Below are 121,896 nucleotides of genomic sequence, written 5' to 3'. Positions count from 1 at the left end.
ATCGGTGCAGACTCGATGGGCCAAATGGCCTCCTTCTGCACTGTAGGGATTCTATGATTCTAATCTCCTGAAGTTGCAACACACAAGAAAGTACATGTGAGAGAGCAAAAGCAGCCTGTGTGACAGAGCAAAGTGATTCCACGTCCAACGATACCGTCTGCAATGTTCCCTTTGAAGATGAGTGGGTCAATACTGCCAACTCCTGACAACATGTAGAAGTGCTGGGTTCCCAAATACTGACAACAAGGACAAACAATACATTATTCACCAGCTGAAAAGCGACTCCATTCCTGTCCACTGCCCGCACTCCGAGGAGAAGACCCGTGCTCCAGTCACGTGACCCTTTATGTGGCCGCATCAGCCCGTCGTCACATGACCATTTGGCCTACAATAACAGTCACCTTCTTTCGCTAGTGCTGTTGTGTGTTATCTCTGACTCGTAACAGCTACCCCACACCAGCTCCTTCCAAATAGGGTCCCAGTGTGTTAGACTCTGTGATATCTGATTGTCGGTACGTTCCTTCAGGTGGCCATCATAGAGTACCAATCATAGAACCCCTACAATGCAGAAGGAGGCCATTCAGCCCATCGAGTCTGCACTGACCACACTGCCACCCAGGCCCCTCCCCATAATCCCACGTATTTACCCTAGCTCGTCCCCCTGACATTAAGGGATAATTTAGCACAGCCAATCTACCTAACCCACACATCTTTGGACTGTGGGAGGAAACAGCAGCAACCCGGAGGAAACCCACGCAGATATGGGAAGAACGTGCAGATTCCACACAGACAGTGACCCAAGTTGGGAATTGAACCCGGGTCCTTGATGTTGTGAGGCAGCAGTGCCACCGTGCCGCTTCCCTGCCAAATTAAGTGTGGCACAGTGGTTACGACTGTTGCCACACAGCGCCAGGGACCCGGGTTCAATTCCAAGCGTGGGTCACTGTCTGTGTGGAGTTTGCATGTTCTCCCTGTGTCTGCGTGGGTTTCCTCCGGGTGCTCCGGTTTCCTCCCACACTCCAGAGATGTGCGGGTTGGGTTGATTGGTCATGCTAAATTGCCCCTTAGTGTCAGGGGGACTAAAGGATAAATGCATGGGGTAACGGGGATAGGGCTTGGATGGGATTGTTGTCAGTGCAGGCTTGATGGGCTGAATGGCCTCCTTCCGCACTGTAGGGATTCTGTGATGATCTGGCTACTTATCATCATACCCTCATCATGATTCCAACTATGTTCACATTGCTGCACAGATAATTTAGTTTGTTTTCATTAGGCTTTTATTTGAGTTTTATTTTTTAAAGTTATTCTATACTTAGCCTGTAAACTTGATCTGGTCTCTGGCTGTATATACCACTCTTGGTTCAGCCTTGATCAGGCCTTGGCTCTCATCTTTTATTTCTTTTACCTTCACCCTATTTTTATCTCTATCAAATCGACTCTCCCGCTCCATCTTACAAAGACAGTGCCGGGACCCTCCAAGTCTGTATAAGCACATATAGAATCATTTTTTGAACAAGTATTATAGACTTAAATCTGTATTTTTGTATTTTCTTGTAAGCCTTGGCCAACAAGCAGTTTGCCCCTTGGTATAATGGGAAATTAATTTAATTAGACAGAGCACATTCTCTTGAAATGAAGACGTATAGAGTAATATACTCTACTATCAGAGGCAGGCCAGGCAACTGTAATACTCGGGTTTCCGTAATGAATGGAAGCTGTAATGAATAGCTTCAATGTAGCTTCTACCGGTAAAGGGGCGGAGAAACAGACAGGGTAGATGACTCCCTTATTAGAACATAGAAAAACTACAGCACAAACAGGCCCTTCAGCCCACAAGTTGCGCCAAGCATCTCTACCTACTAGGCTTACCTATAACCCTCAATCTTACTAAGTCCCATGTACTCATCCAGAAGTCTCTTAAAACACCCTATCGAATCCGCCTCCACCACCACCGATGGCAGCAGATTCCACGCTCCCACCATCCTCTGAGTGAAAAACTTACCCCTGACATCTCTTCTGTACCTACTCCCCAGCACCTTAAACCTGTGTCCTTTTGTGGCAGCCATTTCAGCCCTGGAGAAAAAGCCTCTGAGAATCCACTCGATCAATACCTCTCAACATCTTATACACCTCTATCAGGTCACCTCTCATCCTTCGTCTCTCCAAGGAGAAAAGACCGAGCTCTCTCAATCTATCCTCATAAGGCATGCTACCCAATCCAGGCAACATCCTTGTAAATCTCCTCTGCACCCTTTCAATGGCTTCCACATCCTTCCTGTAATGAGGCGACCAGAACTGAGCACAGTACTCCAAGTGGGATCTGACCAGGGTCTTATAAAGCTGCAGCATTATCTCCCGACTCCTAAACTCAATCCCTTGATTGATGAAGGCCAGTACACCATACGCCTTCTTAACCACATCCTCTACCTGTGAAGCTGATTTGAGTGTCCTATGAATCTGGACCCCAAGATCCTTCTGATCTTCCAGACTGTTAAGAGTCATACCCTTAATATTATATTTCTTCATCCCATTTGACCTGCCAAAATGAATCACCACACACTTATCCGGGTTGAAGTCCATCTGCCACTTCTCCACCCAGTCTTGCATCCTATCTATGTCTCGTTGCAACCTTCGACATCCCTCCACACTATCCACAACACCTCCAACCTTTGTGCCATCGGCAAACTTACCAACCCATCCCTCCACTTCCTCATCCAAGTCATTTATAAAAATTACAAACAGCAAGGGTCCCAGAACAGATACCTGGGGCACTCCACTGGTGACCGACCTCCATGCAGAAAAAGACCCATCTACAACCACTCTCTGCCTTCTGTGGACAAGCCAGTTCTGTATCCATAAAGCAATGTCCCCTTGGATCCCATGCCCCCTCACTTTCTCAGTAAGCCTTGTATGGGGGACCTTATCAAATGCTGAAGTCCATATAAACCACATCTACCGCTCTTCCTTCGTCAACGTGTTGAGTCACATCTTCAAAAAAATTCAACTAGGCTCGTAAGGCACGATCTACCTTTGACAAAGCCATGCTGACTATTTTTGATCATACTATACTTCTCCAAATGTTCATAAGCCCTGACTCTCAGGATCTTCTCCATCAACTTACCAACCACTGAGGTTAGACCACCAGTCGATAATTTCCTGGGCTATCTCTACTCCCTTGCTTGAATAGAAGAACCACATCGCATTCCACTAATCCTCCAGAACCTCTCCTGTCTCCATCGATGACGCAAAGATCATCGCCAGAGGCTCTGCAATCTCTTCCCTTGCCTCCCATAGTAACCTGGGGTACATCCCATCTGGTCCCGGTGACTTATCTAACTTGATGCTTTTCAAAAGCTTCAACACAGCCTCTTTCTTAATGTCCACATACTCAAGCTTTTCAGTCCGCTGCAAGCCTGCACTACAACCACCAAGATCCTTTTCCACTGTGAATACTGAAGTAAAGTATTCATTGAGTACCTCTGCTATTTCTACCGATTCTATACAAACTTTCCCACCGTCACACTTGATGGGTCCTATTCCTTCACATCTCATCCTTTTGCTCTTCACATACTTGTAGAACGCCTTGGGGTTTTCCTTAATCTTACCTGCCAAAGCCTTCTCATGACCCCTTCTGGCTCTCCGAATTTCCTTCTTGAGTTCCTTCCTGCAAGTCATATTCTCCTCTAGATCTGTAGCTCCCTGAACCTTTTGTACACTTTTCATTTCTTTTTGACTAGATTCATTACAACTTTTGTGCACCACGGTTCCTGTAACCAACCAAAACTTCCCTGTCTCATTGGAACATTGTTGTGCAGAACTCCAGACAAACATTCCTTGAAAATTTGCCACATTACTTCCCCGAGAAAACCTCCTTCCAATTTATGCCTCTAATTTCCTGCCTGATGGCTTCATAATTCCCCTTGCTCCAGATAAACACTTTCCTAGCTTGCCTGATCCTATCTCTTTCCAATGCTAGCGTAAAGGAGATAGAGTTATGATCACTATCCCCAAAATGCTCTCCCACTGAGAGATCTGGCACCTGTCCAGGTTCATTACCCAATACCAGATCGAGTACAGCATCTCCTCTTGTAGGCTTATCCACATATTGTGTCAAGAAACCCTCCTGAACACACCTAACAAACTCCTCCCCATCTAAACCCCTTACCCTAGGAAGATTCCAATCGATATTTGGGAAATTAAAGTCTCCCATCACAATAACTCTGTTATTATTGCATCTCTCCAGGATCTGTTTCCCTATCTGCACCTCAATATCCCTGTTACTATTGGGCGGCCTATAGAAAACACCCGGTAAAGTTATTGACCCCTTCCTGTTCCGAACTTCCACCCACAGAGACTCCGTAGACAATCCCTCCACGGCGTCCACCTTCTCTACAGCCGTGACACTATCACTGATCAACAGTACCACTCCCCCACCACTTTTGCCTCCCTCCTTGTCCCTCCTGAAACCCGGCACTTGAAGTATCCACTCCTGTCCCTGAGTCATCCAAGTCTCTGTAATGGCCACCACATCACATTTCCAAGCAGCGATCCACGCTCTAAACTCATCCACTTTGTTCACCACACTCTTGGCGTTAAAATAGACACATCTCAAACCTTTGGCCTGAGTGCTCTCTTTCTCTACCACCTGCCTATCCTCCCTCTCACACCGTTGACAATCTCTCTCTATTTGTGAGCTAACCTCTTCTCTCCCAGTCACTTCATCTCGATTCCCTCCCCCCAACATTCTAGTTTAAAGTCTCCCCAGTAGCCTTAGCGAACCTTCCCCCCAGGATATTGGTCCCCCTGGGATTCAAGTGCCACCTGTCCTTTTTGTACAGGTCACGCCTGCCCCTAAAGAGGTCCCAATGATCCGGGAACCTGAAGCCCTGCCCCCTGCTCCAATCCCTCATCCACGCATTCATCCTCCACCTCATTCCATTCCTGCTCTCTCTTTCTCATGACACAGGCAGCAATCTCGAGATTATAACCTTTGTGTTCCTCCTTCTTAACTCTCTACCTAACTCCCTATATTCCCTTTTCATGACCCCTTCCCTTTTTCCTACCTATGTCAGTGGTACCAGTGTGTACCACGACCTCCGGCTCCTCTCCCTCCCACTTCAGGATTTCTTGGATGTGATCAGAAACACCCCAGATCCCGGCACCAGGGAGGCAAACTACCATCCAAGATTCCCATCTGCCTCCACAAAATCGCCTGTCCAACCCCCTCACTGTAGAGTCCCTGATTAATATTGCCTTTGTCCTCCTTTCCTTATTCTTCTGAGCTACAGGGCTGGACTCTGTGCCGGAGGCACAGTCACTGCCGCTTCCACCAGCTGGGCTGTCCCCCCTAACAGTACTCAAACAGGGGTACTTATTGTGAAGGGGCACATCCAGCGGGGTGCTCTTCATCACCCGAGCTCTTCCCTTCCTGATCGTGACCCACTTGCCTGCCTCCCGTGACCCCGGTGTGACCACCTGCCTGTAACTCCTATCTATCACCTCCTCGTTCTCCCTGACCAGACGAAGGTCCTCCAGCTGCAGCTCCAGTTCCCTAACACGGTCCCTTAGGAACCGTAGCTCAACGCACCCGTCACAGATATGGACGTCCGGGATGCTAGGAGACTCCAGGACATCCCACTGCCGACACTGAGAACGACAGACTGGCCTCACACTCATAATTCCCCCTTTCTTCAAATTCCACAGGAAAAGAAACTAAGAATTAAATCTACCCTGCCTCGCCTGTTTTCGCCTAAACCCGTTGAGCCAAAGCCCTTCAGTTCTCACTCTGCTACCTGCTCACTCTGCTGCCCGCTGTATAGTGCGGCCTGCTTTTTAATCCTCGCGCGCTTGAAAAAAACCCTTCCCAGCTCACCCCGCGGCCCACTTCCGCTTTTCTGTTAAAGTCACTTGTAAAAAGAAAAACCCCGTCCAAAAAAATTGAAGAATAGTCAATTGCTTACCTTCACACTCCAGCCACAAATCGATCCTCCTCTCAGTTTGCTCCGACGATCAAATGTTGTCCTCAGGACTGTAGGTGTTAGGAGTGGCCCTGGGCCCTGCTGGATTTGAGTAGGGGAAGTTACTAGGCAACGGGAGGAAAGAATCAATGGGTTTGGTTGACCAATGAACTCCTAATTCTGCTAAAGGATGGAATGCTATTGGCTGAAGTAGATAAAGTGTCTCAGTGTAATTGGTCCATCCAGTTTGGTGGGGCAGGGAGCTCAAATCTTCAGAAATGTATATCTGTTGTGGAACGTCAGAGAGAGGTTGACCATCTGGGTGGCACAGTGGTTAGCGCTGCTGCCTCCCAGCGCCAGAGATGTGAGTTCAATTCCTGGCTTGGGTCACTGTCTGTGTGGAATTTGCATATTCTCCCCGTGTCTGTGTGGGTTTCCTCCATAAAAAGTCTGACAACACCAGGTTTTAGTCCAACCGATTTATTTGATTGTAAACGCACAAGCTTTCGAGGAAACCAGTGTTGTCAGACTTTTTACTGTGTTTACCCCAGTCCAACGCCGGCACATCCACATCATGGGTTTCCTCCCACAGTCCAAAGGTTCCTGGATCACTGGGACCTCTTTTGGGGCAGGTGTGACCTGTACAAAAAGGACGGGTGGCACTTGAATCCCAGGGGGGAAAAAATATCCTGGTGGGAAGGTTTGCTAAGGCTACCTGGGTTAGGTGAATTGGCTATGCTAAATTGACCCTTATTTTCCTTATTGTTGTCACATGTATTAGCATACAGTGAAAAGTATTGTTTCTTGCGTGTTATACAGACAGCATACTGTTCATAGAGAAGGAAATGAGACAGTGCAGAATGTAGTGTTACAGTCATAGCTACGGTGCAGAGAAAGGTCAACTTAATGTGAGGTAGGTTAATTTAAAAGTCTGACATCAGCAGGGGAGAGGCTGTTCTTGAGTCAGTTGGTTCGTGACCTCAGACTTTTGTATCTTTTTCCTGACAGAAGAAGGTAGAAGAGAGAATGTCCAGGGTGTGTGGCGTCTTTAATTATGCTGGCTGCTTTTCCAAGGCAGTGAGAAATGTAGACAGAGTCAATGGATGGGAGGCTGGTTTGTGTGATGGATTGGGCTACATTCACGACCCTTCTGTAGTTTCTTGTGGTCTTGGGCAGAGCAGGAGCCCATACCAAGCTGTGCTACATCTAGAGAGAATGCTTTCTATGGTGCATTTGTAAAAGTCGGTGAGAGTCGTAGCTGACATGGCAAATTTCCTTCGTCTTCTGAGAAAGTGGAGGCATTGGTGGGCTTTCTTAACAAGAGTGTCAGCATGGGGGAATTCAGGAAAGGTTGTTGGTGGACACCTAAAAACTTGAAGCTCTCAACCCTTTCCACTTCGCCCCCGTTGGGACATGTCCTCCACTACGCTTCCTGAAGTCAATCTGCTTTGTTTTGTTGACATTGAGGGAGACATTATTGTCGCCGCACCAGTTCATCAGATTACTGTCAGGAGGACTAGCTAGAGTAAATACACGGGGTTATGGAGATAGGGCCTGGGTGGGATTGGAGTCAGGGCAGACTTGATGGTCAGAATGGCCTCCCTCTGCACTGTAGGATTCCACGCTCTCTCTCCCAATATGTGTTGGTTAAATAAAACGCAGTAAAACTGCATATTCTCTTTCACAAGCCCTTGTGTTTGCTGTGTTTGGCTGAACGTGTGATTCCCCGGACAGGGCAGGAGGAGTGGGGCGGTTGGAGAAGCGAGCCACATGCTTTATTCCACTTCCCAGCATTTGGCCCTTGGCCCACGACCGTGAGGGGCAGATCTTTATCTTTCGACCAAGTGACAAATCGAGGGGTCTCACCTGAATCAATAACTTTTGCCCACCCCACCCCACATTAGTATCTGGGAAATTGGAAACAGACTAGGGGCTCACCGTGCCAATACTGTTCCCACAGAAGGTTAACAAATCAGAGGCTTGTGGTTCAGATATTGTACCCACGGGTGAACAAGTTAGAGTGGGGAAGGTAAATTGCTCCTTGAAGGTTAGGCAGAAAGTGAGTCTGTGCCGTTAAACTGAAGTTTAATAATGTCCTCCATGCAGTCTTCCAGTCAGGGTGTCATGTACAAGTCAACTCTGGTCACTGCATTAACCTTACCAAGGCTGCCATTTCAACTGCAGGAGGCATCTTCCTGACTGGCTCTAGGGTTGCTTTAGAATGCCCTACATCTGCCCCCTAACGAATCAGAAAGTTGGATCTGGCTAGCCAGATTTCCTGTTTACGCAGCTACAGTTCAGGGTCCCCTCTTTGCATAGTGGTCCACCTGGGGTCTGACCTTTGTGTTTCTGTTATGTACTGTATCTCTGGGGATACATTCACTCACTGGGCTCGGGCTGGCTTTAATTGCTGAACCACATGGCTATTTGTCCAAGTGGAGCGACACCCTCACCATCCCCTGATTTATTTGGTGATTTCCCTGTTCGCTATTTCAATTTGCCAAGTACCCACTGGCTGCACAGAACACTGAGTCATTAGCACCCTCTGCCGTCCTGAGAATTTATATTCTCTTAACCTATTCCACATTTCCTGGAACACTGCTGCCTCTCAGTGGATGTTTCACTCCTGACACGATTAAGTTGTACTTTTGTACACTGGTGAGGCATCTTCCTATCTGCTTCCCGATTGGGGAGTTCCTCGTCACAGTTGAGGCATAACAGAAAATATATTAAACATAGGAACAAATAGGTGCAGGAGTAGGCCATTCGGCCCTTCAAACCTGCACCACCATTCAATATGATCTTGGCCGATCATGCACTTTCAGTATCCCACTCCCACTTTCTCTCCATTCCTCTTGATCCCTTTAGCCGCAGGTGCCACATCCAGTTCCCTCTTGACCATATCTAATGAACCGGCCCCAATAGTTTTCTGTGGTAGAGAATTCCACAGGTTCACAAGTCTGAGTGAAGACGTTCATCCTCATCTCAATCCTGAATGGGTTACCCTTTATTCTTAGGCTCTGACCCCTTAGTTCTGGATGTCTCCAACATCAGGAACATTCTTCCTGCATCTAGCCTGTCCAGTCCCATCAGGATTTTATGTTTCTATGAGATCCCCTCTCATTTTCTAAATTCCAGTGAGTACAAGCCCAGTTGATCCAGTCTCTCTCCGTGTATCAGTCCTGCCATTCCAGAAATCAGGCTGGTGAACCTTCACTGGACTCCCCCAGTAGCAAGAATGTCCTTCCTCAGATTAGGAGAACTGCAAACAATACTCAAGCTGTAGCCTCACCAAGGCCCTACATGACTGCAGCAAGACATCCCTACCCCTACACTCAAATCCTCTTGCTACGAGGGCTAGTATACCATCGATGTTTCTTACAGCCTGCTGTACCTGCATGCTGACCTTCAGCAACTGTTCAACCATAAAACCCAGGACAAGTCGCACTTTCACTTTTTCTAAACTGCCACCATTCAGATAATAATAATCTTTCTTCCTGCTTTTGCCACCAAAGTGGATCACCTCACGTTTATCCACATTATATTGCATTTACTAAGTACTTGTCCACTCAGACAGCCTGTCCAAGTCACCCTGCAGCCTCTTAGCATCCTCCTCACAGCACAGGCTGCCACCCAGCTTAGTTTCACCTGCAAATTTGGAGATATTACATTCAATTTCTTCATCCAAATCATTAATGTATATTGTGAACAGCTGGGGCCATTAGTCACTGCTGGTCATTCTGAAAAGGACTCGTTTATTCCCATTCTCTGCTTCCTGGAAAAGCAAAACAGGGGGACAGCAGTGTCTCATATAATTTTACTCATGGTTCAAAACATCATTTTCCCCCCCATTTTAAAAAGACGATCAAAATAAAACTATTTTATTGGATAAAGAACAAAATCAGATCACAATACAGAAGTTGTGTCTGTGTTTAGCGATCGAGAGGGTTTGTGGCTGTTTTCTACATTTCCGTGAACTGAAAATTAAACTCTGATATCTGAAGTGAATGTAAATGACTTCAAAACTTTTCATTTTTGCTTCGACGGATCAAAGCTGTTAAGTTTTAATTGCAGTTTGCTCCTGCAGTTCCTGACATTTAGACTTTCACATGTCCCTAGCACTCTGCATCAAAATAAAGATTGCTTCAGCAAGTTTCAGAAGCTGTGTGCTGTGAGGTTACTGTATCACATCATATGGCACTGCTCAAGATCCTTCACACATCTAGAGTCAAGGTAGAAATATCAGGCACTCCACATGTCTCCTTCCCTTCAGTCTGGGCTGCGTTCTCTTTCTGTGATGCCGTTTCTGTGCGTCGAGTGGTCAGATGGGTTAAAGGGGATTGAATCGAACAGTCTTGATCTTTTCCATCGCTGCCCTCGCTGTCAAAATCAGAGTCATCTGTACTGTTGCCGTCATCATCATCCCCTTTTCCACCCCTTATTCGGCTTCTTGCGCCTGGATTTATTTCAGCATCACACTTTTCGTCCTGGTCCCCTGCAGAGTCCAGTCTGGGGATTGGGAAAATTAAAAAAAATCTTTAATTGGCAAAAAGAAAAAAATTACATTTACACCTTTTGGTTGTTTACAAAATGATTCATAGCCACTGAGGTGTGGTTGTTGTTACACTGTATGACATGGGGCAGCAAGTTGTATAGAATTACAGTAAAGTGATAATGACCCAATGATTTTGATTGAGGGATATGTATTGGCCAGAAAAGCAAAAGTACCAGGGGATCTTCTGCATTCACGTGTGTGTGTGTGTGTGTGTGTGTGTGTGTGTGTGTGTGTGTGTGTGCATATATAAATTAACCTCCCCCCTCCATTGCAATGGGATGCAGATCTATCAAACCCTTTTTGCACAGTTTCTAATGATGTTTTTATGCATAGGAAATTGGATGATGGGGGATGACAAGATAGCAAGAAATATGATTATTGTGGGGACGAGAAACTGATATTCAATAAAACAGAACAGAACACAACACTTGAAACCTCCAGTCAAGATAGAAATTAGTGGTGAAACCTACTCAACTTTGGAAATGTTCTCAGTTAAACACTTGGTAAAACCCACAAAACCACCTCACAATGTTAAAATAAAAGCAAAATATTGCAGATGCTGGAACCTAAGAAGAAAACAAAACGCTGGAAAAGCTCAGCAGGTCTGACAGCATCTGAGGAGATAGAATAGAGCCAATGTTGAGTCTGGATGACCCTTTGTCTATTCTCTCTCCACAGATGCTGTCAGACCTGCTGAGATTTGCCAGCATTTTCTGTTTTTGTTTCACAAAAGCAAGTTTGAAAAACCCCAGAAAGCTGAAATCTTTATATTGAAATAAAAGGGAGAAATGTTAACCCAGTTCTTCAGGTGGGAACAACAGGATCACGTGGAATGTTGGTTTTACACCAGCCTAATAATGTTTGCCAGGGCAAGGTATAAATCCAGCGTTGTACTGGATCCAGGTTATTGGGGTAGGTAAAATTGCTCCAAGATTGCTTCACCCATTATTGCTGAAATAAAAGGAAAAAACATCCACACCTAGAGTTGTCCTGAGATGATGTCCTCGTTCTGTCCCAGGGAAGTGAAATATCAGTTTGTGAACTTTGAATGAATGATGACTATAATATTATTCAACACCTTAAAAAACTGTATTATTGGCAGAAAGAACAGAAAATATTTTGTGAGTTAAATAAAGCTCAGCAACAGAAAAAAAAAAGCACTGTATGCTTTGCCATCTGCACAAGACGCTCTTTGGTATTTTTATCCAATGAGAGTGGTCACAGCCCCCCTCCACTGCGAGTGAATTGCTCCTCAACCTCTGCCTCCACTGCAGTTCCACGCTTTCTGATCTCTGAACTACCAGTGATTTGGCAGGGACACAACAACCTCCATCTGCTCCTGCAAGTGGCCGTTTACAGGCAAGTTGGACTTGATTCTTGGGGAAGAGGAAGTGGGGAACGGGGGAGCTTTGCTGTGGCTACGGTTCTTGTCTTTGGCTGGATGCCCTGGAGAGAGATCAGGGGGTGGGAGGGGACGCATGCTGTCTGTATGTACACTCCATATCCTCCACAAATGGAACTGGTGACATTTACATGTGTTAACTACTGACTTACTCAAACCCAGAGTTAAAAATCAGCCTGTTAACTGTTTTTCTCTCCAGATGTTGCCACACCTGCGGAGTCTTTCAAGTATCTTCCGTCTTTATTATTGGTATTAATGTGAAGTTTCTATCTTCACTTCTGATTCTGTTCTTTACCAGCTGCAATGCTTTAAAAAGCGGAGTGGGAGGTCCTTTGAGTGATGACCATGGATTATTTTAAAATAAATTAATTCAGTTTTGCTCAAGGATCTACTCTGGTGCAGCAACCCATTACAAAAACGATCTTTATTATTAAATAAAACCGTTTGCCACTGTTAACTCTAAGACCGATAAAATTTTCCGCACACTATTTTGCCGTAACGGTAACCGTGCAGCATGTGGCTTCACCCTCTGGCTGAAGGTGACCTCCTTCAATAACGTCACTTGCTGCTCATGTCTGATTCAGTGACACTAACATTCTGAACAAAGAACAGTAGTGCAAGAAGAGGCCCTTCGGCCTTCCAAGCCTACGCTGTTCACGTTGTCCTATCTAGGCCAGTCCCTTACATCCCTCTATCCCCGATTTGTTCATATGCTTAGCAGGACAAGTCTTAAATGTGGCAAATATAACTGTCTCGACTATCTCACTTGGCAGTGCATTCCAGGCCCCCCACCACCCTCTGTGTAAAAAAACTTCCCCCGCACATCTCCAGTGAACCTTTCCCCTTCATCTTGATCTTTTGCCTCCTTGTAATTGTCATTTCCGCTCTGGGAAAAACTATTCATCCTACCTATACCCCTAAATTTTATAAACATCCATCAGGTCTCCCCCCAGCCTTCATCTTTTCAGGGAGAACAATCCCAGTTTATTCAATCGCTCCTCGTTGCTAATACCACTGGGTTATCAGACTAACCAGCAGCAAGCAATGTCATCCAGAAACGTAACAGCTCAGTGAAGATCTTGAAGTACATGTTTTCACTGATAGAGAAGAGAAAGCATGAAGCAGCAGCAGAAAAATATATCAAACAGGAAATAAGCATTGATACAGGTAAGGGTCAAGGATGCTTTAGACTGCCACCTAGCTGCAGAGAATAATACAGCAGAGTAACATTGCTCTTCCTCTGGACACAGCTAGTAGCTGTATCGAAGCAGGTTCAACATTTGAATAATCTTCATGATTGGAATAAAACACGGAGATTTCTCCATTTCATTTTATAATGTTAGAAAACAGGTAAACACTCTTCCAAATACACAGTTGAGACTGGGGGTGGTGAGGTTAACAGATACTTTCCTCAGGTAAAGGGTATTAAAGGTTACGGGACTAAGGCAAGTAGATGGAGTTACGGTACAGATCAGTTATGATCCAATTATAACTAGAATTTCACTCTCGCGTCTGACTGAGGGGGTCATGTTCCACTCCAGAGACTGGGCCACAGAAGTCTACACTGCCACTTCCAATGCAGAATGGAGGGAGTGCTGTCCCGTCAGAGGAGACACTTTTGTGTGAAGAATGAAGTTGAGGCTCCAATTGCCCCCTCAGGTAGTGTAAAAGATCTCACAGCACTGTTTAAAACAAAATAATAGCAGGGAACTTCCCCGCGGTGTCCTGGCTAATTTTTTATCCCTCGACCAACACTTAAGATACAAATGATTTGATCATAACATTGCTGATTGTGAGATCTTGCTGTGTATTGGCCACCATGTTTCCTGCATTACAGAAGAGAGTACAAGTCATATAATCCCTAAAGTACAGAAGGAGACCATTCAGCCCATCGAGTCTGTACCAACCACAATCCCCCCAGGGCCTATTCCCATAAGCCTCATTTACCCCGCTAATCCCCTTAACACTAAGGGGCCAATTTAGCACGTCCAATCAACCTAACCCACACATCTTTGGACTGTGGAAGGAAACCGGAGCTCATTGAATGTTGGAACAGGCTCAAGGAGCTGAATGACTAGGTACACTGTAACCCACATTATCTTCATGAAACACTAGCTCAGCCTCAACAAGTATATTGGGTCTAAATTCTAGGCACCACACTATAGGAAGGATGTAAAGACGTTAGAGATGGTGCAGAAAAAGTTCACGAGAAATCCACAGTTACAAGGATAGACTGAAGAAGCTGGGCTGTTCTCCTTAAAGAGAAGATTGAGGAGATCCGTTTGAAGTGTTCAAGTCAAGGCGGCCCTGGGCAGTGTACATAGGGAGGGACCGTTCCTGTTGGTGGAAGAGCCAAGATCCAAGGGCACCAATTTGAAGTGAGTGGCAAAAAGAATTTGTGGTGACACAATGCAGCAGTAGTCAGGATCAGGAAGACACTGTCCAAGAGTGTGGAGGAGGCAGGTTCAGTTGAGGTCTGCAAAAGGGAATTGGGTAATTATTGGGAAAATGCGAGGGAGTAGGACGGAGTTGCTCTTAGAGACAATGGGCTGAATGGCCTCCTGTCCTGTAACCATTCCATGCGTCTTTAGCCATATGTAACAGACAACCTGACTGTCAAAGGCAGTAAGTGATGGAGAACTTTGTCTGCATTATGGAAACATAAATGACAGGAGAGTAAAAGACACGAGTTTTGGATGACAAGAGCCGGAGAGAGATTCGGAAAGCTGCCTGTTGGGATTTGCAGGATTCCATTGCTTTCTCACTGGCTCTAAAGTATTGCAGCAAATACTTACAGGTTCACAATCTCTTCTCTCTTCCCACATTTGGCACAAAGTTCCAATTTGAAAGCACACGGTTTACACATAATGTGGTAAGAATCCTTCACTGTCTTCTGTAGGCATTTAACACTAAACAGGATTAAAAGGAAAGTCAGATTGAATCAACTGAAATTTTTAATATCACATCAGATGCCCATTGTGTAAAAAGGGCACAGTGGTTAGCACTGCTGCCACAGCACCAGGGACCCAGGTTCAATTCTAGCCTCAGGTCACTGTCTGTGTGGTTTGCACACACTCTCCTTCTGTCTGTGTGGGTTTCCTCTGGGTGCTCTGGTTTCCTCCCACACACCAAAGATGTGCTGGTTAGGTTGACTGGCCATGCTAAATTGATCCTTGTATCAGGGGATTAGCAAGGTAAATATGTGGGGTTATGGGAATAGGGCCTGGGTGAGATTGTGGTTGGTGCAGACTTGATGGGCCAGATGGCCTCCTTCTGCACTGTAGGGATTCTATGAAGTGTGATAGGCTTAAAAGTTCATGTTTTGCAGATGAGCAGGAATAATTAATCACCATTTATCCCATCATAACCTGCTCACAACCTCTGACCCCAATAAGATCAGCACATAATCTTATTAATGAATACACATTTATAACAGTTTTGGTCAAATAAGGCAGGCTGCAAGCCGGAAATTAATGAAGCTTGTCCAGAATTGGGGCTGTAGTTATTGTTATTTTGCACATTGCTGCCTCTATTAGCTTCAGCTCTGCAAAGGGTACCGATCAACCATTAGCAGCTCGGCGAACCCACTAAAGCTGCACTCCTCAGCTCATGGGAGGTGTTGAATGTGAAATTCTAGGAGATTCTTCCTCCCTCTATAAAAATCAGCAAACCTTCAACTCTGCGTGTAAAGCAGGCTGGCGTAACTTTGGATGGCAATATTCAAGGAAACCCCAAAATGCAAAAAAAAATTAAAGATTTGATCTCAAAGCCAATATGCTAAATTCTTCCTCAGTGTACCAGAACAGACACCAGTGTGAGGCAATTGGGAGATTTTCACAATAACTGGGGTACTGAAGGAATTTTACATTTAGAATATTTTCCCACTGGGGATTTTTACAGTAACTTCATTGCAGGATTAATGCAAGCCTGCTTGTGATACTAATAAAACACTTTTACACTGGGACTTAATTCATCAAGAGATGGAAATGGGAGATCTATGTACACAATTAAGCCTTCGCTGACCAGGGTTGTAAAGCTATTGGGAATGTTGTTTAAGCATGAAAAAAAATTGTTAAAAAAAAACACCCTCATTGACAACTTGGTCACAAAATAAAAATTTCAGACATTGCAGCTAAATAATTGATATTCCGTCCACAAGGTTGCTCAACACGAAAATTTGCCAGTTGAACTTTTCATTAAAAGGAAATGCTTTATGGAAGCTTTATAGTTTTGTTTATACACAGAAATGGGATATACATTAAAAATCCATGAACTTTTAAACAAATGGTTAGCCTTCGTCGAGTTACATCAAGTCTGTGGCTATTTGGCCCAAAAGGTTTATAGTGTTTAGGGACCACAGGAGACTCTGCCCAACCCTATCAGGATAATTCTATCCCTTTCTCTCTCATGTACAAACTCACCCCTGCAACAGCATCTTTGTTTCTGATTTGGAAACACTTACTCACAAGTACAAATATTAAAGTTTATTTAGGTTCACAAGTAGGCTTATATTAACACTGCAAGGGAGTTACTGTAAAAATCCCCTCGTCGCCATACTCCAGGGCGTGTTTGGGTACACAGAAGAATTTAGCATGGCCAACGCACCTAATCAGCACGTCTTTCGGACTTGGGGGGCGGGGGGGGAGCGGCGACGGCAGCGGGGAACCGGAGCACCCAGGGAATCCCAAATAGACATGGAAAAATGTGCCAACTCCACAGTCACCTGAGGCTGGAATTGAAACCAGGTCCCTGGTGCTCTCAGATAGCAGTGCTAACCACTGTGCCATCATGTCACCCACTACTTGCATAGATCACAAGAGATTAAATATGTAATAAAACAGCAAAGTATTAGGACAGACCAGGTCATTGAAAGCAATCGGTGGGAAAATATTCTAGATGTAAAATTCTGACCTTACCCCAATTTGAAAGTTCTCACAGGGCACCATAAAGTCATTACATACACTGGAACAACTGATCTCCTACAACAATTGAAGCTATTGTGATCAACGTCAGTTAAACTTCAAATACCCATTCCCAAAGTTGCAAGAACATCACGAGGCTGACATCATGTTGATATCAAACAGGATATCAGAACAGTATCTGCACTTTTTAAAAAACTGCTTTGTGGCTGCAAAGAGCTTTGGACATGTTCCCAAGTGTTGAAAGTCACTTTACTGCCCCAAAGATGTGCGGGTTAGGTGGATTGACCAGGCTAAACTGCCCCTTGGTGTCAGGGGAACTAGCTAGAGTAAATGCATGGGGTTATGGGGATAGGGCCTGGCTGGGATTGTGGTTGCTGCAGACTTGGATGGGCTGAAGGGTTTCCTTCTCTCCTGTAGGATTCTATGATTCCGATGAGGGGCAAACAGTGCGCGGGTGGAATACTGGAAAACTACACAGTATCTCGGGGCAGAGATGGATCATAAATTAGATACCAAAAATAGTAAGATTTGTAGATGTTAAAAATAATTCACAGCAGCCAAATTATGACAAACATGATTTCAATTAAAGGTCAGGTGATGCAAGTGCAGAAAGGCTACCTTTGTTTGTGCAAATCATAAAGCAGCTTTTAACTCACCATTTCCGAGCTTGACTAAGTGGTTTGTATTTGTTGTATTTTATTTTCCATTCCAACACTTCCTTACATCGTTTACAGACACCCAAATGCACCATTGCATTTAACCTCTGGGAGGAAAAATAAAGATATTTAATGCAATTAACGCAACATAGAAATCTAAAAGTACAACATCTACTGGAAAAAGGTGCAAAAGATTCAAGGTTGATACCAGAATGGAAATGTGCTAATTAGCAGGAAAAACAGAACAGATTTGGTGCTCTTTTCTCTGGAAAGTAAAGAGCAAGATTTTACCCGATAGGAGTCTGAGGTTTAGAACATAGAACATAACAGTGCAGGCCCTTTGGCCCTCGATGTTGCACCGACCTGTGAAACGAATCTGAACCCATCTAACCTACACTATTTCAATGTCAGAGTACACGTAGCGATGCTTTCACATGTTATCATCGTAAAAGACAGACATTCACTGATTATTCCAATATGTAATTCAGACAAAACTGCTTTCCCCAGAGAGTGGTGAGGATGTGAAACTTCTACAATGGAGAGGTCACGGCAAATAGTAGAGATACGTTTAAGTGGGAACCCAGATAAATACACTAAGAAGGAATGGAAAAGTGAGCTGATGGAATGAAACAAAGGGTGGCAGGAGATTTGTGTGGAGCACAGATATCAGTATCAGACCTGCTGGGCTGAATGGCCTGCTTTTATTCTGAATATGCTTTGCCAGCGATTCTCCAATAAAGATTTGGCCAAGCTCCGTCAGGATCACTTCCAACTACACAGTCAGAGATGTAGAAGTGAGCTCAAGCTTCTGTGCTAACCCCAACATTGCTGCATTGTTAAATAAATAGACTGTCTGGGAAATAATGCTAAACGTTCCACTCAAGGCCATTAAAACCACATCAAGCAGATGATTAATATCACCTAAAAGCAGAGGATTTCCTGCATAAAATGAGATGAGAGATAACAGGGGAGTAGGAGGCAGCCTTGCCTGATTTGTGACCCAACTCTACATGCCCAGCTTTGCCTCATATCATAGAATCCAACAGCGCAGAAGGAGGCCATTCAGCCCATCAGGTTTGTGCTGACCACAATCCCATTCAGGCACTATCCCCATAAGTCCATTCATTTACCCTAGCTAGTCCCCTGACACGAAGGGACAATTTACAATGGCCAGTCCACCTAACCTGCACATCTTCGGACTGTGGCAGGAAAGTGGAGCACCCGGAGGAAAGCCATGCAGACACTGGGTCAGCGTGGGGACTCCACACAGTGACCCAAGCCAGGAATCAAATCCAGGCTTCTGGCGCTGTGAGGCAGCAGTACTAACTATTGTGCCGCCACAAAGAGGTGTGCAGAATTATAGAACCAACAGTGCAGGAGGCCATTAGGCCCATCAAGTCTGCACTGACAATAATTCTGCCCAGGTCCCGCCCCTGTAATCTCACATTTTCCTTCTGGGTGCCCCTGACACTAAGGAGCAATTTAACATGGTCAAATCAACATAAGCCGCACATCTTTGGAGTGTGTGAGGAAACCAGAGCACGTGGAGGAAACCCATGCATACACGGGGAGAACATGCAGACAGTGGCCCAAGGCTGACAATCAAACCCAGCACTGTGAGGCAGCAGTGCTAATCACTGTACCGGGAATATCTTTAATGATTTTGTTAACTAATCTCAGATTTAAGTCTTAAACTGGTATTTGCAGAAGAGAGTTGCCAAACCTCTAGCTTTACATACAGAGGTGTTTGTTTCCCCAACTTGACTCTCGAGAGGCCTGGCTCTAATCTCCAATCTATGTTTACCTGCTCCTTGAGCTTCTAACCATCAGAAATGCACGGTGCTTATACAAACCTTTTAGCAATTAAACTTTAGTAACTTTGGATGGACAAATGATGGAAACAAGTTGTAAATGGCATGCCAAAGAATCATAAAGTTTTTAATGTTATTGTTGTGATGCCAAAACAGATCGAATAGTAAATGAAAATTGGACTACGTGAGGGCGAGCAGAACAAAGTTCATAAGATCCTTCACACTGGAAAGGTTACGAATTATGCTTTGTGATTTACAGTTATCATAGCCATAATGAAGGCACTTGCCTTCATCAACTGATCATAAGTACATCCAATTTTACTGAAGTTGAAAATTGAACTTAGACTACTCTCTACACCATTAATTCCCACAAAATATTGTGAACTTTGATCAAGTCACCATTTAATCAAGTTCCAAGAGGGCAGCATGGTGGCACAATGGTTACCACTGCTGCCTCACAGCACCAGGGACTAAGATCACTGTTTGTGCAGGCTCCACACATTCTCCCCATGTCTGTGTGGGTTTCTTCTGGGTGGTCTGGTTTCCTTCCAAAGTCCAAAGATGGGTGGGTTAGGTTGATTGGCTATAGTAAATGACCCCTTAGTATCAGGAGATTACCAGAGTAAACGAGGGGTTATGGGAATAGAGCCTGTGGGTTTGTGGTTGGTACAGACTCGATGGTCCGAATGGCCTCCTTCTGTACTGTAGGGATTCTAAGATCACCATCTCCCCTCATAACTTAATCTTCGAGGCCCAGGAATCATTCTTGTAAATCACTGCTGCACTCCCCAAGGCCAATATAATCTTCCACAGGTGTGGAGTATTCCATTAAAATTTCAGAAACGATTTCAAGCTGACAGTATACAGGGAATGTCAGACTGTTGCGAGATGGGCCAAGGTTGAACTTTCACTGGACAACATCAAAATGTATGTTTAATAACATGAACCAGAGTCTGAACATTTACAGCATCATAAGGAGGCCATTCAACCCATTGTGTCTGTGTTGGCCATTAAAGTGATTTAAGTTTATTTATTAGTCACAAGTAGGCTTTCATTTACCCTGCAATGAAGTTACCCCTAGTTGCCACACTCCAGCGCCTGTTCAGGTACACTGAGGGAGAACTTTGCAAGGCCAATGCACCTAACCAGCATGTCTTTCGTACTGTGATCCTGCCTAATCGCACTTTCCAGTTCTTCATCCGTCACCCTGTAAGTTGTGCTCTTCATAGTGTCTATCCAAATATTGTTTAAATATAATGAGGGTTTCTGCCTCTATCATCCTTTCAAGCAGTGAATTCCAGACAAATCCCCCCCCCCGAAAAAAAAGGGTGAAACAAAAAAGCCGTCTGCAAATTACTTAAAAATCTATGCTATTGACCTCTCTGCCAATGGAAATAAATTCTTCTTGTACACTATAAGCCACTCAATTTTATCCACTTCAATTAAATCTTCTCTTGGCCTCCTTTGATCCAAATAGATTAAATCTCAGCCGATTCAATCTTTGTACACAGCTAAAATTCTCCATTCTGGGAAAGACTCTGATTAAGCTTCTTTAACCTTCCAATGTGATCCCACCCTTTCCACAGAATCTATACTTAGCAGCATATCATTCCCGGAAAACTCAATGTTTATGGCGCATTTATTGCAGTCACAGTTCAGGCAGCTTATTTCACTCCACCCATTGAGCATCTGAGATAAACTGGCCCACGAGCATTTGTTTCAGCCCCACTCGGGAGTGTCAGGGCCTAACTGAGATGCACAACTTTACCTAGTGAGCATTCTATTCCCATAGCATTTCTGGACTGAGTTACAAGAGTATTGTAGCTACAACGAAGGCACTTGCCTTCATCCACTGAAAGCAAAAATGGTCTAGTCTGCCATAATTCCTTGGCTCACATCTCTCCATCCTGCAGTATGGGTAGATTTAAACAGAAGAGAATTGCGGTGTTAATCAGCCAGTGCTAAATTTTACCTGCTTCAGTATCCATCCACACTAAGACACAGCACAGGATGAGACCAGACCATTCAGCCCAATGGGCTGTGCCAGCTCTTTAAAACATCTATCCCATTGGTCCCACTCGCCTGCTCCTTCTCTGCAACCCTGGACATTCTTTTCGCCTTCAAGTACCTTTCGAACGTTAGGGGATTTTCACAATAACTTAATTGCAGTGTTAATATAAGCCTACTTGTGACACTCCCCTGTTTCCATCTTATATGTTTCTATAAAGATCTTCCCTCATTCTTCTGAATTCCAATGAGTTGGCACAATGGTTAGCACTGCTGCCTCACAGCACCAGGGACCTGGGTTCAATTCCTGGCTTGGGTCACTGTCTATGTGGAGTTTGCACTTTCTCCCCGTGTCTGCATGGGTTTCCTCCCACAGTCCAGAGATGTGTAGGTTAGGTGCATTGGCCATGCTAAATTCTCTTTGTGTACCTGAACTAGAGCTGGAGTGTAAAGACTAGGGGATTTTCACAGTAATTTTACCACAGTATAAAGGCAAGCCTACTTTTGACAAATAAACAAATTTTACTTTACTATAGTCCCTGTCTACTCAGTCTCTCCTCATAAACCAACTCTCTCAACTCCGGAATCAATCTAGTGAATCTCCTCTGCACCCCCTCCAGTGCCAGTATATCCTTTCTCAAGTAAGGAGACCAAAACTACATAGTACTCCAGGTGTGGCCTTACTACAGCTGCAACATAACCTCGCTGTTTTTAAACGCCATCTCTCTGGCAATGAAGGACAAAATTCCATTTGCCTTCTTAATTATCTGCTGCACCTGCAAACCAACTTTGTGATTTAAGCACAAGGACACCCAGATTCCTTTGCACAGCAGCATGCTGCAATTTTTTACATTTAATAATAGTCCATTTTGTTGTTATTCCTACCAAAATGGATGACCTCATATTTACCAACCTTGTCCTCCATCTGCCAGACCCTCAACCACACCCTTAGACTATCTTTAACCCTTTGCAGCCTTTCAACATCCTCTGCACACTTTGCTCTGCATCATTTGTGAATTTTGATACACTACACTTAGTCCCCAACTCCAAATCATCTATGTAAATTGTAAACAATTGTGGTGCCATCACTGATCCCTGACACACACCACTAGTCACTGATCGTCAATCAGAAGAACACCAATTTCATCCCCACTCATTGCTTTCTGTTAACCGATACTCTATCCATGCTAATACATTGTAACATTGTGCACTTACGCAGCAGCCTTTGGTGCAGCACCTTGTCAAATGCCTTTCGGAAATCCAGATACACCATATCCACAGGCTTCCCACGGTCCACCGAGTTCGTAACATCCTCAAAGAATTCCACCAAGTTAGTCAACCATGACCTGCCCTTCATGAACTCGTGCTGCATCTTACCAGTGGGGCAATTTGTATCCTGATGTCTCGCCTTTTCTTCCTTGATAGATTCAAGCCTTTCCCTACTACAGAAGTTAAGCTAACTGGCTTATAGTTACCTGCCTTTTGCCTACCTCTCTTTTCAAAACAGTGGCATCACATGTGCTCTTTTTCAGTCTGCAGGAATCACCCCAGAATCCAGTGAAATTTGGTAAATTACCACTAGTGGATTTACTATTTTCCCCACCATCTCTTTTAGTACCCTGGGATGCATTCCATCAGGGCCAGGAGACTTGTCTACCTTTAGCCCCATTAACTTGCCCAACACTACCTCTTTAGCAATACTGATAGGATCTAGATCCTAACCTGCAATAGCCTTCTTGTCATCATTTTTTGGCTTAAGTGCCAGTTTGGTCTTTTTAATAAAAACAATTTAAAAGCAGCCTGGCAAAGAGGTGACATAAATCAGGTGTGATTAGCTGTCATAAGATATAGGAACAGAATTAGGCCATTCAATTCATCGAGTCCTGGCTGATATGAACTTATAAAATGGGGATGGAGAGCATAAGATAAGATTCTCCCATCAATTTCGCTTTCAGGGTCTGGGGACAAGATGTACAGAATATTGAGGTTAAAATGTAGCAGAGTGTTCATATACAGCCTGAGTAAGCATCAAAGCAATATCACTGCAATTTCACAATCTATACTATTGGCAGGATGCTAGATGGCACAAATTGGAGCTGGTTTCACTAGGCCAGATGAGATTATGTGATTAAATAGAGGGAATTAAATTCTGAAGAAATGGACAGGATACGGCTATCTTAACGTACAAGATGGAACAAATGAGACTTAGGTTGAAGTGTAAGGCTGACTTCAAACAAAAGGGGGCTCTGAAATTGTTGAACGTGTTTTATCATTTAATTCCAAACCACCTCAAAACAGAGTTCTCAGTCGTCATCAAATCCTTATCAATCCTTGCTGCACTGAACCTCATCAATATCTTGCACAGCTCGATGTTGCAGCTCACATTTTGCTGTTAACTGTGCATATGCAGCTGCACCACGACTTCCTAAACAGGTAGGGAGCAACTATTTATTACTTAGTAATCCCAAAGCCAAGCGATAGCCACCTCATTTGTTGAGTCCAAGGTGATTACTCTGTAGAGGGGACAAGGTTCAGCATTGTCAGCATCTTGCCACAAGCTCACATAGGGTTTGTACTGTGGCCCCTGTGGTGGAGGCTGGCTGCACAGAGACCTTGGCCTGTCCTGAAGCTGTTTAGCAAGGATCATTATTGCTGCAGAGGCAAAAGTCTGCCACTCATTAAAGAATTGTTCCCAAGGATGTCTTCTGGTAGAAGTTGATCAGGAAGAAACTACTAGCTCTCTACCTCTATAATTCTCCGTGTAAACCCCCTCACCTGCTCATGCATCTCAGTGCTTCATATGTTTCCTCGTCAATCAAGCTTGAAAGTCAACTTCCCAAATTCCCCACAGATGCCAATTGCATTCCTGTACATATAAACTGCTTGAATGTTTTAACTTAAAACACAATTGATTATTACCTGATGTGACATGATTGTGTGGGATTCTCCAACGTCAGAACAAAGAATTTGATTTCAATGACAGGCGCATTATTGGATGCTAAACTCCAGTTCATGGAACGTTACAGCACAGGGCGTTGGGGCAATTTACAAAACAAAGAGATCTAGAGGTACACGTTCATAGCTCTTTGAAAGTGGAGTCACAGGTGGACAGAGTGGTGAACGCATTCAGCATGCTTGATTTTATTGGTCAGAACACTGAATACAGGCGTTGAGGACATCTTGTTGAAGTTGTACAAGACATTGGTAAGGCTACACTTGGAATACCGTACACAGTGTACAGATCTGGTTACTCTATTATAGAAAGGATATTACTAAATTAGAACGAGTGCAGAAAAGATTTACTAGGATGCTACTGGGATTTGATGGCTTGAGTTATAAGGAGAGGCTGGATAGACTGGGACTTTTCTCCTCTGGAGTGTAGAAGGCTAAGGGATGATCATATAGAGGTCTATAATGAGGGGCATAAATCAGCTAGATAGTCAATATCTTTTCCCAAAGGTAGTCGAGTCTAAAACTAGACAGCGTAGGTTTAAGGTGAGATATATAAAAGGGTCCAGAGAGGCAATTATTTTTTCCCACACAAAGGGTGGTGAGTGCCTGGAACAAACTAGCAGAGGTAGTGGTACAATTTTGTCTTTTTAAAAGATAGTTTTTTTTTCAGACAATTACATGGGTAAGGTGGGTATAAAAGGGCCTGTCAGACAGTTACATGGTAAGATGGGCCAAATGCAGGCAACTGAGACTAACTTTGGGGTTTAAAATAAAAGGACGACATGGACAAGTTGGGCTGAAGGGCCTGTTTCCATGCTGTAAACCTCTATGACTCTAAGACTACAGTCCAAAGATGCGCTGGTTAGGTGCATTGGCAGTGCTAAATTCTCCCTCAGTGTACCTGAACAGGTGCCAGAGTGTGGCGACTGGGGGATTTTCACAGTAACTTTATTGCAGTGTTAACGCAAGCCTACTTGTGACACCAATATATAAACCTAACTCAATTCCCTTTCAAACATCATTAAAACTAGTTCCACCACCCTTAGAGTCAGGGTATTCATCATAACTTGCTATTTTTAAGAAAAACTCTTCCCCTCTGGTCTTACATCTTAATGGCCTTACATCTATATCCTCTGGTTATAGAATCCCTTACTATTTACTTTATCAAACCCTCCTCATGATTTTGAATGCTGAAATAAACGGTTACTGAAAATAACATGAATTTTGAAGAGATGAACTTTGAATTTTATTTCTCAATGACACTGTTGCTTACCTTGATCCTTTCGCTTTTAACATATTTGTCATTTTTGAACCCAACAGCATTCTGATGTTTCTGTGCCCTCTTCCTGGCAACATTACCTTTCTCTGTGCTCATAACCTGTCAGATAAATACAAGCTCTGATGAATGAATTATCAATTTCTCATAAAGCCACACGCACAGCGAAGCTGCCCCGGAAGTTAATAGGGAAATCACGTGGGACCAAACTAATCAGGTGCTTCGCCGCCCCCTCCGGGTTCCTCACGTATGACTGGCTGTTTTGAGCGGCAATGGCTATCCTGACTGGCTAGTCTGACCAATGCTCCTTATGCTGATTGGGTGCTCGGACCGGCATCGAATATTCTGATTGGTTGCTCTGACTGCCCCCGACGATTAGCTGCCCTTGCAGGCATTCCCCATTTTGATTGGCTGTTCTGATCTGGTCGTGGCTATCGATTGGCTACTCCGACTGACATCTCTATCCTGATTGGACAGTGTTAGCCAGCCAATTGGAAAGCAGAAAGGAAAGGGCGGGACCTTTTTCAGTCTCAGACCTGATTGGTCCAATGCGCAGCGATGGCTCCGCCCTCCTATTTAAAAACAAACGGTTATTTTCCTCATGGAAAATCGCAGATTGATATAGATGCCGTGTGGAGGCCGCGGGCCTGACAGAAGAGTCACAGGAGCTCGACACAGTAACTCTGATTCTCTCCCCGCAGAGCTGCTAAGTGCTTTGCAGCATTTTCTGTTTATTATTTGTCTAAGCCCTGCTGAGCCGGGTCAAATACGCACAACTGCGAGCGAAAGGGCCAGTGGCTTTTCCCGACTGCAAATGCGCATGTGCACCATTCTTGACTGCTGTTTAGTGTCCGTTGCGCATGTGCGCCTTCTCACCGGCGGTCCGTTCATCCCAGTTCCCTGCCGTGCCAACTACGCATGTGCTTCCCCGTCGGCCGTCGTAAACATCCTCCCAGTTGTGCGAAACACGCACGCGCCTCGCCGTCGTAACCATCTCCCGGCGTGATAACCACGCATGCGCTTCCCAATCGGCCGCTCCAGCGCCTATTTCCCTACGGTGAAAATCGCGCATGCGCCTTTCTGTTGGCTCCGCTGAACAGCGCATGCGCCAACGCCATGGCATCTGCGCAAGCGCGCCGTTCCAACCATCTCCTCCTACCCGTCCCCCCCGCCCCCTCACACTGAGGCGTGTCCGCCTGTTCGCCGCTCCCACACAATGAAACAAATAATAAAATAGAAAGTATGGAAATACCTCTGGCGGCAGGTTTGGAGGTGAAATCACCGCTGTGAAAGGGAGGAGAAAGCGAAGCGGCAGCGGGGAGCCCGGAGTGTGAGGAGCGGGCGGACCGGGGACAGGGGAGCCTCCCCTTTTGTTTTAGCCGCCGTGCGGAAAGCGCGGGGCCCCAGCCGAGGTTCCGCCGATGATCGTTCCCCCCGCCGGCAGCCGTGCGCCCCCTCCTCCGCCAGGTCTGGGCCTGCTGGAGGCCAGCCGCTGAGGGAGGAGGAGCCGGGAGCCCGGTCCGTGTGTGGATTCCCGTCCTGAGGGAGTGCGAGGCCTCTCTCCCCCTCTCCATGACTGGGACCCCGGGCTGGATTAGTGAGTGAGGCCGGAGTGGACCAAGCCTTGACCGGAGAGGAGCGGGACCTGAACTCGGGAGTGTGAGAGGGGCCGGAGCCCGCGGAGTTTGATGCTGAAGAGTTTATTGATTGATTGATTGGACTGTGAGGGGTTTCTCCCTCTCTCCCGGCCATGAATAACCTGTCTCTCAGCGAGCTCTGCTGCCTCTTCTGCTGCCCCCCGTGCCCGGGACGGATAGCCTCCAAGCTGGCCTTCCTGCCGCCCGAGCCCACGTACGCGTTGCTGGCGGACGAGGCGGGCGGCCGCTGGAGCCTACACCTGTCGGAGCGGGCCGACTGGCAGTACTCGCAGCGGGAGAAGGACTCCATCGAGGCCTTCCAGACCCGCACCAGCCGCGGCAACCGGGTGGCCTGTATGTTCATCCGCTGCTCGCCCAGCGCCCGCTTCACCCTGCTCTTCTCGCATGGCAACGCCGTGGACCTGGGCCAGATGAGCAGCTTCTACATCGGCCTGGGCTCCCGCATCAACTGCAACGTCTTCTCCTACGACTACTCGGGTTACGGCGCCAGCTCCGGGAAACCCTCCGAGAAAAACCTCTACGCCGATGTGGACGCGGCTTGGCAAGCCCTGAGGACCAGGTAGGCGCCTGTACAGCCTTCCCCATAGAAGCATGAGACCATTCAGCCCATCAAAGCCCCCTTTCACACACACTCGAGGCCATTCAGCCCATTAAGTCCCCCAATACACGAGGCAGTTAAGCCCATCAAGTCCTCCCCCACCACGTACATGAGGCTATTCAGCCCCCCCACCCACCGGGGGCCATTTGCCCATCCAATTTATTTATTGGTGTCGGAAGTGGGCTTACGTTAACACTGCAATGAAGCCACTTGTGAAAATTCCCGAGTCACCACACTCCGGCACCTGTTGGGTACACTGTGGGTGAATTTATCATGCCCATTGCACACCTGAGGTAACAAAAGGGTTTCAACTCGGATTACTAAAAGATGTTACCCACCCAATTCTGCATCCGAATCAGAAAAAAGCCCTGCTTTTGATTAGTTAACTGCAGAAAGTGTGGCGTTTTGGGGACAGTACGTGGAATCAAACTTCTAGTAAAAATAGTTTCATCGATTGCATGGAATTGAAGAAAGAGGAAGCATGAAATGAAAGAAAGCAGCAAGGTGAGCTGGCTAAATCAGGAACGCAGTCGAGAAGGGGAATTTAATCTGTGTTTTAAAGTTTATTTATTAGTGTCACAAATAGGCTTACATTAACACAGCAATGAAATTACTGCAGAAATCCCCTAGTCACCAGACTCCAGTGCCTGTTCAGGTACACTGAGGGAGAATTTAGCACAGCCAATGCGCCTAAACCAGCATGTCTTTCTGACTATGGAGGAAACTGAAGCACCTGGAGGAAACTCATGCAGATATGGGGGCGAACATGCAAACTCCACCCAGTCACCCAGGAATCAAACCCATATCCCTGACACTGAATAACAGTGCTAACTATTGTGCTGCCCCTGCATTGTCCATGGTTCAATTATTGTGTAAGTTCAGCATAGTGAAAGATAGACATGAAGAGGTTATGTGGTTGAAGATTGGCCAATATCTTACTAAATGGCGGAGCAGGCTGGAGAGGCCAAATCATAGAATCTCAGCCATGCAGAAGGAGGCCTTTCAGACCATTGAGTCTGCACCAACTCTCCAAAAGAATATCTTTTTTCGGGCCCTTAACCCCACTGTACCCCTTAACATTGAGCTTTTACCATGGTTACTCCATCTAACCTACACTTTTTGAGACACTGAGGAGCAATTTAGCATAGCCAATCCACCTAACCCGCACATCTTTGGACTGGGGGAGGAAACCAGAGCACCTGGAGAAAATCCACGCAGACACAGGAAGAACATGTAAACTCCACACACAGTCACCCAAGGCCAGGATTAAACTCAGGTCCTTGGCTCTGTGAGGCAGAAGTGCTAACCATGGACGAAAAGGGATTGGTTATGGACGAAAAGGGATTGGTTATGGACGAAAAGGGATTGGTTTAGATTAGTGGGTCAATGTTTTTTTTAAAAAATAAGACTGGTCGGCGCAACATTGTGGGCCGAAGGGCCTGTTCCGCGCTGTAATGTTCTATGTTCTGTGTTCTATTGTGTCCCCCCTCCCCCCATTCATCTTTTTGATTCTTGCATGGGATGTGGCATCACTGGCAAATCCAGCATTTGTTGCTTACCCGATACTGCCGTTGAATAGAGTGGCTTGCTTGGCCATGTCATAGGGTCATCAATGCTTACAACACGGAATGAAGCCATTCAGCCCATTGTGGGTCAACAAATACACTAGTCTTATTTTCCAGCGCTTGATCCATAGTCCTGGTGGTTAAGTATCAACCACTTTGCTGTAGGTCTGGAGTCACAGGTAGGCCACACCGGGTAAGGAGATGGGAGATTTCCTTCCCTAAAGGGCATTACGAACAGGATGGGTTTTTACAACAAATGATGAATTCTTTCTGAAACTGTCTTTATATCCTATAATTATTAATTGAATTTAATTCCACCAGCTGCCGTGATGGGATTTGAATTCATGTCCCCGGACTTTGAGCCTGGCCTTTTGGATCACTGCCCAATGACATCATCACTACGCCACCAACCAGCTGATTAAAATTGAAGTTGCTCATTTAAGGATGGGCAGTTTTGTTCCAACAGCTGAGAAGTTCCCTTTGAGCTGCTGAGTAACTTTCCTCTGCTCTTGTTTTTTATTCTTTCACAGAGCATGGGTGTCATTGATTAGGCCATCCTAATTGGCCTTGAGAAGGTAGAGCTGCCTCCTTGAGTTAAAGTTAATTTATTAGTCACAAGTAGGCTTACATTAATACTACAATGGAGTTACTGTGAAAATCTCCTAGTGGCCACACCCAGTGCCTGTTCGGGTACACTGAGGGAGAATCAAGCATGGCCAATCCATTTGACCAGTATGTCTTTTGGACTGTAGGAGGAAACGGGAGGGCCCACAGGAAACCCATGCAGACACAGGGAGGATGTGCAAACTCCATATGGACAGTGACCCAAGCCAGGAATTGAACTTGCTGCCCTGGTGCTATGAGGCAGCCGTACTAATCACTGTGCCACCCTGCTGCTCTGTGGTTCTGCTGCTGTTGTTCTGTGTTCCTATCCAACTAATCCTGCTGCACCATTCTGTTCTGAGAGAGACCATTGACTTGAAACATGAGTGCTCTGTCTGTCTCTTTCCGCATACACTGAGCGTTTTTTATTTTACATTTCCAGCAGCCGTGGTATGGATAGTCTTTGGTTTGATTTATTATTGTCACATGTATTAGCATACAGTGAAAAGTATTATTTCTTGCACACTATACAGACAAAGTATACCATTCGTAGAGAAAGAAAGGAGAGACTGCAGAATGTAGTGTTACGGTCGTAGTTAGGGTGTAGAGAAAGATCAACTGAATGCAAGGTAAGTCCATTCAAAAGTCTGACAGTAGCAGGGAAGAAGTTGTTCTTGAGTCGGTTGGTATATGACCTCAGACTTCTGTATGTTTTTCCCGACGGGAGAAGAGAGAATGCCCAGGGTGCGTGGAATCCTTAATAATGCTGGCTGCTTTGCCGAGGCAGCAAGAAGTGTAGACAGTCAATGGATGAGAGGCTGGTTTGCGTGATAGATTGGACTGCATTCACTACTTTTGTAGTTCCTTGCAGGTCTTGGGCAGAGAGGAGACATACCAAGAATGCTTTCTGTGTGCATCTGTAAAAGTGGGTGAGAGTCATAGCTGACGTGCCAAATTTCCTTCGTCTTATGAGAAAGTAGAGGCGTTGGTGGGGCTTTCTTAACTATAGTGTTGGCATGGGGTGGGGGGGGGGGGGGCGGGGGAGGACCAGGACAGGTTGTTGATGATCTGGATGCCTACAAACTTGAAGCTCTCAACCTTTCTATTTTGTGTCTGTTGATATAGACAGGGCCATGTTCTCCTTTAAGCTTCCTGAAGTCGATGAAATCCTTCATTTTGTTGACATTGAGGGAGAGATTATTGTTGCCACAACAGTTCACCAGATTCCAGTTTGCACTGCCATTTCTCATCTCACTGCATGTTTCCCCTTCATGTATCCATCCAGTTTGAAAGTTTCCAATGACTTTATTAAATGTCAATGACCTTGTTAAATGTATTATCTATTAATACTTTGTTTCAAACTTTTTTTGCTTTTGCCCATCTCCCTGCCACCACCTACCCAGTGGAACACTTTCTCGTTGCTGTTGCCTTACAGGTTATGATTTACGTAGATAATTTTGCACTCAGTTTCGTTATCGGTGTAATATCAGAATTGAGGCTTTCGCATCCATTTTCTGTAATCAGGAGAGTTGCTGTAAACATTTGTTTTGCAAATCTTCTAAGGAAAATGTCTTTCTTTGAGCTGTTGGGAATTGAACATGTGATCGTGGCAGGCATTTTGGGATAGTACCACAGAGTTCTGGCAGCATGGACAGGAAATTGATTGGGAGGTAGAGGCGGTGAGTGGGCGGCACAGTAGCACAGTGGTTAGTGCTGCTGCTTCACAGCTCCAGGGTCCTGGGTTCGATTCCCGGCTTGGGTCACTGTCTGTGTGGTGTTTGCACATTCTTCTCGTGTCTGCCTGGGTTTCTTCTGGGTACTCCGGTTTCCTCCCACAGTCCAAAGATGTGCGAGCTAGGTTGATTGACCGTGCTAAGAAATAGCCCCTTAGTGTCCAGGGATGCGTAGGTTAGAGGGATTAGTGAGTATGATTTGTAGGCATATGGGTTAAGGCCTGGGTGGGATTGTGTTCTGTGCAGACTCAGTGGGCCGAAGGGCCTCTTTCTGCACTGTAGGGTTCTATAATTCTATTTAAAAAAAAAAGATATTTACAGAGATTAGCAGGATGAGACAAGTGTTGCTCCCAAAGCAAGGTTTCAGCTTTTCCCTGTATTTATGACTTTGTTTGAGTCCCAGCTCGGGTCTTGATGGCCATGGAAGGTGTGATCATAATGTAGTCAATCCGATTGCTTATCAGCCTCTAAATTCTTCAGTGCACCTGTTGAAAGGCAGTAAAAGTGGGAGAGTTTCCTGCTCAGCCACACTTCAGAAGGTAAGGACAAACACTACAGTACTTTGCCAAATGTAATCATGAAGCGACCCATTAGAAGTCCATGCCTGCCAATGCTGCCTTAGGGCATGCTACCTGAAGGAGGAGGATCAATGAGTTCAAAGAGGAACATAAAGGGTTGAATAGCACAGTTTTACAGATGACACCAAGCTGGGAAAGAGACTTGCATTCCTACTGCTCCTTTCACAATGGGATGCCCCCCGCCCCCAATACTTTCCCAACTGATGAAGTGATGAACTACGCTTTAGAGTATGATTGCCACGCTTCCAACAACAACAAACAATTTGCATGCAGCAAGCTCAAATAAGATAGTGTGATTGTGACCAAAATAATCAGTGAGAATGACCAAATTTAGGTGAACACATATTGGCCGGAAGCTCCATAGAGCTGTTCACATCGTGAAGAGGAATCATTTATGTCCATTTGACATGATGGCTTGAACATCTCATTCCAATTGTAGGAAACCTAGTACACTGTACAGGTTAGAGCAGGAAGTTACAAAGGGCATCGGCAGATCAAGCCTATCAAAGATTTTGTAGCAAAACACTTGTAAAACAGTGGCAGGTTTGGACAGAATCAGCATGGATTTATGAAAGGGAAATCATGCTTGACAAATCTTCGCAGAAGTAATTCGTAATTAAGTGAGGTGGGCAAAACTGTGAGAAGTGGAGGTCAATATTGGTAGTATGAAATCATTCATTTTGCATCCAAGAAATATAAGACAACACATTTCTAAGCGGTAAGAAGCTAAAAACTGGAAAAGAACAGAGATTTGGATGTTCCATGCATCCAGGTACAAATAACAATCAGAAGGACTACTGCAATGTTGGTCTTGAACTCATGAAAATTGGAATATAATGGGATGTTCTGCATTTGTTATATAGAGTCTTGGTCAGATTGTGTTCCTAGAAACATGGAAAATAGGAGTCAGGGGAGGTTACTCAGCCCTTCAAGCCTGCTCTGCCATTCATTGTGATCATGGCTGATCATCAAATTCAATAGCCTGATCTCTTCCCCCCCTCATATCCTTTGATTTCCCCTTTGCTCCAAGAGCTATATCTAACTGAATCTTGAAAACATACAATAGTTTGGCCTCAACTACTTTCTGTGGTAGCGAATCCCACGGGCCGACCACTCACTCACTCTCTGGGTGAAGAAATTTCTCCTCATCTCTGTCCTAAACCATCTACCCTGTACCTTCAGACTGTGACCCCTGGTCTGGACATCCCCACCATCGGGAACATCCTTCTTGCATCTACCCTGTCTAGCTCTGTTAGAATTGTATAGGCTTCTATGAGATCCTCATTCATCTGATCTCCAGCAAATACAATCATAACTGATCCAACCTCTCCCCATACTTCAGTCCCGCCACCCCAGGACTCACTCTGGTAAACCTTCTGGAAAAAGACCTGTTTATCCTTAATCTTTGCTTTCTGTCTGTCAACCTGTACTCCATTCTTCAGAATACACTACCCCCAGTCCCATGCACTTTGATTTGATGCATTTATCTCTTATATGGGACTTCATTGAAACCCTTTCCTCTGGCTCCCTCTCATCAATTCTACTAATTACTTCCTTGAATATTTCTAGTAGATTTATCAAGCATAATATCCCTTTCATAAATCCATACTGATTCTGTCCAATCCTGCCACTGTTTTCAAAGTTGTTTTGCTATAAAATCTTTGATAATGCATTCTAGAATTTCCCTCATTACTGACTTTAGGCTTACTGGTCCATAATTCCATGTTTTCTCTCTACCTACCTACATTAGCTACCCTCCAATCCGAAGGAACTGTTCCAAAGTCTTTAGAACCTTGGAAAATTACCACCAATGCATCCACTATTTCTCAGGCCCCTTCCTCAAGTACTCTGGGATGTTGATTGATCTTCAATCCCAATGTCATTTTTCTACTAATACTGACTTCAGTTTGTCCCTCTTTCTAAATTCTGTGATCCCCAATATTTTTGGTATTGTATTTGTATCCTGCATTGTGAGGATAGAGCCAAGTATGTATTCAGTTGGTCAGCCATTTCTTTGTTCCCATTATAAATTCTCCTGTTTCTGACTGGCATCCCTGTAAGGAACTTACATTTGTCTTCAATCTTTCTCTCCTCACGTAGTTGTAGAAACTTGTACAGTCAGCTTTTATGTTCTCCACAACCTTACTCTATACACTATTTTCCCCTTCTTAATCAGATCCTTGGACCCTCCATTACTGAATTGTAAACTGCTTCCAATCCTCAGGTCTGTTGTTTTTCTTAGCCAATTTGAATGCCTTTCCTTTAGATCTAATTTCCCTTTTAAGCCATCGTTTGATCACCTTCCAGTTTTACTTTTGTGCCAGATGGGAATGAACAATTGCTGCAGTTCATGCATGCTCTCCTTGAATGTTTGGCATTGCTTATGTACCTGTCATCCATTTAAGTAACATTTTCTAATCCATCAAAGTCAACTCATATCATTGATATTTCCTTCGTTAAACTTCAGGATCCTCGTCTCCGAATCAACTACATCGCTGTCCATCGTGATTAAAAAAAAATCTTATTATGTTATGGTCGCTCATCCCCAAGGAGTCTCGCACAACAAGATTGCCAATTATTCCTTTCTCATTTCACAATACCCAGTCTAGAATGGCCTGTTCCCTAGTTGGTTTCTCAGTGCACTGGTCCAGAAAACCATCCCATATACACATGGAATTTCACCTCTATGGTATTGAGGCTAATTTGATTTGCCCAATCTATATGCAGATTTAAATCAGCCAAGATGTTCCTTTATCGCATGCCTCACTAATTTCCTATTTAATGTCATTCCCACATCACTATGGTTTGGGAGTCTCTATATTATAACCCCCACTAAAGTTTTTTTGCCCCTTGGTGTTTCTTGGCTCTACCTATATAGATTCCACATTGCTGGAGCTAGTATCCTTCCTCCGTATGTTGTTAAAATCCCCTTTAACCAGCAACGCAACTCCACCACTTTTACCCTTCTGTCTTTCCTTCCTAAATACTGATTACTCCTGAATGTTCAGTTCCTGCCCTGGTCACCCTGTAGCCATGTCTTCATAATCTGTACTACATCATACTGTTTGCATTTATTTGTGTAATTAATTCATTCACTTTATTGCGAATGCTCTGTGCATTAAGGCGCAAAGCCTTTAAGTTTGTCTTTTTAATATTACTGGTCTCAATCCCACTAATTTTCAATGAGGCCCTGATTGAATCTGGTCCTTGGTTTCTCTGCCTATGACTTTTCTTATTCACTTTACTGTCTTTGGTTTTGTCCTTTATTTGCCTTCCTCTGACTCCTTTCAGAGGTTCCCATCCCCCTGCCATTTTAGTTTAAACTTTCCCCAACCCACTGATTAATAAGGAGATCAGGAGTTATGGGGGAATAAGGCAGGAGAATGGGGATGAGAAAAATATCAGTCATGATTAAAAGGCTGAGCAGACTCAATAGGCCGAGTCCCCTAATTCTGCTCCTATGTCTAATGACCTAATGTGGCATTGATATTAATTCTGAGATTGCTACTTTGAGGTTTGACTTCTCAACTTTCTTCCCAACTTTCTATATTCCACTTTTAAGACCTCATCCTTTTTTTAACCAATGTATGCCACAATCACTGACTGTTCACCCTTCCCCTCCAGAACGTCCTGTAACTGCTTCCAAGACATCCTTGATCCTAACACCAGGGAGGCAATATTCTATCCTGGAGTTTCATTAATGACCTAGTCCCCTTACTATTGAATCCCTATAAACTATTGCATTCCCATACTTTTTATTCTTCCTTTCTGCAACAGAACAATTGTGGTGTGATGAATTTGGCTGTTGCTACTTTCCCCTGAAAGGTCATTCCCTTTAACAGTGTCCAAAGCAGTGTATCTGTTTTTGAGAAGAATGGCCACAAGAGATGGATCACCTGCTTCACCGTCCTGCTCTGCCTGGTGGTCACCCATTCCCTTCCTGCCTAGGAAATCTGAGCTTGTGGAGTGACCACCTCTCTGTATGTGCTATCCACGATACTCTTTGTTTTGCAAATGCCCCACAGTGTCTCCAGCCACCACTCCAGCTCTGAAAACCAGGCTTCCAAGAGCTGTAGCTGGAGGCACTTCCGGCATGTGGGCTAGCCCCGGATGCAGGAAATGTTCCCAATTGGAGCATGAGGTGCACACTATAGCTTGGAGCTCTGTCATGACTTACCCCTTTCACTTAAACCTTTGGCAGATCCTTGATGTTAGATTATATCCAATTCTCTAGAAGTCTTTCTTGATCCTTGTTACTCCCTACTATAACCCTGACAAATTATAAACCACAAAATGACCTCTGAAACTATGTGATGAAAGTATTAAATGCTTACCCACTACTTACCAATCAGTTCTGTCCCTCGTGTCCTAGAACATAAGAATTAGGAGCAGGAGTAGGCCATCTGGCCCCTGAGCCTGCTCTGCCATTCAATAAGATCATGGTTGATCTTTTCGTGGACTCAGCTCCACTTGCCCGCTCACCATAACCCTTAATTCCTTTACTGTTCAAAAATTTATGTATCCTTGCCTCTACTACTGCAGCAGGGCGGGATGACTCTGAAGATTTAAAAGTTAGAAAGTGAGGAGAAAAAGCACCTCTTTCTCCTCTGTGCCAAATTCCCAATCGACTCCAAATTTCTAATACCCACACACACTGAATGTGCCTCAGTTCTGGGCAGTATGGTGCAGGAAGGAAATCTTGGCCTTGGAGAGGGTGCAATGTAGATTCTTCAGAATGATGCTGGGGCTGGAAGGGTTAACTTAACAATGGTAGTTTGCATAAATATGCATTCCCTGGAGTATAAAGTGTAGCTAATTATATAAAATTTACAGTATAGAAACTAGAAAATTACATAAAATTTACAGTATAGAAACTAGGCAATGTTGATTTTGCGCTGGAGCCTCCTCCCTGTTTACTTCATTTACCCTCTGAGTAACCTCCCATTCCTCCTTCCTCATGTTTATCTGCTTTTCCTCTTGACTGCATGTGTTCTCTGCTATTCAGCTTTACAATTCCCTGTGGTATTCTCACCACTTTTCTGGATGGTTTCTCCTGAATTTCCTGGATTTATGGTCTGAAGTTTTGGACCCCATCGCAGAAATGACTTCTGTCTGCCTACTTTATCAAATCCCTTACTTTTTAAGATCTCAGTCAGGTCACCCTGCTCTGCCTTCTGTGTTCCAGAGAGAAAGGCCCAGCCTGTTCAATGTTTGATGATGGGTGTAACCTCTATATTCTGATTTCACCCTTGCAATCATTTTCTACTGCTAGTGCTCTATTTTATAACATGATTATCAGAATAAGGTGTAATCTAAGGTGTTTAAAGAGATTCAGTAGGGAGATGCTATCTCCTTTGGTGGGGAGTCCAGAACGGGGAACATGCCTCAAAATTGGAGCAACACAAGAGTTTAAGTTTACTTATTGGTGTCACAAGCAGGCTTATATTAACACTGCAATGAAGTTAGAGAGTGATGTCGGGGTGCACTTTTCCATCCAAGGGTAGTGGAAATCTGGAATGCTTTCTCCAAAAAGATCTGCTTGAATTAGAGAGTCCTTGAGATATACGGTGTGGAAACAGGCCCTTCAGCCTAACTCCTCCATGCTGACCAGGTTTCCTAAACTAAACTAGTCCCATTTGGCCCCTATCCCTCTAAACCTTTCCTATCCACGTACCTGTCCAAATGTCTTTCAAATGTTGTCATTGTAGCCGTCTCTACCACTCCTCTGGCAGCTCATTACATATACGCATCACCCTTTGTGTGGAAAAAGTTATCCCTCAGGTTTCTTTTAAATTTGTGCTCTCTAGTTTCAGACTCCCCCCTTACCCTGGGGAGAAAACCTTGAATAGTCACCTGATCTATGCCCCTCGTGGTTACCTGTCATCCTGCTGCACTGCTTGGGGGGGGAAGGTCCCAGCCTATCCAGCTAGAGCCTCTTGACACTTTTGAGATTGGAATCAATAGCTTTTTGTTTGCTAGGAGATGTGGAGAAAATTAGGGCTGGCAACTGGAGTAAAAGTACAAATCAGCCCTATTCTAATTGAGTGGCAAAACAGACCTTGTGAGCAGAATGACCGCCTGCCCCTAAAATCCATAAACAAGTTTATACATCTTGTTTTTTTTATCATTATTGGATTTGAATGTAGTACGTGTAAATTATAAGTATGTGGAGTAACTGATGGTACTGCATCTTTTTAATAAATGACCTGGATGAGGGAGTGGAGGGATGGGTTGGCAAGTTTGCTGATGACACAAAGGTTGGAGGTGTTGTGGATAGTGTGGAGGGATGTCAGAAGTTGCAGCGAGATGTTGATGGGATGCAAGACTGGGCGGAGAAGTGGCGGATGGACTTCAACCCAGTTAAGTGTGTGGTGATTCATTTTGGCAGGTCAAATATGATGGCAGAATATAGTATCAAGGGTAAGACTCTTGGCAGTGTGGAAGATCAGAAGGATCTTGGGGTCCGGGTTCATGGGACATTCATAGCAGCTTCGCAGGTAGAGGCTGTGGTTAAGAAGGCGTATGGTGTACTGGCCTTCATCAATCGAGGAATTGAGTTTAGGAGTTGGGAGATAATGCTGCAGCTTCATGAGACTCTGGTCAGGCCCCACTTGGAGTACTGTGCTCAGTTCTGGTTGTCTCATTACAGAAAGGATGTGGAAGCCACAGGGTGCAGAGGAGATTTACAGGGATGTTGCCTGGATTGGGTGGCATTCCTTATGAGGATAGGTTGAAAGAGCTCGGTCTTTTCTCCTTGGAGAGACGAAGGATGAGGGGTGACCTGATAGAAGTGTGTAAGATGTTGAGAGGTATTGATTGAGTGGATTCTGAGGCTTTTTCCCAGGCTGGAATGGTTGCCACAAGAGGACACAGGTTTAGGGTGCTGGGGAGTAGGTACAGAGGAGATGTCAGGGGTAAGTTTTTCATTGAGGGTGGTGGGTGTGTGGAATTGGCTGCCGGCAGTGGTGGTGGAGGCGGATTTGTTAGGGTCTTTTAAGAGACTTTTTTATAAGTACATGGAACTTAGTAAGATGGAGGGTTATAGGTATACCTAGTAGGTAGGGACATGTTTGGTGCAACTTGTGGGCCGAAGGGCCTGTTTGTGCTGTAGTTTTTCTGTTTCTATCATCGAACATGCATAGTGTGGTGGCCAGGCTAATTCATTGCTAGCAAATGCGGGTTTTTAGTCTCAGCAGATTTGCTTTAGTAGGATGATATGGATCTGATCTTACCAAATGCATGATCTCAGATTTAGATTCTTGTCTAACTAATTTCCTGCGGATTACTTTGTCTAAGCCCAGTCAAAAGTAATGTAACCGTGTCTGTGGTAATATTGACATGGAGGTTATTATTGAACGCATCCGAAAGGACCTTTGTTTAATGTTCATTTGTATGCACTGATTAGAGTGAAACACTGACTGGAGAGTTGGCTCAATTTCTGGCTCTGTGTCACTGGTCATTACTAATTTTCCCTTGTATAAATGTGAATTCTGACATAAATGTAAAAAATGGTTGAACGTGGTTAAATATCCTCACTCACTGTTGCAGTTATATTCCTAAAAAGTGCATCTTTAAATGAAACAACTTTAAGCAAATCAGGTTTTCCAATTCAAATCAGTGTAAAAATTATAACTAATATATAGGGCCTTTCTCAGAGGGAAAAATACTCGGTAAGTTCAAGTACTGTACATGGCTAAATTATTACATTCCTTAATTAAATAAAGAAATGTGCTAACTCTTTGTACTTGTTGCTGCGTCTCTCTCATGTTGCTGGTCGTACTCTCTGGCCCTCTCCCAAACACTTGCTGTGAGCAAGAGCTTGGGAGATGAGCAATGAGAGGCAGGAAGCAAAGCGAGAACAGCTTTGGGTTGAAAGCGGGTGAGGCAGCCAGTTGGAGGGTCTCTAGGGAGTGGGAGGGGCCATTTTAAAATGGCGCCAATCGGGCTTTGTGTCCCGGTGAGAGAAAACAATGCAAATCAACAGCGTTAAACCCAACTACCTGCCCCATTAAATACGCAACACTAAATTGAAACAGCTAAAAACTGGGCGACTTAAAGTGAGGTCTTACTGTACAATGTATTTCTTTCCTTTTTCAAATGGTATTCTGCCATGGCTCAGTCAATGGCATTCTTGCCTCTGTGTTGCAGGTAGTGGGTTCAAACTCCGCTCCAGAAAATGAATTTGGCCTGGCACCAGTGCTGTAAAGAAGTTTTGCTTCATCTGACTTTCCATCTTTCAGATGAGATGTTGAAATGCTCCCTCAGTGATTGTTAAAGATCCATTGTACTATTTTGAAGAAGAACAGAGGAGTTTGTAAACCAATATTTCTGATCACGAACAGTTTGTGATCAGAACTTCCCACTCACCTGACGAAGGGGCAAAGCCCCGGAAGCTAGTGGTGTTTGCTACCAAATAAACCTGTTGGACTTTAACCTGGTAAAGTTATGCAGCACAGATGGAAGTAATTGAGCCTGTTGTGCTTGTGCTGGCTTTTTGAAAGAGCTGTCCAATTTAGTCCCACACTTCAGCTATTTCCCTATAACCCTACCAGTTAATCACCTTCAAAGATAAATGTCTGATTGCTTCTTAAAATGCACAGCAGCCTTTCAGGCAGTGCATCCCAAACTATAATGGTTCTCTGTGCAGCAAATATTTCTTTGTTTCTCCTCTAGTTTTACATCTTTGATCTCTGATTACTGGTTCACGCAGTGGAGAATGGTTGATGTGAGGGTGCGTGTAGGAGTAGTCAAGTAGGAGGGACAAAAGACAAGGGTAAGGTTTTCAGCAGCAGGTGCATTGAGGCAGCCTTGGAGTCGGGTGATGATATGGAGGTGGAAGTTTGCAATTGGCAAGTCCTAGTTCTGGCCTGCTTGTGCCGTGCCCAGCCCAGCCGCCCCCCTAATTTTGCAATCATTTCAAGTGTGATGAAGCCAGTAGGAGCTCTAATGACTTGAGTCAGCATTTAATCACATTTGAATAGGGAGCGAAAGAAAGCTGCACAGAAACCCTTCAGTTATTGTAATATGACGTGTTCTGATTAATTTCTGAACAAACCAGTGCTAATATACCATTCATTAGCTCAAACACTTGCACATTGGTTGACCACAAATACTGAAGTCTTCATTGCTTTCCTATTGCATAAGCTCATTTTTCTGCTGAATAAATTCATGCTGTAACACAGTCCGTTGATTTAACATGTGTATTTTGTCTCATTATATTTGCTGCCTGTCCTATCCTATGAATCATAGAGCCCTACAGTGCAGAAGGAGGCTATTCAGCCCATTGAGTCTGCACCAATCCCAATCCCAATCCCAACCAGGTCTTACCCCCCATAACCCCATGCATTTACCCTAGCTAATTCCCCTGACACTAGAGGTAATTTAGCATAGCTAATCCACCTAACCTTCACATCTTTGGACTGTGGGAGGAAACTGGAGTATCTGGAGGAAACCCACGCAGACATGGGAAGAACATGCAAACTTCACACAGTGACCCAAGCTGGGAATTGAACCCAGTCTCTGGTGCTGTAAGGCAGCAGTGCTAACCACTGTGCCACCCTGGTTTCAGTACATCTAAATTCTGTTGAGGAAAGAATACATTAGGTTAAAGTGTATTTCAGATCCTTTTATTTTCTACACATTTCTTTTTGCGATGCACTGAATTTAAATCATTAACTCCATGCTATTGATACGCTGTCTCTTCAGTTTGCACTCACGTTGGGAATGGCTCAATATTTTCTGAAAATAAAGTTTGGCTTTTTACGCACTTCACCCTTTCTTGGTCATAGATATGTGACAGCAGCTTTCATTTACACTGCGCTTCTCAACGTACTTTGTCAGTGTATCAAACAGAATTTCCCACCTAGCCATAAGAGATAATGTTGGGAAAGTAACCAAACACTTGGTCAAAGAGAGAGGTTTTACAGCAGAGGGAGGAAAAGAGATAGAGGATTAGGGAGGGAATTACTGAGCTATGGGTCTAGCTATCAGAAAGCACGATTGCTAGTGGTGGAGCAATGGACGTCTGAGACACACAGGCCAGAATTGAAGGAGTGCAGAGATATCAGAGGGTTAGACCCACAGAAATGATATAGCATAGATGGGGACCATTCAGACCATCTTGTCCATGCTGACCCAAAGGCATCAGGTGCCTTTTCTAATCCTATCTTCCTGCACATAGCCCTGCAACTTTGAGCACTTAAAGTGCAGGTATAGATCTGGGTACTTTTTAAACAGGTTTAGGGTCTCTGCCTCCATCGCTAACTCAGGCAGTGAATTCCAGACGCTCACCATCTTCTGCATCAAAAGGTTTTTTTGTTATTTCCCCTCTAATCTTCCGCTTAGTTCGAATCTGTGACCCCTGATTTTTGAAGTCTCTGCCAAGGGAAACAGGTTCTGCCTGTCTACTCTCTCCCTACCCTTCACAATTTTGTATACCTCAAGTCACCTTCAGCCTTCCCTATTCCAAGGAAAACAACGCCAACCTATTCATTCTCCCCTCATAGCTACAATTCCCCAGTCCTGGCAACATTCTAGACATTTGGCTGGAGGAGATTGCAAAGGTAGGGAAGGGTGAGGCCATGCATGAGGCTACATTTGGGATTGGGAAGAAAAACAAATGATGGTGCTTGATAAGGGAAGTGATTTCACGTCTACATGTAGGCATCTGAGCTAAATCCATGTTTCAAAATATTTTACTCTTACACAAACAATCTCATAATTGGGCACTGGGTGATTCACCACAGGGCAGAACAAAAGATTAACAGCTCATGATGCATCACTTGGGATGGGATCGCTCAGATACGTAGCTCACATAATCAAAATATCAAAACTGCTAGTGAGAGAAGAGCTTAACAAACCCATCCCTAAGTGGTACAACTTGATCATCAGTCTTTTGCCTTGCCCTGGTGAATCATCACCAGTGGCCAGAATATAATTAATACATGCTTACTTGCACTTCTCTCTGTCTGTTTGTCTGTCTGTCTCTCTCTGCCTCTGTGGCATGGCACCTTGTGGCTCTCAAAGAACAGTTTACTCTGTCTCTCTCTCTGGCTCCCTCTTGCTCTGTGGCACTCTCTCTTTCTCTCTGTGGCTTATTCTCTCTCTCCTGCACTTGCTGTCTCTGGCCAAGGCCAACTGTTGCAACTTTTCCAATGTATCTTTCTCCCTGAAGCTCCTCATTCCTAGAACCATCTTCATGAATCTTATCTGCACTCTCTCCGATGCTGTGGCATCTTTCCTAAAGGGTGTTGCTCAGAACTGAATGAAATATTTCAGCTGACACTAAATTAGTGAATTAAATTCCCATGAGATAAAATAAATTTTCACATGAAAATCATTTCCCTTTAACGGAGTGTGAAAGTTTTCTACATTGCGTTTTGTTTTACGTCAGATGTCCGGCTAGATCAGAAGTTATTGACTTTGGGTTTTTGTTAAAGAATGATTAATCACAATGTGACAGTTTCTGTTCTGAATTGTTGTGTAGGTTATTAGTGGCTCCTGTGTAAAAGTACATGAGCAAAGATTGGGTAAATTGGGGCTGTTTTCCTTAGAAAGACGGAGATTGAGGGGGCATCTGATAGAGGTGGCATCTGATAGAGGTGTATAAGATAATGAAGGGTATAGATAGAGTAAACAGTGGCAGGCTTTTTTGGAGACAAGTATCACGAGGGGCCACGGGCTTAAGGTGAGGAGGGAGGGGTATAATTTGGATGCTAGAGGGAGGTTTTCCACACACGGTCGTGGGGCTATGGAATGCACTGCCAAGTAAGGTGGTGGAGGCAGGCACGCTGGACTTGTTTACTTAGATAGACACGTGACCGAAATAGGGATGGAGGATTATAGGACACTGTTTTAAATAAGGATCAGAGCCTCGGGACGTTCCTGGAAATCAACTGTTATGTGTGCTGATGTTTTCTCTTTTACTCCACAGGTGCGTCGGTCCACCTTGTTGTCTAACGAGGGGTACGCACACGGTGGGTTGTGCACGGGCTGCTCTTGGAAGTTTCGAGAGTAGATCGGTACTTCTTGTTGTTTGTGTATGCTTAAAACTGGACCAGCAGATGGGCACCACAACAGCTCAGTGACTATCACTGTTTGCTGTGCAGATACATGGATTTGGGCCAGTGTCTGTGGGAGTTTGCGCATTCTCCCTGTGGATGCGTGGGTTTCCTCCGGGTGCTCCGGTTTCCTCCCACACCCCAAAGATGTGCTCTTAGGCTGATCGGTGTTACAAATTGTCCCTAAATTATTCTCCCCTTAATCTGGTTTCCAATGGGGGTACCATAAGCATAAACATGGGTCAAGGGTGGAGGAGGAAAAACACATTGTTAAGATGGCGGCGTGGGCTTGTTGGGCCGAAGGGCCTGTTTCTCGTGCTGTGTTGTTCTTTGTACATATCATTCCAAAGCAAAAGTATTTGTATTATTGTATTGTTCATGTTCAGGCAGCTGCATTGCAATTTGCTCCTAAAGCTTGTCAAGCAGACGTTACAAAATAATGAAGACAGTGGTTATCAGTTGGAACATTGGTAATGTACTGTACAATTGCTTAATTGTAGATGGAGTGCAATAGTCAGGGTAAAACTGTCACAATGGGCCAAATAACCACCGCCTATATGTAAGAATCTGTGATAGAATTTGTTCTGTTTGACTTCCTATTCCAACAATCCTATTGTAAGCAATCCCATTGATGCATAAACACTAATGTAGGAATTTTGTGGTTTCCCTGTCCTTGGGTGAAATGTAGTGGATTCCGCTAATGCTTGTGCAAATTAAGATTACAATTACATTTAGGTGCGGCACGGTAGCACAGTGGTTAGCACTGCTGTCTCACAGCAGGGACCCGGGTTCAATTCCGGCTTCGGTTCACTCTGAGTGGAGTTTGCCCATTCTCCCTGTGTCTGTGTGTGTTTCCTCCGGGTGCTCTGGTTTTCTCCCACAGTAGGAAGTCTCTCAACACCAGGTTAAAGCCCAACAGGTTTATTTGGTAGCGCAAGCCACAAGCTTTTGGCTTGTGCTACCAAATAATCCTGTTGAACTTTAACCTGGTGTTGTGAGACTTCTTACTGTGCTTACCCCAGTCCAACTCCGGCATCTCCACATCATTCCTCCCACAGTCTAAAGATGTGCAGATTGGGTGTATTGGCTGTGGTAAATTGTCCCTTAGTGTCAGGGGATTAGTAGGGTAAAAACTTGGGATTACAGGGATAGGGGCTGGGTGGGATTGTCAGTGCAGGCTTGATGGGCTGAACAGTCTCCTCCTGCACTGTAGGGATCCTATAAATTTCAGTTAGTATGACTGGATGAGGGAGGCCCAACGCGTTGAGAGACTCATTATCCAGCTTGCCATCCAGCTGATTTTGAAAGCCAGGCTAAAATACCACAAGAACCACATTTGTGAGACTACATTTGTCAAAATAGCAGGACTACAGGAAGGACAGGAAAGATACTTTGTTCTGTAAACATTGTGATAACTTTATGGAACTGTGCTGGGATCACATCCTGTAACGTATTCCCAAGAAAACAACTTCTTCAACTTGCAAAACAAGCCCAGAAGGTGAATTGTCGATTTGGTGTAGAGCGAATGTATGGTTAGCTGGCCTACAGCAGAACAGACATGAATTCACCCTCAAAATCCTTTGAAATGATGAGGGCAAATTTTCATTAGCTTTTTCCAGTTGTCTCTGGAAAAATTTGTCACAACTGTAAAATCCAGGGGCCCATCCTGTCTTCAAAATCCCAAGCCTTAATACTGGTTTGAAAGGGTCGACAGAAGTACATTACAATAATCCCATCCTTTGCCATATACCTTATTTTTTAAAAATTGTCTTACTGAAATGTAGCCAAGGAATAAATGGAGACTATTTGTTGAATGTATTTTTGTAGGTTGGTAATTTATCCCAACCATTTGACCTTTTTGTTTTAGTATTTTAATTATAATTAAAATTTAATTAACCTATAACTAGGTCACTGCTAGTAGATTTATGGGTTTGTCAATGTTGTTCAAACGTTTGCCTGAAATTACCTTCTCAGCTTCTAAGTTATCATCCACAGTGACAAAACACTTCGATTAAAACTTCTATATGTCTCCTATGCTGCAGTTTTTCCATTATCATTTGAATGTTTCTTATTGCCTGTGCAGCTATGCTTCACTTGATTTATTTAAAAAATGTAGTCCTTTGTTTAAGAAGGAAACCTATGCCCTTTGTATTTTCTATGACAGTCTCCTCCCTGGGCTAACAGGTTGGAGTTATTTTTCCAGCACTCCTCTAATGATGCTCAGTCATCAACCCATTCTATTCAAATAAAAAACTTGGCCATCAACTTACGGATGAGCAAGTGGTTTTCACAGAATCCTACAGTGCAGAAGGAGGCCATTCAGCCCATCGAGTCTGTGCTGACCACAATCTCACCCAGGCTTTATCCCCATAACCCCATGCATTTACTCCTGACACTAAGGAGCAGTTTAGCATGGCCAATCAACATAACCGGTACTTCTTTGGACTGTAGGAGGAAACTGCAGGAAACCCACACAGACACGGGGGGAATGTGCAAACTCCGCACAGACAGTGACCCAATCCGGGAATTGATCCTGGGCCCCGGCATTGTGAGGCAGCAGTGCTAACCACTGTGTCACCGTGCTGTCCATATTAGAGCTTTTTAAAACCACTGATTTATATTAATTAAGACTGCCCAAATTTATATAATTCCTCGTAACCAGGAGAGAAAGGAGACTTTTATTCTGTTTGTCAGATACGTTGCAAATGTAAAAAGACAGCATTGTAACCTATGGCATATGCTTTATTTCATGTAGTATGAAAATACTGTTAATTTCAAATGAGCACATACTGCTGACAATACATTAAATGCCTTTTTGTCCTTGAATACTAATCATCCTGAATCTTGTATTCCTCTCGCATCCCACTATGGGTTTCTAAGTAGATCTTGATTTACATTTAAATAAATGCCTTTCACCTTCTTGGAGTATCCTGCAAGATGCTTCATAACCAAGGTTTTTTGTGGTAGTTTAGGCACTATTACTCAAACATTATTTTTCCAATTAAGTTGCAGGCTGTGACAAAGCCAGCATTTATTATCCAACCCCAATTGCGCTTGATGTTGTGGGCCACCTCCTTGAATACAGCTGAATAGTTTGTCGGGCCATTTCAGGGAGCAGGTAAGAGCCAACCACATTGCGGTGGGTCTGGAGTCACAAATGTGCCAGAGTGGGTAAGGATGGCAGATTTCCTTCCCCAAAGGTCATTTAGTGAACCACTAAGATAAAGGCAAAACACTATGGATGCTGGAAAATCTCAGCAGGTCTGACAGCATCTGTGGCGAGAGACTAGAGCCAATGTTTTGAGTCTGGATGACCCTTCGTCAGAGCTGATGGAGCTCTATTCTTTCTCTTCATAGATGCTGTCAGACTTGCTGAGATTTTCCAGCATTTTCTGTTTCTGTTGCATTAGCGAACCCGGTGGGTTGTGATGACAATCCTGTTGCTTTATCATTGGTATTAGGGTTCTTGAGAAACATTAAGGTAGACAAGTCCCCAGGGCCTGATGGGATATACCACAGAATACTGAAAGAGGCAAGGGAGGAAATTGCTGGGGCCTTGAGAGAAATCTTTGTATCCTCACTGGCTACAGGGGAGGTCCCAGAGGATTGGAGAATAGCCAATGTCCTTCCTTTTGTTTAAGAAGGATAGCAAGAATGATCCAGGTAATTTCAGGCTGGTGAGCCTTACATCAGTAGTAGGGAAATTATTGAGAGGATGCTTTGAGACAGGATTTATTTCCACTTGGAAATAAGTGGACGTATTATTGAGGCAACATGGTTTTGCGAAGGGGAGGTCATGTCTCTCGAACTTGATTGAATTTTTCAAGTAGGTGACGAACATGATTGAGGGTAGGGCTGTGGATGTTGTCTACATGGACTTCAGTAACGCCGTTGACAAGGTCCCTCATGGCAGACTGATGCAGAAGGTGAAGTCGCATGGGATCAGAGGTGAGCTGGCAAGGTGGATACAAAACTGGGCTGTGACAAATGGTGTTTCTCGGGGATCAGTGGTGGGACCGTTGCTGTTTGTAATATATATAAATGATTACTGAAGCTTTAATTTTATTTATTATTGTCATATGTAATAACGTACAGTGAAAAACATTGTTTCTTGCATGCAATATAGACAAAGCATACCGTTCATAGAGAAGGAAACAAGAGTGCAGAATGTAGTGTTACAGTCATAGCTAGGGTGTAGAGAAAGATCAACTTAATGCAAGGTATGTCCAGTCAAAAGTCTGACGGCAGCAGGGAAGAAGCTGTTCTTGAGTCGGTTGGTACGTGACCTCAGACTTTTGTATCTTTTTCCCAACGGAAGAAAGTAGAAAAAATGTCCGGGGTGTGTGAGGTCCTTATTATGCCGGCTGCTTTCCCAAGGCAATGGGACGAGTTGTTGCTTTTTTTTAATAGATTTATTCAATTAATTGAATTTAAAATGTCATAGTGAGATAGCCCAAGCCCCTGGGTTACTTGTCTAGTAACATAACCAGGAATGTTGCTGCCAAATTTCTAGAATCTGAAATGATGCCTGGAAGAGTTTGTGATTCATTTCAAGTGGTTTGCTGCACAGGATCTGTAGGTCCTGAGTCACATGCAATAAAAAAACTGCACTATCTGGGTGTGCCTTGCAGTGTAACTATGGAAAATTGACAACAATAATGAAAGATACACCATGGCCACAAATGTGTTGATAGTAACCAATTGTGACAATTCCGTAGGTGTGACATGAGCACCTTGTGAAGAGTTGAGAAAAGTATTTCAAATTATTTAAAATTTCATCTAATCCCATAAAATAACCTCAAAAGAAACTTAAATCAACTGCAAGTTGCATATCTCCAAGAGCGGAATGTATGTTTCACCAATTGTGGCCCAGATATTGAAGTCTGATCTCGAAGAAAGCAGCCCAAAAGATTTGGTGATCTCTATGGTGTAGATTTTTCCTTCATTGGTGCCATTTTGTATCTGACATAATCTCAAGAGGATTTCCCAGCCTTCCTCAGCAGTGATGTCATAAAACAGAATAAGCAGTCAATCATGTAGAAGTATCCTCACAGACAGGACAGCCACGATGGCATTGTGTGTTTGGAGAGCCAGTGCCAACACGATGGGCCAGATGGTCGTCTTCTGCACTGTAACAATTCTATGATTCTGGAAGTAAAATGCACTGATTACCTTGCACTTTAAATTAAATTTTAGAGAGATGAAATAAATGAACATAGGATTATGGCAGCCACTGAGACGTAAATGTTAACTAAAATGTTTGTGAATTTTTTTTATCATTGTGGAGCAACTTGGCATTCCACAAATATTTTTTTCAGCAATTATGAGCTTAATGCACTCTTAAAATCCTGATACATCTTATTCAATGAGCTTCAAGGTTTTTGCAGAGAGACTAAGGGTGTAAAATAACAAGTTGACATCAGTTCAGTGATTTCTAATTTGTCACACATCAGCAGTGCACACTCGTGTGGGGAAGCATGAAATCACTAACAGCAATTTCTGGATTTCTTTAGGTAACTGTGTATGTGCAGGCTCCAGAAGTTGCTTTTGTTTACAGAGGGGTACAGATGTCAAGCACTGAAGATCTTGCAGTAATTACTGCTGGAAAATTCAGGCCTGTTTCACCAAGCGATTGCTCACTGTCCTTATTTCTGCTTCCCTTTTCTAATATTGACAAATAAACCCCTGGAAATGCTAAACTAGTTAGTCAGCATCTGAGGAGAACCAGGAAGAACACATTTCACAGTTAAATGAAGGTTAGTTTCCCTTCCTTTATAGGCAATGTGTTCCTAATTGTAGTGACATTACAAAAGTCCACAGTGTGACAAGATTGGTATCAGTAGTAAGTATAACTCTCTTAATCTCAGACTATTCAGGTCAAATTTCAATCAGCTTAACTTTCCACAACAACTTCCTTATTTTGTCCTTACTGTGTTTGGTTATTGCTAGAACACTGTACACAGGCTTTGCTGAAACTGTAACCAACCGTGTGAAGACGTATATTTTTAGATTGCTAATTATTGCCAGAAGGCAAATCTGTCTGTGCTTTAAAGTTACTGTTTAAAACTGTAGACTGCTCCAATGACTGAAAGGACAGTGTTCCTAACATAGCAGACAACCAATGTTTGCAAGCAAGGTGACCACTAAAGAAAGAATGGGCACTGCCATTGAAGCTGGAATCTGTGTGTCTTTATATGTTTCAATTGTGAAATAATGGAGTAATTTTTTCTGCTTGAGTACAAAGGTAGAAAGGAATAGTGGTTCGTTTCTATAAGAACGTAAAAACAGGAGATAGTCATTATCCTCTTGCTTTGCCATTCAATGACATCATGCATTATATGCAAGCTAACTCCCTATCTATTCTATATTTTATAAGTTTGGTTGACAATCTATCAGTCCCTGTTTTCAAAGTGTACAATTGATCTGGTATCAACCAGTCTTTGAGGAGGAGGGTTGTAAATTTGTGTGTACAGGTGCACGACCTATAGTTCCAGCTTTATGCTCTAGCAGAAAGTTTGAATGTAGTCCCCAGTGTCTCTCTCTCTCTCCCTCATACTTTGTTAATAAATGTCGACACCTGATTGAAGGAGAAGATGCTTGAAGAGGAGGCTGATGGCCTGTAAAAGTCGATTTGTAAAAGTGGCTTGCAACAAGAGTTTTGAAAAAGGACATTAAGATGAGGGACTTCAGGGACAGGGTTAAGAATAATTGCCCTCTACGCTGTGCATCGATTTCAGGCGAGTCCTTGGTTTCTTCCTGTTGCATTATTAAACTACTTGAATTCTCTACATTAAGGAATTTTTCTCTTTCTTGTGGTGTGAATCACTGGTAAGGCCAGAATTTTGTTGCCCATCCCTAATTGCTCTTGGACTGAATAGCTTGCTTGGCCATTTCAGAGAGTAGTTAAGAAAACCACATTGCTGTGGATCTGGTGTCACGTGTAGGCCAGACTAATAAGGTTGACAGATTTTCTTTCCCAGAGGACATTAGTGAGCCAGATGGGGGGTTTTGCAACAATCAGCGATAGGCACCATTACTGAGACGAGTTTTCAATTCCAGATTTTGTTAATTGTATTTAAATTCCGCCAGCTGCTGTGGTGGGATTTGAACCCTTGTCCCCTGTACGTTATTGCTCTGGAATACTAGTCCAGTGACATTACCACTACACCAATTTCCATTAAATGAGCAGGGAAATTGCAACCTGGCACTCTGTCAATCTGTTTGTTTTTCTTGTCTGCAGGTGTGCCTTATTTGCATAAGTTTGAAGAGGAAATAGAAAGAATCACTGGGCTAAGATAGCATTTGAAATGTTTTGAGGGGACCTGGTAGTATGAGCTATCTGTGACTGAAAGGTGGTTAAACATTTGTTGTGTATTGGTAGAGAAAGCAGGGCAGGGAGATCCATATTTTCAAGTTCTGGGCATAAGGGGCTACACATAATATGTATTGAACTTGATTGACTATGTTATACTGAAAAAGTATTCTTTGGTGCAAGATGCAGGTGCAGCAGGTAATTAAGGCAAATGGAATTTTGTCCTTCATTGCTAGAGGGATGGAGTTTAAAAACAGCGAGGTTATGTTGCAGCTGTATAAGGTGCTAGTGGGGCCACACCTGGAGTACTGTGTACAGTTTTGGTCTCCTTACTTGATAAGGATATACTGGCACTAGAGGGGGTGCAGAGGAGATTCACTAGGTTGATTCCAGAGTTGAGAGGGTTGGCTTATGAGGAGAGACTGAGTAGACTGGGATATATTCCTTGGAATTCAGAAGAATGAGGAGAGACCTTATAGAAACATATAAGACTATGAAGGGAATAGAAGCAGGTGAAACTAGAACTAGGGGCATGGCCTCAAAGTAACGGGGAGTAGATTTAGGACTGAATTGAGGAGGAACTTCTTCTCCCAAAGGACTGTGAATCTGTGGAATTCCCTACCCAGTGAAGCAGTTGAGGCTACCTCATTGAATGTTTTTAAAGCAAGAATAGATAAATTTTTGAACAGTAAAGGAATTAAGGGTTATAATGAATGGGCAGGTAAGTGGAGCTGAGTCCACGAAAAGATCAGCCATGATCTTATTGAATTGTGGAGCAGGCTCGAGGGGCCAGATGGCCTACTCCTGCTCCTAGTTCTTATGTTCTTACATAAGGCAAACTTGCTTGTTCTGTTCAATCACAAGGTTAATGAGGATGTAGTCAGAAATTTCAATTCAAAAACTTGTGATGTGGATGCTTGTCAGTTGACCAAATGTGGTTTCAAATTTAGACATGGGTTAGGAAATTGTCATCTGCTGATTGCTATGTTGCTCTTATCTAATGTAGAATCATAGATTCTTACAGCCTAGAAGGAAGCCATTCGGCCCATCAAGTCTGCACCAATCACAATCTCACCCAGGCCCTATCCCCATAACCCCATGCGTTTACACTAGTTACTACCTTTGACACTAAGGGCCAATTTAGCATGGCCAATCCGCCTAACCCGCACATCTTTGGCCTGTAGGAGGAAACCGGAGCACCTGGAGGAAACGCACACAGGCAGGGGGAGAACGTGCAAACTCCACACAGACAGTGACCCAAGTCAGGAATCGAACCCAGGTCCCAGGTGCTGTGAGGCAGCAGTGCTAACCACTGTGCCACCATGCTGACTTCACCTTTTCTTCAGCACCACTGAAATTCGAAAGGGGAAATCTACGAAGTACAGAGTAGAGTCTTTCTTGTTAGTTACACCTATGGAGGAACATCATTGTGTAACATCAGGATGCTTTACATTTGCCACCCCAGAGCCTGTCCACCACTTACAAAGCACAAGTCAGGAGCATGTTGGAATACCCCCCTCTTGCCTGAATGAGTGGAGCTCCAACAGCACCTGAGGGGCTCTGCACCATCCAGGACAAAGCAGCCTGCTTGATTGGCACTGCTTCCACAAACATTCCCTCCCTCCTTCCTGCAAAGTAGCAGCAGTGTCCAAACCCACAACTGCTACTATCTAGATGGACAGCAGAAAATACATGGGAAAACCACCACCAGCAAGTTCCCCTCCAAGTCACTCACCATCCTGATTTGGAAATAGATTACTGTTCCTTCGCTGTCAATAGATCAAAATCCTAGAGCTCCATCCTTAACAGCACTGTTGGTGTACCTACAGCAGAGGGACTGCGAATGGGATGCTGGCCTTCATAGCGAGGGGGATTGAATATAAAAGTAGGGAGGTCTTGCTGCAGCTGTATAGGGCATTGGTGAGGCCGCAGCTGGAGTACTGTGTGCAGTTTTGGGCGCCGCACCTGCGCAAAGATATTTTGGCCTTGGAGGGAGTGCAGAGGAGGTTTACTAGGCTGATACCGGAGTTGAGGGGGTTGAGCTGTGAGGAGAGGCTGAATAAACTAGGCTTGTACTCGTTAGAGTTTAGAAGAATGAGGGGAGATCTCATTGAGACGTATAAGATGATGAATGGGATGGATAGGATAGAGGTGGAGAGACTCTTCCCGCTCAAAAAAGACAGTAGGACTAGGGGGCACAGCCTCAAGATAAAAGGGGGGCGGTTTAGAACGGAGTTGAGGAGGAACTTCTTCACTCAAAGGGTGGTGAATCTCTGGAATTCTCTGCCCGTTGAAGTGGTGGAGGCTGCCTCGCTAAATATTTTTAAGACGCGGGTTGATGGGTTTTTGATAAGAGAGGGGATTAAGGGTTATGGGGAGAGGGCGGGAAAGTGGAACTGAGCCACGACAGATCAGCCATGATCTTATCGAATGGCGGGGCAGGCTCGAAGGGCTAGATGGCCTACTCCTGCTCCTATTTCTTATGTTCTTATGAGTCTTTTGGTTCTTCATCAGAACCAGGTGGAGGGGGAATGTGTTAAGAGCTGTGAGAGATTGCAACAGAGTAGCAAATTTAAGAACAAAGGGCAGATGGCCTATTGGGGAAGGGGAAGGAGCATGTTTGTACTGAGGCAATATGTGTAGGGGGTCATGTTTTAAAATGGGGTTCAAGATGGAGGAGAAAGGTCACAATCAAAAGTTGCTGAACTTGAGGCTGAGTCTTGACCGTAACGTCCCAAGCAGAAGATGATTTGCTGTTCCTCCAGCTTACTGGAGCATTGCACAGGCCATGGACAGACATGTGCATGAGAGCAAGATGCTGAATTTTAAAAGAATGCAATTGTGGGAGACAATGATTGTGGTAATATCACTAGGCTAATCCCAGGCTAATGCTCTGGAGACAGGGGTTCAAACCCCACCATGGCAGTTGGTGGAATTCAAATTCAATTAAATCTGGAATGTGAAGCTAGTCCAGTAATGATGACCATGAAGCTATGATGTAAAAACTCATCTGATTTGTTAATGTCCTTTAGGAAAGGAAATGTACAGCCCTTGCTTGCTCTGGTGTCTGTGTGACTCCAGACCCACAGCAATGTTGTTAGTTCTTAACCTCCCTCTTAAAGTGGCCTAGTTAGCCACTCATTCATGAGCAGTCAGGGATTGGCAGCAGTGTCCATATACATGAAACAAGAAATTCAAATTTTGCCTCGAAAGCCTAAATTAAATAAAGTCTAGTGGGGGATTGGCCAAGCATACTGAGAAAATGGAATATGCAGAATGTTAGTGAGTAAAGTTTTTTAAGTTTATTATTGTCACAAGTAGGCTTACATTAACCCTGCAATGAAGTTGCTGTGAATATCACCCAGCTGCCACACTCCTGCATCTGTTCGGGTACACTGAGGGAGAATTTATCATGGCCAATGCACCTAACCAGCATGTCTTTTGGACAGTGGGAGAAAACCGGAGCACCCAGAGGAAACCCACACAGACACGGTGAGAATGTGCATACTCCACACAGACAGTGACCCAAACTGGAAATTGAACTCCAGAGAGCTGTCCCTAGCACTTTGAGGCAGCAGTGCTAACCATTGTGCCACCGCAGGCACACAAGCTCTTTGGCATCACAAGCAACCTCTTTATTTAAACTTATTTAAGTTAATATATAGGTAAATCGCACTGAAAATTGCACAAGAATCACTAACTTTTAAATGTCTAGAGTTTGATTTGGTCGCAGCATCGGACTTCAGTGCAAATGCTAAACTTCCTGGATCTGTCTGCTTACTGGCTGAGTGTCTGGGATTTGAAAATCAATTTATTTTGGATTAGTTAGTAAACTCAAGGGCATGAAAGCTGCAGGTTGTTCGACGTTTGGGAATGTCATCTGCACAGAAAAGTTTTGAAGAAGGCAAGGTAAAATGTGTTAACTTACAAATTACATCCAGGACAGTAAGTGTTCAAGCAGTGAAAGAATCCAGAAATTGCACATTTCTGTTCACTGGTGCACTTCAATTTGAGGTATCTTGACCTCAAGATTTCATGTTAATGATTTAAACTTTAAAAACCTACACACAATTCCTGCATTTGCAGACACCTCCAAATTGGGAGAGTGATGGATAATTATTCGAAGGAGATCAGAAACAGATCACAAGAAGCCAGTAATCTTGGCGTTGGATTTTCAAAACTGATGTGGGTGAGGCAATACATTTTGCTAAGAACATTAAAGAGGTCACATAGAACTTTGGAAAGTGGAGATCTAAAGGGGATAGTAAAGGAATCTTGGGATGCAAATGTACATCAGCATGCAGATTAAGGCAATTAAAACTAAACAACAGGCTTATTTCTGGAGAGAGAGAATTGAAAGCTCGAAGTTATGTCAAACTTTAATGGAGTGCTGCATATAGTTTAGATATAGTATAAAGAGTGCACATAAATATTGGAAAGAGTGCAAAAAAATTTGTATGGATGGTACACAAGAACACAACATAAGAAATAGGAGCAGGAGTAGGCCATCTAGCCCTTTGAGCCTGTCCCGCCATTCAATAAGATCATGGCTGATCTGTCGTGTCTCAGTTTCACATTCCCGCCCTCTCCCCATAACCCTTAATCCCCTTGCCTATCAAAAACCTATCAACCCGCGTCTTAAATATATTTAGCGAGGCAGCCTCCACCACTTCAACGGGCAGAGAATTCCAGAGATTCACCACCCTTTGAGTGAAGAAGTTCCTCCTCAACTCCGTTCTAAACCACCCCCCCCTTTATCTTGAGGCTGTGCCCCCTAGTCCTACTGTCCTTTCTGAGCGGGAAGAGCCTCTCCACCTCTATCCTATCCATCCCATTCATCATCTTATATGTCTCAATGAGATCTCTCATTCTTCTAAACTCTAACGAGTACAAGCCTAGTTTATTCAGCCTCTCCTCATAGTTCAACCCCCTCAACTCCGGTATCAGCCTAGTAAACCTCCTCTGCACTCCCTCCAAGGCCAAAATATCCTTGCGTAAGTGCGGCGACCAAAACTGCACACAGTAGTCCAGCTGCGGCCTCACCAGTGCCCTGTACAGTTGCAGCAAGACCTCCCTACTTTTATATTCAATCCCCCTCACTATGAAGGCCAGCATCCCATTCGCCTTCCTGACCACCTGCTGCACCTGCAGGCTGGATTTTTGCGACTCATGCACAAGGACCCCAAGGTCCCTCTGCACCCTCGCATGCTGCAGTTTTTCACCACGTAAGTAATAGTCCTTCCTACCATTATTCCTACCAAAGTGGACAACTTCACACTTGCCAACATTAAATTCCATTTGCCAGTTCCTGGCCCATTTGCCCAGCCTATCTAGATCCTTCTGCAGACTTTCCACACCCTCCACACAATTTGCCGTTCCACCAATCTTGGTGTCATCAGCAAATTTCAACACCATACACTCGGTTCCCTCCTCCAGACCATCTATATAAATGGTAAATAGCTGAGGCCCCAGCACCGACCCCTGGGGCACTCCACTAGTCACCAACTGCCAATCCGAATAGCACCCATTGACCCCCACTCTCTGCTTCCTATTTGACAGCCAATCCCCTATCCACGCTAACACCCTACCCCCAACTCCATGCCCCCTGACCTTCTGTAATAACCTCTTGTGCGGCACCTTATCAAATGCCTTCTGAAAATCAAGAAACACCACATCCACCGGTTCTCCTCTATCCACCGTCCTAGACACATCCTCATAGAACTCCAATAAATTTGTCAGACACGACTTCCCTTTAACGAAACCGTGCTGCGTCTGCTCTGTCAAACAATTCTCCTCAAGATGTCTCGCTATTTTCTCCTTGATCACGGATTCTAACATTTTACCTACCACAGACGTTAAACTAACCGGCCTATAATTCCCTGCCTTTTGCCTGCCGCCCTTCTTAAACAACGGCGTAATGTTAGCCGTTTTCCAATCTTCCGGCACTTCCCCGGAATCCAGCGACGCTTGGAAAATAATCACCAAGGCATCCACTATCACCTCCACCATTTCTTTCAGAACCCTTGGATGCATTCCATCTGGTCCTGGGGACTTGTCCACAATCAGTCCCTCCAGTCTTTCGAGCACCGCCTCTCTAGTAACAATAATGTCATTCAGGCCCTCCACTCCTACCATCTTTCCATCGCTAACACCCGGCAAATTATTCACGTCCTCCTCCGTGAAGACCGAAACAAAAAAGTTATTCAAGGCCTCAGCCACTTCCCCATCCCCTACCACTAAGTCCCCCCTCTCATCCTCTAAGGGTCCAACGTTCACCCTAGTCAGCCTCTTCCTTTTTATATATTTATAAAAACTCTTGCTATCCTTTTTTATATTCAGCGCTAGCCCAGCTTCATAGTTTATCCTACCCTTCTTTATCAACTTCTTTGTCATTCTTTGTTGATATTTAAACCTCTCCCAATCCTCTTCTTACCCACTACTCTTAGCTACTCTAAACGCATCCGCTTTTAATTTAACACTTTCCTTTACCTCCTTCATTATCCACAGCTGATTATCTCTCCTCCTATGATCCTTTTTAACCATCGGAATAAATTTCTGCTGAGCACCAAGAAAGATCTCCTTAAAGATCCTCCACTGTTCCTCAGCAGACCTACCTTCCAATGCGCTCCCCCAATCAACATTCGCCAATTCCTCTCTCATCCTACCGTACTCCCCTCTGTTCAAACAAAGGACACATGTCCGGGAACCCACTTTCTCCTCCTCAGAAAGGAGGAGAAACTCCACCATACAATGATCACTCTTCCCAAGAGGATCCTTCACCACAAAGTCCCTAATTCTGCCTGCCTCATTACATAACACCAGAACCATGGTACCAGAAGCTTGATCATTTACTCATCAGAAATGGACAGACTGGAACACCTCTTTAGTTGGAAAATGGCGAAAGCTCAGATCTTAAGTTATGGAAGGCTTTGTTAGAATAGACCTGGAGAGATTGCTTTCACCTCTAGGGAAGAGCATGACAAGAAACCATGAACATAAGATAGTCACCAAGAAGTCCGGGAGGAAATTCTGAAGAAATTTACGTTAACCCTGCAATTAAGTTACTGTGAAAACCCCCTTGTCATCACACTCCATCGCCTGTTCAGGTACACTGAAGGAGAATTTAGTATGACTAGGGTACCTCACCAGTACGTCTTTTGGACTGAGAGAGGAAACCAGAGCACCCGGAGGAAACCCACGCAGACACAGGGAGAACTTACAGACTCCGCATAGACAAGCGACCTAAGCTGGGAATTGAATCCAGGTCCCTGGCACTGAGGCAGCAGTGCTAACCACTGTATCACTGTATTAACAGACTTGCATTCATATCGTGCCTTGCAAGACCTTTGGCTATCTCACGGCTCAGTTGATAGCATTCTTGCCTCTGAATCACAAGGTTCCATGTTCAAGCCCCCTCCAGTGCTTGAGTATAAAAACCAAGGTAGATGTTCTGGTGCAGTTCTTGCTACCTTTCGGTGAGATGTTAAACTGAGGCTCCGTCTGCCCGTTCTGGCTGACTCCATGGCCACTATTTTGAGGGTGAGTTGGGGAGATGTCCCTGGTGTTCTGGCTAATATTTATGCCTCAAACACTATCGCAAAAAACAAATTATCCGATCATTATCACATTGCTGTACGCAAATTGGCTGCCACATATCCTACGTTACAATCCTGACGGCATTTCTGGCAATATATCCGAAGGTTTTGCAGGGCACAATATGAATGCAAGTTTGTCAAACTTCGGGTGGTACAGTAGTTAGCACTGCTGCTTCACAGTGCCAGGGTGTTCAATTCCCAGCTTAGGTCTCTTGTCTGTGCTGAGTCTGTACACTCTCCCCGTGTCTGTGTGGGTTTCCTGCAGGTGCTCTGGTTTCCCTCCTCAGTCCAAAAGAAGTACTGATTAGGTACATTGGTCATGCTAAATTCTCCCTCGGTGTGTTGGAACAGGCGCTGGAGTGTGGCGACTAGGGGATTTTCACAGTAACTTAATTGCAGGCTTAATGTAAGCCTACTTGTGTCCCTAATAAACTTTAAATCTTTATTCAGAGTGGTCAGTGAACCTGCTACTACATGGAGCAGTTGAGGTGAATAGTACAGTTGCATTTAAGATGGAGCTAGATAGCCTTCTATTCCTTTCTTTCTCATATGCTGGTGTGAATAGCATCAGATGAAGTAGGGTGTGAGGAGGCTCAAATGGAGTATAAACACCAGCATGGGCTGGATGGGCTGAATGGCCTGGTTCTCTGAATTCAATTCAAAAGTCAACAAGCATGCCTGAGATCACAAAATATGCAGCAGTGCTTTTTTTCACAGATAATTGCAAGCTGTAGAGCAAGAAGTAAAAAACCTTTCAAGCTTGGAAATGTCATGTATTGTTTTTGTATGAAACACTAAAAATGTGAGGAAGTCTTTCTACAATATGTTTTCTGTGAGCTGAAGACACTTTGAAGGTTTTTTTGTGTTGGCTTCACTAGGTTTGATGCTGCGTATACGACAAACAGCATTGTCAAAATGAGCAGACTAAAACGGCAACACATCCTCTTACACGCAGCAGCAGCTGATTAAATATTAATCGGTATCCTTCTGCCTACTTGTTGAATGAGAGTATTATTCGTAGAATTATTCATGAGACCCTTTCACAGTCTGTAAAATGAAGCATTGCCAATTTATTTGTCAATTTCTGACACAGGCGGGGACCTATCAGTCATTAATCTGATTGAATGCTGAATTCTCAGCAATTTAGTAATGAAATCTCAAACAGTAATTATATTTTTAATTATTTCAATTTCTCTTTGGGTATTTTTCTTGCAAATTATGCTAGAGTAATTTTTTCCAGATTCAAATACTTGTCTTAAAATCCCGCATAATGTTAAATCCTCAGATATCAACGTACAAACTGGGCAAGTCTTAGATCTCCCTAAAGGGTGAAGGTTTTTTTGATGTAAACGCGTCTAATGTTGGCCAGTTTTCAGCATGCAAAGAAAGACTTTGCTTTAGTAATACGGCCGAAATGCAATGCTGTTTACCAGTGTTCAGTTCTGCTTTGAGAAATTGTCATGTGCTGTAATTAAGTTAAGGGAAGAGGGATTTTTTTTGTGTGTGCAACTGTTTTCTGGTTTTGCATCACGTCCGTCCTACCTCCAGATCTGACTGTTCAAATACACACCAAAGAGGCCCCTTTCATTCGATACTCTGTAAACGTGAAGTCATCCACTTATCCCAAGATCCGTTCATCATGTCCACACTCGCACCAGCAGCTCTGCCCCCCCCACCCCTGCCAAGCCTCTGTTCAACTGATCTTCATTGCTCTTAGATAAGCAATGCCTGGATTGTTAAATTTCTCATCCTTGTTTTCAAATCCTCCCACCTACCTCTGTCATCTACTGTAGTCAGATAATTCTCCAAGGTCTCTGCATTCCGCTAGTTCTGACCTTCTGAACATTCCTGATTTTCATTGCTCCACTATTACCTTCAGCTGCTGAGAACCTAAGCTCTGGAATTCCCTCCCAGATGCACTCCTTTAAGAGTTTCTTTAAAACTGATCTGTTTGACCAAGCTTTTAGCCACCTGCCCTTGTATTGTTCTATGTAACTCAGTTTTATACTGCTCCTGTACAGCATCTTGGAATGGTCTATTTTTATTAAGGTTGCTATATAAATGCATATTGTTGTCACTGCAATAAGTCAGCATCTTTATGTTCCTGATGTGTTGGATGACTGCTTTTAGGCATTGCCAGTTCCTTGCCAGTCCTTATTTGCCCTGGATCAGTGCAGCACAAAACTGCATTAGATTGTAAAACTGTTTGCAATATGAATGGGCTTGCCAATAATCAAAGTATTTATAGCATTTGCAGTAGAGTCCACAGTGAAGCAATATGTAAAATTGGGTCCAGATGCTGAAATTATTGCCTTATTTACGGGGAAAGCAGTGGATTCTGATCGGAGTAGTTGATGTTCCAAGCAAAGTCTGTCAGTGGATTTGCAAGATTTTGTAATTCTATGGTCGTCTTGCATCAGTAATGTTTGAGACAAAAATCTGTGGTTGGTGTTGGCTGATGTAAAGATTCAGATATTATTTGCCAGTTCTTGACCTTAATCCAGAAAGAGGAATATAATGCACAAATCAAACATTTTTCTCTTCTCTGACCACAGTCATAATTTAAACTGTAATTGCTGTTCCATTATCTGCATTACCTCTCTCGTTTTGATTCAAATACATGAACTATTAATCCACAAAAATGAATAAAGTGTGTAATCAGTGTGGAGGGTGTTGTATGTCCTTTGCTGTACCCTATCCAGACACTAATACTACACAAGTACATGGTGAAAAGAAAACCTTTCTCCTCATTGTTGAATCCAGAATTTTTATCATCTACCTCCTCTCTAGAAAAACATAAGTGATTAAATGCGGTAAACAAAGTGTTTGCAGTTATGCCTAGCACTGCAGCATAGCAGCTCTCATTTTTGTTTCATCTCTTGCCCATGGGTTTTGTGGTTTATTTTTTCTGCTTGTACTGTGACTCACCAAGAGCCTATTCACATAACATTCCAATTGATAGTGTACATCAGGCGCCATCCATCCTGTTTTGAGAGTTACCCAACTGTTGTAATGTTCTATACTTTGCAGCTTAAGTTATCCATCAGAACTGATTATCATAATTGAGAAATTGCATGCAGTAGGAGAATCTCTAGTTTACTTGTAGTTTAAAAACTTAAATTGACATTTCAATTTGGATCACTAGCATTGCAATAACTTGCAGCTTCTATGTGAATGGCGATCAAATAGAAATATACAGGTGCCATGCAATTGCCTGTGATTAAATATGCTAAAACAGAACTGAAGCACATGACAGCACCTTTACAAATGGAAATAATTCTGTTTCAAAACTTGAAAACACATCTTACTAACAGGGATTTGTGCATTTCTAATTTAATAAGTCACGTGAAAATATTATTTTCTAGATTTTAAAATGAAGATTCAAACCTCTTGGGCTGTAAGAGAAGTGAGTTGTATTCATTGGGATGCATTCTCTCTGGTAGCTCTGGTATGGATTAGTATTGTGGTTTTGACAGTCCAGACAGCAAGAGTATGCTTTGTGAAGGATAGACAATATATCTGAGCCCTGCCAACAACATCCATTATCCGAGAATGAATAATTGACAAAAGCTATAATATGACGAAAAAAAACAGATGGTGAAATTTAACTCCAGCCTGGAAAGGGTAACATTTTGCATCCATTCTGTGTCTATTCAAATCCTACCTCTGATCGCCCACTGCAAATTTTATTTTGCACTGCCTGTTTGGTAATTTTCATTATAAAAAGCACCTGGGGATGTACAGAGTACGTATAATGAAGGTAATTATTCAAAACCAAACAATGATTAGATTAATCTTCATTGAAAAACATACATATATGTTCATGCACTGTCTGCAAGCCCAATATTAATTGTTAAAGTAGACTATAATATATTCCCTTTGTGCCTCAGTAATAGGTTTTCTGGAGAGGATTTTCAAGTGCAGTATGAATTACAAAACTACAACCTATTTTCTGTTAATTAATCATGTTAATTGTTTGTGCTTCACTGGGGATTTGCAAAGTCATTGATTTCATTCTACTGCGTTGTTTAGCTCATTGAGAGGTCATTGATCCAATACCATTTCAATTGATTGCAAGTTGTACTGATTTGAGCTCATGCTGGGAGTGCAGCATGGTTAATTAAATCTGCAATTGGTAGCATTTTAGATATAAGACTTACGTTCTTGGGATGTTTGAGGTAAATTATTTTAAATGATTAAAAAAGAGATATAGTCAACAATGCTGGTTAGAAACTTACTCAGATTGGCCATACTAAATTGCCCCTTAGTGTCCAGGTGATTAGCTAGGGTAAATGCATGGGGTTTTGGGGATAGGGCCTGGGTGGGATTGTGATTGGTGCAGACTCGATGATGGACTGAATGGCCTTCTTCCACTCTGCAGGTTTTGATGATTTCAATTGCTCTTGGTAGAGGAATATTATAAATACAGGTTCAACTCTGCAGTTAAGTTGTGCTTGGATTGATAATTATGCTCATCCCCCTCTCGAGATGAGTGCCTTTTGGGGATTAGAAGCTTTTGGCAATATTGAATTTTTAATTCATTCTTGGGGCATTGGTATTCTCGGCATTATGGCAGGGTCGTATATATTGTTGGCTCCTTCTCGCATTCCCAATTTTAATCACTGCACCAGAGGAGATCTTGCTTTCTGCTTCCCTGTTCCCAGTCTTTGGAATCCCTCCCTAAACTCCTTTGCCTCTCTCAATTTCTTTGACTGCCTGTCCTATTATGTTTGACAATGTTCATATAACAACTTCACTCTGAAGTTGTATAAATGCAGGATTTTGTTGTTTCCCTTTGACTGTTCCTCCATCTCTGCTGGGTCTGGGAACATGATGTGGGTATGCCGGCGTTGTGCATCTCTGGGAACACCCAGAAATAGGAATGGAGGAATTTAGGCAATGGCTAACAGGTATGAACCCCAGGAGTATGACTTCTGTCAAGCTATTGATTGACTAGTTGGTGAGACAGCTCTTTCAATTTTGGCAGCAGTCCTGTTTATTAGGCAGATTTTACAGGATCAACTTTGTGCCTTTGAATTCTGATTTGATGGCTCAGTCTTAGATGGACGCTTAGTCCACTTTTGCTCGATTTTTTTTTTAGTGGTTTGATGCAACTGAGTGGCAACTCGCCAACTTCAAAGGGAATTTAAGAGTCGGCCGCATTGCTGTGAGCTTGTAGTCTCATGGGTAAGAACAGCAGGTTTCCTTCCATAAAGGATATTAGTAAGCCGGATGTTCACAATAACCAAATAGCTTCATTCTCACTTTTACTGTTTTTTTTCAGAAAACCACAATTCAAATTCTTGGACTGTGGGATTTGATCTAGTAACACAGTCACAGCACTAGCTCCAATTAGTTGCTGCAGAGTACTTGCCTCTGATTTACTTCCACTATAAGTGCCTCAATCACAGCTTCACAAGGCACAGTACTGTTGCTGTCACTCACCCAGTCTCACCATTGAGGGGGGATCTGACCCATTCTCTGAATGATATTGCCAGTGGTCCTAAAAATATGATAGGGGGATGGAGAATGGAGTTGTAGGGAACACTTAAGATGGCCATGGGTGAGTAAGGTATTGACATGGGGAGGCAATGGCCTAGTGATATCATCACTAGATTATTAATCCAGAAACTCAGTTAATGTTCTGGGGACCTGGGTTTGAATCCTGCCACATGAGATAGTGGAATTTGAATTCAATTTTTTAAAAATCTGGTAGGGCGGCTTGGTGGTTAGCACTGCTACCTCAGTGTCAGGGGGCTTGGGTCACTGTCTGTGTGGAGTTTGCACGTTCTCCCTGTGTCCATGTGGGTTTCCTCCGGGTGCTCAGGTTTCCTCCCACAATCCAAAGATGTGCGGGTTAGGTGGATTGTTCATGCTAAATTGCCCCTTAGTGTGAGGGGGACTAGCTAGGGTAAATGCATGGGGTTATGGGAATGGGGCCTAGGTGGGATTGTAGTCATTGCAGACTTGATGGGCCAAGTGGCTTCCTTCTGCACTGTAGGATGCTCTGATTCTATGACAGCAAGGTTAATGTTCCATAATGCACACTGGGCTTGAGCCAAGAGATCTCAATAAGGGGAACAAGTGTCATTTTGAGGAAGATAATGTGAACAATGTTAAAAGCCATGGCGGTCAAGAAATTTAAGCTGGGACTGTAAACTGGGCATCCAGGACCTCATTGACCAGGGGTATTGGTGTGTCATGGACAATCGATTAATGGTCTCATGAACTTAACAGTTTCCACCCCAGGGGTGGAAACAGCACTTAAGGAAACTATTGGTGCATTGCTAGAATTTTCCATCGCTCTCTAGATTTGAAGCTGATGTCCTTTAATTGCAAAGTCGTTCATGTAACCTTACAATTTGTTACGTAAGGGAGGGATAAAGAAACCAGTTAGTTACAGACCTGTCTGCGTAACGACAGTTGCGGGAAAGTTACTGGAATTTGTCCTCTGGGAGAGTATGGCTGAACACTTGGACAAGTATTAGCAGATCAGAGATTAAGTCACGTCTGACTAATCTACCTCCTTTTTTTTTAAAGATCTGTTGGCATGGCTGGTACATGTCTTCTTTATAGCTGTTAGTAGGAAATGAATGATTCCTCAGTGAGTTAATTTGCAAAAGCACAAGATTGGAGATGATCTTGTTACACAAGTCAGTAATTGCTATGAAGCAGAGAGGAAGGGATAAAAGGGGAATGCTTTTTTTTTAACTTCATTTTTATGGAATGTGGGCATTGCTGGCTAGGCCAGCATTTATTGTCCATCCCTAATTGCGTTCAAGAGTGGTGGTGAGCTGGCTTCTTGAACTGCTGCAATCCATGAGGTGTAGGTACACCCAGGGAGCAAGTTCCAGGATTTTGATCAGCGACAGTGAAATTAGGATGGTGGGTGACTTGGGATGAAATCTCCAGGTGGTTACTAGATATCTGCTGATCTTGTTCTGCTAGATGGTAGTGATCATGGGTTTGGGAGGTGCTGCCTCAGGAACCTTGGTGAGTTCCTGCAGTGCATCTTGTAGATAGCACACACGGCTGCCACTGTGCGTCAGTAGTTGGGTGATTGCTTGTGGAATGGGTAACGATCAAACAGGCTGATTTGTTCTGGATGATGTCAGGCTTCTTGAAATTTGGAACCGCTCTTGAAGAACAAAGAAAATTACAGCACAGGAACAGGCCCTTCGGCCCTCAAAGTCTGTGCCGACTTTTGGCCGATGGGAGGAAACTAGAGCACCCGGAGCAAACCCATGCAGACACGGAGAGTCTGCAAACTGAACATAGACAGTGACCCAAGACTGGAATTGAAAACAGATCTGGCACTGAGAGGCAGCTGTGTTAACCACTGTGCCACCATTCCACCCGTTCTCATCCAGGCAAGTGAAGAGTATTCCATCACACTTAACTTATCCTTTGTACTTGATGGACAAGCTTTGAGGGTCAGGAGGTGAGTTACTTACAACAGGACTTTTAACCTCTACCCTGCTCTGGTAGCCACAGTACTTATATGGCTAGTCCAGTTCAATTTCTGGTCAATGGTAACCCCCAGGATATTAATAAGTTGGATGTTCCAAGTGGCGTACAGTAGGAATCTATACTGAGGCCTCAGCTTATCACTGTACATACTAATAACTTGGATGAAAGAATAAGGGGTTCTCTATCCAGATGGGACTAAGTTAAGAGACACAAAAATGTTATATAAACAGGAGCAGGAAGTTATAAAGGATGAAGACCATGTGGATAGATGGAGTTTAATGTAGGGAAGAGTAACTATGGATTGGAGAAATTGCCTCAATGATAAGCTGAGCACTGGCGGATCACTGAGTCTTGGGTACCTTGATACAGTATACATATTGACAAGTTCTTGCACATGTACAACAAAGGAATCAAAAGCCTGATGGAATATTGGCTGTTTTCTCAAGTAGGCTGGAATTCGAAAGTGATGCCTCAGTTACACAGAGCACTGTTCAGATTCCATCTGGACAACTGTTCAATTTTGGGCACAATATGGAAGTTCATGTGTTATTCCACTTGAAACTAATATAGAACAGGTTCAACAGAATGATACCAGGGCTTAGATTATAAGGGTGCAGGAGCATACACTAGGGTGTATGTGCATAGATCATGAAGGGAGAGCTGTTAATAAAGCATATAGTATGCTGGACTTATTAATAGGGGCATAGAATACAAGAGCAAGCAGGTTATGTTAAACATGTAGAAGACACGAGTTAGACCTCAGCTGGAATATTGTGTTCAGTTCTGGGTGCCACACTATGTAGGAAGGATGTGAACACATTGGAGAGAATGCAGAAGAGGTTCTCAAGAATGTTTCCAGTTGTGAGGATAGATTGGAGAGATTGGGACTGTTCTCCTTGGAGAGAAGAAGACTGAGACGATATTTGATAGATGTTCAAAATTATGAAGGGTGCTGGACGGAGTAGGCAGTGAGAAACTGTTCCCCCTTGTAAAAGAGAGGACACAAATGTAAAATGATTTGCAGAAAAAGAAAATGTAATATGAGAAAATCCTCCCCCACAGCGGGGAAGCAATGGTGCAGAGGTGTTGTAACTGGACTTGTAATCCAGAGACCCAGGGCAGCATCTGGGGATCTCGGTTCAAATCCCACCACGGCAGATTGTGAGATGTTTAAAATGATAAAAGGATTAAATAACTTGGTACAGAGAAACTATTTCCTTTGGGGAAAAACAGAACAGGGAGGCACAATCCTTGTATGAAAATGTGCTTCCTGATCTCACTGTTAAGGGTAATAGATACCAGAACTCCAAAATTTTCAAGTTTCTGTTGAATAATAATATCAAGAGATCTGAAGCATATTTTAAAGCACTTGACCACCAATTAAACACAAACTCACCTCTGTGTTTGCTGATGCTCCTGCAAACTCGTGGCATGTATTGTGTTCTTAGAAGGAAGCGATAATGACAAACTCTAATCATATAATCTAGTGAAATCCTGAGCTTAACAGATTTATGTCATCTTTACAATTAGATTTGGAAGGGAAGTATAATGACTTAGCCAACAACTCTGACTTCAGATCTTACGAATTTGTGGATTTGCTTTGGGCTTGCTTCAACATTTTGTTGATTAACCTTCACAATCTGACTTCAAGTATGAGAACAGTGCAATACCAGGCTTTTGCCAGAAAGTGTCCTCCACTTCTGCAAAGCATTAATTGAAATCGCAATAAAACAGTACGGCAAAAACAACGAGTCAATAACTCATGTCACACAGATGCATGTTCTTGTGCTTCACAGATACCTGGGGTTTTCTTGTTTCATTGTGTAAACCTAGACTTACAAAATGCATGAGCTTGAAAGACAACTCCTCTACAGCAAGATCATACAAAGCTCGAGCCCATTCCTACATGTAACGTGATTTGAAGTAGACACAAAACTAAGTCAGATAGCCACCTGCATCCCCACCCATCTTCCCTGACAATTAGATGACTGTGCATGCCTTTCTTAACAAGAGTTACCGAACTTCTGAGTAACATGGCATAGTTCAGGCCAGAACTGGCCTGACCCAACCACAGAGTTTTCCCACAGAATTGGATTTGTGATCTAAGAACTAATTGTTCAAAGTCTTCTAGCTGCTGCATTTTAATGCCATGTTGTGTGCCATCTGGAGTGATGGCAAGTCATCAGGATGCGAAGTTGTTTGGGAACATAAGCAGGAAAACATAGTTAAGAATTAGTGATGTTTTCCAACACACTTTTTTATTACCGTAAAGTTTAAGCTCCTCTTTTCTGATGCCACAAACTGACGCTCATTCCCACCCCCTTATCCAAATGCCAATAATGCTCCTCATCCCAGCAAATTGACTTAAAGATCCCTGACATCCTTTTCAAACTCCCGCATAGCCTTGTTAACTGTAATAATCATTAGCCAACCTATTCTTCAGTGCTAGGCGCTTCATGTGGTTGGATCTCTCTCCTGTCTGCCATTAGCACTTGCTCCTCTAGCCAGTATGCCCTTTAGTATTTTGCTTTCAATTTGCCCATCTCGTATTTTCTATCCACCTATTCACTCTTTGCTGAGCTCTCTATCCTCTGTTCAGTGTCTTGTCTTTTGCCTGCTGTTTTCTAAAGTTCTCTGCAATGCCTCTCTCTATTTGAGGGACCTATCGAGAGGCCAGCTGTTGCTTGTTGTCCTTTAATGTTGTTTTCTTCGGTATGCGCTATGGAGCGTGGAAGTAAGAGCTTAACCAAAGCCAGTTTCAATTATTTTACGGATGCATCGCCTAGCCATTTCTAAATGTTTATTTCTGGATGCTGTGTCGAGAACACATGTTTTCTACTCATTTTGTTTTAAATATTGGGGGAAGGGCAAGCAAAGTTCTTTGGGTGGCATTTAATTCTGTTTAAGGTTTGCAGTATCATTGATCAGCTTAGAAACCTTGGCACAAACAATGCCAGGATGCACAAAGGCTGTATTCATGAAAGATTTCATATTACAAGCTGACATCTGGAACAGATGTTTGTCTCTGAGATCACCATTTTACCCTCACTAATCCTTAAAGATCCCTTTTGCCTTCGCATAACGAGTAGCTCCATTGAGTGTTGTGCTGTCGAGGCAACATAAACATTTTTGCTTATTTGTTTTCCTCTCTCTCTAACTTCTCTTTGAGCGCAATAGGCTAGAGATGGCATCAGTTGTTGAAATCAGATGATAAAGCACTTATTCCTACTTGCCAGTGGGAAAATTGGGAAGTAGCTAAGAGGGTGATCTCTTCCCACCATACCTTAAACATCAACGTACTTGTCTGTATATTTGTCAACATAATTTCTATTCCTTAAGAGTCCACTGCTGCCTCACAGCACCAGGGACCCAGGTTCAGTTTCAGCTTCGAGTGACTGTGGAGTTTGTGCATTCTCCCCGTTTCCTCCGGGTGCTCCGTTTTCTTCCAACAATCCAAAGAAACTTGGGCTAGGTAGATTTGCTATGCTATATTGCCCCTTGGTGTCAAGGGGAGTAGTTGAGTAAATATATGGAGTTATGGGGATAGGACCTGGGAGGGATTATTGTCGGCGCAGGCTTGATGGGCCGAATGGCCTCCTTCTGCACTATAGGGATTTTATGAAAACTTTAGCCGAGGCACTAAATTTAAAACCATTTGTAAAGCTGTTGATTTTTTCAAAAACAAGTACTTTGATAATTCTGATGCAGATTGGTCAGATGTGGCCTTTGTGCATTTGGTCATGTTCGATCAGGACTGAGTGAGACTTAGTTTCACAACTCATGTAATGCAGTTTTCATTTTTAAAAAGGCTGGACAGTCTTCTCTTTTTCCTCCAGCCTGGGTATTAGTGTCTAAGTGCACTTGCCCAATGAATAAATCAATCAAGGGATCAGGAAGTTTCCAAGTACATCACTTGGTCCGAGATGAATTAGCTGATCTTGCTTCTATAATTGATATGGTGCCCCAGGATAGTCAGAGGGAAATTGGTTCGTGAATCATTTCCCAAAATACCACTCAGATAGACAAGCTCCATAAGTTGTTGGTTGAATTTCAAGCATAGTGGTCTCACGCCAAATTCACAAACCTTCTCCATGCCTCAATTTTTGCCAAAAATACCATCTCCTGGCTGCACTCCCATGCAGTACCTAGGGAATGCTGCCATTCTGAGGCCTAGCCTACACACTCAGCCGAACTTAAAACGTCCATCCCATTGTTTTCTTTCGAAGAGGAGTAACAAGTTGAATTTATGTAGCCCTTTTAATCTTCCAAGGCACTGCATAAGCAGTACCCTCAAACAAAATTTCATGCTTGAGCCAAATAGAGAGAATAGGACCGATGACAAAAAGCATAATTGGAAGAGCGTGAGAGTTGCAGAGAGGGAATTCCAGAGCCTGGGGCATGGCCACAAATACTGAAGCAGTAAAAATCATAGCTGCACAAGACAGCAAAGATCCTGGAGCTTTGTAGAATGGGAGGAAATTACAGAAATGACGATAAGACCCTGAAGGAATTTGAAAACAAAGTGAATTTTAAAATTGAGCAGGTGCTTGAGCAGAAGCTCGACTAGCCAATGTTAAAGTTTCTTTTATTTATTAGTGTCACAAGTTCCATTAACACTGCAGTGAAGTTACTGTGTAAATCCCTGAGTTGCCATTTTCAGGCGCCTGTTGAGGTACACTGAGGGAGAATTTAGCATGGCGGCACAGTGGTTAGCATTGCTACCTCACAGCGCAAGGGACCCAGGTTCAATTCTGGCCTCGGGTCACTGTGCGGAGTTTGCACCTTCTCCTGTATCTGCCAGAGTTTCCTCCGGGTGCTCTGGTTTCCTCCCACACTCCAAAGATGTGGAATTGTGAGAGAGTGCCTGGGTTGGATTGTTGTCAGTGCAGGTTCAATGGGCTGAATGGCGGCCTCCTGCACTGTAGGATTCTATTGATCTATGATTCAGTGCACTTAACCTACACATCTTTGGACTGTGGGAGGAAATTGGAGCACCCGGAGGAAACCTGCACAGACACAGGGAGCTCGCACTGACAGTGACCCAAGCTGGAATTGACCCCAATTAACCCCTCAATTGATATCATGAAAACAGATTACCTGGCCAATTGTCACAATCTGTTTGTGGACAATTGTGTGTGTAAATGTTCTGTGCCTTTCCTATGTTACAACAGTGATTCCCCTCTTAGACCACATTATTGGCTTGAAGGCACATATCCTGAGGTCATGAAAGATGCTTTGCAATTGCAAATTCAAGGTTCACTTTCTTTTAAGCAGTGCTTTACATACATTTCACAACTGTGTGCACTACGTCATGATCCATTATGTGGCTTATTGGGCTTTAAATTGTGATCAGTTTAACACAATTGGCTCCAGAGTTAATTTAAAACTCTGGGCTTTTGAGCCACAGTCATAGAATCATAGAACGCTACAATGCAGAAAGAGGCCCTTTGGCCCATCAAGTCTGCACCGAACACAATCCCACCCAGGCCCTATCCCCAAATCCCTACATATTATACCCATTAATCCCTCTAACCTACACACCCCTGGGCACTAAGGGGCAATTTCTTAGCACGGCCAATCAACCTAACCCGCACATCTTTGGACTGTGGGAGGAAACCCACGCAGACGCGAGGAGAATGTGCAAACTCCACATAGACAGATACCCGAGCCAGGAATTGAACCCAGGACCCTGGTGCTGTGAAGCAGCAGTGCTAACCACTGTGCTACCGTGCCGCCCAGTCCTTTGTCCTATAGTTTCTGCTTCTCTTGTGGAACTTTATTAGTTCTGATTGAATTTCGATATTAGCCCTTTGTGTTTATCTCACAGTTGAGCAGTGGTTCAGAGGGCCTTAATTTGTGATAATTCGATCAATGTCTCCCTAATGCCCACATTTGCTTCATTTCCCTACTCAGGTTAGCAAGTCATTTCTATTGAGATGTCAGCAGAGTAGGAAATGAGTCTACTGATCAAGATATTCTTAATGCATCATTCAGACAGAGTTATAGTTTACTTGGTGCAAAATGCTGGAATGCAACTTTACCTTATTAACAGTACATTACAAAAGATTTTGTACATAAACTTTACTGTAAATTGTTCACTTTACTTTCGGTCTTATAAATAAACCCGGGAAAGCTTGTCAAGGTATCAGAGGTGTTAAAAATACACTCAATAGGTCAGTGCTAATAACATATATATATATATATATATATATATATATATTTGAAATCAGGATTTAACTCTTAAATTTAGTCCTAATTGTTGATTATTATAATTTGATCTCACCTGGTAGTATGAAAACAGAAACCTGCGAGTTTAGCAGACAGTGCTGATTAGATGCAGCTTTCAGGGAGCATTCTGTGAGTTCCTCTCATCCACTTTCACTGAAGAAGTGGAAGATTGCACTAACTATCTCACAGCGGATCATTGTCGTCAGATGGTTCACAGGCTGAAGGAGAAAGTGCACAGGTCCTTCGATGTGATGTTAGAGGTCTCAGAGGTGAAGGGATGCTACAATGCAATGGGGTGAGCTGAGGGGAGGGCTGGAGATGCCTCTTTGCCCTCCTGTTCCCTTCTCTCACTACTCTACCTGACCTCTTGTCTTCCTCCCATTCTTAATCCAGATCAAAGATTCGAGATGCTCATGACCGAGCACTTCCCCTGCTGAGTCCTCTAAGGTGTTCATTAAGGCAGAAGGACAGCACGGTGGCACAGTGGTTAGCACTGCTGCCTCAGCGCCAGGGACTTGAGTTCAATTCTGCATGGAGTTTGCACATTCTCCCCATACCTGCGTGGGTTTACTCTGGGTGCTCCAGTTTCCTCCCACAGACTAAAGATGTGCAGGTTAGGTTGGTTAGCCATGCTACGTTAATCCTAATGTCAGGGGGACTAGCAGGGTGAATATGTGGGGCTACCGGAAGAGGGCCAGGCTGGGATTTGTTCGGTGCAGTCCCGATGGGCCGAACTTCTGCACTGTAGGGATTTTCTATGGGATGAAAACAATCTCGTTTTAAACTTCAGAGACATCATCTGAAAATACTTACCAAACATACGGCTCTACCCTATCACCACCCTCCACTGTCTCAAAGTTATCTAATATCCTGTACTCTACAAGCCAGAAATTTGCTCCACCCAATTCGACAAAGTTATTGTCTTCAGTAACCATTACAAAACTTCGTTCTCTGGCCACTGACTCCACCGCTCTCCCTTGCAATGGTCTTAATGTTCGCAATCTTATTGTCATATTTGACCCCAAGATGAACTTTTTTAAATTCATTTGTGGGACATGGGTGTTGCTGGCTGGCCAGCGTTTATTGCCCGTCTCTAGTTTCCCTCGAGAACGTGGTGGCAGCTGCCTTATTGAAATGCTGCAGTTCATGTTCTGATCATAGTTCTGCCCCTTTACCAAGATTGCCTATTTCTGTAACCCCATAACACCAGTCACTCCACCGCTGCCTCGGCTGTCTGCAGCTAAAACTCTTGTCTGTGCCTTTTTGCCTCTAGTAGTCAACTCTAATGCTCTGAAAGCGAGATGTGAATGTTGCAGGGATATCTTTTCGTTCAGATTATAGCAATAAAGATAAGTTAAAAAAATCAGAACATTAAACGTGGTTCCAGTTCCAGAATAAAGGGGACATAACTAAAAAGGTTCAAGCTAGACCATTCAAGCTGATGCCAGAAATAATTTCATATGCACGGTAACGGAGATCTGGGACACACTTACCCTATGAAGTGCTGGGTCAATTTGAATATTTCAGAACTGAAATTGGAAGCTTTTAATTAGGTGAAAATAAGGGTTACAGAAGCAACAGAGGTGGGTGGAGTTTAGATTCCAACAAATTTGTAATTCTGAATGGTGGAACAGCCTCAAGGGGCTGAATGACCCCCTCCTGTTCCAATGTTCTTTCTATATCCCACTCTTTTGTTGGAAAGTTCTTAGAATTTAATGCTTGCAACGCAAGATGCTGTTAGTGTGCTGTAAAACATATGAACAGCATGGTGGCACAGTGGTTAGCACTATTGCCTCACAGCATCAAAGACCCGGGTTCAATTCTGGCCTTGGATCGCTGTCTATGTGGAGTTTGCACATTCTCCCCATGTCTGTGTGGGTTTTAAAGAATAAAGAAAATTACAGCCCTCCGAGCCTGCACTGACCATGCTGCCTGACTTGACTAAAACCCCCTACCCTTTTCAGGGATCATATCCCTCTATTCCCATCTCATTCATGTACTTGTCAAGACACCCCTTAAAAGTCACTACCGTATTCGCTTCCGCTACCTCCCCCGGCACTGAGTTCCAGGCACCCACCACGTTGTTTAAAAAAAAACTGCCTTGTATGTCTCTCTTAAACCTTGCCCCTCGTACCTTAAACCTATGCCCCCTAATAATTGACTCTTTCACCCTGGGAAAAAGCTTCTGACTATCCACTCTGTCCATGCCCCTCATAATCTTGTAGATTTCTATCAGGTCTCCCCTCAACCTCCGTCGCTCCAGTGAGAACAAACCAGGTTTCTCCAACATCTCCTCATAGCTAATGTCCTCCATGCCAGGCAACATCCTGGTAAATCTTTTCTGTACCCCCTCCAAAGCCTCCATGTCCTTCTGGTATGTGGCGTCCAGAATTGAATACTATCTTCCAAGTACGGCCTAACGAAAGTTTTATAAAGCAACATGGCTTGCCAATTTTTAAACTCAGTACTCTGGCTGATGAAGGCAAACATGCCGTACGCCTTCTTGACTACCTTCTCCACCTCCATTACCACTTTCAGTGACTTGTGTATCTGTACACTCAGATCCCTTTGCCTATCAATACTCCTAAGGGTTCTGCCATTTACTGTATATTTCCTACCTGTATTAGACTTTGCAAAATGCATTACCTCACATTTGTCCAGATTAAACTCCATCTGCCTGCCCAAGTCTCCAACTGATCTATATCCTGCTGTATCCTCTGGTCCTCATCGCTATCTGCACATCCACCAACCTTTGTGTTGTCTGCAAACTTAGTAATCAATCCAGTTATTTTCCTCAGTCATTTATATATATTACAAACTGCAGAGTTCTCAGTACTGATCCCTGAGGAACACCACTTGTCACAGCCCTCCATTCAGAAACACACCCTTCCTTTGCTACCTTCTGTCTTTGAGCAAGCCAGTTTTCTATCCACCTTGCCAGCTCACCTCTGACCCTATGCAACTTCACCTTCTGCATGGTCTGCCATGAGGGAGCTTGTCAAAGGCCTTACTGAAGTCCATGTAGACAACATCCACTGCCGTACCCTCATCAATCATCTTCGTCACTTCCTCGAAAAACTCAATTAAATTTGAGACACAACTTCCCCCTCTCAAAACCATGTTGCCTCTCACTAATACACCCACTTATTTCCAAGTGGGAATAAATCCTGTCTGAGAATCCTCTCCAATAATTTCCCTACCACTGGTGTAAAGCTTACCACCCTGTAATTACCTGGATTATTCTTGCTACCCTTGTTAAACAAAGGTACAACATTGGTATTCTCCAATTCTCTGGGACCTCCTCTGTAGCCAGTGAGAATACCAAGATTTCTCTCAAGGCCCCAGCAATTCCCTCCCTTGCCTCTCTCAGTATTTTGGGGTGTATCCCATCAGGCCCTGGGGACTTGTCTATCTTCATGTTTCTCAAGAACCCCAATATTTTCTCCTTTTTGATCTCAACATCACTCAAACTATCTACACATCCTTTCCCAGACTCATCCACCAAGTCCCTCTCTTTGAGTACTGACGCGAAGTACTCATTTAATACCTCACCCATTTCCTCTGGCTCCACACATAAATTTCTCCCCTTGTCTTTGGGTGGACCAACCCTCTCCCTGGCTACCCTCTTGCTCTTTATAAATATGTGTAAAGAGCCTCTGGGTGCTCTGGTTTCCTCCCACAATTCAAAGGTATACTGGTTAGGTTGATTGGTCTTCTAAATTGATGCTAGTGTCAGGATTAGTAGGGAAAATATGTGGGGCTATGGGAATAGGATCTGGGTGAGATTGTGGTCAGTGCAGACTTGATGGACCAAATGGCTTCCTACACAGTAGGGATTCTGAGTGGATTGAACAATAATTCCTTTCCTGTAAAGTTGTCATAGTCCTGGATGACCATAGGCTGCTCTCTTCCCCCCCTTTTGAGGGGGAGAGTTGACTGGTGGTGATTTAACCTGAGGGTCACCACACCTCAGGCAAGGGGCAAAGTTGAGAAGGTGGGGCCTTCATGAATAACCTCAGCCAGTATGGGAATTGAACCCACGCAGTTGGCGTCGCTGTGCATCACTAACCAGCCATCCAACCAACTGAGCTAAACCAACCCTGTAGCAAGTCTACACTCATCCAGCTTTGTGGATGAGGCAACTCATTCTTTTTTTAATAAAGTAATGCAAACATGTTTGCTGCCCAAGTAAAATATTCACCAAATATTTAACTTGGCTTTCTCTCTTCTTCCTCATTCAGCTCCCCATGGCATGCTGTAAAATCTGGAAATAGTGTGGCACTTGTGTCCTATACAATACTGTATTTGTTTATTGGTGCAATGTTTTCATTTAATGTCATATTTATTCATTTAAAATGAGAAATGAATGTCTGCAGAATGGATTAGAATCAAAATATAGTTTCAGCTTTTCATTTGATGGCCTAGTTTACAATTGCTTTCTCACTCTTGGTCCTTTGCGCACCTTTGTGAGTAGAGCTATAATAGGGTACGTCGCAAATTCTGGTAAACACGGCTCAGATTTTGGCCTTATTAAAAATGCCGAACCTCAGTGCTCGCTGTTATGGAGCAAATCAAGCAACAATTTCTGGAGCCTGCATATGTGCATTTAAACTAGGAACTCTGAGTTCCCAGTTCCTTCACGGAAACTGGTTAATCGATTTAGCATTAACCTCTGTGCATCAGTGCGATGTTACTTACCCATTTATTGCCACTTGCTGAACATGCCAGTGCCAGCAGAAGTTAGGACAGGTACATTTAAGGTTAAGTCCATTCTTGGCATCTTTGGTAAGTCATAATTGCTGCTAAAGAACCTCTTTGGTCCAGAAGGTTTGATTTTCTAAGCTGCATCCCTTCAGAAGTTACTTAATATCGCAATTTTATTTTTTAAGATGTATTTTTCAACGTATCTTTTCTATTTCTTTCTCTTCATCCCATCTGACTTTTTCAGTCTTTGCTTTCTTGCTTTAAATCTGATTTCGTGCTTCTTGGCTTTGTGCCTCTGTCCCACTGAGTCTGCCTGCTCACACCCACCTCAGACGCACTGGATCAGAAGCCAATTACAGTAAATCATTGCTTATAAAAACATTATGGGCTGTTGTCAGTGAGGTGAACGGCAAGTGCTATTCCTTTGCCACTGACTTCAAAGTTCAGACCAATAATACACAACATTTGTAACAACTTACCCCATAAACAAGAATAATTTAGCATTATCATTAATTTTGTGTTCCTTTGACCTTAGATTAAGGGTCAATCTAATTGACGTTTGTAACGTGATAAAACAATTTGTTTGGACAGACGGAAAGAAACTGCCCCCTTTACTAAGGGGGTTCCAGAACACGGGCATAATCCTGAAATTAGAGCGGGGCAGTCGAGTAGTGAAGGTTAGGAAGAACTGCTGCGCGCAGGCGAGTGGAAATCTGGAACTCTTCTATCAACAAGCTGTTTGAGGCTGGATGTCAATTGAACATTTCAAAACCGAGATGGGTGGGTCAGGGTGTTGAGGGTTATGAAACGAAATTGGGCAGTTTAAATGAAGGTACAGATTAACAGTGAGTGGTGAAACAGGCTTGAGAAGACTGAAGGGCTTACCCTTGTTGTTTAAAACTACAGCTGTGTATTGCATGTCCTGCTTTAACATGTATCCTTTTGAAAAGTGCCAGTTTTATAGCTGATGTCTGACATGTTTTATGAAGTATCATTTACGGGCTGGTTACTTAAATTTATTACACGCAGGCCATTTTGATCATTGTTCTGTTAGGCTAAAGATCAAAGCAAGAGTGCAAGTTCCTGTTAACGCTAAAACAACATTGCAAATCCACAGTAACCCAACTTGTATCCTCTCCCCAGTCTAGTTTGATGTTGTAGTTTAGTATCCTGTTTCAGCTCCTTTGATCTTAGAAATGGTAACTGAGGAAGAATTATTTCTTTGGCTTGGCTCCCTTGTTTGTGGGTTCCCTACAGTGCAGAAGAGGCTATTTGGCCCATCGAGTCTGGACTGACTCCCTGACAGAGTATCTTATCCAGGTCCTCTTCCCTGCCCTTTCCCCACAACCCTCCACATCTTCCATGGCTAATCCACCTCACCTACATGCCTTAGGACACTAAGGGGCAATTTAGCACAGCCAATCTACCTAACCTGCACAACTTTGGACTGTGGGAAGAAACCGAAGCACCTGGAGGAAACTCCGGGGAGGATATGCAAACTCGATGCAGCCAACCAAGGCTGGAATTGAATCTGGATCCCTGGCTCTGTGAGGTAGTGGTCCTCGCCACCATGTCATGTGTGGGTGAGAAAGATTCAATAATTGCCAAAATGGTATAAGACACATATAGAGAATCCAATTGTATGAAAGGAGAGCTTTCTTAATGTTGCCACCAAAGTTCGCAAAGGTGAAACTAGAGTTTTTAATGTTCATTAGCCAACTTTGTATAACTTGTATCCAGTTTGTTATCAATATTTTTCTGGACTCAAGCACTGGATAAAAGCGAATTATTGCAGATGCTGAAATCTGAAATAAAAAGAGAAAATGTTTTTTCTCTCTTGGTTTTTTTCTGGATATTCTGGAGCTATTCCAGTATTTGAATTTATACTCCTATAAACAGCACTGTGACTGGCTAGGTAAGGTTGCTCTTGTATTTCTTAATAACACTCCTTTGGACCATTGTCTATGCTGAAAGCGCTATGTAAATTCAGGTTGATTTTAGTCAGAAAAGGATAGGTACTGAAGTTTTTTTTCTGCTTTGTGCAGATGTTTGATTTATGCAGTTAGAGGTTACTTTTTGCACGCACCAAATTCTCAGCGCTGAACATTTCAGACTGCCTGGAAATGGTCTCAAGGAGCAGCCAAGCAAAATACTCAATGCTCAAAATCTGAAGAGCAGAAAGTGCTGGAAGTACTCAACAGGTTGGGAAACATCTGTGGAGAGAGAAGCATAGTTAACATCGCCATATTTGATCTGATTTTTCTCCCCACAGGTGCTGCCCTGACCTGCTAAGTATTTCCAGAGTTGTGTGTCTGGGAACAGCTGCCGTGAGGGAGCATTGAAAAGCAGCCAGCTGTTTGACCACTGCATCTTTATGACATCTGGGGTTAGGAGAATAAAGTTGCCTCCCTTTAAGAGGACAAGAAATTCTATACCCATTGACTTTACCGCTTTTTGTATAGACGAATATTTGTTGCAGCAGTTTGTTTCTTTTTAACATTCAACAAGGATGAGAGCACAGATGGTGGGGAAAAGCTCACTGGTTCGCAGTATATAGCATTCCAGGTCAAGTTGTGTGTGGATCAGATGCAAGATTAACTTCCTAGAGCCTGCTCACAACTCCCTTGACCTTAATTCCATTAAGTACTTGTGTGAATTGTTTTGTGATGGCTCACTCTGAGAGTGAGATACTCAGAACTGCATTCTCCCCATGGTGGTGTGGAATCATAGAACAATGGAGCATGGAAGGAAGCCATTTGGCAATTAGGCCTATGCTGGCTCTTTGAAAGGGGTATCCAACTTGTCCCACTCCCTCCTTTTTCCTATAGCTCTTTTTTTTCTAATACTCATCCAATTTTCTTTTGACAGTTGGAGCTAAATCTGCTTCCATTTCCCAGTCCAATAACTCACTATGCAAGTTTTTTTCCTTTGGTCCCCCTCTGGTACTTTTGCCTTAAACAAAGTTATCTTCAGCCACCGTGTAAATGTAATTTTTAACAAGTGGGGCAAAAAACATATTTTAATACACATACTCAAGCAGAGCATTTGTTTAAACCTTTGTGCAAATAATTGTCCTATTCACTGGAATTTCCCAAGGGAAGCAGTATAATACAGCTCAGGGAAACTCAGGGTGGAGGAGGCTGTGGAAGCTTTCATTGCATCAGTGACACTTCAGCGAGCACAGCATCTATGACCTGTTTGGAATAGAACCCTTTTTAAGGAGAAGAGAAAGCTAATCTCTGTTTTAGAATTGTACAGATAAAATTTGCTACGTAACTTCACTGCCGCGACATTTACCGTGCAACTCCTCTCAATCCATTGGGTGCACTAAAGCAGCACTAAAGTGTTGGTTCTCTCACTAGCAGTAGTGCAAATGCAGCTTAACTCGGGATTTGTCCAAGGATAATGAGGCTGTGTAGTATTATGTGGAGATGCTGGCTTTGGACTGGGGTAGGCACAGTAAGAAGTCTCTCATCACCAGGTTAAAGTCCAACAGGTATATTTGGAATCACAAGCTTTCAGAGTCACCTAATGAAAGAACAGCGCTCCAAAAGCTCATGATTCCGAATAAACCTGTTGGACTTTAACCTGCTGTTGAGATTTCTTACCGTATGTAGCATTATATAGTTGTATTCTATAATGGTGTTGCACAAGTTTCCTGTTGGCGGAAATGGAGAGTCGTGCAACATTGGTCAGTATCTTTCAACCCCCTCCAATGTGAACAAATATCTTGTTGGGTGGGTATTGTCTGTTAAAGTTCCCTTGGCATTATTTGGATAAGGTGATGCAACAAACATGAGAAATAGCCACACACTCATGGTGGCACGGTGGTTAGCATTGCTGCCTCACAGTGCCAAGCACACAGGTTTGATTCCAGCCGTGGGTGACCGTGCAGAGGCTGCACATTCTCCCTGTGTCTACGTGCGTTTCCCCTGGGTGCTTCGGTTTCCTCCCACAACCTGAACGCCATGCTGGTTAGGTACATTGGCCATGCTAAATTCTCCCTCAATGTAGCTGAACAGGTGGCGGAGTGTGGCGTCTAGGGTATTTTCACAATAACTTCATTGCAGTATTAATGTAAACCTATTCGTGACTAATAAATACACTTTAAAAACAGATTATATTCCCCTTTATGAATTCCTGATTTAGCCAGCTAACACTGCTGCTTTCTTTGATTCATGTTTTCCCTTTTCTTCTTTTCCATGAGACCAATGAAACTATTTTTACCAGAAGTTTGATTCAATTCAAAATGCCACACTGTCTGCAGTTAATTAATCAAAAACAGGGCTGTTTTCTGATCAAGATTGAATTGGTTGGGTAACATCCTTCTAGTAACCTGAGTCGAAACCCTTTTGTGCACTTCTGTTGCGTTTATCTATGCAGAGGCCGACTCCATCTCTCAAGGTCATGGCTTCCAGCACCTAGAAACCTTTAGCCTGACAAGGGATTGATTTCTGATCATGTCTCCTCTCCATCAGCTACATTTACTGACATACAGGTTTCTCGGTTTGCGTTTATTGACTTTTACTCCTCTTCCTATATAAACTTGATCTCCTCACGCTCCAGTGTGTCTGTTCATCTTCAAAGATCTGTAACTAAACACCACACATCTTTAGATAATTGTATTCATTCGATGGACTGAAGGGCCTATTCTGCGCTGTATGCCTTAATGACTAATCATTGGCTCACCCCACTGCTTTGGTTGGTGTGGCTAATAATTGATTTTTATGGAAGTGAGGATTAAGCTGGTGCAGTTTAACATGGAGCAATCTCCTACTGACCTCCCCTGCCCCACAATTCACACAGTGAAGAGAAAAGGGAGAGTATATGAAGCGCATGTCATCCTGACATGCTACCCTACTGTAGCTGGTCAGGTATTGAAGCTGACAGGGAATGTCTTTCTGCTTCATCAAAATGCCCTGCCCTTTTAAACTTCTCAAATGCTGTTCCAATAATGAGATGGCAGCAATTTCTGTCAAATTTTGTCTCTCAAAGCGTTAGGTTCGTTCGCTAATTCATGTTGCATTCTTGTATTAATTGGGCTACAAATCAGTGAAAAGCCCACACACATTGTGGATGGAGCGAACGTTATAGTTCCAGGGCAGTAGGTTGTGAGAGCAATTGAGCCTTTTATCATTTTGACAGTGATTCCTGTTATTGTGGGAGTGCTGAGCACTCTGAGCCAACTCTGCCTGTCTACTTCTCTCTTGTTGTACTCACGGAAAGGTACTGGCTAGTTTATCACTAATCCACACTGCCCAGCAGTGGTGAACGCCCTCATAGTAACCTGTAAGATTCCTTGAAATGTGGCAAGAATGTTGATTATGCAGATGCCTCTGACTGCATTCTAGTGTCTATTTGTGATCCTCTGGCTGCTGAATTTTTGTGTTTGACTTTGATAAATGAGATGGCTTTGGGTGTAACTTGGAAGCTTGAGGTCGAAATCGGTTAAACCAATGTTGGATCAAAATGCAATTCTCAGCGCCACGTCACAGGAAGGATATATTTACCCTGAAGTGGGTGCTATACCAAAACCATATCAAAACTTCAAGAGGTAAAACTCAAGGCGAGATTCCATAAACTAGGGACGTTTTTCCCTGGAATTCAGATGGTTAAGGAATCCCCTGGAATTCAGATGGTTAAGGAATCCCCTGGAATTCAGATGGTTAAGGAATCCCCTGGAATTCAGATGGTTAAGGAATCCCCTGGAATTCAGATGGTTAAGGAATCCCCTGGAATTCAGATGGTTAAGGAATCCTCTGGAATTCAGATGGTTAAGGAATCCCCTGGAATTCAGATGGTTAAGGAATCCCCTGGAATTCAGATGGTTAAGGAATCCCCTGGAATTCAGATGGTTAAGGAATCCCCTGGAATTCAGATGGTTAAGGAATCCCCTGGAATTCAGATGGTTAAGGAATCCCCTGGAATTCAGATGGTTAAGGAATCCCCTGGAATTCAGATGGTTAAGGAATCCCCTGGAATTCAGATGGTTAAGGAATCCCCTGGAATTCAGATGGTTAAGGAATCCCCTGGAATTCAGATGGTTAAGGAATCCCCTGGAATTCAGATGGTTAAGGAATCCCCTGGAATTCAGATGGTTAAGGAATCCCCTGGAATTCAGATGGTTAAGGAATCCCCTGGAATTCAGATGGTTAAGGAATCCCCTGGAATTCAGATGGTTAAGGAATCCCCTGGAATTCAGATGGTTTGATTAAAATTTTCAAGATATTAAGGAGAACGGATAGGATCGAGAGAGAAAAATGTTTCTGCTTTGATTAGGAAGTGGTCTAAAAATTAGATCTTTCAGGGGTGAAATCGGGAAACACTTGCAAATGTAAAGGGTATAAGGAGTATTTGATTTATTAGTGTCATATGTATTGGTATACAGTAATAAGTATTGTTTCTTGCACAAAATACAGACAAAGAACACGATTCATAGAGAAGGGAAGGATCGAGTGCAGAATGTAGTGTTACAGTCATAGCTAGGGTGCAGAGAAAGATCAACTTAATGCAAAGTAGTTCCATTCAAAAGTCTGACAGGAGCAGGGAAGAAACTGTTCTTGAGTTGGTACGCGACCTCAGACTTTTGTATCGTTTTCCCAATGGAAGAAGGCGGAAAAGAGAATGTCTGGGGTTCGTGGGGTCCTTAAATATTTGTTTGGAACTTGCCTACAAATGGCAATTTATGCTAGATCAGTTGTTAATTTTATATCTGAGATTTGACCTAATGTATTGAGGGGTATGAGACAAAGGCAGGGGTTAGGTTGAGATTCAATCATGATCTTATTGAATGAATTATGGAGCAGGCTTGATAGGTTAAATGGGCTTTTTCTATTCCTATCTGTTTTTAAGGTCCGTGAGTGCACAGCACACAGATTATTTCTTGCAAATTGCAGAACGTTTTGTAAAATTGATTTCAGTCAAGCAGTGGAAATGTGTGTCTTCCCAGCTCTCAGTAGATAGTTGCAACTGGGATGATTTGACACCCCCAATCCCTGTGCATTCTCTCCTTTGTTTTCTGCACTCTGTGCTGCCCTCTGCCGTTTCTCACCCTGTAAGCTGTATAACGTCTGCTCCAAAGCTCTGCAGCACTTTGAGTTCCTTACAGAAATCTGCTTTCAGCTGTTTCTAATACGGAGGATGGAGAAATTATGGTTTGTGTCAAAATACAGGTTGATTGATTGTCCTTGGGTTAAGGAAAGAATGGAAGCTTTATTAACTGTGGGATTCTGGGATACCCTCAGGATATGAAAGGTGCTATACAAATGCAAATTTGTCCTTTTACCACTTTTAGGTAGATTAGATCAATTGGATGTTTCCTCCTCTTGCCTGAAGCCATTATTCCGTCAAATCTCACTTTGAGGATTTGAACGAACCTAAAGATAAGTTTAAGACTACGGATTCCTATGAAATTTTATACAGGTGTGTGTGGCTATGCGGAGTCTGCAAGTTCTCCCCGTGTCTGCATGGGTTTCCTCTGGGTGCTCCAATTTCTCCCCCAGTCCGAAAGACGTGCTGGTTAGATGCATTAGCTGTGCTAAATTCTCTGTGTACCCCAAACAGATGCTGGAGTGTGGCGACTAGGGGATTTTCACAGTAACTTCATTGCAGTAATTTGTGACACTACTAAAGTAAAACAAAACTTTGACCAGTCCTTGGACACTTACAGCACCACAGGTGTCATCATAAATATTGACTTGCCATTTCCATCGCTGAAAACCGGAAAAATCTTTAGGGCAAATGTCAAGGCCTTGAAATCAGAAGATATTCACTAGGTTGGCCCAAGGCATGAGGGCTTTTAGTGATGTGGAGAGGCTGGAGAAGCTGCAAATGCACTCCTGAGGTGGAGGTGCTGGCGTTGGACTGGGGTAAGAAGTCTGACAACACCAGGTTTAAGTCCAACCAATTTATTTGATAGTAAACACAAGCTTTTGGGGTTCGCCCATTCGTCAGGTGAATGGAGAGTTCTCAAAGCTTGAGTTTACTATCAAATAAATTGGTTGGACTTAAACCTGGTGTTGTCAGACTTCTTACGATGTTTTCCTGAGAACACAGGAGAGTTGAGAGAGGTGTTCATGAAAGGTCTTGAGTGAATAGGAAGGAACTGATTTCACTGGCATGAGGATGAGTAAATGGGGGGTGTGGTGGTGGGGGTGGGAGGGGTAGATTAAAGTAATTGCTAGAAGAATCAGAACTAGGGTGAGATATTTTCCAATACAGCGAGTTGCTGTGGCCAGGAATACGCTGTCTAAAAGGGCAGTGGAAGCAGATTCAGTAACTTCCAAAATGGAATTATACAAACACTTGCAATGAATAAAAAAATTGCAGGGAAGAGCAGAGAGGATGGGTTTAATTGGATAGCTCTGTGAAAGAGCTGTTAGAGGTATGATGAGCCACAAAGCCTCCTGTGCTGTAAGACACTGCCTGTATTTAATTTATTAACACTGATAGCTTTACATGTGTATGTTTGTTAAATGAGAACATTTGCCAAAAGTGCTGCCTCACGTAGCCAGGGACCCGGGTTTGTTTCTGGCCTCGGGTGATTGTGTGGAGTTTGCACATTCTCCCTATGTCAGCGTGGATTTCCTCCAGGTGCTCCAGTTTTCTCCCACAGCCCAAAGATGTGCAGACTAGATGGATTGGCCATGCTAAATTGCCCCTTAGTGTCAGGGGGATTAACAGTTTGATATTATACCGTGGAATAAACTAGTTTATTGTGCCATGGCAAGATTTTCTTACATGAAGAGTGAAATAAGGGGTTGATGGAGGTGCCAAGCGACCAAGTGGACAATTCATGGCTACTTAAGTGTGTCATTCCATCCTGTCCCCACCACTGTTTCCCTAGCAGGTAGCCCGACAGCTTAGTTGGGGCGGCTGCAGAGTACAGCACCCCATAAAATCCAGGACAAGGTTTCACTCTGAGATTCCCACAGCCAATTTGAAAAGCTCTTTCCTGAAAGATATACATTATCTCCAGATAAAGTTTTACTCACAATCCATCAGACTTGTTGTCACCACCACCCCTCACTGCTCCTAAAATACAGGGACATGCACATACTCAAGGAAACAGCGGAAAAATCACATTTCCTACTTCAGTGATGCAACGTACATGATGGCCTTGAAATGTTCAGCCAGTGTTTAATCTATTTTCTTTATCGGGGCCACTGAGGTCAGCTTTCAAGCACATGCTATTGTACAAAGGAGATGGCCATGAAGAGTAGATTAACCTGTATATTTTGGAATTAACTGATGTTATCTTGTAGTCTTGCTCCAGTGTAAGCACTGTCCAGTTATAGCTGGGCTACGTTTTTCTGCACAATTCCGGCTAATTACATGTTTAAATTGAACCTGTGTGTATATATTATATATTCGACTGGCCACAAGACAGCAGTGGAATCCCACTGTGTGCGTTATTGAGCAATATCTATTGGAATCTTAATTCAAATTCCATTTTTAACTCGATAAGAGAATCAAGTTAATGTTTCATTAATTGATTTATAGGTGAAGCTGTTTAGAGTCCACACTGGTTTATTAAGCCTAACTGTATTGAATACAAATGTTGGGACGTCTTGTTGAAGTTGTACAAGACATTGGTAAGGCCACACTTGGAATACTGTGTGCCGTTCTGGTCAAACTATTGTAGGAAGAATATAATTAAACTAGAAAGAATGCAGAAAAGATTTACTAGGATGCTATTGGGACTTGATGGTTTGAGTTATAAGGAGAGGCTGGCTAAACTGGGACGTTTTTCTCTGGAGCATAGGAGGCTGAGGAGTGATCTTATAGAGATCTATAAAATAATGAGGGGCACAGATCAGCTAGATAGTCAATATCTTTTTCCAAAGGTAGGGGAGTCTAAAACTAGAGGGCATTGGTTTAAGATGAGAGGGGAGCGATACAAGTGTCCAGGCGGGCAATTTTTTCACACAGAAGGTGGTGAGTGTCTGGAACAGGCTGCCAGGGGTAGGAGTAGAGGCAGGTACAATTTTTGTCTTTTAAAAAAAACATTTAGATAGCTACATGAGTACAATGGGTGGGTATAGAGGGATATGGGCCAAATGTGGACAGTTGGGATTAGCTGAACAAGTTGGGCTGAAGGGCCTGTTTCCATGCTGTAAACTCCTCTGACTCTATGACTATGTCTCTGACTCTAACTGTTTCAATATCCAGGTTCACTGTTTTGGGTATCATTATGTTTTATTAAACTCTTTAAATATTTGAGAATGTGCTTCAGTGGAAACTATTGACTTTGTTTTCAGTGTTATGGCCAAGTTGGGAATTGTGGAACTCACTTTGTATCTTGAACTGGTGTTCCTGTACTGTCACTTTAAGAAAGTTGTATTTTTCGTTGGCGATGTGCATTATATGCAAGTTACCATGCTTTTTAAAAGATCAAAGGTGATAAATTTAAGGGGAAGCTAAATGGACAGATGAGGAAGAAAGGGTATTATGCTGATAGGATGGGAAGAAGAGGGATGGGAGAAGATTCGTGTGGAGATAAATGCCAGCATGGATCAGCGGACCCAATGGCCTGTTTCTGTGCCATATGTACTCTGTAACAAGACTGAGGGTGCTAATTAACTGGTGGAAGCTGATCTCATTTTTAAAAGTAGTTGGACAGGTACTTGTGAGGAGCTTCAGAGTTATAAATAAACACAGGGATGTATGACTGAGCACAGCTTCTACTTCCAAGAACCAGTATAAACATGGTGGGCTGAATGGCCACTTCTGGCTCTAAACTTGTATCTGATTGACTTATGGCTTCATATTGATACTGAGTAGCTGTCTGCCTCGGGAAAGAGGTTGGGTTAATTCTATGGGACATAATAAATGAACCTGATACCTGAGCTAGGTAATACTCTGGGCTGCTATTGATAAGCTTGCCTGCCTCACTAATGGAACTTCTTGCTATTTGATCAACTTCTTCCCACACTGCTCCACATGACGCTAATGGGTGGGGTGATCTAGCAGGACAAGTAGTGCTTTGTGCTGGTAAGCTGCAAAGTTTTAGCTGGTTTAAGTTTGAGAATTACTCATGCGTTCACTTGGGGTCCCTATAGCTCAACTGCTGCCAATAAATTTCTGGGCTTCAATAAATGGGGCGCCTCTCTGTGGGGGAGGCCGCAATCCATATCTGGAATTACTTACATAAATTTCTAAGTACTTGGGTTTGGAAGAACTTCAGCATGGTGATTAGTTTGTGCTTTATCTGATACCCTGCAGATTACATTTTCTTTTCAATTATGCTGTAAAAATAGGCCAGCTCTGCTAATTTATTTTTGGAACCTTTGCTGTAAGCTTTGCTTAAAGAAAGAAGAACTTTAACAGAAGTGCTTCTTATTGGTTGAAGATTTTGGTTATTTAAGATCTCGCCGTGATGAAATTAATCTTCCAACTTGCTACATGGTCTAACTCCCCAGAGAACTGAATTTGAATCCAGGCCGCACTGATGAATGGCATTCTGCTCTACTTCAGGGATTCAGAATCAACAAAGCTTGGCTGCAGCTGCCGGAACAATCTATTGTAATGCAAAGAGAGCTTTAACTTGCATCTGAGCTCCTGCTGCACTTAGAAGTGAGATGCGAAAAGTGGGACAACATTTCAGTTGTCGCAATGGCAATCTCCTATTGCTGATTCCTGTTTTACAGCCCAGCCACCACCATTTGTTTACAAGTCCTTTATTACCTTCCTGCTGCTCTGTTGTATTATGTTCTAATTATATGGAGCCAAACCCTGAAAATATTGCATTCGTGATTACTGAAATAGGTGATAAAAGCAGATATATAAAGTTGGAATTGCATATCACAAAAACAGGAAATGCTGGAAAATCTCAGCAGGTCTGACAGTATCTGTGGAGAGAGAATAGAGCCAATGTTTCGACTTTGCATGACTCTGTCAGAGCTGCATGGAGCTTCCTCAGCTCTTCTCTCTTCACAGATGCTGTCAGACCTGCTGAGATTTTCCATTTTCTGTTTTCATTTCAGATTTCAGCGTACGTAGCAATTTGCTTTTATATTAGCATTATGTGTGTGTTCATTTACAAGTGTTTATAGTTACCAACTCCTCAATATAGCTGCAGTTTGTTTCAAAGTGGCACCGGTGCTTGGTGACTTCTCGCATGCTGTGCCCAGCATATCTTCTAATTCTATCTTTTGCTGTTGTTCTATGCTTTTAAAACTTTATTCTAACTCTTTTCATTAAGCTGATCTTTCTCTACACCCTAGCTATGACTATAACACTACATCCTGCACCTTCTCCTTTCTTCTGTATGAATGGTATTCTTTGTCTATATCGTGCGCAAGAAACAATGCTTTTTACTGTATGTTAATACATGTGACAAACCAAATCGAAGAAATCCATGTTAAGTTCGAGTTTATTTATTAGTGCCACAAGTAGGCTTACATTAACACTGCAATGAAGTTGCTTTGAAAATCCCCTAGTCACCTCACTCCAGCGCCTGTTCAGGTACACTGAGGAAGAATTAGCAAGGCCCATGCACCTAACCAGCATATCTTTCAGACTGTGGGAGGAAACCGGAGCACCCGGAGGATAAACAAACACAGAACGTGCAAATTCTGCACAGACAGTGACCCAAACTGAGAATTGAAGATAGGTCCCTGGCGCTGTGAGGCAGCAATGCTAACCACACTGTGCCATGTGCTGCCCCTTGGTTATAGTTTGATATATTTATTTATGGATCTATTAGGGCAGTGAAAATAGTGATGAGGAAATGATTGAAATCTATAATTATTTTAAACTGCACCCTGAAACAAAAACGCTGTCTAAAGCAGCTTTGTTTTCCATTCAACAGGTATGGGATTCGTCCAGAGAATGTGATCCTGTATGGTCAGAGTATTGGAACAGTACCTACAGTGGACCTGGCTGCTCGATATGAATGTGCTGCGGTTGTCCTTCATTCTCCCTTAATGTCTGGTATGCGTGTAGCTTTTCCAGACACAAAGAAGACTTACTGCTTTGATGCGTTCCCCAAGTAAGTGATTTTACTTCCAATGTTCGCAGAGTCATTGCTGGTTAGGTGACTATTAGCAAGATTAAGCTTGAATTTTGCAGTATAGGCTCTTCCTAAAAGTTTGTGGATTTTTGCTGCAATTGTCCAGTTCAAGTGATGCAATGCTAGCTACATTTAATAAATCTTCTCTAGCTCCAGTGTAATGAGATGGTACATCCTTTAGAAGGGACCCCTAACAGCGCAGCACTCCATCACTACTACTTTGGAGTATCAGCCTAGATTTCTTTTGTGCTTAAGGCCCTGGCGTAGCACTTGAACCCACAATCTTCTGACTTCAAGAGCGTTACCCACTGAGCCACAGCTGACACTAGCAAAATGTATTGCAAATTGATGGGGGCACCCACCGGTGTAACAGTCAGTTTACAGACAGCCTTAAAACCCCTGCAACTCCAGAACAATCTTCCTTCCATCTAACTACTAGAATGGATAGCAGTTATCCATTCTACTAAGCATCACTGCTTTGCTATGTCTTGCCTCCCTAGCATTTTCCTTTAGGGGGTTTATTACTAAAAGCTATTCTACCAAATTTAAATTGCTTCAGGTTGTCTTTTTTTCTGCTTCCTTGTGCAGTGTACATATGTTGTGGAGGAAGTCCGTGTACGTGTGCACACATGTTATATTGTTTTCATATATAAATATGAAAAACGGACAGATTTTAAAGTATAATTTTAGTATATTGTTCTAACCCTCATTGAGATCAGTAACTTTTAGAGAGAAATTCAAGCTTCTGGTTCATAGTTGAACAGATGACAAACAAGATTTCACTTTTTAAAATGTTTATTGTAACAAACAGACTAAAACACCCTTGACTAAATACTATTTTTCTAGGCAATGTATACTTCAGCCACAGAATAGAGGTTTTAACACGAGCAAAAAAAGCATCAGGTGTATGTTACACTTAAAGTAGGCATTCAGTTCTCCCAGAATCAGTCCAAAATGATGAGAAATAAAGCCACCTGAGGCTTTACTTCTCATCTTGGTTATAGTTTGATACATTTATTTATGGATCTATTAGGGCAGTGAAAGTAGTGATGAGAATATAATTGAACTTTGAGACCACATTTGGAACATTGTGTGCAGTTCTGGTCACCTTACTGTAAGAAGGATGTGGAAGCATTCAAGAGAGTGCAGAGATGTACAAGGATGCAGCCTGTTTGGAGGGTGGGTCTTATGAGGAAAGGTTGAGGGAGCTGGGGTTTTTCTCTTTAGAGCAGAGGAGGATGAGATGCAACTTAATAGAAGCTTATAAGATGATGAGGGGGATAGTTAGAGTTCAGAGACTATTTCCTCGGGTGGGTGTAGCTGTTACTAGGGGGCATAACTATAAGGTTCATGGTGGGAGATACAGGAAGGATGTCCAAGGTAGATTCTTTAGTCAGAGTGGTTGGGGTGTGGAATGCACTGCCTGCTGTGATAGTAGAGTTGGACACTTTAGCAACTTTCAAGCGGTTATTGGATAGGCACATGGAGCACACCAGAACGATAGGGAGTGGGATAGCTTGATCTTGGTTTCGGACAAAGCTCAGCACAACATCGAGGGCTGAAGGGCCTGTACTGTGCTGTACTATTCCATATTCTATCTCTTCCTTAGAAGGTTTTAATTCCAGTATTGGGGTGTAAATTTTCTTGGAGACTTTTCCCTCTGTCTAAAACTAGGCAAATCTTTTAGCCTCATTTTAACCCTCAATGAATTTGATCTTTTCAATCGGAGTGCGAATTTCCACTCGCATTCTGACATAGTGAACCGATGAGACTGCTTTTTCTCTCTCTGAATTCAGAATTCAGTTTGAGGGTGAGAAAACGGAGTCCCACACTTGCATTGTGGAATTAAACAAAGGCAATTACAAAAACATGAGGACAGATTTGGCCTTAATGGAATGGGTAGGAAGGCTGAAAGGTGTGGTAAAATGTATTTCCAGTGACGACGAAAGATTGTAAGACTGGGAACATTTTCAGGCATATTTTAGGAGTCTTTCTCCTTTCAAAGCCCATCCTTGGCAGCATGAGTCATGTAGACCTTCTACCAGGTAGAGTTGCTGATTAGCTATCCTTGAGAGCCCAGCTGTCTTTCATAGAAATCATAGAAACCCTACAGTGCAGGAGGAGGCCATTTGGCCCATCGGTCCCACCCAGGCCCTACCCCCATATCCCTACATATTTATCCACTAATCCCTCTATCCTACGCATCTCACGACTCTAAGGGGCAATTTTTAGCATTGCCAATCAACCTAACCTGCACATCTTTGGACCTTGGGAGGAAACCAGACTGCCCATAGGAAACCCATGCAGACACGAGGAAAATGTGCAAACTCCACACAGTGACCCAAGCTGGGAATCAAACTGAGGTCCCTGGAGCTGTGAAGCAGCAGTGCTTGACCACTGCTACTGCACCACCCATAATCTTGGAACTTAATTGAAATATGCATGATCTTGAGGGATCTTGATAGGGTGAATATGAAAAAGCTTTCCCTTTTCAGAGAATCTAGAACTAGCGGGGTCACATTTTAAAAATAAGGGGTTGCCCATTTAAAACTGAGATGAGGAGAAATTTCTTTCCCTGAGGGTCATGAGCCTTTGGAGCACGCTTAACAAAAAAGTGGTGGAAGCAGAGTCTTTGAATATTTTTAAGGCAGAGGTAGAAAGGTTTTTGGTAAACAAGGAGATGAGAGGTTATCAGGGGTTGGTGAAGCACAGATTTGAGGTGAATATCAGATCAGCCTTAATTGTACTAAATGGCACTGCAGGCTCAATGAGCCAAATGGCCCACTCGTCCATGTTTATATATATATATATATATGGATAATGTGGAGTATAACTGTTTACAAATCTGCACTCTTAATACTCTTCTGGGACTTTTGAGACTCAGACTATCCAAGGTTAGCTCACAGGCTGCTGCCATTGTCTCCAAGCATAAACATCTCCACCTTCCCAATGATAAGATCTGGGCCCTATTGAATCTCTGGCAAGCAACATCAGGCAGGCTTCAGAACAGGTCACATGATCTTCATTTTATCTTTGAAAAACACAGTCCCAAAATCATATCAACTTCATAATTATCACAAGATTGGCTTCAGATTCTTAAATTTGACTTATTTCAATTAGTGTGTATTGAAATTAATCCTTTAGAGAATTGTACTGATTTTTAAAATACGTATATAATGCCATGCTAAAAGAGCCATGATCCTGAACTCCCATTGCAACAACTAAGTGCACGGGATGACACAGTGGTTAGCACTGCTGCCTCACAGCACCAGGGACCCGGGTTTGATTCCGGCCTCAGGTCCACTCTCTGTGTGCACTTTGCACATTCTCCCTGTGTCTGCGTGTTTTTCCTCCGGGTGCTCTGGTTTCCTCCCACAGAGCAAAGATGTGCGGCTTGGGTTGATTGGCCATGCTGAATTGCCCCTTTGTGTCAGGGTGGTTTGGGGGTTGGCAGGAGGGTATGGGAATGGGGCCTGAGTGGGATCGTTGCTGCAGGCTCGATGGCCCAAACGATCACCACCCGCACTGGAGCGATTCTATGAAATGGTCAATATTAGAGTGAATTTCAAGATTATTCTGATTGGCTTTCTATTGTGCTTTTAATGGTAGTCTCCAGGAATAGCTAAAGCCAGTGGGGACAGAGGTGGAAACATCAGTGGTGCTAAATGTAAATTTTTGCAAGCTTTACCAGCCTTTCTAGTAAAACGAATGGATTGCCCTTCCACCACCAACTACTAATCAATCTGTGAATTTTAATTTGTCTTGACAGCATTGACAAGATTTCAAAAATAGCCTCTCCAGTGTTGGTCATCCACGGAACTGAAGATGAAGTCATCGACTTCTCGCATGGGCTGGCCTTGTACGAGCAGTGTCAAAGGCCAGTGGAACCACTGTGGGTAGAGGGAGCGGGCCACAATGACGTGGAGCTTTACGGACAGTACCTCGAAAGACTGAAGCAGTTTGTTTCTCAAGAACTGACAAATTCTTAAATGAAATTTTAATATGCAGGGGCTTTTTTTTTTGTTTTTTTTTAATTTGTGACAGTTTTTAATTTCTCATTGTCAAAGCGTATATGCAAGTGTAGTCTAACTGGGAGAAGAAAGGCCTTACAGGGCTTTGTTTGCAAAATCAAGTACTGCCCTTAGGACTGTAGAGGTTTGTAAACATAAAGTAGTGATAATTGATGCCAGTATTTACAGTAAGGCTGGAGCATGTAGTCAGTTTGTCAAATTGGTTTAGGGGCACCCTAAGAAAATACATTTCTTCCGCGCACCCCCCCCCCCCCCCCCCATTTGTCCTGTTCAGAAATGTCGGATTAATAATGTACTGTATGAAATGTTACTTTAGAGATCATGCACTTGATTAATTGCTTTGTGTGTGTTGCCAAATGGATTAGCGTATCAATACGGAAGAGAAATTGGATTGAATCAGGCCTTCTGGAAAACGTCTTAGTAAATCGACTTTAATTTCCACACTAAAATAATATGGCGCGGATGCTGAAACTGTAGAAGAAAAGGCTGGAGATTCGCTCAGCAGGTCAGGCAGCATCTGTGGAGAAAGAAACAGAGTTAACCTTTCAGATTGGTGACCTCTTGCTGCAATTTGTTTCCACTTTGGGTGTAAAATATTCAATCGAGGTGTGGTTTAAATTTTCATCCTTTGTGGTATAAAACCCTTACTGGGGTCGCAGTCATTTTTTTTTTGGAGCATAATTAAAATATTTTAAATCTAACAAGGTGTGTTAATAAAATCTACATAACTGACTTGTGCTCAAAGCCTTTTCGGGGAACTGAACTGATGTTAATGTGTGAAGAACGTGGCCCGGGCTGTGTTTTCTCAATTCAGTGATGGAACTTGAATTTCCAACTGTGACACCTGTACAGATGTGTAATGTAAATCTAATGTGATACAAGTCTAAGACCACGTAGCTGCAGAATTATTCAAAGCTCCAATTATGTGCTTGTCAGGGGAGCGTGAGTGGGAAGTACTCTGGGGCGGGTGGAGGTGATGTTGTAGGTGGACGTTGGGGCAGTATCTTCATTTCAAGAAAGAACAAGAAGCGTTCGCCCATTACACAAGCCTCGTGCCACTGAGCAGATGTGTTGCAGTCAAATATTACACATGGCTGTCCGGGGAAAGCTGACATTAAAATAGGGTTTTAACATTCTCCAACTGCGTTTTGTTTTTCAGCGCATAGGGATTCATTTTCAAGTGCCGAATTTACTGAAATGCTCAATCGAAAGATGATATATACAATTTCTTTTTTGCACAATTTTGACAAGTTGTGACTGCTCAGGTTTTGATTTTGTTTTGCTGATTGTGTGAATAAACTCTGGTTTCAGATTACACATCATGTACTATATGTAAATACAAGGGAAATGGTAGTTAAAACATAGTTAATGTCCATGTCTTAAAATACTTTTTATTTTAATTTTCTTTAAAAGGTCTCTCAATGGAGTAGTTTCCCGCCACCCTCACATTAGGGCTGGCTGGCTGGATGGGGATGCCATTTAGTGTAGAATTGGACACTAACCCAGTTAGACTGGGGTAGGATCAGTAAGTAGTCTCACAACACCAGGTTAACGTCCAACAGATTTATTTGGTAGCACGAGCTTTCGGAGCACTGGGCAGCACTCTGAAAGCTCGTGCTACCAAATAAATCTGTTGGACTTTAACCTGGTGTTGTGATGCTGCTTACTTGCACATCCCAGTTGGGTAGAGGATGGTTTTAACAGGAAAAAAAAGTAGCCAACACACTGTAATACAGCATTCTTTTCGTTATATTCCCTGGTGTCCCCTCTCCCCTTAGTATTGCGTATGTTAAACTTTCTAACAATTACAGGGCAGTGTGGTGTGAATGCATTTAAAGGGTTAATGCAGATGATTGGATTCTTTTGACAGAGGAGTCGGGGTGGGGGGGTTTAAACACTATGGTACTCAAAAGTAGCCTTACAGAATTATGACTTTTTTTAATAATGTGAACATGTAAATGCTTGTAATTCTTGTATTTGAATTCTCATCCTGATGTATGATCTCATATTTCTGTATATCATGACAAAGTGCTATTTAGCAGTCAGTTGTATCTTGCCTGTGGAATAACTGTACAAGTCCAATTTATACATAGTGTCAAATAAGGAGTGGCAAGCAGGCATTGCCCGTGTTGATGCAATATGCTTTGTTCTGGTAGTGCTATATTTAGAGCTCAGTTCTTCAGGAGCCAATTGTTATACTTTGCTGGAGTACCCATTTTTACAGACTGATTATGAAAAAGGACATTGTATCTTCCAGATAAGTCTTGCAAACTGTAATTGGCATCCATCTTATTCCTTAACCCACCCTGAATCCACTCATTGCTGGAAAATATCTGTAGTATTCATTCTTTGAACTGCCCCTGCTGTGTGTAGTACTTGGCATGATGCAGATAGCATGGAATTAGCACATTATCCTGCAGTTTCACGGTGCATCTTATTATCGTTCTCACTTGTGGATCTTCTGAGTGAAAATCCAATATGGTGACCCAGCTGCGATCATTCAGTCTCGTGCGTTTCCAGCATTCTTGAAGGAAAAATTCACGTTTGCAAACCCACTGGCCACACAAACCCAGGACCACCTCACTGTCCTAGTGGCAGCAGAGTTCTCTTGCGATTGTTCGTGGGCCCCTAGCGCTGTTGATCAACTACCTCAGTAGTTTTGTCAGATCGGAAAAAGATCTCACTTGTACTCATCTCATAGAGGTTGGTAAGACCCGAACTCAAACACCCACGCTTGTGCATTAATTGTAACGTATTCTGTCTTTCCAGGTAACTGGGTCTATCTTTGTGTTGCGCAGACATCACAAGAAGTTGTCCATTTTATTTTCTAAATGTGTGGGATTAGATACCCAATCAGCTTCCTGAATTTGATGGATTGTAAACTCAGTTCCATTGATCAAAATTGGTCGATGATCCCAACACATCGCTGGTGTGAAACCACTTCACTTTGTCATTTCCGACACTTCTAAAAGAGCATTGTAACGGCTGGTAACTCTTTCCAGCTCTTACCACCCAGAAATCCAGTGAGTTAACAGGGTGATGTGAAATGGGTGGGTTACTTAGCTGGGCAGGTAACGTGAAAGGTTAGTAGCAATTGCACATTTACCAGCCTGAACAGATAGGTGCCATATATTAAACCACTTAAAAAAATTGTGTGAAATCTGTGTTTTATGTAACCATTGTTTAAATGTGAGTTAAATGGAGTGGCCTGTGGCAAATGAAATACTCTAGTTCTTTTTACCGTACTGACTACTGAGCAAATCAAAATTACCTGTACCTCTTTGTTTTGCTTTATTCTGTTTTACCTGATGCAGGCAGATTGGTACTTTTATTATTATAGATGAATTAAACTTTGATTTAAAACACACGAGTGTTGCTGTGTATCTTTGCCTGGCAGTCTTAACATCTGTTTAGATTACTGTCAAGTATGGAGGCTGAGGGAAGAGAGATGGAGACTAATTGCAACATCTTGCAATAACATGGAGGGAGGTGATGACCTAGTGTTATTATCGCACCAGGATAGTAGATTTTGAAGTTTTTTAAAAATCCAGAATTAAGAATCTACTGTTGACCATGAAACCATTGTCAGAAAAACCCATCTCATTCACTAATGTTCTTTGGGGAAGGAAATCTGCTGTCCTTACCTGGTCTGACCTGCATGTGCCTTGAGAGCCTCAGCAATGTGGTTGACTTCCAACTGTCCTTTGAAATAGCCTAACAAGCCACTCAATAAGGGCAACTAGGATTGGCAATAAATGCTGGCTATGTCCCACAAATAAAGTCTTGATGAAATAAGTTCAAAATTCTGTAAATTGTGTGCAAATTATTATTAGTCACAAGTAGGTTTACATTAACACTGTAATGAAGTTGCTATGAAAATCCCCTATTGCCACACTCTGGCACCTGTTCAGGTACACTGAGGGAGAATTTAGCATAGCCAATGCGCCTAACCAGCAGGACTGAGAGGAAACCAGAGCCCCTGGAGGAAATCCACACAGACATAGGGAGAATGTGCAAACTGCACAGACAGTGACCCAAAGTTGGAATTGAACCCGTGTCCCTGGCACTGTGTGGCAGCAGTGCTAACCACTACCATCATGCTGCCCAATGTGCAAGTAGTATATTTGGTCTGGAAATCCATGCTAGGGAGAAGAAAAATTCCTCATTTGTGTACACCTGCATTGGAAACTCTGAGGAAAGTGCAGGTTGTGATGAAGTTACCCAGTACAGATTATATCTCAAAAAAAGCTGCCATCTGCCACACACATGACTCTGAAAAAGATTATCACCATACTGTGCGGTCACTGCTTTGGACGAACAGGCAGACTTTTACAACCTGCTGCGTCCCCTCACTTTTTCTCAGTAGCCACGCTGTGTATGATTGTTAACATGAGCAGCGGTGAGCTCCCCACACCAAATCCCAATACATGACACTTATCCCAGGCATATGGACACAAAGCCAGGATGCGTTATCCTGAGTGCAGGACAGAAACCATTCCCAGTGCCTCAAACGATGCTGAGGTATGCAACAAATGGATAATTGAAATGTAATTTTTTTTTTAAAATCATGCTTTGAGCCATGAAATGAAGTTTACAATCATATTCTCATAAATAGAACCTTGTTAAAAGTGGTAACATTATATAAATGTGCTGTCCTGTAATTACACCCAACATCTGGCTACGATTATTTTTCATACGATCTCTGCCACAGGCGTTGATTATAAATACAATTCTGTACTGCAACTGATGGCATTCCATAGAATTTACAGCACAGAAACCTCCTTTCAACCCAACCAGTCCACAATGATGTTTGTACCACATCAACCTTATCCATGTCAATATGCCCTCATCGTCCCTTTCTCATAAATTGGTCAGGTTCTGTGTGTGTTTTTTAATTGTCTTAAAACTGTTTCTAAAGGGAAGATTTTGGGGTTTTGACAATAGAAAGTGCTGCTTCAAAGCATCAAAAGTGGTAGAGAAGGGAGAGTGTGTAGTTTCGATTAAAAATCTCAAAGAGCAGGTTGTAACTTGATTCTTTCATGGGATGCAGCTGGCACGGCCAACGTTTGTTCCCCATCCTTAATTATCCCTTGAGAAGGTGGTGGTGAGCCGCTGCCTTGAAACACTGTAATCCATATGGTATAGATACACGCACAGTGCTGTTAGGGAGAGAGTTCCAGAATTTTGACAGTGGAAGGAACAGAGATATATTTCAAAGTCATGATGGTGTGTGACTTGGAGGGGAACATGCAGGTGGTAGTGTTCCCATACTCCTGCTGTCCTTGTCCTAGGTGGGAGAGATCATAGGTTTGGAAGGTGTTGTAGGAGCCTCGTCACCATAGTTTATTTATTAGTATCACAAGTTAGGCTTACATTAACACTGCAATGAAGTTACTGTAAAAACCCCTAGTTGCCACAGTCTGCTGCCTGTTTGCGTACGCTGAGGGGAAATTTAGTATAGCCAGTTCACCTAACCAGCACTTTTTTTGTACTGTGGGAAGAAACCCACACAGACATGGGGAGAACATGCAGGCTGCACAGATGGTGACCCAAACCAGGAATTGATCCTGGACCCCTGGCACTAAGGCAGCAGTGCTAACCATTGTGCCATAATATTTATGTGGTTGGTCCAGTTCCATTTCTGGATAAAGATACACCCCACAGGATGTTAATAGGAGACGATTAGATTCTCTCTTGTTGGAAATAGTCATTGCCTGGCACTTGTGTGGCAAGAATGTTACTTTAACTTGGTGCTGTGAGACTTCTTGCCATAGTGTCAGCCCAAGACTGAATGTTGACCTTGTCTTACTGCTTTTGGTAGGGACTCCTTCAACATCTTGAGGAGTCGCAAATGGTGCTGATCATGGTGCAATCATCAGTGAACATCCCCACTTTTGACCTTATGATGGAAGGGAGGTCATTGATATAAAAGCTGAAAACATTTGGGCCTAGGACACCATCCTCAGGAACTCCTGCAGCAATGAACTGGAACAGATGGTTAACCTCCAACAACCACATTCATCCTTTGTGCTAGGTACGAACATAACCAGAGAGTTTTCCCCCTGATTTCCATTGCCTTAGTTAAGATGTCTTGATATCGCACAGTGTCAAATGCTGCCTTGATGCCAAAGGTAATCACAGTCATCTCCCCTGTGGAACTCTGCTCTTTTGTCTATGTTCAGACTATGTCTGTAATGAAATCCGGAAACAGTGGTACCAGCAGAACCCAAACTGAGCATCAATGAGCAGGTTATTGGCAATTAAGTGCTACTTGGTAGCACTGTTGACAACACCTTCCATTATTTTTCTGACGATTGAGAGTTGACTGATGGAGGGTTATTTGGCCAGGTGAGACTTGACCTGCTTTCGGTGGGTAGGACATACTTGGGCAGTTTTCTACATCGTTGGGTAGGTGTAGTGTTGTATCTGTACTGGGACGGCTTGGCTAGCAACGTGGCCAGTTCTGCAACACAAGTCTTTAAGATAGAGACTCAGACAACATCCTCCTCTCTAAGCTAAGTTGCATCCTGTGCCATCAGCTGTTTCTTGCTGTCATGCTAAGTGAATAGAAATGTCTGAAGTCAGGCATCTCAGATGGTGGAGAACTCAGGCAGATGTCGAGATGGATCCACTTCTGAAACACAGTTGGCACTCTGCCATATAAGATGACATTAGGATGCGTGTCTGTAAGCATGGTGTTACAGATGGACGGGGTGGGTCTGTTCAAACAGCACTCAGTTTTTCTTTCATCGCCTGTTAGTAAACAGAGAGGCGTTTGAATTCTATCATTTTTATTAAGTGCTGACTTATCCTACCAATAACCTTCAGCCTCCGATCTCCAGGTAAGCATTCTCCAAGGCGGCCTTCAAGACACACAACGACACAGAATCACCGAGCAGAAACTGGTAGCCAAGTTCCGCACATATGAAGACGGCCTCAACCCGGGATCTTGGGTTCACGTCATATTATTTGCAAGACCCACCACTTGTCCTGTACATGCAAAATCCTACTAACTGTCCTGGCTTGAAACAATCTTTAACCTCTCATCCCTCTCTGCACTCGCACTGTCTGTACCTTAAAGACTCACATTCCAACCATTATCTTGCAGTGGAGTCTGTGTCTATATATGCTGTGTTTGTGAAACCCAACTCTCCACTCACCTGATGAAGGAGCTCTGAAAGCTCATGATTCCAAATAAATGTTGGACTTTAACCTGGTGTTGTGAAACTTCTCACTGCGCCCACCCCAGTCCAACGCTGGCATCTCCACGTCATGGCTACCAATAACCCCACAGCAAACTTGAGGTAGGATGCGATCAAAAAGGTTAGCCTATTGCACACATTCAAGAAAGGAAGGTTTGCACTATCTACCTCCATCCACATACAGTGAAGAGAGGGATAGAGAAAAGAAGGTTTTGTAATGCAGGGACCACAGAGAAAATAAATGTTGATTCAGGTGAGGTCCAGTACATACAAAGTCCCATGAGAAATTTCTTTGGGGCTGAAAACTGTTGATGTAAGAGTTGCTTTTCCAGTGATGTTGACTTCACAAGATGAAATAAGCATGCAGAAATGATGTTACAGAACTTGGGTGGCACCGTGGCAAGGTGGTTAGCACTGCTGCCTCACAGCACCAGGGACCCGGGTTCAATTCCCGGCTTGGGTCTCTGTGTGGAGTTTGCACGTTCTCCCCATCTCTGTGTGCGATTCCTCTGTGAGCTCCAGTTTCCTCCCACAATCCAAAGATGTGTGCATTAGGTGGATTGGCCACGAAAGTTTTCCTTAGTGTCAGGGGGACTAGCTGGGTAAGTGCATTGGGTTGCGGGGATAGGGCTTGGGTGGGATTGTGATCGGTGCAGACTCAATGGGCTGAATGGTCACCTTCTGCACCGTAGGAATTCTATGGATTCAGCAGAGGCGGGTGGATGGGGGCCAGTTGTCCAGCCTGGATCAGATCTCCTCCTGCGTAACCTCCAAGTTAGATGTTAAAGCAGCAGGCTGAACTTGCAGCCCAATGGGATAGACAATACTAACCTGCTCCACAACGCCTGCCTCTCCACAATATCTTCAACAGACAGATGATTTATCCAGTGTCTTCGTGTTTCGGGATGATAATGTCTCAGCCATTGTGTAAAGAGGAGCTATTCATCGTGGGTCAGGTGTTTGGGAATCATTGTCCCTGTAGGCTGTTGGTGAGCCTGGTGTATCATATACAAATGGCCTTTGTGCAGCTCCCTTTGAATTGGGCTCAGTGTTCCCCAAATGGGTCTGTTAGTAGCTCCTCAGAAATAACGAGGCGTGACATTTCCAACACTGTGATGCCACTTCTTTTGTCCTGGTGAGTGACAGACAATAACTCTCAGCCATGGGGCTAGCTGCCTTAATGGTGCTGCTTCAGATGAAGAAAGAGCCGGGAGGGTACAGTTCTGTTCCATCAGAAAGCACGGTTCGTAAGGAACCTTCAAAAGAGTCGGGAAAGGGGGCCACGGAGGCAATGCCAGAGCTTTGTGCCCTGGCAACTAAAGACATAGCCATCAATGTGGGCCAGGACAAACCATGGGTGCACAGGAGGTCAGAATTGGAGGAACGCAGGGCTTTGAGAGCTGTGGGGCTGGAGTACATTACAGAGATAGCAACGGGCAAGACCCGGGATGGATTTGAAAATGAGGATGAGAATTTAAAAATTGACATGTAGTTGGACCAGGGTAGTGCTCTCCAGTGGAGGTTAAAGGGCTCACATCTTCCAGATTTGAGCTCCAATTATTCAATGAGATTCCTAGCATAAAATAATGTTAAAAGGAGTGAGAATTTGCTGGAAATGCCTATGAAGTTTAATCTCAGTAGAATGGGATGGCAAAAGCAATTAATTATTGAGGTTAATAGAGACTTAAACATTCCTTTCAAATATTTGACCCAGATATCCACACAAGATTTTTGTTTTATGCCTTCGTGGTGAGGATGTGAATGTACGAGAGAGGGAGGAATCCCAGGGATTGTGCTGCACTCTTTGGTGGATGTGCCTGCCGCAGCTGAATAGCTGAAGGCTATGTGGAAGCGGCCAGGTGCTGGATGTGAGGCTGGCGTCTTTGGGTGTGTGTGAGGGCAAGAGCAGTGTACGCCTGCACACTGTGTCCAGGTCAATATTTATACCTCAACTTAAATCATTGAAGAAAGGTCACCAGGGCCTTTTATGAGATTGCTGTGAACAAGTTGGTTTCTACTTCCAGATAACCACCATGACTAAACTTCAAAAATACTTTGAGAAAGGCAATTTTCTTTTATTCATGGCATTTATTGCCCACCTTCAAGGGCAATTAAGCATCAACCACATTGTTGTGGGTCTGGAGTCACATGTAGGCCAGCCCAGGTAAGGACGGTAGATTTCCTTTCCTAAGTGACATTGGTGATGGGTTTTTTTTTAAACGACAATTGACAATGGTTACACGGTCATCATTAGACTTTTAATTCCAGACTTTTATTGAACGCAAATTTCACCCTCTGCCATGGTGGGATTTGAACCTGTGTCCCCAGGGAAATACGCTGGGTCTCTGGATTACTAGGCAAGTGACAATACCACTATGCCACTGCCTGCCCTGGCTACTTATAAAATTATTATTTCTATTTTGGAGATGGATAAGACTTTGCCCTGGCTAGCTGTGACAGGAATTCGTAACCTCCAGAAACCAGCAGTGACCTTGTTATCTTTAAAAAGGTTCTAATGCCCTCTGTAACTGCAGACAATCAGATTCTATACAAATATATAGAAAATAGAAGCGGGAGTAGATCATTTGGCCCTTCAAACCTGCTCCGTCATTCATTATGATCATGGCTTTTCATCAAACTGTAACCTATTCCCACCATATCGTTTGATCCCATTAGCCCCAGGGGCTATATCTAACTTCTTCTTGAAAACGTGCAATCTTTTGGCCTCAACTACTTTCTGTGGAAGTGAATTCCACACATTCACCACTCTCTGGCTGAAGAAATTTCTCCTCATCTCAGTCCTTATCCTTAGACCATGACCCCTGATTGTGGACACACTGACCATTGGAAACATCCTTCCAGTATCTACCCTGTCTGGTCCTGTTAGCACTGCACCAACATCCTTTACATTTCTAAAGCAGAACTCCAACCAAAGGTACGTGAGCGCGGGGCAAAAGGGCCCTGACTCCAATATTAAGCGTCTCAAGATTCCAGACCTGGGAAAATACATCCTTTATTTGACACCCAGGAGAGGAAGTGACCTTTTCCAGGCTGCTAGAACTGGTAATATTGCCATGTGGAACTGAACCCAGGTGGTCTGCCATTCAACCAGCTAACAAATAGCAGCAGAAATGGGTGGCATGGTGGCACAGTGGTTAGCACTGCTAGCAGCACCTGAGATCTGTGTTCGATTCCAGCCTTGGGCCACTGTCAGTGCAGAGTTTACACATTCTCCCTGTGTCTGTGTGTGTTTCCTTTGGATGCTTCGGTTTCCTCCAATAGTCCAAAGATGTGTGGGTTAGGTGCATTGGCTGTGCTAAATTGTCCATTAGTGTGAGGGGGATTAGCAGGGTAAATATGTGAGTTTACAGGAATAGGGCCTGGATGGGATTGTGGATGGTGCAGGCTCAATGGGTGAATAGTCTCCTTCTGCACTGTAGGGATTCTATGAGCTCTGCCCAAATACAATGCCTGGACCTTATCTACATTGTGATCTCCTGGAACTTCTATATTTGCACCTTCAAGACTAATTCTGTCTTCTCCCATTGTGGAAGTCCTCAATCCTGGAAAGACGAATGATCCTGTAACAATCAGCCTGCTGCCCTCTGAAGAAATATACCATTGAACATTAGATGCTGGACTTTGGACTCACTGTCCCCTCTGTCTCTTCTCTCTGTCTCTCAATCTCCTCTTGTTGTCTCTTCCTGGATTTGATTTGACTCCTAATACACTCCATTTTCTTCATGTTGATCCTCTGCCAATTTCTCATTGGCTAAGGAGATAGGTGCCTGCTACACTCTGTGGTGACCCTTTGGCTTCACTCTGTCTTTATGAATGATCCCCGGTTCCAAGCACGTTTGGTGCAGGAAGAACATACTGGAGCTGAAGATTATGGGGACAAGTTGAAGGACGAAGGGACACCGTTTCTGAAAGCCTGTGGGATTACTATCAAATGAACTGGTTGGACTCTAACCTGGTGTTGTGAGACTTCTTAGAAGTTGAAGGAACAGGGTTTGTTGCGAACTCCCTCGATTATAGCAAGACGCAGCCTATTCCAAAAAAAAAATCTTGTGAGTGGGGGCAAACATAGTTTTAATTTCCAGAACTTTCTTCGCATCTTTAGCTTTCAAATTTTCCTTGGCTTTGGTACAGCTGCGAAGGGGCCTCTTTATTAAAGTTACTTCCAAGGAAATATGGATTTTGTTTTAAAGCTACATTCTATGTTTTTACAATCTCATTTACTTGACTGGGCCACGCTCAGCCAAGTCAAAGTATTATTGGATTCTGGATAATTGATCCCAGTGTAATGCTCCATTGTATTGTAACGGTCCCAGCAGAGAATCCCGAGCTCTGCAAAAACAATCCACAAGCGCTGTGTTACTTTACAATCCACATCTGCGGGCTTTGTGGTGTGTGTGTGTGTGTGTGTGTGTGTGTGTGTGTGTGTGTGTGTGTGTGTGTGTGTGTGTGTGTGTGTGTCTGAACATGTGACCAGCAACCAGAATTTTGATCTAAACCAAGCACGAGGCAAAGCTCGGTTGCAGTTCCTCAGAGGAGACATCCTGCTTGCTAAGTGGGAGTCACAGCGAGAGATTATACTTCCAGCAAAAATTAAATAGCCTGTACTCTTTTCTCCAGGAAAGGGGAGACTGAGACCTAACCTGATCAAATTTTTCACAATTCTGAAGACATTCAGTTGAGTTCTTGGGAAAAAAAACATTTCCAGTTGTGGCGAGATTAGAACGGGGGGAGCCATAATTAAGGCCATAAGATATAGAAGCAGAATTAGGCCATTCAGCCCATTGAGTCTGTTCCACCATTCAGTCATGACTGATATGCTCCTAATCCTGTCTTCTCCCCATAACCCGTGACTCCCTTATTAATCAAGAACCTATCTATCTCTGTCTTAAAGGCACTCAATGACCCAGCCTCCTCTGCGGCAAAGAGTCCCACAGATCCACCACCCTCTGGCTGAAGAAATTCCTCCTCACCTCTGTTTTAAAGGAGCGTCCCTTCACTCTGAGGTTGTGCCCTTGAGTTCTAGTCTCTCCCACTCATGGGAACATCCTCTCCATGTCCACTCTATCTAGGCCTCTCCGTATTCTGTAAGTTTCAATTAGATCCTCCCTCATTCTTCTAAACTCCATCGAGTACAGACCAGAATCCTCAACCGTTCCTCGTATGACAAACCTTTAATTCCTGGGATCATTCTTGTGAATCCCCTCTGGACCTCTTCCAAGGCCAGCACATCTCTCCTTAGGAATGGGGCCTAAAACTTCTCACAATATTCTAAATGGAGTCTGACCAGAACATTATACAGCTTCAGAAGTACATCCCTGCTTTTGTATTCTCGCCCTCTGTCAATGAATTCTACCATTGCATTTGCCTTCCTAGCTAACCTGCATGTTAACCTTAAGACATAACCTTAAGATAGTCACTAATAAATCTGATAGGGAATTCAGAAGAAACGTCTTTACTCAGGAGTGGCACAGTAATTAGCACTGTTGCCTCACAGTGCCAGGGACCTGGGTTCGGTTCTGCCCTTGGGTCACTGTGTGAAGTTTGCGCATTCTCCCCGTGTCTGCGTGGGGTTTCCTCTGGGTGCTCTGGTTTCCTCCCACACTCCAAGGGTGTGGAGGGTAGGTGGATTGGCCCACGGTAAATGCACAGGGTTATTGCGATAGGGCAGGGGGGAGGTGGGGTGGGCAAGATGCTCTTTTGGAGAGTTGATGCAGACTCGATGGGCTGAATGGCTCCCTGCTGCACTGTAGGGATTCTATGGAGAGTGTGGTGAGAATGTGGAATTACAGCAAGTGGCTCAGATGGCGAACAGTGACGGGTTTAAGGGAAAGCTGGATAAAACACTGAGGGAGAAAGGAATAGAAAAAAAATGTTGACAGGTGACAAGAGAAGGTTAGTGTAAAACAAAAACACCGCCACAAATAAATTGGGCCAAATAGCAGCACGGAAACAGGCTGTATAAGACCAGGTAAACACTCAGTGTATTTTTTCAGAGTTGTTGCAAGTGTGCAATGATGCTGTGTTCTGGAACGATGACTGTTCACACTGTTTATCAGTGAATCGGGTCTAAACCGAGAGCAAAAGACTGCAAACAACATCAAATTCAGGGGTGTAGTTAATTCTTTGAAAGACTGAGTTAAACCGCGGCAGAATAATGATAGGACGGAGGAATGGGTTAAAAAGTGGCGGATGAAATTCAATATCAGTAAGTGTGATCATTTTTGGGTATAAAAAAACTTCAGTAATTATACTCTGAATGGAAACCTGACACTATTCAAGGACAGAGGGTATAAGGTCACAATTCATTAACGGCACCATGTCAGCATAACATTGTGAAAAATATCCTCGGTCTTAAGTCACATATTATTTTTTCCATTTATTTAATTTGCATCTTGCTATTCGATGAATTCTCTGCAGCCTTTCTTTAATCACTTGCCAGTTAATTATGATGATGGCAATATACTGACTAGCATTTCGATCTCAATAATTCATTTCAAATCAGAACTTTGAGAGGAACCGATTAATTCCAAATCCACATTTTATTAGGTTCCAAATATATTTTGCAATCAGTTCCCCCCAACATCCTGTCAGAAATAGTGCAAATATGAATGTAAATTATTCATATAAAACTAATGTGTAGTAAATTGGGAGGTGACTCATAGAACCATAGAACCCTATGGTGCAGAAGGAGGCCATTTGGCCCATTGAGTCTGCACCGACTACCATCCCACCTATCCCCTTAACCCCAAGCACTTACCCTAGCTAGTCCCCCTGACACTTCGGGTCAATGGCCAATCCACCTAACCCACTCATCTTTGGACACTAAGGAAAAAGTTAGCATGGCCATTCCATCTAATCTGCACATCTTTGGAATATGGGAGGAAACCGGAGCAAACCCATGCAGAAACGGGGAGAACGTGCAAATTCCGCACAGACAGTGACCTGAGGCCAGATTCGAACCCGGGTCCCTGGCGCTGTAAGGCAGCAGTGCTAACCACTGTGCCACCGATCATTGCACCAGCCCCAGAAATGGCTCCACGCGCATTGGACAACCAAAGGTTTGACCAGTCCTGAATTGTTTGGGAAACAGTCCAGTTCTCCCTGTGCTCCAACCTAACAGCCTTGATCTCATCATCCCACCTCCGCTCCCCTGGGCACCGTTACGTTGCCCTGCCCATCTGCTCATTCCAGCATTGGCTGCCTCACATCCTAGCCTAGATCCCAGAAAGTCTATGAGGAATGCCGTTGAAGGCATTTTTTTTTAAGAAAAAGGGCTTGACAAAGTGCAAAATCTATACACAAGATTGGAAAAATAGTCCTTGGAAAGATGTTGAAAATTGCGATAAATTTAACTGAGGCTGAATTGGAGCCACATTCAACTGAGTCATTCTTTCAAAAAACTCTGTTATTCCTCCCATGAGAAATTCAACTCTTTCATTTCAATCAGCAACTAGCCTGAGATTTCAGTAACCCAATACCTCATTGTTCTCCCCTACAGCAGCTAATAGCTTTAACAATCCATACCTTCACCAGTGTGGCTATAAATCTGATGAGGGAACCTGTCAGAATGTGAACAGTAATAATATCCGGGGATGTGAAACTTGACGACATGAGGGCTGGTTGAAGTGAATAGCAGAGATGTGTTAAAGGGAAAGCGGGTTAACATGAGGGAGAAAGGAATTGAAGGATATGTTGCTGGGATGAGATGAGGAGGAGTTAAACCGATAAACTTCCGGGATATCTATCTATCTACCTAGGGGTCGGCCCGGTGGCACAGTGGTGAGCACTACTGCCTCACAGTGTCAGGGACCAGAGTTTGATTGCCGGCTTGGGCCACTGTCTGTGAGGAGCCTGCATGTTCTCCCCGTGTCTTCACGGGTTTCCTCCGGGTGCTCCGGTTTCCTCCCACAGTCCAAAAGTTGTGAGGATTAGGTGGATTGGCCGTGCTAAATTGCCCCTCAGTGTCAGGGGGACCAGCTAGGGTAAATGCATGGGGATAGAGCCTGGGTGGGATTGTGGTCAGTGCAGACATGATGGGCTGAATGGCCTCCTTCTGCACTGTAAGATTCTATGACTTCTATACCCAAAGATCCTACATTAGCAAGTTTCTATTTTTATGCTCATATATTCCTAACGCCAATTTCATGGATCTAATTAATATATGGAATCTCTTCTTCAACCCTGCTCTGTGCAGGGTCAATAGGAATCTTTCTCTCTCTCCCTCTTCCCGTGTCTCCATTACTCTTCCCCTTTTTGTTTCCTCGTCTTTATATGGTGCTTTTTCAGTTATCTTTCCCAACGATATCCTCTTCCTTCCAACAATTTCAACCACATCCTTTTCCTCCACTACTCACAAACAATGTCAGCTATCGCAACAACTGTCATTACTCTTGGTCACGAGATTCCTTTTTATCTGCCGTTGTTAAGAACAGCAAGATTTTAAAAAAATCAGATTCCTCTGCTCTGCACATTGATTTTTAACAACTTCAGACCTGAGTTATTTCCAATCTTAGCAAATTCCAAACTTGGCAAACCCCAATCTTCACTACGTTGCGCCTTCGTTAATTTAAACCTAAGCAAATTCACACCTTAACTGCTTCAAGCCTTCATTTCCTCCTCAGTTTTAACCATCTTCTCTCAATCACTTCTCCTCTTCAATTTTGAAGATCTATTTATCTTTCACACCCTTGTGTACTTGACCATCTCATTTTTTATTCATGCCTGGGACATGGGTGTCACTGACTGGGCCAGCTTTTATTGCCCATCCCTAGTTGCCCTTGAGAACTTGATGGTGAGCTGCCTTCTTGAATTGCTGCAGTCCATGTGCTCTGGGTTGACCCATGATGCCATTAAGGAGGGAATTCTAGGATTTTGACCCAGCGACTGCGAAGGAACGGTGATATATTTCCAAGCCAGGATAGTGAGTAGCTTGGTGGGGAGCCAGGGAACCGGGTTCGATTCCCGACTTGGGTCACTTTCTGTGTGGAGTTTGCATGTTCTCCCCATGTTTGCACCTCCTGGTGCTCCGGTTTCCTCCCTCAATCCGAAAGATGTGCCAGTTAGGTGCATTGGCCATGCTAAATTCTCCCTCAGTGTATCCGAACAGGTGCCGGAGTGTAGCGACTAAGGATTTTCACAGTAACTTCCTACTTGTGACTAATGAATAAACCAAATGTTCGGTTGAGAAATAATTTGTGAACAGGACTCTGTGGGAGAATTCTCCTGCTCTTCTTTTGAATAATGCTGCGGGTCTTTTATATGGTCTGGAGGAGACAGATTGGCCCTCAATTTAATGTTTCCTTTGAAAAGACAGCTCCTATAGCAGTGTAGCACTCTCTCGCTACTGCATTGTGGGCGTTGGCTTGGATTTTCCCCCAAGATACTGGAGCGGGATTTGAATCCACAACCTTCTGGCATACAGAGGGTGAGAGAGGACTACCATCCGAGCCATGGCTGGAACCTTTAAATGATTATGAGCATGCGTGGCTTTGGAATGGCCATGGGTTAAAACCCAGGTTGGTTCCCACTTCATTCTGATACATCACCATTGGACTCACACAATTGTGGGATGACTCGTTACACAAAAAAAAATAGTGTTTGTGGTCAGTGAAGAGTGCTTGGCTTTGTGACTGGCGTGGGGGGAAATGATTTGGAAGAGGAAACATTAGTAAGATGCAGAACTCCATCCTGAGTAGATGCCCTGTCAGGAGAACACTATCTGAAGTCAGATCCTGGTGACAGAATCCAGGAACAATTGAAAGGTTTACCCCTGAAAAAATTCCATAGATCCAAGCAGAGGAAGAGTGCAGGAGTAGCCCTTCTCCCCCACTTCTCCGACATAAGGAGCAGACACTAACGGGAAGAGTAGGTTTTGAGTGAGGAGGATTCGCAGAGATGGCAAGTATCATTCCCTGAAAGACTTGCTGAAGTGGGAAGTTCCAATAATCTAAAATAAACTGAGGCAGGGCTGTGATTTGAAGATGCAAAAAAAAACCCCTAGAATTTTCATTGGTAACGACTTTTTAAAAACCAGCCAGCTGCAGAAGATTAAATTCTGTTGAAAGTCAACAGGAAGTGGGTTGGTGGCCAATCCAACCTTCTGCTGAGGATCGGCCAACACCACTCAGGTCCTGGAGTCAACGAGTCCAATCCCCGAACAGTCATCATTAGGTGAGTCGTTGCAATGCAAATGGATTTTCTGTTGCTTTAACATAGATTGAGATAGTTTGTTTTCATTGTTTAAAGGTTTATTTATTAGTGTCACAAGTAGGCTTAATTAACACTGCAATGAAGTTACTGTGAAAATCCCCTAGTCGCCACACTCCGGCGCCTGTTCGGGTACACTGAGGGAGAATTTAGCATGGCCAATGCACTCTAACCAGCATGTCTTTTGGACTGTGGGAGGAAACCAGAGCACCCGGAGGAAACCCACACAGACATGAGGAGAATGTACAGCCTCTGCACAGACAGTGACCCAAGCCGGGAATCGAACCCCAGGTCCCTGGCGCTGTAAGCCAGCAGTGCTAGCCACTGTGTCACCGTGCCGTCCCTGTATCATTGGTAAAAACCATTCTCTCCTTTAATTGTAATTTTAATTTTTAATTTAATTCTTTACATTTAATTCTTTTAATTTTAGTGGGCGGTATGGCAGCACAGTGGTTAGCACTGCTGGCTCACAGCGCCAGGGACCTGGGTTCGATTCCTGGTTAGGTCACTGTCTGTGTGGAGTCTGCACATTCTCCCCATGTCTGCGTGGGTTTCCTCTGGGTGCTCTGGTTTCCTCCCACAGCCCAAAGACGTGCGGGTTAGGTGCATTGGCCATGCTAAATTCTCCCTCAGTGTACCCGAACAGGCGCCGGAGTGTGGGGATTTTCACTGGAGCTTCATTGTGGTGTTAATGTAAGCCAACTTGTGACATTAATAAATAGTCTTTACTTTCTGGGTCATTGACAATTACCCGAGGAAATAAATAATCTTAAACGAGTCACTTGGTGTTTGTACCTGGCAAACCTATGATGATCTATCCTAATATGTCCTGATGTTAGGTGGGTTGACCATGTTAAATTGCTCCTTAAATGTCAGGCAGACTAGCAGTGTAAGTATGTAGTGTTACAGGGATAGGGCCTGGATGGCATTGTGGATGGAGCAGACTTGATGGGCTGAATGGCCTCTTTCTGCACTGCAGGGGTACTATGATTCTATGTGGTTCGGTGTCAAATTCTGGTGGATAAAGGTCCTGTGAAGCACCTTGGGATGTTTTACCACACTAATGTGCTACATAAACGTACATTGTAGTTGAAAGATTGCTAATAATTAATTTAAACTCTGCCTATGTTCCTTTCCACCCACATACATCTGCAATCCAATGTTTTCTCTTGCTGATCTTTGGCAGTAAAACCCACCCAAATTCAAAATTGCGGCCTTATGTGACTTACTCAACTCCCTGAATGTCTCATTCTCCAACTTGTAATGGGTTTTCCAGGAAGCTGCTGGCACTGTTACCCACTGCTTATGTGGATTCTGCAAATAATACCTCCCCAGCTTGGTACATCATTGTTTTCTGAAATTATCAGACTGAAAATAAAATCTGCTTTTCTCGTGTGAGGTGCGTGCTTGTTTTTGAAACCATTTGCGCTTTCAACATAGCTCTGATTTTACTGGCATGCCCAGTAATTGGGGTGGGTGAGACTCGCAGAACGGCATTCTCCGTTAGCCTTGGGTACAATCTTACAAGCCTTGGGCGGTAAAATTCTGGCCACATTCCCCTTCCAAAACTTGACTTGAGGAACAAATGCTCATTTTGAATCTTAGTGATATTGTTGTGAGCGGTATTTCATGAATAAAGGATATATTAGAAGTTAAATTTATTTATTGGTCACAAGTAAGGCTTACATTAACACTGCAATGAAGTTACTGTGAAATTCCCCTAGTTGCCACACTCGGGCGCCTGTTTGGGTCAATGCACCCTAACCAGCATGTCTTTGAGACTGTGGAGAGAAACCAGAGCACGTGGGGGAAACCCACAGGAGATCACGCAAACTCCACACAGACAGTGACCCAAGCCAGGAATCGAACCTGGGTCACTGGCGCTGTGAGGCAGCAGTGCTAACCACAGTGCCACCATGCTGCCTGCAAGCTATATAAAGAGATATTAGTGTGGCACAGCACCAGGGACCGGGGTTCGAATCCTGGCTTAGGTCACTGTCTTTGTGGAGTTTGCACATTCTCACTGTGTCTGTGTGGGTTTCCTCCGGGTGCTCAGGTTCCCTCCCACAGTCCGAAAGATGTGCTGGTTAGGTGCATTGGCCATGCTAAATTCCCCCTCAGTGTACCTGAACAGGCGCCGGAGTGTGGTAACTAGGGGATTTTTACAGTAACTTTTAATTTTTAATTTTTACAGTACACTGAAGGATTGAATAGTGTGTTTGATTATACACTGTAGTTTGCACATTTTAATTTGTGCTTTAAATGAACAATTAACATCTCACGTAATATAAAAGTAAAATACTGCAGAAGTCTGAAACAAAAGCAGAAGATGTGGATAAACATGGCGGATCTGGCACCATGAGTGGAGAGAGAAACAGAGTCAACTTTCCGAGACCCTTTGGAACTGGAGAGAGGGAGAAGCGAGTTGGGTTTCATACTGTTGAAAGTGGGGGAGGGTCAGACAGTATACAAGGGAAGGTCAGGGAAAGGTTAGAAGGCAGGAGAGATAAAATGCTAAAGGTGTAATGGAATAAAAGAAAAGGTTTGATTTATTATTGTCATGTGTATTAACATACAATGAAAGATATTGTCTTTTGTATGCTATACAGACAAAGCATACCATTCATACAGAAGGAAAGGAGACAGTGCAGAATGTAGTGTTACAGTCATAGCTAGGGTGTAGAGAAAGATTAACTTAATGTGAGATAGGTCCATTCAAAAGTCTGACAGCAGCAGGGAAGAAGCTGTTCTTGAGTCGGTTGGTATGTGACCTCAGACTTTTGTATCTTTTTCCCGAAGGAAGAAGGTGGAAGAGAGAATGTCCAGGGTGCGTGGGGTCCTTAATTATGCTGGCTGCTTTTCCCTGAGGCAGCGGGAAGTGTAGACAGAGTCAATGGATGGGGAGGCTGGTTTGTGTGATGAATTGGGCTACATTCATGACCTTTTGTAGTGCCTTGCGGTCTTGGGCAGAGCAGGAGCCCATACCAAGCTGTGATACAACCGGAAAGAATGCTTTCTATGGTAAAGGAACATAACCATTGGCCCAGAATAAGTGGGCGGGATTTTATGACTTTGCTCGGGTGAGATTGTAAAATCCTGCCTGAGGCCAACAGAGGTTTCCATTCTGGGAACCTCGCTCACCCCGTTTCCAGAGCAGGCGAGGTGGTAGAGTGTTGGCCAATGTTCCTGCTGCCATCAGACTTTTGAATGGACCACTATATTTTAAGCTGACCCTTCTCTACCCCCTAGCTATGACTGTAACACTAAATTCTCTTCTCCCCTGTGTACCCTATGAACGGTATGCCCTGTCTGTATAGGGCTCAAGAAACAATGCTCTTCACTCTATCCCAATAAATGTGACAATAATAAACCAAATCAGAATAAAGGAAAGCAGAAACATGAAAACAAGAATCAGATTTGATAAAAAAAATCTAAAAGGAGGACAGAGCTCACTGCCTGAAGTTGCTGAACTCTATGTTGAGATCGGTAGATCATAAGATCTCTTGATGTACATATTGCTGAATTGTTTGGAAAGTCGATGTACAGAAGCAGTCAAGCTTGTTAGCTCCTGTGTTCAAGCAAGTTGCCCTGGCTTCAGTGTTCCTGATTCTTTTGAAGAGTTAGCTTTTTTAACCATTATCTTTCCAGATCATAGATAATGAGTCACTCTGCCTATCTTTGTCACACTCAGTGCTGTTTCATCCAGTTATCTCTTTACATTTCTTACAGATAACACTCAGACTTGCAGCAGAGAACTAGCTATGCTTCCTTGTCCTGGCATTTTGAAGCCATCCTGTTTATTTCGGAAGACCTTTTGCTTCCCAATACTGGGGGTTTGATTCTTAACCCTTGACTTGCCACATTGTCCAAAAGCTTGATCAAAGACGTGGGTTTCAAAGGAGCATCTTAAAGTTAGAACAAAGAAGCGGAGAGGTTTAAGTAGGAGAATCCACAATTCAGGGCTCACAATGATGGAGCCATGACAAATGGAGAGTCTCACCCACCAGGTTAAAGTCCAACAAGTTTATTTGGAATCATGAGCTTTCGGAGCACTGCTCCTTCATCAGATGATTCCAAAAGCTTGAGATTCCAAATAAACCTGTTGGACTTTAACCTGGTGTTGTGAGACTTCTTACTGTGCCCACCCCAGTCCAACGCCGGCATCTCCACATCACAACTGGAGATATGAATGAAGTCAGAATTGGAGGCGTGCTGCGATCCTGCAGAGCTGTAGACCTGGAGGAGGTTAGCAGGAGGAGAAAAGGGTTGTTTGCGGAGAGGCGATGGCCTAGTGGTATTATGGCTGGACTATTAATCCAGAAACTCAGCTAATGTGCTGGGGATCCAGGTTTGAATCCGGCCACAGAAGATTGTAAAAAAAAAATTTGAAATTAAGAATCTATTGATGACCACAAAACTATTGTCGGAAAAACTCATCTGGTTCACTAACGTCCTTTAGAGAAGGAAATCTGCCATCCTTACCCGGTCTGGCCTACATGTGGCTCCAGAGCCACAGCAATGTGGTTGACACTCAACTATCCTCCAAGGGCAACTAGGGATGGGCAATAAATACTAGCCCAGACAGTGCCGCGTCCCATGAATGAATAAAGAAAATTGAGTAAAGAATAAATATATTTCAGAATTTTGTAGAGATGACACTAGATTATATGTATTATAACATGTTTTAATCACACACTTTAAATGCCTTTAATGTTTAAAATGTTGCAGCTATGGATTCCAGTGCTTTGCCTTTATTTTTTTCTGACTCCACACCCAGGCCGAGCAAATCAAGCACAGTGAGCATCGATCAGTTACCAGACTCACATAATCAAACACAGAAGTCTCACACTACACCGGCTCACAGAGATATTTGAAAACAAGGGTGAGAATTTTTAAATGAAGGGTGTTGTCTCTCACCTGCTTGGATTATTGAATGGCAAATAGGAATGGGGGAACTGGTGATCTTGTTCCCCTGGCCTTGAGCCGGGAGTGCTTGGTAAAATGATAGTCTGACAACTGCTGTATCCCCTGAGATCAGTCAACTCAGCGTCAAGGCAGACCAGGAGGCTTTCCTGACCAACAGTGGTCAAAAGGAACCAGTCACATGTCATCTAGGAAGCCACTCTGATTGGCCATATTCCTGGAGGTGTCATCACATGATCGATCGCCTCCAACTTCCCCACCCCCACACTTTGGCCACTGGATGATGAACATGGCCACCCTCACCATGCATGAGCCACTCTAGCCAATCAGAAAGTAAATAGGATCATTATTATCCAATTAGATCATTCTAGGTCACCAATCAAGCAAGCTTTTCTGGCCTGTGCCAAATATTTTTGTGATTAGCAAGCCTAAGCGTTGGAAGATTTTTTTATCGAACAAACAGATTTCTTAAGTGCCCCAATGTTGTTATTCCTAGTTGTTTTGGGCAGCACAGTGATTAGCACTGCTGCTTCACAGCGCCAGGGACCTGGGTTCAATTCCCAGACTTGTGTCACTATGTGTGTGGAGTTTGCACATTCTCCTCGTGTCTGTGTGGGTTTCCTACAACTTCCTCCCACAGTCCAAAGATGTGCGGGTTAGGTTGACTGGCCATGCTAAACTACCCCTTAGTTTTAGGTGGATTAGCAGGCTACGTATGTGGGGTTTATGGGGATAGGGCCTGGGTGGGATTGTGGTCAGTGCAGACTTGATGGGCTGAATGGCCTCTTTCTGCACTGTGGGGATTCTATGGGATCAGTCTTTAGCCCCATGGACTTCAGGGCTAAGATGCCACAGGAAATCTCCCAGTCTTCTGTGAATTAGGCTGTGAGATACTTTACCTGTACTTCAGAAGACAGGTGGGAGCTCAGTTTTGAAACCTCATCAAGAGGTATCGATGGTGATACTGGCACAGGGAGCGCTGAATAAATAGCTTCTACTGCTGTGTCTCCTTCGTTAGCATTCTCCTCTCTGATTCAGAAGAGTTTAAATCCCACTCAGAGATTTGAGCACACATACTTGGGGTGCTGTCTTTCAGGTGAAAGGTTAAACCGAGGTCCCAGCTAGCCTGTATGTAATGGATGTCAAAGATCCCACGGCCAATATTTTGGGCGTCTTCTCTGGGATCCTGGCCAATACTCATCCCACAATCAACATCACACTGTTGTTTGTGGGAGCTTATTGTGCATAAATAGGCTGCTGGGTGACACTGTGTTAAAGTGGCCACCGGATTCATTTTCTGTTCCCATCCTCCATGGGATTAATTGTGGGCTTGATGGAATTCCCAGTTTCAGGATGCGACGGGAAAATCCCACCACACGCTCCCCAAAAAGGTACTTCACTGGCTATATCCTAAGACTACGACCTCTTGTCCCAGAATGCCCCACAAGAGGAAGCATCCACTCCACATCTACTTTATCCAAACCTTTTATCATCTTGTATACCTCAATTTGATATCCCCTCATTCTTCTAAATTCCAGCGAGTATACTGCAAGTCTGTCTTCATGATTTTATATTTTAACTGACCTGGCTTGAGACAATTCATACCCCTTTAACCTGTGATTATCCCTCTCTCCACTCTCATTGTCTGTACCTGTAAAGACTTGATTACCTGTAAAGACTCGCATTCCAACCATTATCTTGCAATTGTGTCTCTGTCCATATATGCCATGTTTGTGAAACCTCAGGTGAAACCCTTCACCTGAGGAAGGAGCAGTGCTCTGAAAGCTCGTGGTTCCAAATAAACCTGTTGGACTTTAACCTGGTGTTCTGTGACTTCTTATTATAATTCATAAGTTTTTTTTTGCAAGAGCCCAAAGTGATTTTGACCTGATTTATTATTCACATTTATTAGTGTGCAGTGAAAAGTATTGTTTCTTGCGCGCTATACAAAGCATACCATTCACAGAGAAGGACAGGAGAGAGTGCAGAATGTAGTGTTAGTCATAGCTAGGGTGTAAAAAAAGATCAGGTGCATTCAAAAGTCTGACAGCAGCAGGGAAGAAGCTGTTCTTGAGTCAGTCGGTATGTGACCTCAGAATTTTGTATCTTTTTCCTGACAGAAGAAGATGGAAGAGAGAATGTCCGAGGTGTGTGGGGTCCTTAATTATGTTGGCTGCTTTGCCGAGGCAGCGGGAAGTGTAGACAGAGTCAGTGGATGGGAGGCTGGTTTGCGTGATGGATTGGGCTACATTTTATAGTTCCTTGCGGTCTTGGGCAGAGCAGGAGCCCATACCAAGCTGTGATACAACCAGAAAGAATGCTTTCCATGGCGCATCTGTAAAAGTTGACCAAAGTCGTAGCGGACATGCCAAATTTCCTTAGTCTTCTGAGAAAGTAAAAGCGTTGGCGAGGTTTCTTAACCATTGTGTGGGGGGAGGGGACCAGGACGGGGTGATGTGGACCCCTAAAAACTTGAAGCTGTTGATCCTTTCTACTTTGTCCTCATTGATGTGGACAGGGGCATGTTCTCCTTTAGGCTTCCTGAGGCTTAGGCCTGATTTAGCTTAAAGCTTCAATGAAGAAAGTGGGAAATGCAGTTGCACTGACGCTGCAGTTGTCCAAAATGGGGAGGAAACGTGAGGACGGCTGGATTTTCTTCAGATCTCCAACAGAGGTCGTCAACTCCACACACACACACACTCCTGATGGTACAGCTGGTGAAGGGGAGAGATTTACAACTCTCTTCTGGGGGAAGAGAAAAGTTGATGACGCCGGAGTGAAGCTCCACCTTTATGCCTGATTTAACTCACTCTGAGCGTCATTCACTTCCTTTCTTCTCAGCAGCGTTGCTGAGTCAAAGGAGGCAAGTGTGTGTGTGTGTGGAGGGGGGAGGAACAGAGGGTGTCTTTTTGGCTGCTGCCTTACCAATGGAAATCTACTGAAACACACACACACACACAGAGGAAGCGGGGCTTTGTCATGTAGCCGGCTGGAGAAGGGGCATCAGCGGAACCCAAGTCCAGTGGCTTTGGACAAGATGCGAGACAGCAACCTCCCGGGACACACCTCTCCCCCCTCTGCTGTCCCCCGGCTTTTAAACTAACCGCAACTTCCAGGAAAAGACGAGGTGAGCAAACTTTCCCGGTGAGAAACTTTTCAGTGTTGCCTTTTTGTTTTGAAACGGATTTAAAATTGCTGCACAGATACAAGGGGCAGGATTCTCTCTGCACACACACACACACACACACACCATGTGTGTTCTTTACAAAGTAAAGGTCGACTTATTTCTCCAGCGGCTTACAGCTTTATCCCCTCTTTTTACCACCCCCTCATTGTTCTTTCTGAGCCTTAATGTTGCCCGTCCCCTCCCCCCCGCAACCCCACTGACAATCTGACAAAGTCATTGAATCTCTAGGGAGACAGTGGCAGCCAGGGTCAGACACTGATCTCATGCCTTTGGCAAGAGAGTGAGAGATAAGGAGGATTTAACACACACACACATACAGTGAGTTGCTGTGATCTAGCCTGAAATGGTGTTGGAAGCGGATTTAATAGTAACTTGCACAAAGGAATTAAACTACTGAGGGTGGGGGAATGAGTTCAAGTTATTTGGAGAGTCACAAGTCAGGCTTAGGTTAACATTGCAAGAAGTTACTGTGGAAATCCCCTAGCCGCCACACTCTGACGCCTGTTTGGGGACACTGAGGGAGAATTTAGCACGGCCAATGACCCTAGCCAGCACGTCTACAGGATGAAACCGGAGCACCCAGGGGAAACCCACGCAGATACGGGGAGAATGTGTAGACTCCACTTAAATAGTGACCCAAGCCAGGAATCGAACTCAGAACCCTGAAGCTGTGAGGCAGCAGTGCTAACCACTCAGCTACCGTGCAAATCACACGCTTTATGAACAGGGACAGGTGGGTTAAGCCAATTGGATATAGCCCGGGTGTTTTAATTCTCCCCGTGTCCCGATAGAGAGGTGTCAGCAGCGAATAGCACCCTTGACCTCATCATAGAATCCCCAACAGTGCAGGAGGAAGCCATTCGGCCCATCGAGCCTGCAGTGACCAGAATCCCATCCTGGCCCTATTTACCCTAGCCAGTCCCCTTGACATTAAGGGTCAATTTAGCATGGCTAGTCCACCTAACCCGCGCACGTCTTTGGACCGTAGGAGGAAACCAGAGCATCCGGAGGAAACCCACGCAGACACGGGGGGAATGTGCAAACTCCGCACAGACAGTGACCCGAGGCCAAAATTGAACCCGAGTCCCTGGCACTGTGAGGCAGCAGCGCTAACACGGTGCCACTGTGCCACATTAGTTTAAAGGTTTAGGGTTCAAATCAAATCCCCAGGGATTTGAGTACTACCAGTACATTACTGAAGGGGTATTTTGATTTGATTTATTATTGTCACATTTATTGGGATACAGTGAAAAGTATTGTTCCTTGTGTGCTGTATAGACAAAGCATACCGTTCATAGAATACATAGGGGAGAAAGAAAAGAGAGTGCAGAATGTTGCATTATAGTCATAGCTAGGGTGTAGAGAAAGATCAACTTAATGCGAGGTAAGTCCATTCAAAAGCCTGATAGCAGCACCAAATCTAATTCAATCACTTATAGAGCATTGATGGAGGGTTTAAAATAGTTTTAAAAGTATAGGACGAGAGTAAAGGGTAGACAGTACACTGGGGACAGCTCGCAAGAAGTTGTCTCATTCCGGTGCCATCTTGCATTGGGTGCTGACTGTCCCCAGTGATGCTAAACACCCCTCCCTCACCCGCCTTCTCAGGCCTCCTGTGGCAGTGTTTTGAGAAGGGCAGATAATGTCTCTCCCCCACCACTTCCCCCACCTCA

General features: G+C 43.6%; 2 protein-coding genes across 2 annotated transcripts; one reads left to right on the top strand and one right to left on the bottom strand.

Moving 5' to 3' along the window:
- Positions 1-9,835: 9,835 nt before the first annotated feature.
- c5h9orf85 (chromosome 5 C9orf85 homolog) lies at positions 9,836-26,870 on the bottom strand. The gene is made up of 5 exons (XM_080188392.1): positions 26,791-26,870; positions 25,536-25,640; positions 17,493-17,599; positions 14,710-14,823; positions 9,836-10,466 (listed from the first exon to the last, which is right to left on the bottom strand). Exons 2-5 carry the CDS (start codon positions 25,635-25,637, stop codon positions 10,172-10,174), a joined length of 618 nt encoding a protein of 205 aa, XP_080044518.1. The 5' UTR covers positions 25,638-25,640; positions 26,791-26,870; the 3' UTR covers positions 9,836-10,171.
- Positions 26,871-27,280: 410 nt separating this feature from the next.
- Positions 27,281-94,937, top strand: LOC145342860 (alpha/beta hydrolase domain-containing protein 17B). The gene is made up of 3 exons (XM_080188391.1): positions 27,281-27,755; positions 90,453-90,632; positions 94,423-94,937. The coding sequence occupies exons 1-3, from the start codon at positions 27,289-27,291 to the stop codon at positions 94,640-94,642; spliced, it is 867 nt and encodes a 288-aa protein (XP_080044517.1). The 5' UTR covers positions 27,281-27,288; the 3' UTR covers positions 94,643-94,937.
- Positions 94,938-121,896: the final 26,959 nt, after the last annotated feature.

Source organism: Carcharhinus amblyrhynchos, chromosome 5, assembly GCF_965287045.1.
Source record: "Carcharhinus amblyrhynchos chromosome 5, sCarAmb.v2.hapA, whole genome shotgun sequence".
NCBI classification, from domain to species: domain Eukaryota; kingdom Metazoa; phylum Chordata; class Chondrichthyes; order Carcharhiniformes; family Carcharhinidae; genus Carcharhinus; species Carcharhinus amblyrhynchos.
Note: the sequence above shows the minus strand (reverse complement) of the source record. Positions and strands in the feature narration are given on the sequence as shown.

What these genes read in the sequence shown, in the direction of transcription:
- LOC145342860 (XM_080188391.1), top strand. Translation starts at nt 27,289, where the DNA reads ATGAATAACCTGTCTCTCAGCGAGCTCTGCTGCCTCTTCTGCTGCCCC. An exon ending in TGGCAAGCCCTGAGGACCAG is followed by an intron (nt 27,756 to 90,452) that starts GTAGGCGCCTGT and finishes TCCATTCAACAG; the next exon opens with GTATGGGATTCGTCCAGAGA. An exon ending in TGCTTTGATGCGTTCCCCAA is followed by an intron (nt 90,633 to 94,422) that starts GTAAGTGATTTT and finishes TTGTCTTGACAG; the next exon opens with CATTGACAAGATTTCAAAAA.
- c5h9orf85 (XM_080188392.1), bottom strand. Translation starts at nt 25,637, where the DNA reads ATGAGCACAGAGAAAGGTAATGTTGCCAGGAAGAGGGCACAGAAACAT. An exon ending in CTTAGTCAAGCTCGGAAATG is followed by an intron (nt 14,824 to 17,492) that starts GTGAGTTAAAAG and finishes AATCCTGTTTAG; the next exon opens with TGTTAAATGCCTACAGAAGA. An exon ending in AGAGAAGAGATTGTGAACCT is followed by an intron (nt 10,467 to 14,709) that starts GTAAGTATTTGC and finishes CCCAATCCCCAG; the next exon opens with ACTGGACTCTGCAGGGGACC.